This window comes from Mesoplodon mirus, assembly GCF_964341445.2.
Source record: "Mesoplodon mirus genome assembly, chromosome: 4".
Lineage (NCBI taxonomy): Eukaryota > Metazoa > Chordata > Mammalia > Artiodactyla > Ziphiidae > Mesoplodon > Mesoplodon mirus.
The window spans coordinates 39,579,756-39,723,934 of NC_138979.1; the positions used below are offsets into that span (position 1 = coordinate 39,579,756).

General features: G+C 41.1%; 1 protein-coding gene across 1 annotated transcript; it reads left to right on the forward strand.

Moving 5' to 3' along the window:
- Positions 1-140,766: 140,766 nt before the first annotated feature.
- On the forward strand, positions 140,767-143,138 carry LOC309802839 (BTB/POZ domain-containing protein KCTD3-like; the record flags this gene model as incomplete). Its single annotated transcript, XM_082618727.1, has 1 exon — positions 140,767-143,138. A coding segment is annotated over one exon (1,638 nt), but the record flags the coding sequence as incomplete, so codon positions are not given.
- Between the last annotated feature and the right edge of the window lie 1,041 nt (positions 143,139-144,179).

Here is a 144,179-nt window from a genome sequence, read left to right on the forward strand (position 1 = left end):
TAATCTTAATTTTTCCATTCCCTGCACCTTTCCTTTTAGATAAGCATAGTGTGTTTTCTATGTCTGTGAGTTTCTTTCTCTGTGGAAATATGTTCATTTGTGTCAGTTGTTAGATAATGCCTATAAGTGATATCAGAAGATATGTCTTTTGCTTTCCGACTTACCTCATGTTCTGTGATTATCTCTAGGCTCATCTATGGTGCCTCAAAGAGCAGTGCTTCATTGTTTTCCATGGCTAATATCCCATCGTGTACATGGACCACTTCTTCTTTATCCATTCATCTGGTGATGGACATTATGGTTGCTTCCGTGTCTTGGCTATTATGAAAATTGCTGCAGTGCAGCTGTTGAAGCCTGTGCCTTCTCGACTCTGGTCTTCTCAGGTGAGAGGCTCAGCAGTGGGCCTGCTGAATGGAATGGTGGCTCAATTTTTACTTATAAACGCAGCTCCTTTCTCTGCTCATTATTGGCTGTTACCCCTTTACATCTCACCAGCAGCTAGAGGGTACCCAGTTCTCTAAAACCCCTTCGGCATTAATTGTTTGTAGACTTTTTGCTGATGGTACTTGACATGTGTGAGTTGAAACCTTTCTGTAGGTTAGATTTGCATGAGGCTAATAATTCCTGATGTTGAGCTTTTATCCATTTTCCTCTTTTTTGAAAAAGAGTGAGTAAAACTTACCTCTCCATACGATCTCCTTGAAAAATTTGCCAGTTTTGAATTTTTTTTGGCCATTCCCTACCTCAGGACACTTTTGGACGGGAGGTGTCCTTTACAGCCCTGAGTCCTTGTGAGTGTTAAGTGACCATTAGCTGTGGGTTTAAAGCCGCTCTTGCAGGAACTGGCCACAAGGCGGCAGCATTTCTACATTTCTAACTCTGGGTTTTGGGCAACAGAGCTTTCCTGGAAGTCGTGTTAGTAAGCTGCAAATTAGAGTGGAATGAGCCAGTGCAGACCCCCAAGAACTTCTAGCTCCTACATTTTTGTTTGTTTTTTAACTTTAATTTTTATTCATTATCAGAGCAAATTTGATAAAATTGTAGATTCTCCTAGGTGTACAGATTCTGCTTCATCATATCAATGTATCTGTCTATTCCTCTTTGGATCCTATCCCGTGTATGTTATTATAGAGTGTGGAGTAGACCTCTCTTCGTATTCCATAGGTATTTTGTGATTATATATTTCATATGTATTAGTACATGTCTGCTAACCCCCATATCCTAATTCACATATTCCTTACACCTTTCCATTTGGTTAAACATAATTTGGTTTTCTGAATCTATGCGTGTCCTTCTCTTGGAAATTATTTTATGGGTATCAATTTTTAGGTAACACCTATAAGTGATGTCATAGGATATCTGTCTTTCGGTTTCTTTCTTACTTCAAGTTGGGTGATTATCTCTAGATCCTTCTATGGCGTTGCCAGCGGCACTGTTCCATGCTTCTTCATGGTTAATATTCCATTGGGTACATGGACGACTTCTTCTTGGTGCATTTTTCTGTTGATGGACATTTTGGTTTCTTCCAGGTCTTGGCTATGGTACATGTTGTTGCAGTGCAGGATTGCCAGCCTGTGTCTTTTTGATTCTGGTCTACCCAGGTGATAGGCCCATCAGTGGGCCTACCAGATCACATGGTAGCTCAATTTTTACCTTTAAACGCACCTCCATTCTGTTCTCACTACTGGCTCTTACCAGGTTACATCCCACCAGCAGCTAAAGGGTACACAGTTCTCTAAAACCCCTTCAGCATTTATTCTTTGTAGACTTTTGTTTGCTGATGATCATTCTGACGGCTGTGAGGTGAACGCTTTTGTACACTGGATTTGCGTGGCTTTATTAATTCCTGATGTTCAGCCTTTTTCCCTTCCCGTTTTTTTTAACAAAATAAAAGAAAAAAAAGAAACAGAACACAAATGTGTGTAAAATATGCCTCTTGAAACTGTCTTTTTGAAATGTGGAGGTCTTTTGAATTTTTTGGTCGGTATTGGACCCCAGCATTTGTTTGCAGGGCAGGTGTCATTTACAGGCCCGGAAGTATTTTGAATATCAACTGACCATTAGTGCTGGGTTTAAAGCTGCTGTTCTGTGAAACGGCCACGAGGCGGCAGCAGTTCTCCTTTACCAAATCTGGTAACTAGGGCCACAGGACCTCAATGGAAGTCGTGTTCTAGGTTGTAGGTTAGAATGGAATGTGCCAGGGAAAAGCCCCTTAAGTTTATGTCTCACTACTTCTTGCTCCCTTTTTCAATTTAATTTTTATTTTTTTATCACAGCCACTTTGATTACAATGTTTGGCTTGTTCTAGGTGTGCAAGATGTGATTCTTTTACACATATACATATGTCTACTCTCCTGGGATCCTTTTCCCATGTACGTTATGACAGAATGTTGAGTAGTCTTCTCTTGGTATTCTGTAGGATTTGGGTGATTATATATTTCACCTATGTTTGTATATGTCTGTTAACCCCAATATCCAAATGGATCCAATTCTCACACCTTTCCATTGGTGAACCATAAGTTTGTTTAATGCATCTGTGATTGCCCTTCTGTGTGGAAATACCTTCACTGATATCAATTTTTAGGTAACACCTATAAGTGATATCATACGATATGTGTCTTTCTCTTTGTGACTTACTGCAGGTTGTGTGATTACCTCTAGACTCATCTACGGTGCTGCAAATGGCATTGTGTCCTTTTTCTCCTTGGCTAATATTCCATCTGTACATGTACCAGTTCTTCTTTGTCCACTCATCTGTTGATGGACTTTTTGGTTGCTTCCACGTCTTGGCTATTTTAATACTGCGGCAATGCACATTTGCCTGCCTGTGACTTTCCAATTCTGCCTTCTTAGGTTATAGGCCCAGGATTGGGCCTTGTGCATCATATGGTAGCAAAATGTTTACCTTGTAAAGGCACCTCCATTCTGTTCTCATTATGGCTCTTACCAGGTTACGTCCCACTTAAAGTTGAGGGTATGCACTTCTCCATAACACCTTCAGCATTTATTGTTTGTAGTTTTTTTGCTGAGGTTTATTCTGACTAGTGTGAGCTGATACCTATTTGTGGCTGGATTTGCATGCATCTCATAATCCCTTGAAATTGAGCTTTCTGGCATGTCCTTTTTTCCTTATAACTGTGAGTACAGCTTACCCCTTCAAATTGTTTTCTTGAACTATGTGTGACATTTTGAATTATTTTGGCCATTACCTCCCTCAAGACATTTTGAGGGCAGGTTTCTTTTACAGCCCTCTAGTACTGGTGCATATGAAGTGACCCTTAGCACAGGTTTTAAAGCTGCTGTTGCAGGTAACGGCCAGAGGGTGGCTGCATTTCTGCTTTCCCAATCTGGTAACGTGGGAAAGTGACCTACCTGCCAGTGGTGTTCCTCGGTTATAAATTAGAGTGGAATGGGCCGGATAAATCCCCAAAAGCTGATGTCTCCTTACTTATGTTGCTTTTCTAAATTGCATTTATATTTTTTTATTGGAGTCATATTCCATTGTGTACATGGACCATTTCTTCTTTGTGCATTCCTCTGTTGATGGACATGTTCGTTGCTTCCAAGTGTTGGCTATGGTAAATATTGCCGGAGTGCAGGATTGCCAGCCTGTGTCTTTTTTTTTGTGGTACGCAGGCCTCTCACTGCCGTGGCCTCTCCCGTTGCGGAGCACAGACTCCGGACACGCAGGCCCAGCAGCTATAGCTCACGGGACCAGCCGCTCCACGGCATGTGGGATCTTCCCGGACCGGGGCACGAACCCGTGTCCCCTGCATCAGCAGGCGGGCTCTCAACCACTGCGCCACCAGGGAAGTCCAGCCTGTGGCCTTTTGATTCTCATCCTCTCAGGTGATAGGTCCAGCAGTGGGTATCCCTGATTGAATGGTAGCTCAATATTTACCTTTTCAAGGCACCTCCTTTGTGTTTTCATTACTGGCTCTTACCATGTCCCATGTTGAACCAAGGGTAGGCATGTCTCTACAACCCCTTCAGCATTTATTGTTTGCAGAATTTTTGCTGATGGCCATTGTGACTGGTGTGAGCTGATAGGTTTTTGTAATTTGGATTTGCATGTCTTTAATTATTCCTAATGTTCATCATTTTCCCACACCTTTTAAAATTTCTGTGAAACAAAAACAGGAAAAGAATTGTGGGTACAATAAACCTCTTGAAATTCTTATCTTTGAAGGTTGCCCTCTTTTGAATTTTTTGCTCGATTTTTGACCCCAGGAATTTTTTTGAGGGCAGGTGTCATTTACAGGCCTGCAATGAGTGTGAATATTTAGTGACCTTTAGCACTGGGTTTAAAGCTGCTGTTGAGGGAAACGGCCACAAGGCGGCAGCATTTCTCCATTCCCCAATCTGGTTACTAGGACAGCTGAGCCTTTCTGGAAGTCCTGTTCCTAGGTTGAAAATTACAATGGAATGTGCCAGGAAAAACCCCCATAAGTTTATGTCACATTACTTCTTGTTCATTGTTTGAATGTTTTTCATCGGGGTAATGATTAGAATATTGTTCGTCCTAGGTGTACACAATCTGGTTCATTTGTACACTACATATATATATATATATATATATATATATATATATATATATATATATATATATATATATATATATATATGTATGTATGTATAATCATATACACATCCTCCTCCCATGTAAATTATTCCAGGGTGTTCCGTAGACCTCTCTTGTTATATGGTCGGTCGTTTTGATAGATGTATTTAATAGGTATTTGTACATGTATGGTAACCCTAATCTTAATTTTTCCATTCCCCGCACCTTTCCTTTTAGATAAGCATAGTGTGTTTTCTATGTCTGTGAGTTTCTTTCTCTGTGGAAATATGTTCATTTGTGTCAGTTGTTAGATAATGCCTATAAGTGATATCAGAAGATATGTCTTTTGCTTTCCGACTTACCTCATGTTCTGTGATTATCTCTAGGCTCATCTATGGTGCCTCAAAGAGCAGTGCTTCATTGTTTTCCATGGCTAATATCCCATCGTGTACATGGACCACTTCTTCTTTATCCATTCATCTGGTGATGGACATTATGGTTGCTTCCGTGTCTTGGCTATTATGAAAATTGCTGCAGTGCAGCTGTTGAAGCCTGTGCCTTCTCGACTCTGGTCTTCTCAGGTGAGAGGCTCAGCAGTGGGCCTGCTGAATGGAATGGTGGCTCAATTTTTACTTATAAACGCAGCTCCTTTCTCTGCTCATTATTGGCTGTTACCCCTTTACATCTCACCAGCAGCTAGAGGGTACCCAGTTCTCTAAAACCCCTTCGGCATTAATTGTTTGTAGACTTTTTGCTGATGGTACTTGACATGTGTGAGTTGAAACCTTTCTGTAGGTTAGATTTGCATGAGGCTAATAATTCCTGATGTTGAGCTTTTATCCATTTTCCTCTTTTTTGAAAAAGAGTGAGTAAAACTTACCTCTCCATACGATCTCCTTGAAAAATTTGCCAGTTTTGAATTTTTTTTGGCCATTCCCTACCTCAGGACACTTTTGGACGGGAGGTGTCCTTTACAGCCCTGAGTCCTTGTGAGTGTTAAGTGACCATTAGCTGTGGGTTTAAAGCCGCTCTTGCAGGAACTGGCCACAAGGCGGCAGCATTTCTACATTTCTAACTCTGGGTTTTGGGCAACAGAGCTTTCCTGGAAGTCGTGTTAGTAAGCTGCAAATTAGAGTGGAATGAGCCAGTGCAGACCCCCAAGAACTTCTAGCTCCTACATTTTTGTTTGTTTTTTAACTTTAATTTTTATTCATTATCAGAGCAAATTTGATAAAATTGTAGATTCTCCTAGGTGTACAGATTCTGCTTCATCATATCAATGTATCTGTCTATTCCTCTTTGGATCCTATCCCGTGTATGTTATTATAGAGTGTGGAGTAGACCTCTCTTCGTATTCCATAGGTATTTTGTGATTATATATTTCATATGTATTAGTACATGTCTGCTAACCCCCATATCCTAATTCACATATTCCTTACACCTTTCCATTTGGTTAAACATAATTTGGTTTTCTGAATCTATGTGTGTCCTTCTCTTGGAAATTATTTTATGGGTATCAATTTTTAGGTAACACCTATAAGTGATGTCATAGGATATCTGTCTTTCGGTTTCTTTCTTACTTCAAGTTGGGTGATTATCTCTAGATCCTTCTATGGCGTTGCCAGCGGCACTGTTCCATGCTTCTTCATGGTTAATATTCCATTGGGTACATGGACGACTTCTTCTTGGTGCATTTTTCTGTTGATGGACATTTTGGTTTCTTCCAGGTCTTGGCTATGGTACATGTTGTTGCAGTGCAGGATTGCCAGCCTGTGTCTTTTTGATTCTGGTCTACCCAGGTGATAGGCCCATCAGTGGGCCTACCAGATCACATGGTAGCTCAATTTTTACCTTTAAACGCACCTCCATTCTGTTCTCACTACTGGCTCTTACCAGGTTACATCCCACCAGCAGCTAAAGGGTACACAGTTCTCTAAAACCCCTTCAGCATTTATTCTTTGTAGACTTTTGTTTGCTGATGATCATTCTGACGGCTGTGAGGTGAACGCTTTTGTACACTGGATTTGCGTGGCTTTATTAATTCCTGATGTTCAGCCTTTTTCCCTTCCCGTTTTTTTTAACAAAATAAAAGAAAAAAAAAGAAACAGAACACAAATGTGTGTAAAATATGCCTCTTGAAACTGTCTTTTTGAAATGTGGAGGTCTTTTGAATTTTTTGGTCGGTATTGGACCCCAGCATTTGTTTGCAGGGCAGGTGTCATTTACAGGCCCGGAAGTATTTTGAATATCAACTGACCATTAGTGCTGGGTTTAAAGCTGCTGTTCTGTGAAACGGCCACGAGGCGGCAGCAGTTCTCCTTTACCAAATCTGGTAACTAGGGCCACAGGACCTCAATGGAAGTCGTGTTCTAGGTTGTAAGTTAGAATGGAATGTGCCAGGGAAAAGCCCCTTAAGTTTATGTCTCACTACTTCTTGCTCCCTTTTTCAATTTAATTTTTATTTTTTTATCACAGCCACTTTGATTACAATGTTTGGCTTGTTCTAGGTGTGCAAGATGTGATTCTTTTACACATATACATATGTCTACTCTCCTGGGATCCTTTTCCCATGTACGTTATGACAGAATGTTGAGTAGTCTTCTCTTGGTATTCTGTAGGATTTGGGTGATTATATATTTCACCTATGTTTGTATATGTCTGTTAACCCCAATATCCAAATGGATCCAATTCTCACACCTTTCCATTGGTGAACCATAAGTTTGTTTAATGCATCTGTGATTGCCCTTCTGTGTGGAAATACCTTCACTGATATCAATTTTTAGGTAACACCTATAAGTGATATCATACGATATGTGTCTTTCTCTTTGTGACTTACTACAGGTTGTGTGATTACCTCTAGACTCATCTACGGTGCTGCAAATGGCATTGTGTCCTTTTTCTCCTTGGCTAATATTCCATCTGTACATGTACCAGTTCTTCTTTGTCCACTCATCTGTTGATGGACTTTTTGGTTGCTTCCACGTCTTGGCTATTTTAATACTGCGGCAATGCACATTTGCCTGCCTGTGACTTTCCAATTCTGCCTTCTTAGGTTATAGGCCCAGGATTGGGCCTTGTGCATCATATGGTAGCAAAATGTTTACCTTGTAAAGGCACCTCCATTCTGTTCTCATTATGGCTCTTACCAGGTTACGTCCCACTTAAAGTTGAGGGTATGCACTTCTCCATAACACCTTCAGCATTTATTGTTTGTAGTTTTTTTGCTGAGGTTTATTCTGACTAGTGTGAGCTGATACCTATTTGTGGCTGGATTTGCATGCATCTCATAATCCCTTGAAATTGAGCTTTCTGGCATGTCCTTTTTTCCTTATAACTGTGAGTACAGCTTACCCCTTCAAATTGTTTTCTTGAACTATGTGTGACATTTTGAATTATTTTGGCCATTACCTCCCTCAAGACATTTTGAGGGCAGGTTTCTTTTACAGCCCTCTAGTACTGGTGCATATGAAGTGACCCTTAGCACAGGTTTTAAAGCTGCTGTTGCAGGTAACGGCCAGAGGGTGGCTGCATTTCTGCTTTCCCAATCTGGTAACGTGGGAAAGTGACCTACCTGCCAGTGGTGTTCCTCGGTTATAAATTAGAGTGGAATGGGCCGGATAAATCCCCAAAAGCTGATGTCTCCTTACTTATGTTGCTTTTCTAAATTGCATTTATATTTTTTTATTGGAGTCATATTCCATTGTGTACATGGACCATTTCTTCTTTGTGCATTCCTCTGTTGATGGACATGTTCGTTGCTTCCAAGTGTTGGCTATGGTAAATATTGCCGGAGTGCAGGATTGCCAGCCTGTGTCTTTTTTTTTGTGGTACGCAGGCCTCTCACTGCGGTGGCCTCTCCCGTTGCGGAGCACAGACTCCGGACACGCAGGCCCAGCAGCTATAGCTCACGGGACCAGCCGCTCCACGGCATGTGGGATCTTCCCGGACCGGGGCACGAACCCGTGTCCCCTGCATCGGCAGGCGGGCTCTCAACCACTGCGCCACCAGTGAAGTCCAGCCTGTGGCCTTTTGATTCTCATCCTCTCAGGTGATAGGTCCAGCAGTGGGTATCCCTGATTGAATGGTAGCTCAATATTTACCTTTTCAAGGCACCTCCTTTGTGTTTTCATTACTGGCTCTTACCATGTCCCATGTTGAACCAAGGGTAGGCATGTCTCTACAACCCCTTCAGCATTTATTGTTTGCAGAATTTTTGCTGATGGCCATTGTGACTGGTGTGAGCTGATAGGTTTTTGTAATTTGGATTTGCATGTCTTTAATTATTCCTAATGTTCATCATTTTCCCACACCTTTTAAAATTTCTGTGAAACAAAAACAGGAAAAAAACGGTGGGTACAATAAACCTCTTGAAATTCTTATCTTTGAAGGTTGCCCTCTTTTGAATTTTTTGCTCGATTTTTGACCCCAGGAATTTTTTTGAGGGCAGGTGTCATTTACAGGCCTGCAATGAGTGTGAATATTTAGTGACCTTTAGCACTGGGTTTAAAGCTGCTGTTGAGGGAAACGGCCACAAGGCGGCAGCATTTCTCCATTCCCCAATCTGGTTACTAGGACAGCTGAGCCTTTCTGGAAGTCCTGTTCCTAGGTTGAAAATTACAATGGAATGTGCCAGGAAAAACCCCCATAAGTTTATGTCACATTACTTCTTGTTCATTGTTTGAATGTTTTTCATCGGGGTAATGATTAGAATATTGTTTGTCCTAGGTGTACACAATCTGGTTCATTTGTACACTACATATATATATATATATATATATATATGTATGTATAATCATATACACATCCTCCTCCCATGTAAATTATTCCAGGGTGTTCCGTAGACCTCTCTTGTTATATGGTCGGTCGTTTTGATAGATGTATTTAATAGGTATTTGTACATGTATGGTAACCCTAATCTTAATTTTTCCATTCCCCGCACCTTTCCTTTTAGATAAGCATAGTGTGTTTTCTATGTCTGTGAGTTTCTTTCTCTGTGGAAATATGTTCATTTGTGTCAGTTGTTAGATAATGCCTATAAGTGATATCAGAAGATATGTCTTTTGCTTTCCGACTTACCTCATGTTCTGTGATTATCTCTAGGCTCATCTATGGTGCCTCAAAGAGCAGTGCTTCATTGTTTTCCATGGCTAATATCCCATCGTGTACATGGACCACTTCTTCTTTATCCATTCATCTGGTGATGGACATTATGGTTGCTTCCGTGTCTTGGCTATTATGAAAATTGCTGTAGTGCAGCTGTTGAAGCCTGTGCCTTCTCGACTCTGGTCTTCTCAGGTGAGAGGCTCAGCAGTGGGCCTGCTGAATGGAATGGTGGCTCAATTTTTACTTATAAACGCAGCTCCTTTCTCTGCTCATTATTGGCTGTTACCCCTTTACATCTCACCAGCAGCTAGAGGGTACCCAGTTCTCTAAAACCCCTTCGGCATTAATTGTTTGTAGACTTTTTGCTGATGGTACTTGACATGTGTGAGTTGAAACCTTTCTGTAGGTTAGATTTGCATGAGGCTAATAATTCCTGATGTTGAGCTTTTATCCATTTTCCTCTTTTTTGAAAAAGAGTGAGTAAAACTTACCTCTCCATACGATCTCCTTGAAAAATTTGCCAGTTTTGAATTTTTTTTGGCCATTCCCTACCTCAGGACACTTTTGGACGGGAGGTGTCCTTTACAGCCCTGAGTCCTTGTGAGTGTTAAGTGACCATTAGCTGTGGGTTTAAAGCCGCTCTTGCAGGAACTGGCCACAAGGCGGCAGCATTTCTACATTTCTAACTCTGGGTTTTGGGCAACAGAGCTTTCCTGGAAGTCGTGTTAGTAAGCTGCAAATTAGAGTGGAATGAGCCAGTGCAGACCCCCAAGAACTTCTAGCTCCTACATTTTTGTTTGTTTTTTAACTTTAATTTTTATTCATTATCAGAGCAAATTTGATAAAATTGTAGATTCTCCTAGGTGTACAGATTCTGCTTCATCATATCAATGTATCTGTCTATTCCTCTTTGGATCCTATCCCGTGTATGTTATTATAGAGTGTGGAGTAGACCTCTCTTCGTATTCCATAGGTATTTTGTGATTATATATTTCATATGTATTAGTACATGTCTGCTAACCCCCATATCCTAATTCACATATTCCTTACACCTTTCCATTTGGTTAAACATAATTTGGTTTTCTGAATCTATGCGTGTCCTTCTCTTGGAAATTATTTTATGGGTATCAATTTTTAGGTAACACCTATAAGTGATGTCATAGGATATCTGTCTTTCGGTTTCTTTCTTACTTCAAGTTGGGTGATTATCTCTAGATCCTTCTATGGCGTTGCCAGCAGCACTGTTCCATGCTTCTTCATGGTTAATACTCCACTGGGTACATGGACGACTTCTTCTTGGTGCATTTTTCTGTTGATGGACATTTTGGTTTCTTCCAGGTCTTGGCTATGGTACATGTTGCTGCAGTGCAGGATTGCCAGCCTGTGTCTTTTTGATTCTGGTCTACCCAGGTGATAGGCCCATCAGTGGGCCTACCAGATCACATGGTAGCTCAATTTTTACCTTTAAACGCACCTCCATTCTGTTCTCACTACTGGCTCTTACCAGGTTACATCCCACCAGCAGCTAAAGGGTACACAGTTCTCTAAAACCCCTTCAGCATTTATTCTTTGTAGACTTTTGTTTGCTGATGATCATTCTGACGGCTGTGAGGTGAACGCTTTTGTACACTGGATTTGCGTGGCTTTATTAATTCCTGATGTTCAGCCTTTTTCCCTTCCCGTTTTTTTTAACAAAATAAAAGAAAAAAAAAGAAACAGAACACAAATGTGTGTAAAATATGCCTCTTGAAACTGTCTTTTTGAAATGTGGAGGTCTTTTGAATTTTTTGGTCGGTATTGGACCCCAGCATTTGTTTGCAGGGCAGGTGTCATTTACAGGCCCGGAAGTATTTTGAATATCAACTGACCATTAGTCCTGGGTTTAAAGCTGCTGTTCTGTGAAACGGCCACGAGGCGGCAGCAGTTCTCCTTTACCAAATCTGGTAACTAGGGCCACAGGACCTCAATGGAAGTCGTGTTCTAGGTTGTAAGTTAGAATGGAATGTGCCAGGGAAAAGCCCCTTAAGTTTATGTCTCACTACTTCTTGCTCCCTTTTTCAATTTAATTTTTATTTTTTTATCACAGCCACTTTGATTACAATGTTTGGCTTGTTCTAGGTGTGCAAGATGTGATTCTTTTACACATATACATATGTCTACTCTCCTGGGATCCTTTTCCCATGTACGTTATGACAGAATGTTGAGTAGTCTTCTCTTGGTATTCTGTAGGATTTGGGTGATTATATATTTCACCTATGTTTGTATATGTCTGTTAACCCCAATATCCAAATGGATCCAATTCTCACACCTTTCCATTGGTGAACCATAAGTTTGTTTAATGCATCTGTGATTGCCCTTCTGTGTGGAAATACCTTCACTGATATCAATTTTTAGGTAACACCTATAAGTGATATCATACGATATGTGTCTTTCTCTTTCTGACTTACTACAGGTTGTGTGATTACCTCTAGACTCATCTACGGTGCTGCAAATGGCATTGTGTCCTTTTTCTCCTTGGCTAATATTCCATCTGTACATGTACCAGTTCTTTGTCCACTCATCTGTTGATGGACTTTTTGGTTGCTTCCACGTCTTGGCTATTTTAATACTGCGGCAATGCACATTTGCCTGCCTGTGACTTTCCAATTCTGCCTTCTTAGGTTATAGGCCCAGGATTGGGCCTTGTGCATCATATGGTAGCAAAATGTTTACCTTGTAAAGGCACCTCCATTCTGTTCTCATTATGGCTCTTACCAGGTTACGTCCCACTTAAAGTTGAGGGTATGCACTTCTCCATAACACCTTCAGCATTTATTGTTTGTAGTTTTTTTGCTGAGGTTTATTCTGACTAGTGTGAGCTGATACCTATTTGTGGCTGGATTTGCATGCATCTCATAATCCCTTGAAATTGAGCTTTCTGGCATGTCCTTTTTTCCTTATAACTGTGAGTACAGCTTACCCCTTCAAATTGTTTTCTTGAACTATGTGTGACATTTTGAATTATTTTGGCCATTACCTCCCTCAAGACATTTTGAGGGCAGGTTTCTTTTACAGCCCTCTAGTACTGGTGCATATGAAGTGGCCCTTAGCACAGGTTTTAAAGCTGCTGTTGCAGGTAACGGCCAGAGGGTGGCTGCATTTCTGCTTTCCCAATCTGGTAACGTGGGAAAGTGACCTACCTGCCAGTGGTGTTCCTCGGTTATAAATTAGAGTGGAATGTGCCCGGATAAATTCCAAAAGCTGATGTCTCCTTACTTATGTTGCTTTTCTAAATTGAATTTATATTTTTTATTGGAGTCATATTCCATTGTGTACATGGACCATTTCTTCTTTGTGCATTCCTCTGTTGATGGACATGTTCGTTGCTTCCAAGTGTTGGCTATGGTAAATATTGCCGGAGTGCAGGATTGCCAGCCTGTGTCTTTTTTTTTTGTGGTACGCAGGCCTCTCACTGCGGTGGCCTCTCCCGTTGCGGAGCACAAACTCCGGACACGCAGGCCCAGCAGCTATAGCTCACGGGACCAGCCGCTCCACGGAATGTGGGATCTTCCCGGACCGGGGCACGAACCCGTGTCCCCTGCATCGGCAGGCGGGCTCTCAACCACTGCGCCACCAGTGAAGTCCAGCCTGTGGCCTTTTGATTCTCATCCTCTCAGGTGATAGGTCCAGCAGTGGGTATCCCTGATTGAATGGTAGCTCAATATTTACCTTTTCAAGGCACCTCCTTTGTGTTTTCATTACTGGCTCTTACCATGTCCCATGTTGAACCAAGGGTAGGCATGTCTCTACAACGCCTTCAGCATTTATTGTTTGCAGAATTTTTGCTGATGGCCATTGTGACTGGTGTGAGCTGATAGGTTTTTGTAATTTTCATTTGCATGTCTTTAATTATTCCTAATGTTCATCATTTGTCCACGCCTTTTAAAATTTCTGTGAAACAAAAACAGGAAAAAAACGGTGGGTACAATAAACCTCTTGAAATTCTTATCTTTGAAGGTTGCCCTCTTTTGAATTTTTTGCTCGATTTTTGACCCCAGGAATTTTTTTGAGGGCAGGTGTCATTTACAGGCCTGCAATGAGTGTGAATATTTAGTGACCTTTAGCAATGGGTTTAAAGCTGCTGTTGAGGGAAACGGCCACAAGGCGGCAGCATTTCTCCATTCCCCAATCTGGTTACTAGGACAGCTGAGCCTTTCTGGAAGTCCTGTTCCTAGGTAGAAAATTACAATGGAATGTGCCAGGAAAAACCCCCATACGTTTATGTCACATTACTTCTTGTTCATTGTTTGAATGTTTTTCATCGGGGTAATGATTAGAATATTGTTTGTCCTAGGTGTACACAATCTGGTTCATTTGTACATTACATATATATATATATATATATATATATATATATATATATATATATATATATATATATATATATATATATATAATCATATAGACATCCTCCTCCCATGTAAATTATTTCAGGGTGTTCCGTAGACCTCTCTTGTTATATGGTCGGTCGTTTTGATATATGTATTTAATAGGTATTTGTACACGTATGGTAACCCTAATCTTAATTTTTCCATTCCCCGCACCTTTCCTTTTAGATAAGCATAGTGTGTTTTCTATGTCTGTGAGTTTCTTTCTCTGTGGAAATATGTTCATTTGTGTCAGTTGTTAGATAATGCCTATAAGTGATATCAGAAGATATGTCTTTTGCTTTCCGACTTACCTCATGTTCTGTGATTATCTCTAGGCTCATCTATGGTGCCTCAAAGAGCAGTGCTTCATTGTTTTCCATGGCTAATATACCATCGTGTACATGGACCACTTCTTCTTTATCCATTCATCTGGTGATGGACATTTTGGTTGCTTCTCTGTCTTGGCTATTGTGAAAATTGCTGCAGTGCAGCTGTTAAAGCCTGTGCCTTCTCGACTCTGGTCTTCTCAGGTGAGAGGCTCAGCAGTGGGCCTGCTGAATGGAATGGTGGCTCAATTTTTACTTTTAAACGCAGCTCCTTTCTCTGCTCATTATTGGCTGTTACCCCTTTACATCTCACCAGCAGCTAGAGGGTACCCAGTTCTCTAAAACCCCTTCGGCATTAATTGTTTGTAGACTTTTTGCTGATGGTACTTGACATGTGTGAGTTGAAACCTTTCTGTAGGTTAGATTTGCATGAGGCTAATAATTCCTGATGTTGAGCTTTTATCCATTTTCCTCTTTTTTGAAAAAGAGTGAGTAAAACTTACCTCTCCATACGATCTCCTTGAAAAATTTGCCAGTTTTGAAATTTTTTGGCCATTCCCTACCTCAGGACACTTTTTGATGGGAGGTGTCTTTTACAGCCCTGAGTCCTTGTGAATGTTAAGTGACCATTAGCTGTGGGTTTTAAGCCACTCTTGCAGGAACTGGCCAGAAGGCAGCAACATTTCTGCATTACCAAATCTGGTTACTAGGACAGCAGCGCGTTTCTGTAAGTCCTGTTGCTTGGTTGTAAATTACAATGGAAGGTGCTAGGAAGAACCCCCATAAGTTTATGTCACATTATATCTTGTTCGTTGTTTTAATTTTTTAAGCGGTTTAATGATTAGAATATTTTTTGCTCTAGGTGTACAATATCTGGTTCATTTGTACATTACATATATATATATTCATGTACAGATCCTCTTCCCATGTAAATTATATCAGAGTGTTCCATAGACCTCTCTTGTTATATGGTCGGTCTTTTTGATATATGTATTTAATAGGTATTTGTACACGTATGGTAACCCTAATCTTAATTTTTCCATTCCACCCACATTTCCTTTCAGATAAGGATAGTGTGTTTTCTAAGTCTTTGACTGTCTTCTCTGTGGAAATATGTTAATTTCTCTGTGCAAATATGTTCATGTGTAAATATGTGTCCTGAGGTAAGGAATGGCCAAAAAATTCAATACTAGTATATTTTTCAAGGGATCGTATGGTGAGGTAAGTTTTACTCACTCTTTTTCAAAAAAGAGGAAAAAGGATAACAGCTCAAATTCAGGAATTATCAGACTGATGAAAACCTAACATACAAAAAGTTTTCAACTCACACATATCAACTACCATCAGCAAAAAAGTCTACAAATAATAAATGCCGAAGGGGTTTTAGAGAACTCTGTACAATCTAGCTGCTGGTCAGCTGTAAAGTGGTAACAGCCAATAATGACAACAGAATGGAGCTGTGTTTAAAAGTAAAAATTGAGCCACCATTCCATTCAGCATCCCCACCGCTGAGCCTCTCACCTGAGAAGACCAGAGTCAAGAAGGCACAGGCTTCAACAGCGGCACTGCAGCAATTTTCATAATAGCCGAGGCACAGAAGCAAACAAAATGTCCATCACCAGATGCATGGATAAAGAAGAAGTGGTCCTGTACAGAATGGAATATTAACCATTGAAAACAAAGAAACAGTGCTGTTTGAGGCACCATAGATGAGCCTAGAAATAATCACAGAACATGAGGTAAGTTGGAAAGCAAAAGACATATCGTATGATATCACTTATAGGCGTTATCTTACAACTGACAGAAATGAATATATTTCGACAAAGACACTCAGACACTTAGAAAACAAACTATGCTTATCTAAAAGGAAAGGTGGGGGAAATGGAAAAATTAAGATTAGGGTTACCATACATGTACAAATACCTATTAAATACATATATCAAAAAGACCGACCATATAACAAGAGAGGTCTATGGAACACTCTGCAATAATTTACATGGGAAGAGCATCTGTACATAAATATATATATATATATATATATGTGTGTGTGTGTGTGTGTGTGTATGTGTAATGTACAAATGAACCAGATATGGTACACCTAGGGCAAAAAATATTCTAATCATTACCCCGATTGAAAAAATTAAAACAACGAACAAGAAATAATATGACATAAAATTATGGGGGTTTTTCCTGGCACATTCCATTTTAATTTACAGCCAAGGGACAGGATTACAGAAAGGCTCTGCTGCCCTAGTAACGAAATTTGGCAATGGAGAAATGCTGCTGTCTTGGGGCCGTTTCCCTCAACAGCAGACTTAAACCCAGTGCTAACACTCAGTAAATATTCACACTCATTGCAGACATGTAAATGTGACCTGCTCTGCAAAAACTTCCTGGGGTTGAAAATTGATGAAAAAATTCCAAAGACATCAACATTCTAGGAAGACAATTTCAAGAGGTATATTGTACTCACTTTTTTTCCTGTTTTTTTAACAGAAATTTTAAAGGCGTGGAAAAATGCTGAACATTAGGAATAATTAGAGACATGCACATCCAAATTACAAACACCTATCAGCATTCACCAGTCAGAATGGCCATCAGCAAAAATTCTGCAAACAATATATGCTGAAGTGTTTGCAGCGATATGACTACACTTAGCTCAACATGGGACATGGTAAGAGCCAGTAATGGAAACACAAAGGAGGTGCCTTGAATACGTAAATATTGAGCTACCATTCAATCAAGCACACCCACTGCTAGACAAATCGCCTGAGAGGATGAGAATCAAAAGCCACAGCCCGGACTTACCTGGTGGCACAATGGTTGAGAGCCCGCCTGCCGATGCAGTGGACACGTTTTCGTGCCCCGGTCCAGGAACATCCCACATGCCATGGAGTGGCTGGTCCCGTGAGTTATCGCTGCTGGGCCAGTGATTCTGCAGTGTGTGCTCCGCAACAGGAGAGGCCACGCCAGTGAGAGGCCTGCGCACCACAAAAATTAAAAGACACAGGATGGCAATCCTGCACTTCAGCAATGTTTACCATAGCCAACTCTTGGAAGCAACGAAAAAGTCCATCAACAGAGGAATGCACAAAGAAGAAATGGTCCATGTACACAATGGAATATGACTCCAATAAAAAAATAAAAATTCAATTTAGAAAAGCAACATAAGTAAGGAGACATCAGCTTTTCGGGATTTCTCCGGGCACATTCCACTCTAATTTATAACCAAGGAACACCACTGGCAGGAAAGTCTGTTTCCCAAGTTAGCAGATTGGGAAAAGCAGAAATGCTGCCGCCCTCTGGCCGTTACCTGCAAACCACCTTTAAAACCTGTGCTAAGGGTCACTTCATATGCACCAGTAGTCGAGGGCTATAAATGAAACCTGCCCTCAAAATGTCTTGAGGGGGATAATGGCCAAACTATTTCAAAATGTCACACATACTTCAAGAAAACAATTTAAAGAGGTAAGCTGTACTCACAGTTTGAAGAACAAAAGGACATGCCAGAAAGCTCAATTTCAAGGGATTATGAGACGCATGCAAATCCAACCACAAAGAGGTGTTAGCCCACACTAGTCAGAATAAACATCAGCAAAAGTACTGCAAACAACAAATGCTGAAGGTGTTGTGGAGAAGTGCATACCCTCAACTTTAAGTGGGACGTAACCTGGTAAGAGCCATAATGAGAACAGAATGGAGGTGCCTTTACAAGGTAAACACTTTGCTACCATAAGACCCAGCAGGCCCACTCCTGGGCCTATAACCTAAGAAGACACAATTGGAAAGACACAGGCAGGGAAATGTGCATTGCCGCAGTACTGCAATAGCCAAGACATGGAAGCAACCAAAACGTCCATCAACAGATGAGTGGACAAAGAAGAATTGGTACATGCACAGACGGAATATTAGCCAAGGAAAAAAAGGACACAGTGCCATTTGCAGCACCGTGGATGAGTCTAGAGGTAATCACGTAATTTGTAGTAAGTCAGAAAGAGAAAGACACCTATCGTATGATATCACTTATAGGTGTTACCTAAAAATTGATACCACCGAAGATATTTCCACAGAGAAGGGCAATCACAGATTCATTAAACAAACTTATGGTTCACCAATGGAAAGGTGTCAGGATCGCATGCATTAGGATATTGGGGTTAACAGACATATACAAACACAGGTGAAATATAAAATCACCAAAAACCTACGGAATACCAAGAGAAGGCTACTCAACATTCTGTCATAACGTACATGGGAAAAGGATCCCAGGAAGAGTAGACATATGTATATGTGTCAAAGAACCACATCTTGCACACCTAGCACAAGCCAAACATTGTAATCAAACGTGCTGTGATAAAAAATAAAAATTAAATTGAAAAAACGAACAAGAAGTAGTGAGACATAAACTTAAGGGGCTTTTTCCTGGCACATTCCATTCTAAATTACAACCTAGAACACGACTTCCATTGAGGCTCTGTTGCCCTAGTAACCAGATTTGGTAAAGGAGAACTGCTGCCACCTAGTGGCCGTTTCAAACAACAGCAGCTTTAAACCCAGTGCTAATGGTCAGTTGATACTCAAAATAATTCCAGGCCTGTAAATGACACCTGCCCTGAAAACAAATCCTGGGGTCGTATATCGACCAAAAAATTCAAAAGACGTCCACATTTCAAAACGACAGTTTCAAGAGGCATATTTTACGCACACATGTCTCCTGTTTCTTTTTCTTTTTTATTAAAAAAAAGGGAAGAGAAAAGGCTGAACATCAGGAATTAATAAAGCCATGCAAATCCAGCGTACAAAAAGGTTCACCTCACAGCCGTCAGAATGATCATCAGCAAACAAAGTCTACAAAGAATAAATGCTGAAGGGGTTTTAGAGAACTGGGTACCTTGCAGCTGCTGGTGGGATGTAACCTGGTAACAGCCAGTAGTGAGAACAGGATGGAGGTGCGTTTAAAGGTAAAAATTGTGCTACCATGTGATCTGGTAGGCCCACTGATGGGCCTATCACATGAGTAGACCAGAATCATAAAGACACAGGCTGGCAATCCTGCACTGCAGCAACATGTACCATAGCCAAGACATGGAAGAAACCAAAACGTCCATCAACAAAAAAATGCACCAAGAAGAAGTCTTCCATGTACACAATGGAATATTAGCCATGGAAAAGCATGGAACAGTGCCGTTGGCAACACCATAGAAGGTTATAGAGATAATCACCCAACTTGAAGTAAGAAAGAAACCGAAAGACAGCTAGCCTATGACATCACTTATAAGGGTTACCTAAAACTTGATACCCATGAAATAATTTCCGTGAGATGGACATGCATAGATTCAGAAAACCAAATTATGTTTAACCAAATGGAAAGGTGTAAGGAATATGTGAATTAGGATATGGGGGTTAGTAGACATGTGCTAATACATATGAAATACATAATCACAAAATACCTTTGGAATATGAACAGAGGTCTACACAACACTCTATAATAACTTACATGGGAAAGGATGCAAAGAGAAATAGACAGATACAGGGATATGATGAACCGGAATCTGTACACCTAGGAGAAGCTACATTTTTATCAAATTTGCTCTGATAATGAATAAAAATTGAATTTCAAAAACAAACAACAATTTAGGAGATATAAGCTCTTGGGGGATTGCGCTGGCACATTCCACTCTAATTTGCAGCTTACTAACACGATTTCCAGGAAAGCTCTGTTGCCCAAAACCCAGAGATAGAAATGTAGAAATGCTGCCGCCTTGTGGCCGTTTCCCACAAGAGCAGCTTTAAACCCACAGCTAATGGTCACTTAACATTCACAAGGACTCAGGGCTGTAAAGGACACCTGCCGTCAAAAAGTGTCCTAAGGTAGGGAATGGCCAAAAAAATTCAAAACTGGCATAGTTTTCAAGGACATCGTATGGAGAGGTAAGTCTTACTCACTCTTTTTCAAAAAAGAGGAAAATGGATAAAAGCTCAACATCAGGAATTATTAGACTCATGCAAATCTAACCTACAGAAAGGTTTCAACTCACACATATCAACTACCATCAGCAAAAAGTCTACAAATAATAAATGCCGAAGGGGTTTTAGAGAACTCTGTACACTCTAGCTGCTGGTGAGACGTAAAGTGGTAACAGCCAATAATGAGAACAGAAAGGAGCTGCGTTGAAAAGTAAAAATTGAGCCACCATTCCATTCAGCAGGCCCACCGCTGAGCCTCTCACCTGAGAAGACCAGAGTCAAGAAGGCACAGGCTTCAGCATCGGCACTGCAGCAATTTTCACAATAGCCAAGACACAGAAGCAACCAAAATGTCCATCACCAGATGAATGGATAAAGAAGTGGTCCATGTACACAATGGAATATTAGCCATGGAAAACAATGAAACATTGCTCTTTGAGGCACCATAGATGAGCCTAGAGATAATCACAGAACATGAGGTCAGTCGAAAAGCAAAAGACATATCTTATGATATCACTTATAGGCGTTATCTAACAACTGACAGAAATGAACATATTTCCACAGACAAAGACACTCAGAGACTTAGAAAACAAACTATGCTTATCTAAAAGGAAAGGTGGGGGGAATGGAAAAATGAAGATTAGGGTTACCATACGTGTACAAATACCTATTAAATACATATATCAAAAAGACCGACCATATAACAAGAGAGGTCTATGGAACACTCTGCAATAATTTACATGGGAAGAGGATCTGTACATGAATATATATATATATATATATATATATAATGTACAAATGAACCAGATATGGTACACCTAGGGCAAAAAATATTCTAATCATTACCCCAATTGAAAAAATTAAAACAACAAACAAGAAATAATGTGACATAAACTTATGGGGGGTTTTCCTGGCACCTTCCATTGTAATTTACAACCAAGGAACAGGACTTACAGAAACGCTCTGCTGCCCTAGTAACCAGATTTGGTAATGGAGAAATGCTGCTGCCTTCTCGCCGTTTTCCACAACAGCAGCTTTGAACCCAGTGCTAATGATCACTAAATATTCACGCTCGTTGCAGGCCTGTAAATGACACCTGCCCTCCAAAAAAGACCTGGGGTTGAAAATCGACCAAAAAATTCAAAAGAGGGCAACCTTCCAAGAAGACAATTTCAAGAGGTTTATTGTACTCACCGTTTTTTCCTGTTTTTGTTTAACAGAAATTTTAAAAGGCGTGGGAAAATGCTGAACATTAGGAATAATTAGAGACATGCAAATCCAACTTACAAAAACCTATCAGCTCACACCAGTCAGAATGGCCATCAGCAAAAATTCTGCAAACTATAAATGCTGAAGAGGTTGTAGAGAGATGCCTACACTTGGCTCAACTTGGGACATGGTAAGAGCCAGTAATGAAAACACAAGGGAGGTGCCTTGAAAAGGTAAATATTGAGCTACCATTCAATCAAGCACACCCACTGCTGGACCTATCGCCTGAGAGGATGAGAATCAAAAAGTCACAGGCTGGGCTTCACTGGTGGTGCAGTGGTTGAGAGCCCGCCTGCCGATGCAGGGGACACGCGTTCGTGCCCCGGTCCGGGAAGATCCGACAGGCCGTGGAGCGGCTGGTCCCGTGAGCTATGGCTGCTGGGCCTGCGCGTCCGGAGTCTGTGCTCCGCAACGGGAGAGCCCACGGCAGAGAGAGTCCTGCATACCACACACAGAAAAGACACAGACTGGCAATCCTGCACTTCAGCAATATTTACCATAGCCAACTCTTGGAAGCAACGAAAATGTCCATCAACAGAGGAATGCACAAAGAAGAAATGGTCCATGTACACAATGGAATATGACTCCAATAAAATATATAAATTCAATTTAGAAAACAAACATAAGTAAGGAGACATCAGCTTTTGGGGATTTATCCGGGCACATTCCACTCTAATTTATAACCAAGGAACACCACTGGCAGGAAAGTCTGTTTCCCAAGTTAGCAGATTGGGAAAAGCAGAAATGCTGCCGCCCTCTGGCCGTTACCTGCAAACCACCTTTAAAACCTGTGCTAAGGGTCACTTCATATGCACCAGTAGTCGAGGGCTATAAATGAAACCTGCCCTCAAAATGTCTTGAGGGGGATAATGGCCAAACTATTTCAAAATGTCACACATACTTCAAGGAAACAATTTGAAGAGGTAAGCTGTACTCACAGTTTGAAGAACAAAAGGACATGCCAGAAAGCTCAATTGCAAGGGATTATGAGACGCATGCAAATCCAACCACAAAGAGGTGTTAGCCCACACTAGTCAGAATAAACATCAGCAAAAGTACTGCAAACAACAAATGCTGAAGGTGTTGTGGAGAAGTGCATACCCTCAACTTTAAGTGGGACGTAACCTGGTAAGAGCCATAATGAGAACAGAATGGAGGTGCCTTTACAAGGTAAACACTTTGCTACCATAAGACCCAGCAGGCCCACTCCTGGGCCTATAACCTAAGAAGACACAATTGGAAAGACACAGGCAGGGAAATGTGCATTGCCGCAGTACTGCAATAGCCAAGACATGGAAGCAACCAAAACGTCCATCAACAGATGAGTGGACAAAGAAGAATTGGTACATGCACAGACGGAATATTAGCCAAGGAAAAAAGGACACAATGCCATTTGCAGCACCGTGGATGAGTCTAGAGGTAATCACGTAATTTGTAGTAAGTCAGAAAGAGAAAGACACCTATCGTATGATATCACTTATAGGTGTTACCTAAAAATTGATACCACCGAAGATATTTCCACAGAGAAGGGCAATCGCAGATTCATTAAACAAACTTATGGTTCACCAATGGAAAGGTGTGAGGATCGCATGCATTAGGATATTGGGGTTAACAGACATATACAAACACAGGTGAAATATAAAATCACCAAAAACCTACGGAATACCAAGAGAAGGCTGCTCAACATTCTGTCATAACGTACATGGGAAAAGGATCCCAGGAAGAGTAGACATATGTATATGTGTCAAAGAACCACATCTTGCACACCTAGCACAAGCCAAACATTGTAATCAAACGTGCTGTGATAAAAAATAAAAATTAAATTGAAAAAACGAACAAGAAGTAGTGAGACATAAACTTAAGGGGCTTTTTCCTGGCACATTCCATTCTAAATTACAACCTAGAACACGACTTCCATTGAGGCTCTGTTGCCCTAGTAACCAGATTTGGTAAAGGAGAACTGCTGCCACCTAGTGGCCGTTTCAAACAACAGCAGCTTTAAACCCAGTGCTAATGGTCAGTTGATACTCAAAATAATTCCAGGCCTGTAAATGACACCTGCCCTGAAAACAAATCCTGGGGTCGTATACCGACCAAAAACTTCAAAAGACGTCCACATTTCAAAACGACAGTTTCAAGAGGCATATTTTACGCACACATGTCTCCTGTTTCTTTTTCTTTTTTATTAAAAAAAAGGGAAGAGAAAAGGCTGAACATCAGGAATTAATAAAGCCATGCAAATCCAGCGTACAAAAAGGTTCACCTCACAGCCGTCAGAATGATCATCAGCAAACAAAGTCTACAAAGAATAAATGCTGAAGGGGTTTTAGAGAACTGGGTACCTTGCAGCTGCTGGTGGGATGTAACCTGGTAACAGCCAGTAGTGAGAACAGGATGGAGGTGCGTTTAAAGGTAAAAATTGTGCTACCATGTGATCTGGTAGGCCCACTGATGGGCCTATCACATGAGTAGACCAGAATCATAAAGACACAGGCTGGCAATCCTGCACTGCAGCAACATGTACCATAGCCAAGACATGGAAGAAACCAAAACGTCCATCAACAAAAAAATGCACCAAGAAGAAGTCTTCCATGTACACAATGGAATATTAGCCATGGAAAAGCATGGAACAGTGCCGTTGGCAACACCATAGAAGGTTATAGAGATAATCACCCAACTTGAAGTAAGAAAGAAACCGAAAGACAGCTAGCCTATGACATCACTTATAAGGGTTACCTAAAACTTGATACCCATGAAATAATTTCCGTGAGATGGACACGCATAGATTCAGAAAACCAAATTATGTTTAACCAAATGGAAAGGTGTAAGGAATATGTGAATTAGGATATGGGGGTTAGTAGACATGTGCTAATACATATGAAATACATAATCACAAAATACCTTTGGAATATGAACAGAGGTCTACACAACACTCTATAATAACTTACGTGGGAAAGGATGCAAAGAGAAATAGACAGATACAGGGATATGATGAACCGGAATCTGTACACCTAGGAGAAGCTACATTTTTATCAAATTTGCTCTGATAATGAATAAAAATTGAATTTCAAAAACAAACAACAATTTAGGAGATATAAGCTCTTGGGGGTTTGCGCTGGCACATTCCACTCTAATTTGCAGCTTACTAACACGATTTCCAGGAAAGCTCTGTTGCCCAAAACCCAGAGTTAGAAATGTAGAAATGCTGCCGCCTTGTGGCCGTTTCCCACAAGAGCGGCTTTAAACCCACAGCTAATGGTCACTTAACATTCACAAGGACTCAGGGCTGTAAAGGACACCTGCCGTCAAAAAGTGTCCTAAGGTAGGGAATGGCCAAAAAAATTCAAAACTGGCATAGTTTTCAAGGACATCGTATGGAGAGGTAAGTCTTACTCTTTTACAAAAAAGAGGAAAATGGATAAAAGCTCAACATCAGGAATTATTAGACTCATGCAAATCTAACCTACAGAAAGGTTTCAACTCACACATATCAACTACCATCAGCAAAAAGTCTACAAATAATAAATGCCGAAGGGGTTTTAGAGAACTCTGTACACTCTAGCTGCTGGTGAGACGTAAAGTGGTAACAGCCAATAATGAGAACAGAAAGGAGCTGCGTTGAAAAGTAAAAATTGAGCCACCATTCCATTCAGCAGGCCCACCGCCGAGCCTCTCACCTCAGAAGACCAGAGTCAAGAAGGCACAGGCTTCAACAGCTGCACTGCAGCAATTTTCATAATAGCCAAGACACAGAAGCAACCAAAATCTCCATCACCAGATGAATGGATAAAGAAGTGGTCCATGTACACGATGGAATATTAGCCATGGAAAACAATGAAACATTGCTCTTTGAGGCACCATAGATGAGCCTAGAGATAATCACAGAACATGAGGTCAGTCGAAAAGCAAAAGACATATCTTATGATATCACTTATAGGCGTTATCTAACAACTGACAGAAATGAACATATTTCCACAGACAAAGACACTCAGAGACTTAGAAAACAAACTACGCTTATCTAAAAGGAAAGGTGGGGGGAATGGAAAAATGAAGATTAGGGTTACCATACGTGTACCAATACCTATTAAATACATATATCAAAAAGACCGACCATATAACAAGAGAGGTCTATGGAACACTCTGCAATAATTTACATGGGAAGAGGATCTGTACATGAATATATATATATATATATATATAATGTACAAATGAACCAGATATGGTACACCTAGGGCAAAAAATATTCTAATCATTACCCCAATTGAAAAAATTAAAACAACAAACAAGAAATAATGTGACATAAACTTATGGGGGGTTTTCCTGGCACCTTCCATTGTAATTTACAACCAAGGAACAGGACTTACAGAAACGCTCTGCTGCCCTAGTAACCAGATTTGGTAATGGAGAAATGCTGCTGCCTTCTCGCCGTTTTCCACAACAGCAGCTTTGAACCCAGTGCTAATGATCACTAAATATTCACGCTCGTTGCAGGCCTGTAAATGACACCTGCCCTCCAAAAAAGACCTGGGGTTGAAAATCGACCAAAAAATTCAAAAGAGGGCAACCTTCCAAGAAGACAATTTCAAGAGGTTTATTGTACTCACCGTTTTTTCCTGTTTTTGTTTAACAGAAATTTTAAAAGGCGTGGGAAAATGCTGAACATTAGGAATAATTAGAGACATGCAAATCCAACTTACAAAAACCTATCAGCTCACACCAGTCAGAATGGCCATCAGCAAAAATTCTGCAAACTATAAATGCTGAAGAGGTTGTAGAGAGATGCCTACACTTGGCTCAACTTGGGACATGGTAAGAGCCAGTAATGAAAACACAAGGGAGGTGCCTTGAAAAGGTAAATATTGAGCTACCATTCAATCAAGCACACCCACTGCTGGACCTATCGCCTGAGAGGATGAGAATCAAAAAGTCACAGGCTGGGCTTCACTGGTGGTGCAGTGGTTGAGAGCCCGCCTGCCGATGCAGGGGACACGCGTTCGTGCCCCGGTCCGGGAAGATCCGACAGGCCGTGGAGCGGCTGGTCCCGTGAGCTATGGCTGCTGGGCCTGCGCGTCCGGAGTCTGTGCTCCGCAACGGGAGAGCCCACGGCAGAGAGAGTCCTGCATACCACACACAGAAAAGACACAGACTGGCAATCCTGCACTTCAGCAATATTTACCAGAGCCAACTCTTGGAAGCAACGAAAATGTCCATCAACAGAGGAATGCACAAAGAAGAAATGGTCCATGTACACAATGGAATATGACTCCAATAAAATATATAAATTCAATTTAGAAAACAAACATAAGTAAGGAGACATCAGCTTTTGGGGATTTATCCGGGCACATTCCACTCTAATTTATAACCAAGGAACACCACTGGCAGGAAAGTCTGTTTCCCAAGTTAGCAGATTGGGAAAAGCAGAAATGCTGCCGCCCTCTGGCCGTTACCTGCAAACCACCTTTAAAACCTGTGCTAAGGGTCACTTCATATGCACCAGTAGTCGAGGGCTATAAATGAAACCTGCCCTCAAAATGTCTTGAGGGGGATAATGGCCAAACTATTTCAAAATGTCACACATACTTCAAGGAAACAATTTGAAGAGGTAAGCTGTACTCACAGTTTGAAGAACAAAAGGACATGCCAGAAAGCTCAATTGCAAGGGATTATGAGACGCATGCAAATCCAACCACAAAGAGGTGTTAGCCCACACTACTCAGAATAAACATCAGCAAAAGTACTGCAAACAACAAATGCTGAAGGTGTTGTGGAGAACTGCATACCCTCAACTTTAAGTGGGACGTAACCTGGTAAGAGCCATAATGAGAACAGAATGGAGGTGCCTTTACAAGGTAAACACTTTGCTACCATAAGACCCAGCAGGCCCACTCCTGGGCCTATAACCTAAGAAGACACAATTGGAAAGACACAGGCAGGGAAATGTGCATTGCCGCAGTACTGCAATAGCCAAGACATGGAAGCAACCAAAACGTCCATCAACAGATGAGTGGACAAAGAAGAATTGGTACATGCACAGACGGAATATTAGCCAAGGAAAAAAAGGACACAATGCCATTTGCAGCACCGTGGATGAGTCTAGAGGTAATCACGTAATTTGTAGTAAGTCAGAAAGAGAAAGACACCTATCGTATGATATCACTTATAGGTGTTACCTAAAAATTGATACCACCGAAGATATTTCCACAGAGAAGGGCAATCGCAGATTCATTAAACAAACTTATGGTTCACCAATGGAAAGGTGTGAGGATCGCATGCATTAGGATATTGGGGTTAACAGACATATACAAACACAGGTGAAATATAAAATCACCAAAAACCTACGGAATACCAAGAGAAGGCTGCTCAACATTCTGTCATAACGTACATGGGAAAAGGATCCCAGGAAGAGTAGACATATGTATATGTGTCAAAGAACCACATCTTGCACACCTAGCACAAGCCAAACATTGTAATCAAACGTGCTGTGATAAAAAATAAAAATTAAATTGAAAAAACGAACAAGAAGTAGTGAGACATAAACTTAAGGGGCTTTTTCCTGGCACATTCCATTCTAAATTACAACCTAGAACACGACTTCCATTGAGGCTCTGTTGCCCTAGTAACCAGATTTGGTAAAGGAGAACTGCTGCCACCTAGTGGCCGTTTCAAACAACAGCAGCTTTAAACCCAGTGCTAATGGTCAGTTGATACTCAAAATAATTCCAGGCCTGTAAATGACACCTGCCCTGAAAACAAATCCTGGGGTCGTATACCGACCAAAAACTTCAAAAGACGTCCACATTTCAAAACGACAGTTTCAAGAGGCATATTTTACGCACACATGTCTCCTGTTTCTTTTTCTTTTTTATTAAAAAAAAGGGAAGAGAAAAGGCTGAACATCAGGAATTAATAAAGCCATGCAAATCCAGCGTACAAAAAGGTTCACCTCACAGCCGTCAGAATGATCATCAGCAAACAAAGTCTACAAAGAATAAATGCTGAAGGGGTTTTAGAGAACTGGGTACCTTGCAGCTGCTGGTGGGATGTAACCTGGTAACAGCCAGTAGTGAGAACAGGATGGAGGTGCGTTTAAAGGTAAAAATTGTGCTACCATGTGATCTGGTAGGCCCACTGATGGGCCTATCACATGAGTAGACCAGAATCATAAAGACACAGGCTGGCAATCCTGCACTGCAGCAACATGTACCATAGCCAAGACATGGAAGAAACCAAAACGTCCATCAACAAAAAAATGCACCAAGAAGAAGTCTTCCATGTACACAATGGAATATTAGCCATGGAAAAGCATGGAACAGTGCCGTTGGCAACACCATAGAAGGTTATAGAGATAATCACCCAACTTGAAGTAAGAAAGAAACCGAAAGACAGCTAGCCTATGACATCACTTATAAGGGTTACCTAAAACTTGATACCCATGAAATAATTTCCGTGAGATGGACACGCATAGATTCAGAAAACCAAATTATGTTTAACCAAATGGAAAGGTGTAAGGAATATGTGAATTAGGATATGGGGGTTAGTAGACATGTGCTAATACATATGAAATACATAATCACAAAATACCTTTGGAATATGAACAGAGGTCTACACAACACTCTATAATAACTTACGTGGGAAAGGATGCAAAGAGAAATAGACAGATACAGGGATATGATGAACCGGAATCTGTACACCTAGGAGAAACTACATTTTTATCAAATTTGCTCTGATAATGAATAAAAATTGAATTTCAAAAACAAACAACAATTTAGGAGATATAAGCTCTTGGGGGTTTGCGCTGGCACATTCCACTCTAATTTGCAGCTTACTAACACGATTTCCAGGAAAGCTCTGTTGCCCAAAACCCAGAGTTAGAAATGTAGAAATGCTGCCGCCTTGTGGCCGTTTCCCACAAGAGCGGCTTTAAACCCACAGCTAATGGTCACTTAACATTCACAAGGACTCAGGGCTGTAAAGGACACCTGCCGTCAAAAAGTGTCCTAAGGTAGGGAATGGCCAAAAAAATTCAAAACTGGCATAGTTTTCAAGGACATCGTATGGAGAGGTAAGTCTTACTCACTCTTTTTCAAAAAAGAGGAAAATGGATAAAAGCTCAACATCAGGAATTATTAGACTCATGCAAATCTAACCTACAGAAAGGTTTCAACTCACACATATCAACTACCATCAGCAAAAAGTCTACAAATAATAAATGCCGAAGGGGTTTTAGAGAACTCTGTACACTCTAGCTGCTGGTGAGACGTAAAGTGGTAACAGCCAATAATGAGAACAGAAAGGAGCTGCGTTGAAAAGTAAAAATTGAGCCACCATTCCATTCAGCAGGCCCACCGCCGAGCCTCTCACCTCAGAAGACCAGAGTCAAGAAGGCACAGGCTTCAACAGCGGCACTGCAGCAATTTTCATAATAGCCAAGACACAGAAGCAACCAAAATCTCCATCACCAGATGAATGGATAAAGAAGTGGTCCATGTACACGATGGAATATTAGCCATGGAAAACAATGAAACATTGCTCTTTGAGGCACCATAGATGAGCCTAGAGATAATCACAGAACATGAGGTCAGTCGAAAAGCAAAAGACATATCTTATGATATCACTTATAGGCGTTATCTAACAACTGACAGAAATGAACATATTTCCACAGACAAAGACACTCAGAGACTTAGAAAACAAACTACGCTTATCTAAAAGGAAAGGTGGGGGGAATGGAAAAATGAAGATTAGGGTTACCATACGTGTACCAATACCTATTAAATACATATATCAAAAAGACCGACCATATAACAAGAGAGGTCTATGGAACACTCTGCAATAATTTACATGGGAAGAGGATCTGTACATGAATATATATATATATATATATATATATAATGTACAAATGAACCAGATATGGTACACCTAGGGCAAAAAATATTCTAATCATTACCCCAATTGAAAAAATTAAAACAACAAACAAGAAATAATGTGACATAAACTTATGGGGGGTTTTCCTGGCACCTTCTATTGTAATTTACAACCAAGGAACAGGACTTACAGAAACGCTCTGCTGCCCTAGTAACCAGATTTGGTAATGGAGAAATGCTGCTGCCTTCTCGCCGTTTTCCACAACAGCAGCTTTGAACACAGTGCTAATGATCACTAAATATTCACGCTCGTTGCAGGCCTGTAAATGACACCTGCCCTCCAAAAAAGACCTGGGGTTGAAAATCGACCAAAAAATTCAAAAGAGGGCAACCTTCCAAGAAGACAATTTCAATAGGTTTATTGTACTCACCGTTTTTTCCTGTTTTTGTTTAACAGAAATTTTAAAAGGCGTGGGAAAATGCTGAACATTAGGAATAATTAGAGACATGCAAATCCAACTTACAAAAACCTATCAGCTCACACCAGTCAGAATGGCCATCAGCAAAAATTCTGCAAACTATAAATGCTGAAGAGGTTGTAGAGAGATGCCTACACTTGGCTCAACTTGGGACATGGTAAGAGCCAGTAATGAAAACACAAGGGAGGTGCCTTGAAAAGGTAAATATTGAGCTACCATTCAATCAAGCACACCCACTGCTGGACCTATCGCCTGAGAGGATGAGAATCAAAAAGTCACAGGCTGGGCTTCACTGGTGGTGCAGTGGTTGAGAGCCCGCCTGCCGATGCAGGGGACACGCGTTCGTGCCCCGGTCCGGGAAGATCCGACAGGCCGTGGAGCGGCTGGTCCCGTGAGCTATGGCTGCTGGGCCTGCGCGTCCGGAGTCTGTGCTCCGCAACGGGAGAGCCCACGGCAGAGAGAGTCCTGCATACCACACACAGAAAAGACACAGACTGGCAATCCTGCACTTCAGCAATATTTACCATAGCCAACTCTTGGAAGCAACGAAAATGTCCATCAACAGAGGAATGCACAAAGAAGAAATGGTCCATGTACACAATGGAATATGACTCCAATAAAATATATAAATTCAATTTAGAAAACAAACATAAGTAAGGAGACATCAGCTTTTGGGGATTTATCCGGGCACATTCCACTCTAATTTATAACCAAGGAACACCACTGGCAGGAAAGTCTGTTTCCCAAGTTAGCAGATTGGGAAAAGCAGAAATGCTGCCGCCCTCTGGCCGTTACCTGCAAACCACCTTTAAAACCTGTGCTAAGGGTCACTTCATATGCACCAGTAGTCGAGGGCTATAAATGAAACCTGCCCTCAAAATGTCTTGAGGGGGATAATGGCCAAACTATTTCAAAATGTCACACATACTTCAAGGAAACAATTTGAAGAGGTAAGCTGTACTCACAGTTTGAAGAACAAAAGGACATGCCAGAAAGCTCAATTGCAAGGGATTATGAGACGCATGCAAATCCAACCACAAAGAGGTGTTAGCCCACACTAGTCAGAATAAACATCAGCAAAAGTACTGCAAACAACAAATGCTGAAGGTGTTGTGGAGAAGTGCATACCCTCAACTTTAAGTGGGACGTAACCTGGTAAGAGCCATAATGAGAACAGAATGGAGGTGCCTTTACAAGGTAAGCACTTTGCTACCATAAGAACCAGCAGGCTCACTCCTGGGCCTATAACCTAAGAAGACACAATTGGAAAGACACAGGCAGGGAAATGTGCATTGCCGCAGTACTGCAATAGCCAAGACATGGAAGCAACCAAAACGTCCATCAACAGATGAGTGGACAAAGAAGAATTGGTACATGCACAGACGGAATATTAGCCAAGGAAAAAAAGGACACAATGCCATTTGCAGCACCGTGGATGAGTCTAGAGGTAATCACGTAATTTGTAGTAAGTCAGAAAGAGAAAGACACCTATCGTATGATATCACTTATAGGTGTTACCTAAAAATTGATACCACTGAAGATATTTCCACAGAGAAGGGCAATCACAGATTCATTAAACAAACTTATGGTTCACCAATGGAAAGGTGTGAGGATCGCATGCATTAGGATATTGGGGTTAACAGACATATACAAACACAGGTGAAATATAAAATCACCAAAAACCTACGGAATACCAAGAGAAGGCTGCTCAACATTCTGTCATAACGTACATGGGAAAAGGATCCCAGGAAGAGTAGACATATGTATATGTGTCAAAGAACCACATCTTGCACACCTAGCACAAGCCAAACATTGTAATCAAACGTGCTGTGATAAAAAATAAAAATTAAATTGAAAAAACGAACAAGAAGTAGTGAGACATAAACTTAAGGGGCTTTTTCCTGGCACATTCCATTCTAAATTACAACCTAGAACACGACTTCCATTGAGGCTCTGTTGCCCTAGTAACCAGATTTGGTAAAGGAGAACTGCTGCCACCTAGTGGCCGTTTCAAACAACAGCAGCTTTAAACCCAGTGCTAATGGTCAGTTGATACTCAAAATAATTCCAGGCCTGTAAATGACACCTGCCCTGAAAACAAATCCTGGGGTCGTATACCGACCAAAAACTTCAAAAGACGTCCACATTTCAAAACGACAGTTTCAAGAGGCATATTTTACGCACACATGTCTCCTGTTTCTTTTTCTTTTTTATTAAAAAAAAGGGAAGAGAAAAGGCTGAACATCAGGAATTAATAAAGCCATGCAAATCCAGCGTACAAAAAGGTTCACCTCACAGCCGTCAGAATGATCATCAGCAAACAAAGTCTACAAAGAATAAATGCTGAAGGGGTTTTAGAGAACTGGGTACCTTTCAGCTGCTGGTGGGATGTAACCTGGTAACAGCCAGTAGTGAGAACAGGATGGAGGTGCGTTTAAAGGTAAAAATTGTGCTACCATGTGATCTGGTAGGCCCACTGATGGGCCTATCACATGAGTAGACCAGAATCATAAAGACACAGGCTGGCAATCCTGCACTGCAGCAACATGTACCATAGCCAAGACATGGAAGAAACCAAAACGTCCATCAACAAAAAAATGCACCAAGAAGAAGTCTTCCATGTACACAATGGAATATTAGCCATGGAAAAGCATGGAACAGTGCCGTTGGCAACACCATAGAAGGTTATAGAGATAATCACCCAACTTGAAGTAAGAAAGAAACCGAAAGACAGCTAGCCTATGACATCACTTATAAGGGTTACCTAAAACTTGATACCCATGAAATAATTTCCGTGAGATGGACACGCATAGATTCAGAAAACCAAATTATGTTTAACCAAATGGAAAGGTGTAAGGAATATGTGAATTAGGATATGGGGGTTAGTAGACATGTGCTAATACATATGAAATACATAATCACAAAATACCTTTGGAATATGAACAGAGGTCTACACAACACTCTATAATAACTTACGTGGGAAAGGATGCAAAGAGAAATAGACAGATACAGGGATATGATGAACCGGAATCTGTACACCTAGGAGAAGCTACATTTTTATCAAATTTGCTCTGATAATGAATAAAAATTGAATTTCAAAAACAAACAACAATTTAGGAGATATAAGCTCTTGGGGGTTTGCGCTGGCACATTCCACTCTAATTTGCAGCTTACTAACACGATTTCCAGGAAAGCTCTGTTGCCCAAAACCCAGAGTTAGAAATGTAGAAATGCTGCCGCCTTGTGGCCGTTTCCCACAAGAGCGGCTTTAAACCCACAGCTAATGGTCACTTAACATTCACAAGGACTCAGGGCTGTAAAGGACACCTGCCGTCAAAAAGTGTCCTAAGGTAGGGAATGGCCAAAAAAATTCAAAACTGGCATAGTTTTCAAGGACATCGTATGGAGAGGTAAGTCTTACTCTTTTACAAAAAAGAGGAAAATGGATAAAAGCTCAACATCAGGAATTATTAGACTCATGCAAATCTAACCTACAGAAAGGTTTCAACTCACACATATCAACTACCATCAGCAAAAAGTCTACAAATAATAAATGCCGAAGGGGTTTTAGAGAACTCTGTACACTCTAGCTGCTGGTGAGACGTAAAGTGGTAACAGCCAATAATGAGAACAGAAAGGAGCTGCGTTGAAAAGTAAAAATTGAGCCACCATTCCATTCAGCAGGCCCACCGCCGAGCCTCTCACCTCAGAAGACCAGAGTCAAGAAGGCACAGGCTTCAACAGCGGCACTGCAGCAATTTTCACAATAGCCAAGACACAGAAGCAACCAAAATCTCCATCACCAGATGAATGGATAAAGAAGTGGTCCATGTACACAATGGAATATTAGCCATGGAAAACAATGAAACATTGCTCTTTGAGGCACCATAGATGAGCCTAGAGATAATCACAGAACATGAGGTCAGTCGAAAAGCAAAAGACATATCTTATGATATCACTTATAGGCGTTATCTAACAACTGACAGAAATGAACATATTTCCACAGACAAAGACACTCAGAGACTTAGAAAACAAACTACGCTTATCTAAAAGGAAAGGTGGGGGGAATGGAAAAATGAAGATTAGGGTTACCATACGTGTACCAATACCTATTAAATACATATATCAAAAAGACCGACCATATAACAAGAGAGGTCTATGGAACACTCTGCAATAATTTACATGGGAAGAGGATCTGTACATGAATATATATATATATATATATATATATATATATAATGTACAAATGAACCAGATATGGTACACCTAGGGCAAAAAATATTCTAATCATTACCCCAATTGAAAAAATTAAAACAACAAACAAGAAATAATGTGACATAAACTTATGGGGGGTTTTCCTGGCACCTTCCATTGTAATTTACAACCAAGGAACAGGACTTACAGAAACGCTCTGCTGCCCTAGTAACCAGATTTGGTAATGGAGAAATGCTGCTGCCTTCTCGCCGTTTTCCACAACAGCAGCTTTGAACCCAGTGCTAATGATCACTAAATATTCACGCTCGTTGCAGGCCTGTAAATGACACCTGCCCTCCAAAAAAGACCTGGGGTTGAAAATCGACCAAAAAATTCAAAAGAGGGCAACCTTCCAAGAAGACAATTTCAAGAGGTTTATTGTACTCACCGTTTTTTCCTGTTTTTGTTTAACAGAAATTTTAAAAGGCGTGGGAAAATGCTGAACATTAGGAATAATTAGAGACATGCAAATCCAACTTACAAAAACCTATCAGCTCACACCAGTCAGAATGGCCATCAGCAAAAATTCTGCAAACTATAAATGCTGAAGAGGTTGTAGAGAGATGCCTACACTTGGCTCAACTTGGGACATGGTAAGAGCCAGTAATGAAAACACAAGGGAGGTGCCTTGAAAAGGTAAATATTGAGCTACCATTCAATCAAGCACACCCACTGCTGGACCTATCGCCTGAGAGGATGAGAATCAAAAAGTCACAGGCTGGGCTTCACTGGTGGTGCAGTGGTTGAGAGCCCGCCTGCCGATGCAGGGGACACGCGTTCGTGCCCCGGTCCGGGAAGATCCGACAGGCCGTGGAGCGGCTGGTCCCGTGAGCTATGGCTGCTGGGCCTGCGCGTCCGGAGTCTGTGCTCCGCAACGGGAGAGCCCACGGCAGAGAGAGTCCTGCATACCACACACAGAAAAGACACAGACTGGCAATCCTGCACTTCAGCAATATTTACCATAGCCAACTCTTGGAAGCAACGAAAATGTCCATCAACAGAGGAATGCACAAAGAAGAAATGGTCCATGTACACAATGGAATATGACTCCAATAAAATATATAAATTCAATTTAGAAAACAAACATAAGTAAGGAGACATCAGCTTTTGGGGATTTATCCGGGCACATTCCACTCTAATTTATAACCAAGGAACACCACTGGCAGGAAAGTCTGTTTCCCAAGTTAGCAGATTGGGAAAAGCAGAAATGCTGCCGCCCTCTGGCCGTTACCTGCAAACCACCTTTAAAACCTGTGCTAAGGGTCACTTCATATGCACCAGTAGTCGAGGGCTATAAATGAAACCTGCCCTCAAAATGTCTTGAGGGGGATAATGGCCAAACTATTTCAAAATGTCACACATACTTCAAGGAAACAATTTGAAGAGGTAAGCTGTACTCACAGTTTGAAGAACAAAAGGACATGCCAGAAAGCTCAATTGCAAGGGATTATGAGACGCATGCAAATCCAACCACAAAGAGGTGTTAGCCCACACTAGTCAGAATAAACATCAGCAAAAGTACTGCAAACAACAAATGCTGAAGGTGTTGTGGAGAACTGCATACCCTCAACTTTAAGTGGGACGTAACCTGGTAAGAGCCATAATGAGAACAGAATGGAGGTGCCTTTACAAGGTAAACACTTTGCTACCATAAGACCCAGCAGGCCCACTCCTGGGCCTATAACCTAAGAAGACACAATTGGAAAGACACAGGCAGGGAAATGTGCATTGCCGCAGTACTGCAATAGCCAAGACATGGAAGCAACCAAAACGTCCATCAACAGATGAGTGGACAAAGAAGAATTGGTACATGCACAGACGGAATATTAGCCAAGGAAAAAAAGGACACAATGCCATTTGCAGCACCGTGGATGAGTCTAGAGGTAATCACGTAATTTGTAGTAAGTCAGAAAGAGAAAGACACCTATCATATGATATCACTTATAGGTGTTACCTAAAAATTGATACCACTGAAGATATTTCCACAGAGAAGGGCAATCGCAGATTCATTAAACAAACTTATGGTTCACCAATGGAAAGGTGTGAGGATCGCATGCATTAGGATATTGGGGTTAACAGACATATACAAACACAGGTGAAATATAAAATCACCAAAAACCTACAGAATACCAAGAGAAGGCTGCTCAACATTCTGTCATAACGTACATGGGAAAAGGATCCCAGGAAGAGTAGACATATGTATATGTGTCAAAGAACCACATCTTGCACACCTAGCACAAGCCAAACATTGTAATCAAACGTGCTGTGATAAAAAATAAAAATTAAATTGAAAAAACGAACAAGAAGTAGTGAGACATAAACTTAAGGGGCTTTTTCCTGGCACATTCCATTCTAAATTACAACCTAGAACACGACTTCCATTGAGGCTCTGTTGCCCTAGTAACCAGATTTGGTAAAGGAGAACTGCTGCCACCTAGTGGCCGTTTCAAACAACAGCAGCTTTAAACCCAGTGCTAATGGTCAGTTGATACTCAAAATAATTCCAGGCCTGTAAATGACACCTGCCCTGAAAACAAATCCTGGGGTCGTATACCGACCAAAAACTTCAAAAGACGTCCACATTTCAAAACGACAGTTTCAAGAGGCATATTTTACGCACACATGTCTCCTGTTTCTTTTTCTTTTTTATTAAAAAAAAGGGAAGAGAAAAGGCTGAACATCAGGAATTAATAAAGCCATGCAAATCCAGCGTACAAAAAGGTTCACCTCACAGCCGTCAGAATGATCATCAGCAAACAAAGTCTACAAAGAATAAATGCTGAAGGGGTTTTAGAGAACTGGGTACCTTTCAGCTGCTGGTGGGATGTAACCTGGTAACAGCCAGTAGTGAGAACAGGATGGAGGTGCGTTTAAAGGTAAAAATTGTGCTACCATGTGATCTGGTAGGCCCACTGATGGGCCTATCACATGAGTAGACCAGAATCATAAAGACACAGGCTGGCAATCCTGCACTGCAGCAACATGTACCATAGCCAAGACATGGAAGAAACCAAAACGTCCATCAACAAAAAAATGCACCAAGAAGAAGTCTTCCATGTACACAATGGAATATTAGCCATGGAAAAGCATGGAACAGTGCCGTTGGCAACACCATAGAAGGTTATAGAGATAATCACCCAACTTGAAGTAAGAAAGAAACCGAAAGACAGCTAGCCTATGACATCACTTATAAGGGTTACCTAAAACTTGATACCCATGAAATAATTTCCGTGAGATGGACACGCATAGATTCAGAAAACCAAATTATGTTTAACCAAATGGAAAGGTGTAAGGAATATGTGAATTAGGATATGGGGGTTAGTAGACATGTGCTAATACATATGAAATACATAATCACAAAATACCTTTGGAATATGAACAGAGGTCTACACAACACTCTATAATAACTTACGTGGGAAAGGATGCAAAGAGAAATAGACAGATACAGGGATATGATGAACCGGAATCTGTACACCTAGGAGAAGCTACATTTTTATCAAATTTGCTCTGATAATGAATAAAAATTGAATTTCAAAAACAAACAACAATTTAGGAGATATAAGCTCTTGGGGGTTTGCGCTGGCACATTCCACTCTAATTTGCAGCTTACTAACACGATTTCCAGGAAAGCTCTGTTGCCCAAAACCCAGAGTTAGAAATGTAGAAATGCTGCCGCCTTGTGGCCGTTTCCCACAAGAGCGGCTTTAAACCCACAGCTAATGGTCACTTAACATTCACAAGGACTCAGGGCTGTAAAGGACACCTGCCGTCAAAAAGTGTCCTAAGGTAGGGAATGGCCAAAAAAATTCAAAACTGGCATAGTTTTCAAGGACATCGTATGGAGAGGTAAGTCTTACTCTTTTACAAAAAAGAGGAAAATGGATAAAAGCTCAACATCAGGAATTATTAGACTCATGCAAATCTAACCTACAGAAAGGTTTCAACTCACACATATCAACTACCATCAGCAAAAAGTCTACAAATAATAAATGCCGAAGGGGTTTTAGAGAACTCTGTACACTCTAGCTGCTGGTGAGACGTAAAGTGGTAACAGCCAATAATGAGAACAGAAAGGAGCTGCGTTGAAAAGTAAAAATTGAGCCACCATTCCATTCAGCAGGCCCACCGCCGAGCCTCTCACCTCAGAAGACCAGAGTCAAGAAGGCACAGGCTTCAACAGCGGCACTGCAGCAATTTTCACAATAGCCAAGACACAGAAGCAACCAAAATCTCCATCACCAGATGAATGGATAAAGAAGAAGTGGTCCATGTACACGATGGAATATTAGCCATGGAAAACAATGAAACATTGCTCTTTGAGGCACCATAGATGAGCCTAGAGATAATCACAGAACATGAGGTCAGTCGAAAAGCAAAAGACATATCTTATGATATCACTTATAGGCGTTATCTAACAACTGACAGAAATGAACATATTTCCACAGACAAAGACACTCAGAGACTTAGAAAACAAACTACGCTTATCTAAAAGGAAAGGTGGGGGGAATGGAAAAATGAAGATTAGGGTTACCATACGTGTACCAATACCTATTAAATACATATATCAAAAAGACCGACCATATAACAAGAGAGGTCTATGGAACACTCTGCAATAATTTACATGGGAAGAGGATCTGTACATGAATATATATATATATATATATATATATATATATATAATGTACAAATGAACCAGATATGGTACACCTAGGGCAAAAAATATTCTAATCATTACCCCAATTGAAAAAATTAAAACAACAAACAAGAAATAATGTGACATAAACTTATGGGGGGTTTTCCTGGCAGCTTCCATTGTAATTTACAACCAAGGAACAGGACTTACAGAAACGCTCTGCTGCCCTAGTAACCAGATTTGGTAATGGAGAAATGCTGCTGCCTTCTCGCCGTTTTCCACAACAGCAGCTTTGAACACAGTGCTAATGATCACTAAATATTCACGCTCGTTGCAGGCCTGTAAATGACACCTGCCCTCCAAAAAAGACCTGGGGTTGAAAATCGACCAAAAAATTCAAAAGAGGGCAACCTTCCAAGAAGACAATTTCAATAGGTTTATTGTACTCACCGTTTTTTCCTGTTTTTGTTTAACAGAAATTTTAAAAGGCGTGGGAAAATGCTGAACATTAGGAATAATTAGAGACATGCAAATCCAACTTACAAAAACCTATCAGCTCACACCAGTCAGAATGGCCATCAGCAAAAATTCTGCAAACTATAAATGCTGAAGAGGTTGTAGAGAGATGCCTACACTTGGCTCAACTTGGGACATGGTAAGAGCCAGTAATGAAAACACAAGGGAGGTGCCTTGAAAAGGTAAATATTGAGCTACCATTCAATCAAGCACACCCACTGCTGGACCTATCGCCTGAGAGGATGAGAATCAAAAAGTCACAGGCTGGGCTTCACTGGTGGTGCAGTGGTTGAGAGCCCGCCTGCCGATGCAGGGGACACGCGTTCGTGCCCCGGTCCGGGAAGATCCGACAGGCCGTGGAGCGGCTGGTCCCGTGAGCTATGGCTGCTGGGCCTGCGCGTCCGGAGTCTGTGCTCCGCAACGGGAGAGCCCACGGCAGAGAGAGTCCTGCATACCACACACAGAAAAGACACAGACTGGCAATCCTGCACTTCAGCAATATTTACCATAGCCAACTCTTGGAAGCAACGAAAATGTCCATCAACAGAGGAATGCACAAAGAAGAAATGGTCCATGTACACAATGGAATATGACTCCAATAAAATATATAAATTCAATTTAGAAAACAAACATAAGTAAGGAGACATCAGCTTTTGGGGATTTATCCGGGCACATTCCACTCTAATTTATAACCAAGGAACACCACTGGCAGGAAAGTCTGTTTCCCAAGTTAGCAGATTGGGAAAAGCAGAAATGCTGCCACCCTCTGGCCGTTACCTGCAAACCACCTTTAAAACCTGTGCTAAGGGTCACTTCATATGCACCAGTAGTCGAGGGCTATAAATGAAACCTGCCCTCAAAATGTCTTGAGGGGGATAATGGCCAAACTATTTCAAAATGTCACACATACTTCAAGGAAACAATTTGAAGAGGTAAGCTGTACTCACAGTTTGAAGAACAAAAGGACATGCCAGAAAGCTCAATTGCAAGGGATTATGAGACGCATGCAAATCCAACCACAAAGAGGTGTTAGCCCACACTAGTCAGAATAAACATCAGCAAAAGTACTGCAAACAACAAATGCTGAAGGTGTTGTGGAGAAGTGCATACCCTCAACTTTAAGTGGGACGTAACCTGGTAAGAGCCATAATGAGAACAGAATGGAGGTGCCTTTACAAGGTAAGCACTTTGCTACCATAAGAACCAGCAGGCTCACTCCTGGGCCTATAACCTAAGAAGACACAATTGGAAAGACACAGGCAGGGAAATGTGCATTGCCGCAGTACTGCAATAGCCAAGACATGGAAGCAACCAAAACGTCCATCAACAGATGAGTGGACAAAGAAGAATTGGTACATGCACAGACGGAATATTAGCCAAGGAAAAAAAGGACACAATGCCATTTGCAGCACCGTGGATGAGTCTAGAGGTAATCACGTAATTTGTAGTAAGTCAGAAAGAGAAAGACACCTATCATATGATATCACTTATAGGTGTTACCTAAAAATTGATACCACTGAAGATATTTCCACAGAGAAGGGCAATCACAGATTCATTAAACAAACTTATGGTTCACCAATGGAAAGGTGTGAGGATCGCATGCATTAGGATATTGGGGTTAACAGACATATACAAACACAGGTGAAATATAAAATCACCAAAAACCTACGGAATACCAAGAGAAGGCTGCTCAACATTCTGTCATAACGTACATGGGAAAAGGATCCCAGGAAGAGTAGACATATGTATATGTGTCAAAGAACCACATCTTGCACACCTAGCACAAGCCAAACATTGTAATCAAACGTGCTGTGATAAAAAATAAAAATTAAATTGAAAAAACGAACAAGAAGTAGTGAGACATAAACTTAAGGGGCTTTTTCCTGGCACATTCCATTCTAAATTACAACCTAGAACACGACTTCCATTGAGGCTCTGTTGCCCTAGTAACCAGATTTGGTAAAGGAGAACTGCTGCCACCTAGTGGCCGTTTCAAACAACAGCAGCTTTAAACCCAGTGCTAATGGTCAGTTGATACTCAAAATAATTCCAGGCCTGTAAATGACACCTGCCCTGAAAACAAATCCTGGGGTCGTATACCGACCAAAAACTTCAAAAGACGTCCACATTTCAAAACGACAGTTTCAAGAGGCATATTTTACGCACACATGTCTCCTGTTTCTTTTTCTTTTTTATTAAAAAAAAGGGAAGAGAAAAGGCTGAACATCAGGAATTAATAAAGCCATGCAAATCCAGCGTACAAAAAGGTTCACCTCACAGCCGTCAGAATGATCATCAGCAAACAAAGTCTACAAAGAATAAATGCTGAAGGGGTTTTAGAGAACTGGGTACCTTTCAGCTGCTGGTGGGATGTAACCTGGTAACAGCCAGTAGTGAGAACAGGATGGAGGTGCGTTTAAAGGTAAAAATTGTGCTACCATGTGATCTGGTAGGCCCACTGATGGGCCTATCACATGAGTAGACCAGAATCATAAAGACACAGGCTGGCAATCCTGCACTGCAGCAACATGTACCATAGCCAAGACATGGAAGAAACCAAAACGTCCATCAACAAAAAAATGCACCAAGAAGAAGTCTTCCATGTACACAATGGAATATTAGCCATGGAAAAGCATGGAACAGTGCCGTTGGCAACACCATAGAAGGTTATAGAGATAATCACCCAACTTGAAGTAAGAAAGAAACCGAAAGACAGATAGCCTATGACATCACTTATAAGGGTTACCTAAAACTTGATACCCATGAAATAATTTCCGTGAGATGGACACGCATAGATTCAGAAAACCAAATTATGTTTAACCAAATGGAAAGGTGTAAGGAATATGTGAATTAGGATATGGGGGTTAGTAGACATGTGCTAATACATATGAAATACATAATCACAAAATACCTTTGGAATATGAACAGAGGTCTACACAACACTCTATAATAACTTACGTGGGAAAGGATGCAAAGAGAAATAGACAGATACAGGGATATGATGAACCGGAATCTGTACACCTAGGAGAAGCTACATTTTTATCAAATTTGCTCTGATAATGAATAAAAATTGAATTTCAAAAACAAACAACAATTTAGGAGATATAAGCTCTTGGGGGTTTGCGCTGGCACATTCCACTCTAATTTGCAGCTTACTAACACGATTTCCAGGAAAGCTCTGTTGCCCAAAACCCAGAGTTAGAAATGTAGAAATGCTGCCGCCTTGTGGCCGTTTCCCACAAGAGCGGCTTTAAACCCACAGCTAATGGTCACTTAACATTCACAAGGACTCAGGGCTGTAAAGGACACCTGCCGTCAAAAAGTGTCCTAAGGTAGGGAATGGCCAAAAAAATTCAAAACTGGCATAGTTTTCAAGGACATCGTATGGAGAGGTAAGTCTTACTCTTTTACAAAAAAGAGGAAAATGGATAAAAGCTCAACATCAGGAATTATTAGACTCATGCAAATCTAACCTACAGAAAGGTTTCAACTCACACATATCAACTACCATCAGCAAAAAGTCTACAAATAATAAATGCCGAAGGGGTTTTAGAGAACTCTGTACACTCTAGCTGCTGGTGAGACGTAAAGTGGTAACAGCCAATAATGAGAACAGAAAGGAGCTGCGTTGAAAAGTAAAAATTGAGCCACCATTCCATTCAGCAGGCCCACCGCCGAGCCTCTCACCTCAGAAGACCAGAGTCAAGAAGGCACAGGCTTCAACAGCGGCACTGCAGCAATTTTCACAATAGCCAAGACACAGAAGCAACCAAAATCTCCATCACCAGATGAATGGATAAAGAAGTGGTCCATGTACACAATGGAATATTAGCCATGGAAAACAATGAAACATTGCTCTTTGAGGCACCATAGATGAGCCTAGAGATAATCACAGAACATGAGGTCAGTCGAAAAGCAAAAGACATATCTTATGATATCACTTATAGGCGTTATCTAACAACTGACAGAAATGAACATATTTCCACAGACAAAGACACTCAGAGACTTAGAAAACAAACTACGCTTATCTAAAAGGAAAGGTGGGGGGAATGGAAAAATGAAGATTAGGGTTACCATACGTGTACCAATACCTATTAAATACATATATCAAAAAGACCGACCATATAACAAGAGAGGTCTATGGAACACTCTGCAATAATTTACATGGGAAGAGGATCTGTACATGAATATATATATATATATATATATATATATAATGTACAAATGAACCAGATATGGTACACCTAGGGCAAAAAATATTCTAATCATTACCCCAATTGAAAAAATTAAAACAACAAACAAGAAATAATGTGACATAAACTTATGGGGGGTTTTCCTGGCACCTTCCATTGTAATTTACAACCAAGGAACAGGACTTACAGAAACGCTCTGCTGCCCTAGTAACCAGATTTGGTAATGGAGAAATGCTGCTGCCTTCTCGCCGTTTTCCACAACAGCAGCTTTGAACCCAGTGCTAATGATCACTAAATATTCACGCTCGTTGCAGGCCTGTAAATGACACCTGCCCTCCAAAAAAGACCTGGGGTTGAAAATCGACCAAAAAATTCAAAAGAGGGCAACCTTCCAAGAAGACAATTTCAAGAGGTTTATTGTACTCACCGTTTTTTCCTGTTTTTGTTTAACAGAAATTTTAAAAGGCGTGGGAAAATGCTGAACATTAGGAATAATTAGAGACATGCAAATCCAACTTACAAAAACCTATCAGCTCACACCAGTCAGAATGGCCATCAGCAAAAATTCTGCAAACTATAAATGCTGAAGAGGTTGTAGAGAGATGCCTACACTTGGCTCAACTTGGGACATGGTAAGAGCCAGTAATGAAAACACAAGGGAGGTGCCTTGAAAAGGTAAATATTGAGCTACCATTCAATCAAGCACACCCACTGCTGGACCTATCGCCTGAGAGGATGAGAATCAAAAAGTCACAGGCTGGGCTTCACTGGTGGTGCAGTGGTTGAGAGCCCGCCTGCCGATGCAGGGGACACGCGTTCGTGCCCCGGTCCGGGAAGATCCGACAGGCCGTGGAGCGGCTGGTCCCGTGAGCTATGGCTGCTGGGCCTGCGCGTCCGGAGTCTGTGCTCCGCAACGGGAGAGCCCACGGCAGAGAGAGTCCTGCATACCACACACAGAAAAGACACAGACTGGCAATCCTGCACTTCAGCAATATTTACCATAGCCAACTCTTGGAAGCAACGAAAATGTCCATCAACAGAGGAATGCACAAAGAAGAAATGGTCCATGTACACAATGGAATATGACTCCAATAAAATATATAAATTCAATTTAGAAAACAAACATAAGTAAGGAGACATCAGCTTTTGGGGATTTATCCGGGCACATTCCACTCTAATTTATAACCAAGGAACACCACTGGCAGGAAAGTCTGTTTCCCAAGTTAGCAGATTGGGAAAAGCAGAAATGCTGCCGCCCTCTGGCCGTTACCTGCAAACCACCTTTAAAACCTGTGCTAAGGGTCACTTCATATGCACCAGTAGTCGAGGGCTATAAATGAAACCTGCCCTCAAAATGTCTTGAGGGGGATAATGGCCAAACTATTTCAAAATGTCACACATACTTCAAGGAAACAATTTGAAGAGGTAAGCTGTACTCACAGTTTGAAGAACAAAAGGACATGCCAGAAAGCTCAATTGCAAGGGATTATGAGACGCATGCAAATCCAACCACAAAGAGGTGTTAGCCCACACTAGTCAGAATAAACATCAGCAAAAGTACTGCAAACAACAAATGCTGAAGGTGTTGTGGAGAAGTGCATACCCTCAACTTTAAGTGGGACGTAACCTGGTAAGAGCCATAATGAGAACAGAATGGAGGTGCCTTTACAAGGTAAACACTTTGCTACCATAAGACCCAGCAGGCCCACTCCTGGGCCTATAACCTAAGAAGACACAATTGGAAAGACACAGGCAGGGAAATGTGCATTGCCGCAGTACTGCAATAGCCAAGACATGGAAGCAATCAAAACGTCCATCAACAGATGAGTGGACAAAGAAGAATTGGTACATGCACAGACGGAATATTAGCCAAGGAAAAAAAGGAAACAATGCCATTTGCAGCACCGTGGATGAGTCTAGAGGTAATCACGTAATTTGTAGTAAGTCAGAAAGAGAAAGACACCTATCGTATGATATCACTTATAGGTGTTACCTAAAAATTGATACCACCGAAGATATTTCCACAGAGAAGGGCAATCGCAGATTCATTAAACAAACTTATGGTTCACCAATGGAAAGGTGTGAGGATCGCATGCATTAGGATATTGGGGTTAACAGACATATACAAACACAGGTGAAATATAAAATCACCAAAAACCTACAGAATACCAAGAGAAGGCTGCTCAACATTCTGTCATAACGTACATGGGAAAAGGATCCCAGGAAGAGTAGACATATGTATATGTGTCAAAGAACCACATCTTGCACACCTAGCACAAGCCAAACATTGTAATCAAACGTGCTGTGATAAAAAATAAAAATTAAATTGAAAAAACGAACAAGAAGTAGTGAGACATAAACTTAAGGGGCTTTTTCCTGGCACATTCCATTCTAAATTACAACCTAGAACACGACTTCCATTGAGGCTCTGTTGCCCTAGTAACCAGATTTGGTAAAGGAGAACTGCTGCCACCTAGTGGCCGTTTCAAACAACAGCAGCTTTAAACCCAGTGCTAATGGTCAGTTGATACTCAAAATAATTCCAGGCCTGTAAATGACACCTGCCCTGAAAACAAATCCTGGGGTCGTATACCGACCAAAAACTTCAAAAGACGTCCACATTTCAAAACGACAGTTTCAAGAGGCATATTTTACGCACACATGTCTCCTGTTTCTTTTTCTTTTTTATTAAAAAAAAGGGAAGAGAAAAGGCTGAACATCAGGAATTAATAAAGCCATGCAAATCCAGCGTACAAAAAGGTTCACCTCACAGCCGTCAGAATGATCATCAGCAAACAAAGTCTACAAAGAATAAATGCTGAAGGGGTTTTAGAGAACTGGGTACCTTTCAGCTGCTGGTGGGATGTAACCTGGTAACAGCCAGTAGTGAGAACAGGATGGAGGTGCGTTTAAAGGTAAAAATTGTGCTACCATGTGATCTGGTAGGCCCACTGATGGGCCTATCACATGAGTAGACCAGAATCATAAAGACACAGGCTGGCAATCCTGCACTGCAGCAACATGTACCATAGCCAAGACATGGAAGAAACCAAAACGTCCATCAACAAAAAAATGCACCAAGAAGAAGTCTTCCATGTACACAATGGAATATTAGCCATGGAAAAGCATGGAACAGTGCCGTTGGCAACACCATAGAAGGTTATAGAGATAATCACCCAACTTGAAGTAAGAAAGAAACCGAAAGACAGCTAGCCTATGACATCACTTATAAGGGTTACCTAAAACTTGATACCCATGAAATAATTTCCGTGAGATGGACATGCATAGATTCAGAAAACCAAATTATGTTTAACCAAATGGAAAGGTGTAAGGAATATGTGAATTAGGATATGGGGGTTAGTAGACATGTGCTAATACATATGAAATACATAATCACAAAATACCTTTGGAATATGAACAGAGGTCTACACAACACTCTATAATAACTTACGTGGGAAAGGATGCAAAGAGAAATAGACAGATACAGGGATATGATGAACTGGAATCTGTACACCTAGGAGAAGCTACATTTTTATCAAATTTGCTCTGATAATGAATAAAAATTGAATTTCAAAAACAAACAACAATTTAGGAGATATAAGCTCTTGGGGGTTTGTGCTGGCACATTCCACTCTAATTTGCAGCTTACTAACACGATTTCCAGGAAAGCTCTGTTGCCCAAAACCCAGAGTTAGAAATGTAGAAATGCTGCCGCCTTGTGGCCGTTTCCCACAAGAGCGGCTTTAAACCCACAGCTAATGGTCACTTAACATTCACAAGGACTCAGGGCTGTAAAGGACACCTGCCGTCAAAAAGTGTCCTAAGGTAGGGAATGGCCAAAAAAATTCAAAACTGGCATAGTTTTCAAGGACATCGTATGGAGAGGTAAGTCTTACTCTTTTACAAAAAAGAGGAAAATGGATAAAAGCTCAACATCAGGAATTATTAGACTCATGCAAATCTAACCTACAGAAAGGTTTCAACTCACACATATCAACTACCATCAGCAAAAAGTCTACAAATAATAAATGCCGAAGGGGTTTTAGAGAACTCTGTACACTCTAGCTGCTGGTGAGACGTAAAGTGGTAACAGCCAATAATGAGAACAGAAAGGAGCTGCGTTGAAAAGTAAAAATTGAGCCACCATTCCATTCAGCAGGCCCACCGCCGAGCCTCTCACCTCAGAAGACCAGAGTCAAGAAGGCACAGGCTTCAACAGCGGCACTGCAGCAATTTTCACAATAGCCAAGACACAGAAGCAACCAAAATCTCCATCACCAGATGAATGGATAAAGAAGTGGTCCATGTACACAATGGAATATTAGCCATGGAAAACAATGAAACATTGCTCTTTGAGGCACCATAGATGAGCCTAGAGATAATCACAGAACATGAGGTCAGTCGAAAAGCAAAAGACATATCTTATGATATCACTTATAGGCGTTATCTAACAACTGACAGAAATGAACATATTTCCACAGACAAAGACACTCAGAGACTTAGAAAACAAACTACGCTTATCTAAAAGGAAAGGTGGGGGGAATGGAAAAATGAAGATTAGGGTTACCATACGTGTACCAATACCTATTAAATACATATATCAAAAAGACCGACCATATAACAAGAGAGGTCTATGGAACACTCTGCAATAATTTACATGGGAAGAGGATCTGTACATGAATATATATATATATATATATATATATATATATATATATACATAATGTACAAATGAACCAGATATGGTACACCTAGGGCAAAAAATATTCTAATCATTACCCCAATTGAAAAAATTAAAACAACAAACAAGAAATAATGTGACATAAACTTATGGGGGTTTTTCCTGGCACCTTCCATTGTAATTTACAACCAAGGAACAGGACTTACAGAAACGCTCTGCTGCCCTAGTAACCAGATTTGGTAATGGAGAAATGCTGCTGCCTTCTCGCCGTTTTCCACAACAGCAGCTTTGAACCCAGTGCTAATGATCACTAAATATTCACGCTCGTTGCAGGCCTGTAAATGACACCTGCCCTCCAAAAAAGACCTGGGGTTGAAAATCGACCAAAAAATTCAAAAGAGGGCAACCTTCCAAGAAGACAATTTCAAGAGGTTTATTGTACTCACCGTTTTTTCCTGTTTTTGTTTAACAGAAATTTTAAAAGGCGTGGGAAAATGCTGAACATTAGGAATAATTAGAGACATGCAAATCCAACTTACAAAAACCTATCAGCTCACACCAGTCAGAATGGCCATCAGCAAAAATTCTGCAAACTATAAATGCTGAAGAGGTTGTAGAGAGATGCCTACACTTGGCTCAACTTGGGACATGGTAAGAGCCAGTAATGAAAACACAAGGGAGGTGCCTTGAAAAGGTAAATATTGAGCTACCATTCAATCAAGCACACCCACTGCTGGACCTATCGCCTGAGAGGATGAGAATCAAAAAGTCACAGGCTGGGCTTCACTGGTGGTGCAGTGGTTGAGAGCCCGCCTGCCGATGCAGGGGACACGCGTTCGTGCCCCGGTCCGGGAAGATCCGACAGGCCGTGGAGCGGCTGGTCCCGTGAGCTATGGCTGCTGGGCCTGCGCGTCCGGAGTCTGTGCTCCGCAAAGGGAGAGCCCACGGCAGAGAGAGTCCTGCATACCACACACAGAAAAGACACAGACTGGCAATCCTGCACTTCAGCAATATTTACCATAGCCAACTCTTGGAAGCAACGAAAATGTCCATCAACAGAGGAATGCACAAAGAAGAAATGGTCCATGTACACAATGGAATATGACTCCAATAAAATATATAAATTCAATTTAGAAAACAAACATAAGTAAGGAGACATCAGCTTTTGGGGATTTATCCGGGCACATTCCACTCTAATTTATAACCAAGGAACACCACTGGCAGGAAAGTCTGTTTCCCAAGTTAGCAGATTGGGAAAAGCAGAAATGCTGCCGCCCTCTGGCCGTTACCTGCAAACCACCTTTAAAACCTGTGCTAAGGGTCACTTCATATGCACCAGTAGTCGAGGGCTATAAATGAAACCTGCCCTCAAAATGTCTTGAGGGGGATAATGGCCAAACTATTTCAAAATGTCACACATACTTCAAGGAAACAATTTGAAGAGGTAAGCTGTACTCACAGTTTGAAGAACAAAAGGACATGCCAGAAAGCTCAATTGCAAGGGATTATGAGACGCATGCAAATCCAACCACAAAGAGGTGTTAGCCCACACTACTCAGAATAAACATCAGCAAAAGTACTGCAAACAACAAATGCTGAAGGTGTTGTGGAGAACTGCATACCCTCAACTTTAAGTGGGACGTAACCTGGTAAGAGCCATAATGAGAACAGAATGGAGGTGCCTTTACAAGGTAAACACTTTGCTACCATAAGACCCAGCAGGCCCACTCCTGGGCCTATAACCTAAGAAGACACAATTGGAAAGACACAGGCAGGGAAATGTGCATTGCCGCAGTACTGCAATAGCCAAGACATGGAAGCAACCAAAACGTCCATCAACAGATGAGTGGACAAAGAAGAATTGGTACATGCACAGACGGAATATTAGCCAAGGAAAAAAAGGACACAATGCCATTTGCAGCACCGTGGATGAGTCTAGAGGTAATCACGTAATTTGTAGTAAGTCAGAAAGAGAAAGACACCTATCGTATGATATCACTTATAGGTGTTACCTAAAAATTGATACCACCGAAGATATTTCCACAGAGAAGGGCAATCGCAGATTCATTAAACAAACTTATGGTTCACCAATGGAAAGGTGTGAGGATCGCATGCATTAGGATATTGGGGTTAACAGACATATACAAACACAGGTGAAATATAAAATCACCAAAAACCTACGGAATACCAAGAGAAGGCTGCTCAACATTCTGTCATAACGTACATGGGAAAAGGATCCCAGGAAGAGTAGACATATGTATATGTGTCAAAGAACCACATCTTGCACACCTAGCACAAGCCAAACATTGTAATCAAACGTGCTGTGATAAAAAATAAAAATTAAATTGAAAAAACGAACAAGAAGTAGTGAGACATAAACTTAAGGGGCTTTTTCCTGGCACATTCCATTCTAAATTACAACCTAGAACACGACTTCCATTGAGGCTCTGTTGCCCTAGTAACCAGATTTGGTAAAGGAGAACTGCTGCCACCTAGTGGCCGTTTCAAACAACAGCAGCTTTAAACCCAGTGCTAATGGTCAGTTGATACTCAAAATAATTCCAGGCCTGTAAATGACACCTGCCCTGAAAACAAATCCTGGGGTCGTATACCGACCAAAAAATTCAAAAGACGTCCACATTTCAAAACGACAGTTTCAAGAGGCATATTTTATGCACACATGTCTCCTGTTTCTTTTTCTTTTTTATTAAAAAAAAGGGAAGAGAAAAGGCTGAACATCAGGAATTAATAAAGCCATGCAAATCCAGCGTACAAAAAAGGTTCACCTCACAGCCGTCAGAATGATCATCAGCAAACAAAGTCTACAAAGAATAAATGCTGAAGGGGTTTTAGAGAACTGGGTACCTTTCAGCTGCTGGTGGGATGTAACCTGGTAACAGCCAGTAGTGAGAACAGGATGGAGGTGCGTTTAAAGGTAAAAATTGTGCTACCATGTGATCTGGTAGGCCCACTGATGGGCCTATCACATGAGTAGACCAGAATCATAAAGACACAGGCTGGCAATCCTGCACTGCAGCAACATGTACCATAGCCAAGACATGGAAGAAACCAAAACGTCCATCAACAAAAAAATGCACCAAGAAGAAGTCTTCCATGTACACAATGGAATATTAGCCATGGAAAAGCATGGAACAGTGCCGTTGGCAACACCATAGAAGGTTATAGAGATAATCACCCAACTTGAAGTAAGAAAGAAACCGAAAGACAGATAGCCTATGACATCACTTATAAGGGTTACCTAAAACTTGATACCCATGAAATAATTTCCGTGAGATGGACATGCATAGATTCAGAAAACCAAATTATGTTTAACCAAATGGAAAGGTGTAAGGAATATGTGAATTAGGATATGGGGGTTAGTAGACATGTGCTAATACATATGAAATACATAATCACAAAATACCTTTGGAATATGAACAGAGGTCTACACAACACTCTATAATAACTTACGTGGGAAAGGATGCAAAGAGAAATAGACAGATACAGGGATATGATGAACCGGAATCTGTACACCTAGGAGAAGCTACATGTTTATCAAATTTGCTCTGATAATGAATAAAAATTGAATTTCAAAAACAAACAACAATTTAGGAGATATAAGCTCTTGGGGGTTTGCGCTGGCACATTCCACTCTAATTTGCAGCTTACTAACACGATTTCCAGGAAAGCTCTGTTGCCCAAAACCCAGAGTTAGAAATGTAGAAATGCTGCCGCCTTGTGGCCGTTTCCCACAAGAGCGGCTTTAAACCCACAGCTAATGGTCACTTAACATTCACAAGGACTCAGGGCTGTAAAGGACACCTGCCATCAAAAAGTGTCCTAAGGTAGGGAATGGCCAAAAAAATTCAAAACTGGCATAGTTTTCAAGGACATCGTATGGAGAGGTAAGTCTTACTCACTCTTTTTCAAAAAAGAGGAAAATGGATAAAAGCTCAACATCAGGAATTATTAGACTCATGCAAATCTAACCTACAGAAAGGTTTCAACTCACACATATCAACTACCATCAGCAAAAAGTCTACAAATAATAAATGCCAAGGGGGTTTTAGAGAACTCTGTACACTCTAGCTGCTGGTGAGACGTAAAGTGGTAACAGCCAATAATGAGAACAGAAAGGAGCTGCGTTGAAAAGTAAAAATTGAGCCACCATTCCATTCAGCAGGCCCACCGCCGAGCCTCTCACTTCAGAAGACCAGAGTCAAGAAGACACAGGCTTCAACAGCGGCACTGCAGCAATTTTCACAATAGCCAAGACACAGAAGCAACCAAAATGTCCATCACCAGGTGAATGGATAAAGAAGTGGTCCATGTACACAATGGAATATTAGCCATGGAAAACAATGAAACATTGCTCTTTGAGGCACCATAGATGAGCCTAGAGATAATCACAGAACATGAGGTCAGTCGAAAAGCAAAAGACATATCTTATGATATCACTTATAGGCGTTATCTAACAACTGACAGAAATGAACATATTTCCACAGACAAAGACACTCAGAGACTTAGAAAACAAACTATGCTTATCTAAAAGGAAAGGTGGGGGGAATGGAAAAATGAAGATTAGGGTTACCATACGTGTACCAATACCTATTAAATACATATATCAAAAAGACCGACCATATAACAAGAGAGGTCTATGGAACACTCTGCAATAATTTACATGGGAAGAGGATCTGTACATGAATATATATATATATATATATATATATATATATATATATAAATATATATATATAATGTACAAATGAACCAGATATGGTACACCTAGGGCAAAAAATATTCTAATCATTACCCCAATTGAAAAAATTAAAACAACAAACAAGAAATAATGTGACATAAACTTATGGGGGTTTTTCCTGGCACCTTCCATTGTAATTTACAACCAAGGAACAGGACTTACAGAAACGCTCTGCTGCCCTAGTAACCAGATTTGGTAATGGAGAAATGCTGCTGCCTTCTCGCCGTTTTCCACAACAGCAGCTTTGAACCCAGTGCTAATGATCACTAAATATTCACGCTCGTTGCAGGCCTGTAAATGACACCTGCCCTCCAAAAAAGACCTGGGGTTGAAAATCGACCAAAAAATTCAAAAGAGGGCAACCTTCCAAAAAGACAATTTCAAGAGGTTTATTGTACTCACCGTTTTTTTCCTGTTTTTGTTTAACAGAAATTTTAAAAGGCGTGGGAAAATGCTGAACATTAGGAATAATTAGAGACATGCAAATCCAACTTACAAAAACCTATCAGCTCACACCAGTCAGAATGGCCATCAGCAAAAATTCTGCAAACTATAAATGCTGAAGAGGTTGTAGAGAGATGCCTACACTTGGCTCAACTTGGGACATGGTAAGAGCCAGTAATGAAAACACAAGGGAGGTGCCTTGAAAAGGTAAATATTGAGCTACCATTCAATCAAGCACACCCACTGCTGGACCTATCGCCTGAGAGGATGAGAATCAAAAAGTCACAGGCTGGGCTTCACTGGTGGTGCAGTGGTTGAGAGCCCGCCTGCCGATGCAGGGGACACGCGTTCGTGCCCCGGTCCGGGAAGATCCGACAGGCCGTGGAGCGGCTGGTCCCGTGAGCTATGGCTGCTGGGCCTGCGCGTCCGGAGTCTGTGCTCCGCAACGGGAGAGCCCACGGCAGAGAGAGTCCTGCATACCACACACAGAAAAGACACAGACTGGCAATCCTGCACTTCAGCAATATTTACCATAGCCAACTCTTGGAAGCAACGAAAATGTCCATCAACAGAGGAATGCACAAAGAAGAAATGGTCCATGTACACAATGGAATATGACTCCAATAAAATATATAAATTCAATTTAGAAAACAAACATAAGTAAGGAGACATCAGCTTTTGGGGATTTATCCGGGCACATTCCACTCTAATTTATAACCAAGGAACACCACTGGCAGGAAAGTCTGTTTCCCAAGTTAGCAGATTGGGAAAAGCAGAAATGCTGCCGCCCTCTGGCCGTTACCTGCAAACCACCTTTAAAACCTGTGCTAAGGGTCACTTCATATGCACCAGTAGTCGAGGGCTATAAATGAAACCTGCCCTCAAAATGTCTTGAGGGGGATAATGGCCAAACTATTTCAAAATGTCACACATACTTCAAGGAAACAATTTGAAGAGGTAAGCTGTACTCACAGTTTGAAGAACAAAAGGACATGCCAGAAAGCTCAATTTCAAGGGATTATGAGACGCATGCAAATCCAACCACAAAGAGGTGTTAGCCCACACTAGTCAGAATAAACATCAGCAAAAGTACTGCAAACAACAAATGCTGAAGGTGTTGTGGAGAACTGCATACCCTCAACTTTAAGTGGGACGTAACCTGGTAAGAGCCATAATGAGAACAGAATGGAGGTGCCTTTACAAGGTAAACACTTTGCTACCATAAGACCCAGCAGGCCCACTCCTGGGCCTATAACCTAAGAAGACACAATTGGAAAGACACAGGCAGGGAAATGTGCATTGCCGCAGTACTGCAATAGCCAAGACATGGAAGCAACCAAAACGTCCATCAACAGATGAGTGGACAAAGAAGAATTGGTACATGCACAGACGGAATATTAGCCAAGGAAAAAAAGGACACAATGCCATTTGCAGCACCGTGGATGAGTCTAGAGGTAATCACGTAATTTGTAGTAAGTCAGAAAGAGAAAGACACCTATCGTATGATATCACTTATAGGTGTTACCTAAAAATTGATACCACTGAAGATATTTCCACAGAGAAGGGCAATCGCAGATTCATTAAACAAACTTATGGTTCACCAATGGAAAGGTGTGAGGATCGCATGCATTAGGATATTGGGGTTAACAGACATATACAAACACAGGTGAAATATAAAATCACCAAAAACCTACGGAATACCAAGAGAAGGCTACTCAACATTCTGTCATAACGTACATGGGAAAAGGATCCCAGGAAGAGTAGACATATGTATATGTGTCAAAGAACCACATCTTGCACACCTAGCACAAGCCAAACATTGTAATCAAACGTGCTGTGATAAAAAATAAAAATTAAATTGAAAAAACGAACAAGAAGTAGTGAGACATAAACTTAAGGGGCTTTTTCCTGGCACATTCCATTCTAAATTACAACCTAGAACACGACTTCCATTGAGGCTCTGTTGCCCTAGTAACCAGATTTGGTAAAGGAGAACTGCTGCCACCTAGTGGCCGTTTCAAACAACAGCAGCTTTAAACCCAGTGCTAATGGTCAGTTGATACTCAAAATAATTCCAGGCCTGTAAATGACACCTGCCCTGAAAACAAATCCTGGGGTCGTATACCGACCAAAAACTTCAAAAGACGTCCACATTTCAAAACGACAGTTTCAAGAGGCATATTTTACGCACACATGTCTCCTGTTTCTTTTTCTTTTTTATTAAAAAAAAGGGAAGAGAAAAGGCTGAACATCAGGAATTAATAAAGCCATGCAAATCCAGCGTACAAAAAGGTTCACCTCACAGCCGTCAGAATGATCATCAGCAAACAAAGTCTACAAAGAATAAATGCTGAAGGGGTTTTAGAGAACTGGGTACCTTTCAGCTGCTGGTGGGATGTAACCTGGTAACAGCCAGTAGTGAGAACAGGATGGAGGTGCGTTTAAAGGTAAAAATTGTGCTACCATGTGATCTGGTAGGCCCACTGATGGGCCTATCACATGAGTAGACCAGAATCATAAAGACACAGGCTGGCAATCCTGCACTGCAGCAACATGTACCATAGCCAAGACATGGAAGAAACCAAAACGTCCATCAACAAAAAAATGCACCAAGAAGAAGTCTTCCATGTACACAATGGAATATTAGCCATGGAAAAGCATGGAACAGTGCCGTTGGCAACACCATAGAAGGTTATAGAGATAATCACCCAACTTGAAGTAAGAAAGAAACCGAAAGACAGCTAGCCTATGACATCACTTATAAGGGTTACCTAAAACTTGATACCCATGAAATAATTTCCGTGAGATGGACATGCATAGATTCAGAAAACCAAATTATGTTTAACCAAATGGAAAGGTGTAAGGAATATGTGAATTAGGATATGGGGGTTAGTAGACATGTGCTAATACATATGAAATACATAATCACAAAATACCTTTGGAATATGAACAGAGGTCTACACAACACTCTATAATAACTTACGTGGGAAAGGATGCAAAGAGAAATAGACAGATACAGGGATATGATGAACTGGAATCTGTACACCTAGGAGAAGCTACATTTTTATCAAATTTGCTCTGATAATGAATAAAAATTGAATTTCAAAAACAAACAACAATTTAGGAGATATAAGCTCTTGGGGGTTTGTGCTGGCACATTCCACTCTAATTTGCAGCTTACTAACACGATTTCCAGGAAAGCTCTGTTGCCCAAAACCCAGAGTTAGAAATGTAGAAATGCTGCCGCCTTGTGGCCGTTTCCCACAAGAGCGGCTTTAAACCCACAGCTAATGGTCACTTAACATTCACAAGGACTCAGGGCTGTAAAGGACACCTGCCGTCAAAAAGTGTCCTAAGGTAGGGAATGGCCAAAAAAATTCAAAACTGGCATAGTTTTCAAGGACATCGTATGGAGAGGTAAGTCTTACTCTTTTACAAAAAAGAGGAAAATGGATAAAAGCTCAACATCAGGAATTATTAGACTCATGCAAATCTAACCTACAGAAAGGTTTCAACTCACACATATCAACTACCATCAGCAAAAAGTCTACAAATAATAAATGCCGAAGGGGTTTTAGAGAACTCTGTACACTCTAGCTGCTGGTGAGACGTAAAGTGGTAACAGCCAATAATGAGAACAGAAAGGAGCTGCGTTGAAAAGTAAAAATTGAGCCACCATTCCATTCAGCAGGCCCACCGCCGAGCCTCTCACCTCAGAAGACCAGAGTCAAGAAGGCACAGGCTTCAACAGCGGCACTGCAGCAATTTTCACAATAGCCAAGACACAGAAGCAACCAAAATGTCCATCACCAGATGAATGGATAAAGTGGTCCATGTACACAATGGAATATTAGCCATGGAAAACAATGAAACATTGCTCTTTGAGGCACCATAGATGAGCCTAGAGATAATCACAGAACATGAGGTCAGTCGAAAAGCAAAAGACATATCTTATGATATCACTTATAGGCGTTATCTAACAACTGACAGAAATGAACATATTTCCACAGACAAAGACACTCAGAGACTTAGAAAACAAACTACGCTTATCTAAAAGGAAAGGTGGGGGGAATGGAAAAATGAAGATTAGGGTTACCATACGTGTACCAATACCTATTAAATACATATATCAAAAAGACCGACCATATAACAAGAGAGGTCTATGGAACACTCTGCAATAATTTACATGGGAAGAGGATCTGTACATGAATATATATATATATATATATATATATATATATATATACATAATGTACAAATGAACCAGATATGGTACACCTAGGGCAAAAAATATTCTAATCATTACCCCAATTGAAAAAATTAAAACAACAAACAAGAAATAATGTGACATAAACTTATGGGGGTTTTTCCTGGCACCTTCCATTGTAATTTACAACCAAGGAACAGGACTTACAGAAACGCTCTGCTGCCCTAGTAACCAGATTTGGTAATGGAGAAATGCTGCTGCCTTCTCGCCGTTTTCCACAACAGCAGCTTTGAACCCAGTGCTAATGATCACTAAATATTCACGCTCGTTGCAGGCCTGTAAATGACACCTGCCCTCCAAAAAAGACCTGGGGTTGAAAATCGACCAAAAAATTCAAAAGAGGGCAACCTTCCAAGAAGACAATTTCAAGAGGTTTATTGTACTCACCGTTTTTTCCTGTTTTTGTTTAACAGAAATTTTAAAAGGCGTGGGAAAATGCTGAACATTAGGAATAATTAGAGACATGCAAATCCAACTTACAAAAACCTATCAGCTCACACCAGTCAGAATGGCCATCAGCAAAAATTCTGCAAACTATAAATGCTGAAGAGGTTGTAGAGAGATGCCTACACTTGGCTCAACTTGGGACATGGTAAGAGCCAGTAATGAAAACACAAGGGAGGTGCCTTGAAAAGGTAAATATTGAGCTACCATTCAATCAAGCACACCCACTGCTGGACCTATCGCCTGAGAGGATGAGAATCAAAAAGTCACAGGCTGGGCTTCACTGGTGGTGCAGTGGTTGAGAGCCCGCCTGCCGATGCAGGGGACACGCGTTCGTGCCCCGGTCCGGGAAGATCCGACAGGCCGTGGAGCGGCTGGTCCCGTGAGCTATGGCTGCTGGGCCTGCGCGTCCGGAGTCTGTGCTCCGCAACGGGAGAGCCCACGGCAGAGAGAGTCCTGCATACCACACACAGAAAAGACACAGACTGGCAATCCTGCACTTCAGCAATATTTACCATAGCCAACTCTTGGAAGCAACGAAAATGTCCATCAACAGAGGAATGCACAAAGAAGAAATGGTCCATGTACACAATGGAATATGACTCCAATAAAATATATAAATTCAATTTAGAAAACAAACATAAGTAAGGAGACATCAGCTTTTGGGGATTTATCCGGGCACATTCCACTCTAATTTATAACCAAGGAACACCACTGGCAGGAAAGTCTGTTTCCCAAGTTAGCAGATTGGGAAAAGCAGAAATGCTGCCACCCTCTGGCCGTTACCTGCAAACCACCTTTAAAACCTGTGCTAAGGGTCACTTCATATGCACCAGTAGTCGAGGGCTATAAATGAAACCTGCCCTCAAAATGTCTTGAGGGGGATAATGGCCAAACTATTTCAAAATGTCACACATACTTCAAGGAAACAATTTGAAGAGGTAAGCTGTACTCACAGTTTGAAGAACAAAAGGACATGCCAGAAAGCTCAATTTCAAGGGATTATGAGACGCATGCAAATCCAACCACAAAGAGGTGTTAGCCCACACTAGTCAGAATAAACATCAGCAAAAGTACTGCAAACAACAAATGCTGAAGGTGTTGTGGAGAAGTGCATACCCTCAACTTTAAGTGGGACGTAACCTGGTAAGAGCCATAATGAGAACAGAATGGAGGTGCCTTTACAAGGTAAGCACTTTGCTACCATAAGAACCAGCAGGCTCACTCCTGGGCCTATAACCTAAGAAGACACAATTGGAAAGACACAGGCAGGGAAATGTGCATTGCCGCAGTACTGCAATAGCCAAGACATGGAAGCAACCAAAACGTCCATCAACAGATGAGTGGACAAAGAAGAATTGGTACATGCACAGACGGAATATTAGCCAAGGAAAAAAAGGACACAATGCCATTTGCAGCACCGTGGATGAGTCTAGAGGTAATCACGTAATTTGTAGTAAGTCAGAAAGAGAAAGACACCTATCATATGATATCACTTATAGGTGTTACCTAAAAATTGATACCACTGAAGATATTTCCACAGAGAAGGGCAATCACAGATTCATTAAACAAACTTATGGTTCACCAATGGAAAGGTGTGAGGATCGCATGCATTAGGATATTGGGGTTAACAGACATATACAAACACAGGTGAAATATAAAATCACCAAAAACCTACGGAATACCAAGAGAAGGCTGCTCAACATTCTGTCATAACGTACATGGGAAAAGGATCCCAGGAAGAGTAGACATATGTATATGTGTCAAAGAACCACATCTTGCACACCTAGCACAAGCCAAACATTGTAATCAAACGTGCTGTGATAAAAAATAAAAATTAAATTGAAAAAACGAACAAGAAGTAGTGAGACATAAACTTAAGGGGCTTTTTCCTGGCACATTCCATTCTAAATTACAACCTAGAACACGACTTCCATTGAGGCTCTGTTGCCCTAGTAACCAGATTTGGTAAAGGAGAACTGCTGCCACCTAGTGGCCGTTTCAAACAACAGCAGCTTTAAACCCAGTGCTAATGGTCAGTTGATACTCAAAATAATTCCAGGCCTGTAAATGACACCTGCCCTGAAAACAAATCCTGGGGTCGTATACCGACCAAAAACTTCAAAAGACGTCCACATTTCAAAACGACAGTTTCAAGAGGCATATTTTACGCACACATGTCTCCTGTTTCTTTTTCTTTTTTATTAAAAAAAAGGGAAGAGAAAAGGCTGAACATCAGGAATTAATAAAGCCATGCAAATCCAGCGTACAAAAAGGTTCACCTCACAGCCGTCAGAATGATCATCAGCAAACAAAGTCTACAAAGAATAAATGCTGAAGGGGTTTTAGAGAACTGGGTACCTTTCAGCTGCTGGTGGGATGTAACCTGGTAACAGCCAGTAGTGAGAACAGGATGGAGGTGCGTTTAAAGGTAAAAATTGTGCTACCATGTGATCTGGTAGGCCCACTGATGGGCCTATCACATGAGTAGACCAGAATCATAAAGACACAGGCTGGCAATCCTGCACTGCAGCAACATGTACCATAGCCAAGACATGGAAGAAACCAAAACGTCCATCAACAAAAAAATGCACCAAGAAGAAGTCTTCCATGTACACAATGGAATATTAGCCATGGAAAAGCATGGAACAGTGCCGTTGGCAACACCATAGAAGGTTATAGAGATAATCACCCAACTTGAAGTAAGAAAGAAACCGAAAGACAGATAGCCTATGACATCACTTATAAGGGTTACCTAAAACTTGATACCCATGAAATAATTTCCGTGAGATGGACACGCATAGATTCAGAAAACCAAATTATGTTTAACCAAATGGAAAGGTGTAAGGAATATGTGAATTAGGATATGGGGGTTAGTAGACATGTGCTAATACATATGAAATACATAATCACAAAATACCTTTGGAATATGAACAGAGGTCTACACAACACTCTATAATAACTTACGTGGGAAAGGATGCAAAGAGAAATAGACAGATACAGGGATATGATGAACCGGAATCTGTACACCTAGGAGAAGCTACATTTTTATCAAATTTGCTCTGATAATGAATAAAAATTGAATTTCAAAAACAAACAACAATTTAGGAGATATAAGCTCTTGGGGGTTTGCGCTGGCACATTCCACTCTAATTTGCAGCTTACTAACACGATTTCCAGGAAAGCTCTGTTGCCCAAAACCCAGAGTTAGAAATGTAGAAATGCTGCCGCCTTGTGGCCGTTTCCCACAAGAGCGGCTTTAAACCCACAGCTAATGGTCACTTAACATTCACAAGGACTCAGGGCTGTAAAGGACACCTGCCGTCAAAAAGTGTCCTAAGGTAGGGAATGGCCAAAAAAATTCAAAACTGGCATAGTTTTCAAGGACATCGTATGGAGAGGTAAGTCTTACTCTTTTACAAAAAAGAGGAAAATGGATAAAAGCTCAACATCAGGAATTATTAGACTCATGCAAATCTAACCTACAGAAAGGTTTCAACTCACACATATCAACTACCATCAGCAAAAAGTCTACAAATAATAAATGCCGAAGGGGTTTTAGAGAACTCTGTACACTCTAGCTGCTGGTGAGACGTAAAGTGGTAACAGCCAATAATGAGAACAGAAAGGAGCTGCGTTGAAAAGTAAAAATTGAGCCACCATTCCATTCAGCAGGCCCACCGCCGAGCCTCTCACCTCAGAAGACCAGAGTCAAAAAGGCACAGGCTTCAACAGCGGCACTGCAGCAATTTTCACAATAGCCAAGACACAGAAGCAACCAAAATGTCCATCACCAGATGAATGGATAAAGAAGTGGTCCATGTACACAATGGAATATTAGCCATGGAAAACAATGAAACATTGCTCTTTGAGGCACCATAGATGAGCCTAGAGATAATCACAGAACATGAGGTCAGTCGAAAAGCAAAAGACATATCTTATGATATCACTTATAGGCGTTATCTAACAACTGACAGAAATGAACATATTTCCACAGACAAAGACACTCAGAGACTTAGAAAACAAACTACGCTTATCTAAAAGGAAAGGTGGGGGGAATGGAAAAATGAAGATTAGGGTTACCATACGTGTACCAATACCTATTAAATACATATATCAAAAAGACCGACCATATAACAAGAGAGGTCTATGGAACACTCTGCAATAATTTACATGGGAAGAGGATCTGTACATGAATATATATATATATATATATATATATATATATATATATATATATATATAAATATATATATATAATGTACAAATGAACCAGATATGGTACACCTAGGGCAAAAAATATTCTAATCATTACCCCAATTGAAAAAATTAAAACAACAAACAAGAAATAATGTGACATAAACTTATGGGGGGTTTTCCTGGCACCTTCCATTGTAATTTACAACCAAGGAACAGGACTTACAGAAACGCTCTGCTGCCCTAGTAACCAGATTTGGTAATGGAGAAATGCTGCTGCCTTCTCGCCGTTTTCCACAACAGCAGCTTTGAACCCAGTGCTAATGATCACTAAATATTCACGCTCGTTGCAGGCCTGTAAATGACACCTGCCCTCCAAAAAAGACCTGGGGTTGAAAATCGACCAAAAAATTCAAAAGAGGGCAACCTTCCAAAAAGACAATTTCAAGAGGTTTATTGTACTCACCGTTTTTTTCCTGTTTTTGTTTAACAGAAATTTTAAAAGGCGTGGGAAAATGCTGAACATTAGGAATAATTAGAGACATGCAAATCCAACTTACAAAAACCTATCAGCTCACACCAGTCAGAATGGCCATCAGCAAAAATTCTGCAAACTATAAATGCTGAAGAGGTTGTAGAGAGATGCCTACACTTGGCTCAACTTGGGACATGGTAAGAGCCAGTAATGAAAACACAAGGGAGGTGCCTTGAAAAGGTAAATATTGAGCTACCATTCAATCAAGCACACCCACTGCTGGACCTATCGCCTGAGAGGATGAGAATCAAAAAGTCACAGGCTGGGCTTCACTGGTGGTGCAGTGGTTGAGAGCCCGCCTGCCGATGCAGGGGACACGCGTTCGTGCCCCGGTCCGGGAAGATCCGACAGGCCGTGGAGCGGCTGGTCCCGTGAGCTATGGCTGCTGGGCCTGCGCGTCCGGAGTCTGTGCTCCGCAACGGGAGAGCCCACGGCAGAGAGAGTCCTGCATACCACACACAGAAAAGACACAGACTGGCAATCCTGCACTTCAGCAATATTTACCATAGCCAACTCTTGGAAGCAACGAAAATGTCCATCAACAGAGGAATGCACAAAGAAGAAATGGTCCATGTACACAATGGAATATGACTCCAATAAAATATATAAATTCAATTTAGAAAACAAACATAAGTAAGGAGACATCAGCTTTTGGGGATTTATCCGGGCACATTCCACTCTAATTTATAACCAAGGAACACCACTGGCAGGAAAGTCTGTTTCCCAAGTTAGCAGATTGGGAAAAGCAGAAATGCTGCCGCCCTCTGGCCGTTACCTGCAAACCACCTTTAAAACCTGTGCTAAGGGTCACTTCATATGCACCAGTAGTCGAGGGCTATAAATGAAACCTGCCCTCAAAATGTCTTGAGGGGGATAATGGCCAAACTATTTCAAAATGTCACACATACTTCAAGGAAACAATTTGAAGAGGTAAGCTGTACTCACAGTTTGAAGAACAAAAGGACATGCCAGAAAGCTCAATTGCAAGGGATTATGAGACGCATGCAAATCCAACCACAAAGAGGTGTTAGCCCACACTACTCAGAATAAACATCAGCAAAAGTACTGCAAACAACAAATGCTGAAGGTGTTGTGGAGAAGTGCATACCCTCAACTTTAAGTGGGACGTAACCTGGTAAGAGCCATAATGAGAACAGAATGGAGGTGCCTTTACAAGGTAAACACTTTGCTACCATAAGACCCAGCAGGCCCACTCCTGGGCCTATAACCTAAGAAGACACAATTGGAAAGACACAGGCAGGGAAATGTGCATTGCCGCAGTACTGCAATAGCCAAGACATGGAAGCAATCAAAACGTCCATCAACAGATGAGTGGACAAAGAAGAATTGGTACATGCACAGACGGAATATTAGCCAAGGAAAAAAAGGAAACAATGCCATTTGCAGCACCGTGGATGAGTCTAGAGGTAATCACGTAATTTGTAGTAAGTCAGAAAGAGAAAGACACCTATCGTATGATATCACTTATAGGTGTTACCTAAAAATTGATACCACCGAAGATATTTCCACAGAGAAGGGCAATCGCAGATTCATTAAACAAACTTATGGTTCACCAATGGAAAGGTGTGAGGATCGCATGCATTAGGATATTGGGGTTAACAGACATATACAAACACAGGTGAAATATAAAATCACCAAAAACCTACAGAATACCAAGAGAAGGCTGCTCAACATTCTGTCATAACGTACATGGGAAAAGGATCCCAGGAAGAGTAGACATATGTATATGTGTCAAAGAACCACATCTTGCACACCTAGCACAAGCCAAACATTGTAATCAAACGTGCTGTGATAAAAAATAAAAATTAAATTGAAAAAACGAACAAGAAGTAGTGAGACATAAACTTAAGGGGCTTTTTCCTGGCACATTCCATTCTAAATTACAACCTAGAACACGACTTCCATTGAGGCTCTGTTGCCCTAGTAACCAGATTTGGTAAAGGAGAACTGCTGCCACCTAGTGGCCGTTTCAAACAACAGCAGCTTTAAACCCAGTGCTAATGGTCAGTTGATACTCAAAATAATTCCAGGCCTGTAAATGACACCTGCCCTGAAAACAAATCCTGGGGTCGTATACCGACCAAAAACTTCAAAAGACGTCCACATTTCAAAACGACAGTTTCAAGAGGCATATTTTACGCACACATGTCTCCTGTTTCTTTTTCTTTTTTATTAAAAAAAAGGGAAGAGAAAAGGCTGAACATCAGGAATTAATAAAGCCATGCAAATCCAGCGTACAAAAAGGTTCACCTCACAGCCGTCAGAATGATCATCAGCAAACAAAGTCTACAAAGAATAAATGCTGAAGGGGTTTTAGAGAACTGGGTACCTTTCAGCTGCTGGTGGGATGTAACCTGGTAACAGCCAGTAGTGAGAACAGGATGGAGGTGCGTTTAAAGGTAAAAATTGTGCTACCATGTGATCTGGTAGGCCCACTGATGGGCCTATCACATGAGTAGACCAGAATCATAAAGACACAGGCTGGCAATCCTGCACTGCAGCAACATGTACCATAGCCAAGACATGGAAGAAACCAAAACGTCCATCAACAAAAAAATGCACCAAGAAGAAGTCTTCCATGTACACAATGGAATATTAGCCATGGAAAAGCATGGAACAGTGCCGTTGGCAACACCATAGAAGGTTATAGAGATAATCACCCAACTTGAAGTAAGAAAGAAACCGAAAGACAGCTAGCCTATGACATCACTTATAAGGGTTACCTAAAACTTGATACCCATGAAATAATTTCCGTGAGATGGACATGCATAGATTCAGAAAACCAAATTATGTTTAACCAAATGGAAAGGTGTAAGGAATATGTGAATTAGGATATGGGGGTTAGTAGACATGTGCTAATACATATGAAATACATAATCACAAAATACCTTTGGAATATGAACAGAGGTCTACACAACACTCTATAATAACTTACGTGGGAAAGGATGCAAAGAGAAATAGACAGATACAGGGATATGATGAACTGGAATCTGTACACCTAGGAGAAGCTACATTTTTATCAAATTTGCTCTGATAATGAATAAAAATTGAATTTCAAAAACAAACAACAATTTAGGAGATATAAGCTCTTGGGGGTTTGTGCTGGCACATTCCACTCTAATTTGCAGCTTACTAACACGATTTCCAGGAAAGCTCTGTTGCCCAAAACCCAGAGTTAGAAATGTAGAAATGCTGCCGCCTTGTGGCCGTTTCCCACAAGAGCGGCTTTAAACCCACAGCTAATGGTCACTTAACATTCACAAGGACTCAGGGCTGTAAAGGACACCTGCCGTCAAAAAGTGTCCTAAGGTAGGGAATGGCCAAAAAAATTCAAAACTGGCATAGTTTTCAAGGACATCGTATGGAGAGGTAAGTCTTACTCTTTTACAAAAAAGAGGAAAATGGATAAAAGCTCAACATCAGGAATTATTAGACTCATGCAAATCTAACCTACAGAAAGGTTTCAACTCACACATATCAACTACCATCAGCAAAAAGTCTACAAATAATAAATGCCGAAGGGGTTTTAGAGAACTCTGTACACTCTAGCTGCTGGTGAGACGTAAAGTGGTAACAGCCAATAATGAGAACAGAAAGGAGCTGCGTTGAAAAGTAAAAATTGAGCCACCATTCCATTCAGCAGGCCCACCGCCGAGCCTCTCACCTCAGAAGACCAGAGTCAAGAAGGCACAGGCTTCAACAGCGGCACTGCAGCAATTTTCACAATAGCCAAGACACAGAAGCAACCAAAATGTCCATCACCAGATGAATGGATAAAGTGGTCCATGTACACAATGGAATATTAGCCATGGAAAACAATGAAACATTGCTCTTTGAGGCACCATAGATGAGCCTAGAGATAATCACAGAACATGAGGTCAGTCGAAAAGCAAAAGACATATCTTATGATATCACTTATAGGCGTTATCTAACAACTGACAGAAATGAACATATTTCCACAGACAAAGACACTCAGAGACTTAGAAAACAAACTACGCTTATCTAAAAGGAAAGGTGGGGGGAATGGAAAAATGAAGATTAGGGTTACCATACGTGTACCAATACCTATTAAATACATATATCAAAAAGACCGACCATATAACAAGAGAGGTCTATGGAACACTCTGCAATAATTTACATGGGAAGAGGATCTGTACATGAATATATATATATATATATATATATATATATATATATATATATACATAATGTACAAATGAACCAGATATGGTACACCTAGGGCAAAAAATATTCTAATCATTACCCCAATTGAAAAAATTAAAACAACAAACAAGAAATAATGTGACATAAACTTATGGGGGTTTTTCCTGGCACCTTCCATTGTAATTTACAACCAAGGAACAGGACTTACAGAAACGCTCTGCTGCCCTAGTAACCAGATTTGGTAATGGAGAAATGCTGCTGCCTTCTCGCCGTTTTCCACAACAGCAGCTTTGAACACAGTGCTAATGATCACTAAATATTCACGCTCGTTGCAGGCCTGTAAATGACACCTGCCCTCCAAAAAAGACCTGGGGTTGAAAATCGACCAAAAAATTCAAAAGAGGGCAACCTTCCAAGAAGACAATTTCAAGAGGTTTATTGTACTCACCGTTTTTTCCTGTTTTTGTTTAACAGAAATTTTAAAAGGCGTGGGAAAATGCTGAACATTAGGAATAATTAGAGACATGCAAATCCAACTTACAAAAACCTATCAGCTCACACCAGTCAGAATGGCCATCAGCAAAAATTCTGCAAACTATAAATGCTGAAGAGGTTGTAGAGAGATGCCTACACTTGGCTCAACTTGGGACATGGTAAGAGCCAGTAATGAAAACACAAGGGAGGTGCCTTGAAAAGGTAAATATTGAGCTACCATTCAATCAAGCACACCCACTGCTGGACCTATCGCCTGAGAGGATGAGAATCAAAAAGTCACAGGCTGGGCTTCACTGGTGGTGCAGTGGTTGAGAGCCCGCCTGCCGATGCAGGGGACACGCGTTCGTGCCCCGGTCCGGGAAGATCCGACAGGCCGTGGAGCGGCTGGTCCCGTGAGCTATGGCTGCTGGGCCTGCGCGTCCGGAGTCTGTGCTCCGCAACGGGAGAGCCCACGGCAGAGAGAGTCCTGCATACCACACACAGAAAAGACACAGACTGGCAATCCTGCACTTCAGCAATATTTACCATAGCCAACTCTTGGAAGCAACGAAAATGTCCATCAACAGAGGAATGCACAAAGAAGAAATGGTCCATGTACACAATGGAATATGACTCCAATAAAATATATAAATTCAATTTAGAAAACAAACATAAGTAAGGAGACATCAGCTTTTGGGGATTTATCCGGGCACATTCCACTCTAATTTATAACCAAGGAACACCACTGGCAGGAAAGTCTGTTTCCCAAGTTAGCAGATTGGGAAAAGCAGAAATGCTGCCGCCCTCTGGCCGTTACCTGCAAACCACCTTTAAAACCTGTGCTAAGGGTCACTTCATATGCACCAGTAGTCGAGGGCTATAAATGAAACCTGCCCTCAAAATGTCTTGAGGGGGATAATGGCCAAACTATTTCAAAATGTCACACATACTTCAAGGAAACAATTTGAAGAGGTAAGCTGTACTCACAGTTTGAAGAACAAAAGGACATGCCAGAAAGCTCAATTGCAAGGGATTATGAGACGCATGCAAATCCAACCACAAAGAGGTGTTAGCCCACACTACTCAGAATAAACATCAGCAAAAGTACTGCAAACAACAAATGCTGAAGGTGTTGTGGAGAACTGCATACCCTCAACTTTAAGTGGGACGTAACCTGGTAAGAGCCATAATGAGAACAGAATGGAGGTGCCTTTACAAGGTAAACACTTTGCTACCATAAGACCCAGCAGGCCCACTCCTGGGCCTATAACCTAAGAAGACACAATTGGAAAGACACAGGCAGGGAAATGTGCATTGCCGCAGTACTGCAATAGCCAAGACATGGAAGCAACCAAAACGTCCATCAACAGATGAGTGGACAAAGAAGAATTGGTACATGCACAGACGGAATATTAGCCAAGGAAAAAAAGGACACAATGCCATTTGCAGCACCGTGGATGAGTCTAGAGGTAATCACGTAATTTGTAGTAAGTCAGAAAGAGAAAGACACCTATCGTATGATATCACTTATAGGTGTTACCTAAAAATTGATACCACCGAAGATATTTCCACAGAGAAGGGCAATCGCAGATTCATTAAACAAACTTATGGTTCACCAATGGAAAGGTGTGAGGATCGCATGCATTAGGATATTGGGGTTAACAGACATATACAAACACAGGTGAAATATAAAATCACCAAAAACCTACGGAATACCAAGAGAAGGCTGCTCAACATTCTGTCATAACGTACATGGGAAAAGGATCCCAGGAAGAGTAGACATATGTATATGTGTCAAAGAACCACATCTTGCACACCTAGCACAAGCCAAACATTGTAATCAAACGTGCTGTGATAAAAAATAAAAATTAAATTGAAAAAACGAACAAGAAGTAGTGAGACATAAACTTAAGGGGCTTTTTCCTGGCACATTCCATTCTAAATTACAACCTAGAACACGACTTCCATTGAGGCTCTGTTGCCCTAGTAACCAGATTTGGTAAAGGAGAACTGCTGCCACCTAGTGGCCGTTTCAAACAACAGCAGCTTTAAACCCAGTGCTAATGGTCAGTTGATACTCAAAATAATTCCAGGCCTGTAAATGACACCTGCCCTGAAAACAAATCCTGGGGTCGTATACCGACCAAAAAATTCAAAAGACGTCCACATTTCAAAACGACAGTTTCAAGAGGCATATTTTACGCACACATGTCTCCTGTTTCTTTTTCTTTTTTATTAAAAAAAAGGGAAGAGAAAAGGCTGAACATCAGGAATTAATAAAGCCATGCAAATCCAGCGTACAAAAAAGGTTCACCTCACAGCCGTCAGAATGATCATCAGCAAACAAAGTCTACAAAGAATAAATGCTGAAGGGGTTTTAGAGAACTGGGTACCTTTCAGCTGCTGGTGGGATGTAACCTGGTAACAGCCAGTAGTGAGAACAGGATGGAGGTGCGTTTAAAGGTAAAAATTGTGCTACCATGTGATCTGGTAGGCCCACTGATGGGCCTATCACATGAGTAGACCAGAAGACACAGGCTGGCAATCCTGCACTGCAGCAACATGTACCATAGCCAAGACATGGAAGAAACCAAAACGTCCATCAACAAAAAAATGCACCAAGAAGAAGTCTTCCATGTACACAATGGAATATTAGCCATGGAAAAGCATGGAACAGTGCCGTTGGCAACACCATAGAAGGTTATAGAGATAATCACCCAACTTGAAGTAAGAAAGAAACCGAAAGACAGATAGCCTATGACATCACTTATAAGGGTTACCTAAAACTTGATACCCATGAAATAATTTCCGTGAGATGGACATGCATAGATTCAGAAAACCAAATTATGTTTAACCAAATGGAAAGGTGTAAGGAATATGTGAATTAGGATATGGGGGTTAGTAGACATGTGCTAATACATATGAAATACATAATCACAAAATACCTTTGGAATATGAACAGAGGTCTACACAACACTCTATAATAACTTACGTGGGAAAGGATGCAAAGAGAAATAGACAGATACAGGGATATGATGAACCGGAATCTGTACACCTAGGAGAAGCTACATGTTTATCAAATTTGCTCTGATAATGAATAAAAATTGAATTTCAAAAACAAACAACAATTTAGGAGATATAAGCTCTTGGGGGTTTGCGCTGGCACATTCCACTCTAATTTGCAGCTTACTAACACGATTTCCAGGAAAGCTCTGTTGCCCAAAACCCAGAGTTAGAAATGTAGAAATGCTGCCGCCTTGTGGCCGTTTCCCACAAGAGCGGCTTTAAACCCACAGCTAATGGTCACTTAACATTCACAAGGACTCAGGGCTGTAAAGGACACCTGCCATCAAAAAGTGTCCTAAGGTAGGGAATGGCCAAAAAAATTCAAAACTGGCATAGTTTTCAAGGACATCGTATGGAGAGGTAAGTCTTACTCACTCTTTTTCAAAAAAGAGGAAAATGGATAAAAGCTCAACATCAGGAATTATTAGACTCATGCAAATCTAACCTACAGAAAGGTTTCAACTCACACATATCAACTACCATCAGCAAAAAGTCTACAAATAATAAATGCCAAGGGGGTTTTAGAGAACTCTGTACACTCTAGCTGCTGGTGAGACGTAAAGTGGTAACAGCCAATAATGAGAACAGAAAGGAGCTGCGTTGAAAAGTAAAAATTGAGCCACCATTCCATTCAGCAGGCCCACCGCCGAGCCTCTCACTTCAGAAGACCAGAGTCAAGAAGGCACAGGCTTCAACAGCGGCACTGCAGCAATTTTCACAATAGCCAAGACACAGAAGCAACCAAAATGTCCATCACCAGGTGAATGGATAAAGAAGTGGTCCATGTACACAATGGAATATTAGCCATGGAAAACAATGAAACATTGCTCTTTGAGGCACCATAGATGAGCCTAGAGATAATCACAGAACATGAGGTCAGTCGAAAAGCAAAAGACATATCTTATGATATCACTTATAGGCGTTATCTAACAACTGACAGAAATGAACATATTTCCACAGACAAAGACACTCAGAGACTTAGAAAACAAACTATGCTTATCTAAAAGGAAAGGTGGGGGGAATGGAAAAATGAAGATTAGGGTTACCATACGTGTACCAATACCTATTAAATACATATATCAAAAAGACCGACCATATAACAAGAGAGGTCTATGGAACACTCTGCAATAATTTACATGGGAAGAGGATCTGTACATGAATATATATATATATATATATATATATATATATATATATATATATAAATATATATATATAATGTACAAATGAACCAGATATGGTACACCTAGGGCAAAAAATATTCTAATCATTACCCCAATTGAAAAAATTAAAACAACAAACAAGAAATAATGTGACATAAACTTATGGGGGTTTTTCCTGGCACCTTCCATTGTAATTTACAACCAAGGAACAGGACTTACAGAAACGCTCTGCTGCCCTAGTAACCAGATTTGGTAATGGAGAAATGCTGCTGCCTTCTCGCCGTTTTCCACAACAGCAGCTTTGAACCCAGTGCTAATGATCACTAAATATTCACGCTCGTTGCAGGCCTGTAAATGACACCTGCCCTCCAAAAAAGACCTGGGGTTGAAAATCGACCAAAAAATTCAAAAGAGGGCAACCTTCCAAAAAGACAATTTCAAGAGGTTTATTGTACTCACCGTTTTTTTCCTGTTTTTGTTTAACAGAAATTTTAAAAGGCGTGGGAAAATGCTGAACATTAGGAATAATTAGAGACATGCAAATCCAACTTACAAAAACCTATCAGCTCACACCAGTCAGAATGGCCATCAGCAAAAATTCTGCAAACTATAAATGCTGAAGAGGTTGTAGAGAGATGCCTACACTTGGCTCAACTTGGGACATGGTAAGAGCCAGTAATGAAAACACAAGGGAGGTGCCTTGAAAAGGTAAATATTGAGCTACCATTCAATCAAGCACACCCACTGCTGGACCTATCGCCTGAGAGGATGAGAATCAAAAAGTCACAGGCTGGGCTTCACTGGTGGTGCAGTGGTTGAGAGCCCGCCTGCCGATGCAGGGGACACGCGTTCGTGCCCCGGTCCGGGAAGATCCGACAGGCCGTGGAGCGGCTGGTCCCGTGAGCTATGGCTGCTGGGCCTGCGCGTCCGGAGTCTGTGCTCCGCAACGGGAGAGCCCACGGCAGAGAGAGTCCTGCATACCACACACAGAAAAGACACAGACTGGCAATCCTGCACTTCAGCAATATTTACCATAGCCAACTCTTGGAAGCAACGAAAATGTCCATCAACAGAGGAATGCACAAAGAAGAAATGGTCCATGTACACAATGGAATATGACTCCAATAAAATATATAAATTCAATTTAGAAAACAAACATAAGTAAGGAGACATCAGCTTTTGGGGATTTATCCGGGCACATTCCACTCTAATTTATAACCAAGGAACACCACTGGCAGGAAAGTCTGTTTCCCAAGTTAGCAGATTGGGAAAAGCAGAAATGCTGCCGCCCTCTGGCCGTTACCTGCAAACCACCTTTAAAACCTGTGCTAAGGGTCACTTCATATGCACCAGTAGTCGAGGGCTATAAATGAAACCTGCCCTCAAAATGTCTTGAGGGGGATAATGGCCAAACTATTTCAAAATGTCACACATACTTCAAGGAAACAATTTGAAGAGGTAAGCTGTACTCACAGTTTGAAGAACAAAAGGACATGCCAGAAAGCTCAATTTCAAGGGATTATGAGACGCATGCAAATCCAACCACAAAGAGGTGTTAGCCCACACTAGTCAGAATAAACATCAGCAAAAGTACTGCAAACAACAAATGCTGAAGGTGTTGTGGAGAACTGCATACCCTCAACTTTAAGTGGGACGTAACCTGGTAAGAGCCATAATGAGAACAGAATGGAGGTGCCTTTACAAGGTAAGCACTTTGCTACCATAAGACCCAGCAGGCCCACTCCTGGGCCTATAACCTAAGAAGACACAATTGGAAAGACACAGGCAGGGAAATGTGCATTGCCGCAGTACTGCAATAGCCAAGACATGGAAGCAACCAAAACGTCCATCAACAGATGAGTGGACAAAGAAGAATTGGTACATGCACAGACGGAATATTAGCCAAGGAAAAAAAGGACACAATGCCATTTGCAGCACCGTGGATGAGTCTAGAGGTAATCACGTAATTTGTAGTAAGTCAGAAAGAGAAAGACACCTATCGTATGATATCACTTATAGGTATTACCTAAAAATTGATACCACCGAAGATATTTCCACAGAGAAGGGCAATCGCAGATTCATTAAACAAACTTATGGTTCACCAATGGAAAGGTGTGAGGATCGCATGCATTAGGATATTGGGGTTAACAGACATATACAAACACAGGTGAAATATAAAATCACCAAAAACCTACGGAATACCAAGAGAAGGCTGCTCAACATTCTGTCATAACGTACATGGGAAAAGGATCCCAGGAAGAGTAGACATATGTATATGTGTCAAAGAACCACATCTTGCACACCTAGCACAAGCCAAACATTGTAATCAAACGTGCTGTGATAAAAAATAAAAATTAAATTGAAAAAACGAACAAGAAGTAGTGAGACATAAACTTAAGGGGCTTTTTCCTGGCACATTCCATTCTAAATTACAACCTAGAACACGACTTCCATTGAGGCTCTGTTGCCCTAGTAACCAGATTTGGTAAAGGAGAACTGCTGCCACCTAGTGGCCGTTTCAAACAACAGCAGCTTTAAACCCAGTGCTAATGGTCAGTTGATACTCAAAATAATTCCAGGCCTGTAAATGACACCTGCCCTGAAAACAAATCCTGGGGTCGTATACCGACCAAAAACTTCAAAAGACGTCCACATTTCAAAACGACAGTTTCAAGAGGCATATTTTACGCACACATGTCTCCTGTTTCTTTTTCTTTTTTATTAAAAAAAAGGGAAGAGAAAAGGCTGAACATCAGGAATTAATAAAGCCATGCAAATCCAGCGTACAAAAAGGTTCACCTCACAGCCGTCAGAATGATCATCAGCAAACAAAGTCTACAAAGAATAAATGCTGAAGGGGTTTTAGAGAACTGGGTACCTTTCAGCTGCTGGTGGGATGTAACCTGGTAACAGCCAGTAGTGAGAACAGGATGGAGGTGCGTTTAAAGGTAAAAATTGTGCTACCATGTGATCTGGTAGGCCCACTGATGGGCCTATCACATGAGTAGACCAGAATCATAAAGACACAGGCTGGCAATCCTGCACTGCAGCAACATGTACCATAGCCAAGACATGGAAGAAACCAAAACGTCCATCAACAAAAAAATGCACCAAGAAGAAGTCTTCCATGTACACAATGGAATATTAGCCATGGAAAAGCATGGAACAGTGCCGTTGGCAACACCATAGAAGGTTATAGAGATAATCACCCAACTTGAAGTAAGAAAGAAACCGAAAGACAGATAGCCTATGACATCACTTATAAGGGTTACCTAAAACTTGATACCCATGAAATAATTTCCGTGAGATGGACACGCATAGATTCAGAAAACCAAATTATGTTTAACCAAATGGAAAGGTGTAAGGAATATGTGAATTAGGATATGGGGGTTAGTAGACATGTGCTAATACATATGAAATACATAATCACAAAATACCTTTGGAATATGAACAGAGGTCTACACAACACTCTATAATAACTTACGTGGGAAAGGATGCAAAGAGAAATAGACAGATACAGGGATATGATGAACCGGAATCTGTACACCTAGGAGAAGCTACATTTTTATCAAATTTGCTCTGATAATGAATAAAAATTGAATTTCAAAAACAAACAACAATTTAGGAGATATAAGCTCTTGGGGGTTTGCGCTGGCACATTCCACTCTAATTTGCAGCTTACTAACACGATTTCCAGGAAAGCTCTGTTGCCCAAAACCCAGAGTTAGAAATGTAGAAATGCTGCCGCCTTGTGGCCGTTTCCCACAAGAGCGGCTTTAAACCCACAGCTAATGGTCACTTAACATTCACAAGGACTCAGGGCTGTAAAGGACACCTGCCGTCAAAAAGTGTCCTAAGGTAGGGAATGGCCAAAAAAATTCAAAACTGGCATAGTTTTCAAGGACATCGTATGGAGAGGTAAGTCTTACTCTTTTACAAAAAAGAGGAAAATGGATAAAAGCTCAACATCAGGAATTATTAGACTCATGCAAATCTAACCTACAGAAAGGTTTCAACTCACACATATCAACTACCATCAGCAAAAAGTCTACAAATAATAAATGCCGAAGGGGTTTTAGAGAACTCTGTACACTCTAGCTGCTGGTGAGACGTAAAGTGGTAACAGCCAATAATGAGAACAGAAAGGAGCTGCGTTGAAAAGTAAAAATTGAGCCACCATTCCATTCAGCAGGCCCACCGCCGAGCCTCTCACCTCAGAAGACCAGAGTCAAGAAGGCACAGGCTTCAACAGCGGCACTGCAGCAATTTTCACAATAGCCAAGACACAGAAGCAACCAAAATCTCCATCACCAGATGAATGGATAAAGAAGTGGTCCATGTACACAATGGAATATTAGCCATGGAAAACAATGAAACATTGCTCTTTGAGGCACCATAGATGAGCCTAGAGATAATCACAGAACATGAGGTCAGTCGAAAAGCAAAAGACATATCTTATGATATCACTTATAGGCGTTATCTAACAACTGACAGAAATGAACATATTTCCACAGACAAAGACACTCAGAGACTTAGAAAACAAACTATGCTTATCTAAAAGGAAAGGTGGGGGGAATGGAAAAATGAAGATTAGGGTTACCATACGTGTACCAATACCTATTAAATACATATATCAAAAAGACCGACCATATAACAAGAGAGGTCTATGGAACACTCTGCAATAATTTACATGGGAAGAGGATCTGTACATGAATATATATATATATATATATATATATATATATATATATATATATAATGTACAAATGAACCAGATATGGTACACCTAGGGCAAAAAATATTCTAATCATTACCCCAATTGAAAAAATTAAAACAACAAACAAGAAATAATGTGACATAAACTTATGGGGGGTTTTCCTGGCACCTTCCATTGTAATTTACAACCAAGGAACAGGACTTACAGAAACGCTCTGCTGCCCTAGTAACCAGATTTGGTAATGGAGAAATGCTGCTGCCTTCTCGCCGTTTTCCACAACAGCAGCTTTGAACCCAGTGCTAATGATCACTAAATATTCACGCTCGTTGCAGGCCTGTAAATGACACCTGCCCTCCAAAAAAGACCTGGGGTTGAAAATCGACCAAAAAATTCAAAAGAGGGCAACCTTCCAAAAAGACAATTTCAAGAGGTTTATTGTACTCACCGTTATTTCCTGTTTTTGTTTAACAGAAATTTTAAAAGGCGTGGGAAAATGCTGAACATTAGGAATAATTAGAGACATGCAAATCCAACTTACAAAAACCTATCAGCTCACACCAGTCAGAATGGCCATCAGCAAAAATTCTGCAAACTATAAATGCTGAAGAGGTTGTAGAGAGATGCCTACACTTGGCTCAACTTGGGACATGGTAAGAGCCAGTAATGAAAACACAAGGGAGGTGCCTTGAAAAGGTAAATATTGAGCTACCATTCAATCAAGCACACCCACTGCTGGACCTATCGCCTGAGAGGATGAGAATCAAAAAGTCACAGGCTGGGCTTCACTGGTGGTGCAGTGGTTGAGAGCCCGCCTGCCGATGCAGGGGACACGCGTTCGTGCCCCGGTCCGGGAAGATCCGACAGGCCGTGGAGCGGCTGGTCCCGTGAGCTATGGCTGCTGGGCCTGCGCGTCCGGAGTCTGTGCTCCGCAACGGGAGAGCCCACGGCAGAGAGAGTCCTGCATACCACACACAGAAAAGACACAGACTGGCAATCCTGCACTTCAGCAATATTTACCATAGCCAACTCTTGGAAGCAACGAAAATGTCCATCAACAGAGGAATGCACAAAGAAGAAATGGTCCATGTACACAATGGAATATGACTCCAATAAAATATATAAATTCAATTTAGAAAACAAACATAAGTAAGGAGACATCAGCTTTTGGGGATTTATCCGGGCACATTCCACTCTAATTTATAACCAAGGAACACCACTGGCAGGAAAGTCTGTTTCCCAAGTTAGAAGATTGGGAAAAGCAGAAATGCTGCCGCCCTCTGGCCGTTACCTGCAAACCACCTTTAAAACCTGTGCTAAGGGTCACTTCATATGCACCAGTAGTCGAGGGCTATAAATGAAACCTGCCCTCAAAATGTCTTGAGGGGGATAATGGCCAAACTATTTCAAAATGTCACACATACTTCAAGGAAACAATTTGAAGAGGTAAGCTGTACTCACAGTTTGAAGAACAAAAGGACATGCCAGAAAGCTCAATTTCAAGGGATTATGAGACGCATGCAAATCCAACCACAAAGAGGTGTTAGCCCACACTAGTCAGAATAAACATCAGCAAAAGTACTGCAAACAACAAATGCTGAAGGTGTTGTGGAGAACTGCATACCCTCAACTTTAAGTGGGACGTAACCTGGTAAGAGCCATAATGAGAACAGAATGGAGGTGCCTTTACAAGGTAAGCACTTTGCTACCATAAGACCCAGCAGGCCCACTCCTGGGCCTATAACCTAAGAAGACACAATTGGAAAGACACAGGCAGGGAAATGTGCATTGCCGCAGTACTGCAATAGCCAAGACATGGAAGCAACCAAAACGTCCATCAACAGATGAGTGGACAAAGAAGAATTGGTACATGCACAGACGGAATATTAGCCAAGGAAAAAAAGGACACAATGCCATTTGCAGCACCGTGGATGAGTCTAGAGGTAATCACGTAATTTGTAGTAAGTCAGAAAGAGAAAGACACCTATCGTATGATATCACTTATAGGTATTACCTAAAAATTGATACCACCGAAGATATTTCCACAGAGAAGGGCAATCGCAGATTCATTAAACAAACTTATGGTTCACCAATGGAAAGGTGTGAGGATCGCATGCATTAGGATATTGGGGTTAACAGACATATACAAACACAGGTGAAATATAAAATCACCAAAAACCTACGGAATACCAAGAGAAGGCTGCTCAACATTCTGTCATAACGTACATGGGAAAAGGATCCCAGGAAGAGTAGACATATGTATATGTGTCAAAGAACCACATCTTGCACACCTAGCACAAGCCAAACATTGTAATCAAACGTGCTGTGATAAAAAATAAAAATTAAATTGAAAAAACGAACAAGAAGTAGTGAGACATAAACTTAAGGGGCTTTTTCCTGGCACATTCCATTCTAAATTACAACCTAGAACACGACTTCCATTGAGGCTCTGTTGCCCTAGTAACCAGATTTGGTAAAGGAGAACTGCTGCCACCTAGTGGCCGTTTCAAACAACAGCAGCTTTAAACCCAGTGCTAATGGTCAGTTGATACTCAAAATAATTCCAGGCCTGTAAATGACACCTGCCCTGAAAACAAATCCTGGGGTCGTATACCGACCAAAAACTTCAAAAGACGTCCACATTTCAAAACGACAGTTTCAAGAGGCATATTTTACGCACACATGTCTCCTGTTTCTTTTTCTTTTTTATTAAAAAAAGGGAAGAGAAAAGGCTGAACATCAGGAATTAATAAAGCCATGCAAATCCAGCGTACAAAAAGGTTCACCTCACAGCCGTCAGAATGATCATCAGCAAACAAAGTCTACAAAGAATAAATGCTGAAGGGGTTTTAGAGAACTGGGTACCTTTCAGCTGCTGGTGGGATGTAACCTGGTAACAGCCAGTAGTGAGAACAGGATGGAGGTGCGTTTAAAGGTAAAAATTGTGCTACCATGTGATCTGGTAGGCCCACTGATGGGCCTATCACATGAGTAGACCAGAATCAAAAAGACACAGGCTGGCAATCCTGCACTGCAGCAACATGTACCATAGCCAAGACATGGAAGAAACCAAAACGTCCATCAACAAAAAAATGCACCAAGAAGAAGTCTTCCATGTACACAATGGAATATTAGCCATGGAAAAGCATGGAACAGTGCCGTTGGCAACACCATAGAAGGTTATAGAGATAATCACCCAACTTGAAGTAAGAAAGAAACCGAAAGACAGATAGCCTATGACATCACTTATAAGGGTTACCTAAAACTTGATACCCATGAAATAATTTCCGTGAGATGGACACGCATAGATTCAGAAAACCAAATTATGTTTAACCAAATGGAAAGGTGTAAGGAATATGTGAATTAGGATATGGGGGTTAGTAGACATGTGCTAATACATATGAAATACATAATCACAAAATACCTTTGGAATATGAACAGAGGTCTACACAACACTCTATAATAACTTACGTGGGAAAGGATGCAAAGAGAAATAGACAGATACAGGGATATGATGAACCGGAATCTGTACACCTAGGAGAAGCTACATTTTTATCAAATTTGCTCTGATAATGAATAAAAATTGAATTTCAAAAACAAACAACAATTTAGGAGATATAAGCTCTTGGGGGTTTGCGCTGGCACATTCCACTCTAATTTGCAGCTTACTAACACGATTTCCAGGAAAGCTCTGTTGCCCAAAACCCAGAGTTAGAAATGTAGAAATGCTGCCGCCTTGTGGCCGTTTCCCACAAGAGCGGCTTTAAACCCACAGCTAATGGTCACTTAACATTCACAAGGACTCAGGGCTGTAAAGGACACCTGCCGTCAAAAAGTGTCCTAAGGTAGGGAATGGCCAAAAAAATTCAAAACTGGCATAGTTTTCAAGGACATCGTATGGAGAGGTAAGTCTTACTCTTTTACAAAAAAGAGGAAAATGGATAAAAGCTCAACATCAGGAATTATTAGACTCATGCAAATCTAACCTACAGAAAGGTTTCAACTCACACATATCAACTACCATCAGCAAAAAGTCTACAAATAATAAATGCCGAAGGGGTTTTAGAGAACTCTGTACACTCTAGCTGCTGGTGAGACGTAAAGTGGTAACAGCCAATAATGAGAACAGAAAGGAGCTGCGTTGAAAAGTAAAAATTGAGCCACCATTCCATTCAGCAGGCCCACCGCCGAGCCTCTCACCTCAGAAGACCAGAGTCAAGAAGACACAGGCTTCAACAGCGGCACTGCAGCAATTTTCACAATAGCCAAGACACAGAAGCAACCAAAATCTCCATCACCAGATGAATGGATAAAGAAGTGGTCCATGTACACAATGGAATATTAGCCATGGAAAACAATGAAACATTGCTCTTTGAGGCACCATAGATGAGCCTAGAGATAATCACAGAACATGAGGTCAGTCGAAAAGCAAAAGACATATCTTATGATATCACTTATAGGCGTTATCTAACAACTGACAGAAATGAACATATTTCCACAGACAAAGACACTCAGAGACTTAGAAAACAAACTATGCTTATCTAAAAGGAAAGGTGGGGGGAATGGAAAAATGAAGATTAGGGTTACCATACGTGTACCAATACCTATTAAATACATATATCAAAAAGACCGACCATATAACAAGAGAGGTCTATGGAACACTCTGCAATAATTTACATGGGAAGAGGATCTGTACATGAATATATATATATATATATATATATATATATATATATATATATATATATATATATATATATATATATAATGTACAAATGAACCAGATATGGTACACCTAGGGCAAAAAATATTCTAATCATTACCCCAATTGAAAAAATTAAAACAACAAACAAGAAATAATGTGACATAAACTTATGGGGGGTTTTCCTGGCACCTTCCATTGTAATTTACAACCAAGGAACAGGACTTACAGAAACGCTCTGCTGCCCTAGTAACCAGATTTGGTAATGGAGAAATGCTGCTGCCTTCTCGCCGTTTTCCACAACAGCAGCTTTGAACACAGTGCTAATGATCACTAAATATTCACGCTCGTTGCAGGCCTGTAAATGACACCTGCCCTCCAAAAAAGACCTGGGGTTGAAAATCGACCAAAAAATTCAAAAGAGGGCAACCTTCCAAAAAGACAATTTCAAGAGGTTTATTGTACTCACCGTTATTTCCTGTTTTTGTTTAACAGAAATTTTAAAAGGCGTGGGAAAATGCTGAACATTAGGAATAATTAGAGACATGCAAATCCAACTTACAAAAACCTATCAGCTCACACCAGTCAGAATGGCCATCAGCAAAAATTCTGCAAACTATAAATGCTGAAGAGGTTGTAGAGAGATGCCTACACTTGGCTCAACTTGGGACATGGTAAGAGCCAGTAATGAAAACACAAGGGAGGTGCCTTGAAAAGGTAAATATTGAGCTACCATTCAATCAAGCACACCCACTGCTGGACCTATCGCCTGAGAGGATGAGAATCAAAAAGTCACAGGCTGGGCTTCACTGGTGGTGCAGTGGTTGAGAGCCCGCCTGCCGATGCAGGGGACACGCGTTCGTGCCCCGGTCCGGGAAGATCCGACAGGCCGTGGAGCGGCTGGTCCCGTGAGCTATGGCTGCTGGGCCTGCGCGTCCGGAGTCTGTGCTCCGCAACGGGAGAGCCCACGGCAGAGAGAGTCCTGCATACCACACACAGAAAAGACACAGACTGGCAATCCTGCACTTCAGCAATATTTACCATAGCCAACTCTTGGAAGCAACGAAAATGTCCATCAACAGAGGAATGCACAAAGAAGAAATGGTCCATGTACACAATGGAATATGACTCCAATAAAATATATAAATTCAATTTAGAAAACAAACATAAGTAAGGAGACATCAGCTTTTGGGGATTTATCCGGGCACATTCCACTCTAATTTATAACCAAGGAACACCACTGGCAGGAAAGTCTGTTTCCCAAGTTAGCAGATTGGGAAAAGCAGAAATGCTGCCGCCCTCTGGCCGTTACCTGCAAACCACCTTTAAAACCTGTGCTAAGGGTCACTTCATATGCACCAGTAGTCGAGGGCTATAAATGAAACCTGCCCTCAAAATGTCTTGAGGGGGATAATGGCCAAACTATTTCAAAATGTCACACATACTTCAAGGAAACAATTTGAAGAGGTAAGCTGTACTCACAGTTTGAAGAACAAAAGGACATGCCAGAAAGCTCAATTTCAAGGGATTATGAGACGCATGCAAATCCAACCACAAAGAGGTGTTAGCCCACACTAGTCAGAATAAACATCAGCAAAAGTACTGCAAACAACAAATGCTGAAGGTGTTGTGGAGAACTGCATACCCTCAACTTTAAGTGGGACGTAACCTGGTAAGAGCCATAATGAGAACAGAATGGAGGTGCCTTTACAAGGTAAGCACTTTGCTACCATAAGACCCAGCAGGCCCACTCCTGGGCCTATAACCTAAGAAGACACAATTGGAAAGACACAGGCAGGGAAATGTGCATTGCCGCAGTACTGCAATAGCCAAGACATGGAAGCAACCAAAACGTCCATCAACAGATGAGTGGACAAAGAAGAATTGGTACATGCACAGACGGAATATTAGCCAAGGAAAAAAAGGACACAATGCCATTTGCAGCACCGTGGATGAGTCTAGAGGTAATCACGTAATTTGTAGTAAGTCAGAAAGAGAAAGACACCTATCGTATGATATCACTTATAGGTATTACCTAAAAATTGATACCACCGAAGATATTTCCACAGAGAAGGGCAATCGCAGATTCATTAAACAAACTTATGGTTCACCAATGGAAAGGTGTGAGGATCGCATGCATTAGGATATTGGGGTTAACAGACATATACAAACACAGGTGAAATATAAAATCACCAAAAACCTACGGAATACCAAGAGAAGGCTGCTCAACATTCTGTCATAACGTACATGGGAAAAGGATCCCAGGAAGAGTAGACATATGTATATGTGTCAAAGAACCACATCTTGCACACCTAGCACAAGCCAAACATTGTAATCAAACGTGCTGTGATAAAAAATAAAAATTAAATTGAAAAAACGAACAAGAAGTAGTGAGACATAAACTTAAGGGGCTTTTTCCTGGCACATTCCATTCTAAATTACAACCTAGAACACGACTTCCATTGAGGCTCTGTTGCCCTAGTAACCAGATTTGGTAAAGGAGAACTGCTGCCACCTAGTGGCCGTTTCAAACAACAGCAGCTTTAAACCCAGTGCTAATGGTCAGTTGATACTCAAAATAATTCCAGGCCTGTAAATGACACCTGCCCTGAAAACAAATCCTGGGGTCGTATACCGACCAAAAACTTCAAAAGACGTCCACATTTCAAAACGACAGTTTCAAGAGGCATATTTTACGCACACATGTCTCCTGTTTCTTTTTCTTTTTTATTAAAAAAAAGGGAAGAGAAAAGGCTGAACATCAGGAATTAATAAAGCCATGCAAATCCAGCGTACAAAAAGGTTCACCTCACAGCCGTCAGAATGATCATCAGCAAACAAAGTCTACAAAGAATAAATGCTGAAGGGGTTTTAGAGAACTGGGTACCTTTCAGCTGCTGGTGGGATGTAACCTGGTAACAGCCAGTAGTGAGAACAGGATGGAGGTGCGTTTAAAGGTAAAAATTGTGCTACCATGTGATCTGGTAGGCCCACTGATGGGCCTATCACATGAGTAGACCAGAATCATAAAGACACAGGCTGGCAATCCTGCACTGCAGCAACATGTACCATAGCCAAGACATGGAAGAAACCAAAACGTCCATCAACAAAAAAATGCACCAAGAAGAAGTCTTCCATGTACACAATGGAATATTAGCCATGGAAAAGCATGGAACAGTGCCGTTGGCAACACCATAGAAGGTTATAGAGATAATCACCCAACTTGAAGTAAGAAAGAAACCGAAAGACAGCTAGCCTATGACATCACTTATAAGGGTTACCTAAAACTTGATACCCATGAAATAATTTCCGTGAGATGGACATGCATAGATTCAGAAAACCAAATTATGTTTAACCAAATGGAAAGGTGTAAGGAATATGTGAATTAGGATATGGGGGTTAGTAGACATGTGCTAATACATATGAAATACATAATCACAAAATACCTTTGGAATATGAACAGAGGTCTACACAACACTCTATAATAACTTACGTGGGAAAGGATGCAAAGAGAAATAGACAGATACAGGGATATGATGAACCGGAATCTGTACACCTAGGAGAAGCTACATTTTTATCAAATTTGCTCTGATAATGAATAAAAATTGAATTTCAAAAACAAACAACAATTTAGGAGATATAAGCTCTTGGGGGTTTGCGCTGGCACATTCCACTCTAATTTGCAGCTTACTAACACGATTTCCAGGAAAGCTCTGTTGCCCAAAACCCAGAGTTAGAAATGTAGAAATGCTGCCGCCTTGTGGCCGTTTCCCACAAGAGCGGCTTTAAACCCACAGCTAATGGTCACTTAACATTCACAAGGACTCAGGGCTGTAAAGGACACCTGCCATCAAAAAGTGTCCTAAGGTAGGGAATGGCCAAAAAAATTCAAAACTGGCATAGTTTTCAAGGACATCGTATGGAGAGGTAAGTCTTACTCACTCTTTTTCAAAAAAGAGGAAAATGGATAAAAGCTCAACATCAGGAATTATTAGACTCATGCAAATCTAACCTACAGAAAGGTTTCAACTCACACATATCAACTACCATCAGCAAAAAGTCTACAAATAATAAATGCCAAAGGGGTTTTAGAGAACTCTGTACACTCTAGCTGCTGGTGAGACGTAAAGTGGTAAGAGCCAATAATGAGAACAGAAAGGAGCTGCGTTGAAAAGTAAAAATTGAGCCACCATTCCATTCAGCAGGCCCACGGCCGAGCCTCTCACCTCAGAAGACCAGAGTCAAGAAGGCACAGGCTTCAACAGCGGCACTGCAGCAATTTTCACAATAGCCAAGACACAGAAGCAACCAAAATGTCCATCACCAGGTGAATGGATAAAGAAGTGGTCCATGTACACAATGGAATATTAGCCATGGAAGACAATGAAACATTGCTCTTTGAGGCACCATAGATGAGCCTAGAGATAATCACAGAACATGAGGTCAGTCGAAAAGCAAAAGACATATCTTACGATATCACTTATAGGCGTTATCTAACAACTGACAGAAATGAACATATTTCCACAAAGACACTCAGAGACTTAGAAAACAAAGTATGCTTATCTAAAAGGAAAGGTGGGGGGAATGGAAAAATGAAGATTAGGGTTACCATACGTGTACCAATACCTATTAAATACATATATCAAAAAGACCGACCATATAACAAGAGAGGTCTATGGAACACTCTGCAATAATTTACATGGGAAGAGGATCTGTACATGAATATATATATATATATATATATATATATAATGTACAAATGAACCAGATATGGTACACCTAGGGCAAAAAATATTCTAATCATTACCCCAATTGAAAAAATTAAAACAACAAAGAAGAAATAATGTGACATAAACTTATGGGGGTTTTTCCTGGCACCTTCCATTGTAATTTACAACCAAGGAACAGGACTTACAGAAACGCTCTGCTGCCCTAGTAACCAGATTTGGTAATGGAGAAATGCTGCTGCCTTCTCGCCGTTTTCCACAACAGCAGCTTTGAACACAGTGCTAATGATCACTAAATATTCACACTCATTGCAGGCCTGTAAATGACACCTGCCCTCCAAAAAAGACCTGGGGTTGAAAATCGACCAAAAAATTCAAAAGAGGGCAACCTTCCAAGAAGACAATTTCAAGAGGTTTATTGTACTCACCGTTTTTTTCCTCTTTTTGTTTAACAGAAATTTTAAAAGGCGTGGGAAAATGCTGAACATTAGGAATAATTAGAGACATGCAAATCCAACTTACAAAAACCTATCAGCTCACACCAGTCAGAATGGCCATCAGCAAAAATTCTGCAAACTATAAATGCTGAAGAGGTTGTAGAGAGATGCCTACACTTGGCTCAACTTGGGACATGGTAAGAGCCAGTAATGAAAACACAAGGGAGGTGCCTTGAAAAGGTAAATATTGAGCTACCATTCAATCAAGCACACCCACTGCTGGACCTATCGCCTGAGAGGATGAGAATCAAAAAGTCACAGGCTGGGCTTCACTGGTGGTGCAGTGGTTGAGAGCCCGCCTGCCGATGCAGGGGACACGCGTTCGTGCCCCGGTCCGGGAAGATCCGACAGGCCGTGGAGCGGCTGGTCCCGTGAGCTATGGCTGCTGGGCCTGCGCGTCCGGAGTCTGTGCTCCGCAACGGGAGAGCCCACGGCAGAGAGAGTCCTGCATACCACACACAAAAAAGACACAGACTGGCAATCCTGCACTTCAGCAGTATTTACCAGAGCCAACTCTTGGAAGCAACGAAAATGTCCATCAACAGAGGAATGCACAAAGAAGAAATGGTCCATGTACACAATGGAATATGACTCCAATAAAATATATAAATTCAATTTAGAATACAAACATAAGTAAGGAGACATCAGCTTTTGGGGATTTATCCGGGCACATTCCACTCTAATTTATAACCAAGGAACACCACTGGCAGGAAAGTCTGTTTCCCAAGTTAGCAGATTGGGAAAAGCAGAAATGCTGCCGCCCTCAGGCCGTTACCTGCAAACCACCTTTAAAACCTGTGCTAAGGGTCACTTCATATGCACCAGTAGTCGAGGGCTATAAATGAAACCTGCCCTCAAAATGTCTTGAGGGGGATAATGGCCAAACTATTTCAAAATGTCACACATACTTCAAGAAAACAATTTGAAGAGGTAAGCTGTACTCACAGTTTGAAGAACAAAAGGACACGCCAGAAAGCTCAATGTCAAGGGATTATGAGACGCATGCAAATCCAACCACAAAGAGGTGTTAGCCCACACTAGTCAGAATAAACATCAGCAAAAATACTGCAAACAACAAATGCTGAAGGTGTTGTGGAGAAGTGCATACCCTCAACTTTAAGTGGGACGTAACCTGGTAAGAGCCATAATGAGAACAGAATGGAGGTGCCTTTACAAAGGAAAACACTTTGCTACCATATGACCCAGCAGGCCCAATCCTGGGCCTATAACCTAAGAAGACACAATTGGAAAGACACAGGCAGGGAAATGTGCATTGCCGCAGTACTGCAATAGCCAAGACATGGAAGCAACCAAAACGTCCATCAACAGATGAGTGGACAAAGAAGAACTGGTACATGCACAGACGGAATATTAGCCAAGGAAAAAACGGACACAATGCCATTTGCAGCACCATGGATGAGTCTAGAGGTAATCACGTAATTTGTAGTAAGTCAGAAAGAGAAAGACACCTATCGTATGATATCACTTATAGGTGTTACCTAAAAATTGATACCACTGAAGATATTTCCACAGAGAAGGGCAATCGCAGATTCATTAAACAAACTTATGGTTCACCAATGGAAAGGTGTGAGGATCGCATGCTTTTAGATATTGGGGTTAACAGACATATACAAACACCGGTGAAATATAAAATCACCAAAAACCTACGGAATACCAAGAGAAGACTACTCAACATTCTGTCATAACGTACATGGGAAAAGGATCCCAGGAAGAGTAGACATATGTATATGTGTCAAAGAACCACATCTTGCACACCTAGCACAAGCCAAACATTGTAATCAAACGTGCTGTGATAAAAAATAAAAATTAAATTGAAAAAATGAACAAGAAGTAGTGAGACATAAACTTAAGGGGCTTTTTCCTGGCACATTCAATTCTAAATTACAACCTAGAACACGATTTCCATTGAGGCTCTGTTGCCCTAGTAACCAGATTTGGTACAGGAGAACTGCTGCCACCTAGTGGCCGTTTCAAACAACAGCAGCTTTAAACCCAGCGCTAATGGTCAGTTGATATTCAAAATAATTCCAGGCCTGTAAATGACACCTGCCCTCAAAACAAATCCTGGGGTTGTATATCGACCAAAAAATTCAAAAGACATCCACATTTCAAAACGACTGTTTCAAGAGGCATATTTTACGCACATGTGTCTCCTGTTTCTTTTTTTTTCTTTTTTTTGTTAAAAAAAATGGGAAGAGAAAAGGTGAACATCAGGAATTAATAAAGCCATGCAAATCCCGTGTACAAAAAGGTTCACCTCACAGCCGTCAGAATGATCATCAGCAAACAAAGTCTACAAAGAATAAATGCTGAAGGGGTTTTAGAGAACTGGGTACCCTTTAGCTGCTGGTGGGATGTAACCTGGTAACAGCCAGTAGTGAGAACAGGATGGAGGTGCGTTTAAAGGTAAAAATTGAGCTACCATGAGGTCTGGTAGGCCCTTTGATGCACCTATCACCTGAGCGGACCAGAATCAAAAAGACACATGCTGGCAATCCTGAACTGCAGGAACATTTAACATAGCCAAGACTTGGAAGAAACCAAAATGTCCATCAACAGAAAAATGCACAACGAATAAGTGGTCCATGTACACATGGAATATTAGCCATGGAATAGAATGAAACAGTGCAGTTTTCACCACCATAGGAGGACCTACAGATAAACACCGAATTTGTAGCAAGGAAGTAACCAAAAAACAGATATCCTCTGATATCACTTATAGATGTTACCTAAAAATTGATACCCATGAATTATTTCCAAGAGAAGGACATGCATGGATTAAGAAAAGAAAATTATATGTAACCAAATGGAAAAGTGTAAGGAATGTATGAATTAGGATATCGGGGTTAACAGACATGTACTAACACATATGAAATATATATATCACAAAATACCTATGGAATACCAAGAGAGGTGTACTCAACACTCTGTAATAGTCTACACCGGAAAGGATCCAAAGATGAATATTTAGATACATAGATATAATGAATCAGATTCTGTACACCTGAAACAAACAACATTTTTATCAAATTTACTCTGATAATAAATAAAAATTAAATTTAGAAAACAAACGAGAAGTAAGGAGATATAAGCTCTTGGGGGTTTGCCCTGGCACATTCCACTCTAATTTGCAGCCTACTATCACGATTTCCAGGAAGGCTCTGTTGCCCAAAATCCCAGAGTTGGAAATGTAGAAATGCTGCCGCCTTGTGGCTGTTTCCCGCAAGAGTGGCTTTAAACCCACAGGTAATGGTCACTTAACATTCACAAGGACTCAGGGCTGTAAAGGACACCTGCTGTCAAAAAGTGTCCTGAGGTAGGGAATGGCCAAAAAAATTCACAAATGGCAAATGTTTCAAAAAGATAGTATGAAGAGGTAAGTTTTACACACTCTTTTTTTTTAAAAAGGAAAATGGATAAAAGCTCAACATCAGGAATTATTAGACTCATGCAAATCTAATCTACAAATGGTTTCAACTCACATCATTCGAATGACCATCAGCAAAATGTCTACAAACAATAAATGCTGAAGGGGTTTTAGAGAACTGTGTACCCTCTAGTTGCTGGTGAGACGTAAAGTGGTAAGATCCAGTAATGAGAACAGAAAGGAGATGCGTTTAAAAGTAAAAATTGAGATGCCATTTGATCCAGCACGCCCACCACTGGGCCTATCACCTAAGAGCCGACTCGAGAAGACACAGGCTGACAAAGCTGTACTGAAGCAATATTCAAAATAGCCAAGACATGGAAGCAGCCAAAATGTCAATCAACAGATAAATGGACAAAGAAGTAGTGGTACTTGTACCTAATGGAAGATTAGCTTTTGAAAAAAATGAACAGTGCCACTTTCATGACTACAGGTGACTCTAGAAATAATCATATTACGTTAAGTCAAAAGTGTATGATATATATCCTATGATATAATTTATAGATGTTATCTTAAGATTCCTACCAATGAACATATTTCCAAAGGAAAAGACACTGAGAGACGTATAAAACAAACTAATGGTTAACCAAAATGAAAGGTGGGAGGATGGATAAATTAGGATTATGGGGTTAACATACATACACTAATGTATGTTACATGTATATAAACTTATAACATATAAATTATATAATCACTAATACATATAAATTATATAATCACCAAATACCAAGGGAGGTCTACTCAACACTCTGTAATAACCTACATGGTAACAGGATCCAAAGATGAACAAACATATGTATGAAAAACTGATCAGAATGGGTACATCCAGAGAATCACAACACTCTAATAAAATTTACTCAAAAAGGGGCTTCCCTGGTGGTGCAGTGGTTGAGAAACTGCCTGCCAATACAGGGGACACAGGTTCGAGCCCTGGTCTGGGAGGATACCACATGCCGCGGAGCAACTAGGCCCGTGAGCCACAACTACTGAGCCTGCACGTCTGAAGCCTGTGCTCCGCAACGAGAGGCCGCGATAGTGAGAGGCACGCACACTGTGATGAAGAGTGGCCCCCGCTTGCCACAACCAGAGAAAGCCCTTGCACAGAAACGAAGACCCAACACAGCCATAAATAAATAAACAAATAAATAAATAAATATTAAAGGCAAATAAGAAAGGGGAAATTGTAGATAGAGTAAGGATCTAGTTTTTAAAAATTTACTCTGATAAAAAACATAAAATAAACTTAAAAAACAAACATAAGTAGGAGACATAAGCTTTTGGGAGTTTGGCCTGGAACATTCCACTACAATTTGCAACCTAGGAACACAACTTCCAGGAAGCCTCCCCTGCCCTTGTAACCAAAGCTGGGAATGTAGAAATCTGCCACCTTGTGGCCAATTCCCGCAACAGCAGCTTTAATCCCAGTGCTATTGGTCACTTAATATTCACAAGGACTGCAGGGCTTTAAATGACACCTGCCCTCAAAAAACTATCCTGTGGTCAGGAATGGACATTAATATGCAAAACAGTAGAAAATCCGGAGAAGACAGTTTCAAGAGGTAAATTTCCTCACAGTGTTTTTATTTAAAGGACATGGAAAAAGGTTCAACATCAAGAATTATTAGGGACGTGCAAATTTAAACTACAAAAAGGTATCACCTCACAATAGGCTGAATGGCCATCAGAGAAAAATGTCTGCAAACAGTAAATGCAGAATGGGTTTCCAAGAACAGATACACTCCTATGCTGTTGCTAGGTTGTATACTGGTAACAGCCACTAATCAGAACAGAATGAAGTTGCCTTTAAAAGGGAACAATTGAGCTACTATGTGATCCTGCCAAACCACTAATGGGCCTGTAATCTGAGAACACCAGAATTCAGAAAGACACAGGTACCCAAAAGTGCTCTTCAGCGATACTTACAATAGCCAGACATGGATGCAAGCAAAATGTCCAAGTACAGATGAATGGGCAAAGAAGTTGTACATGTACACAATCAAATATTAGCCATGGAAAAGATGAAATAATGCCTTTTGCAGCACCACTGATGAACCTAGGGATAATCATACTATGTAAAGTAAATCACAGAAAGAAAGACAAGTATCCAATGGTATCATTTACTAGTGTTATCTAAAAATTGATACCCATGAACATATTTCCACTGAGAAAGACCCATACAGACTTTGAAAAAGGTGAAAGGAATGGAAAAATTAGGATGTTGGGGTTAACATGCATTTAATAATTCATATAAAATATATAATCAAGAAGGACCTACTGGAAGCCAAGGTAGGTTTACTCAACTCTCTCTAATGACCAACATGGGAAAGAATCTAAACTTGATTAGATATATGTATACGTATGAATGAATCAGATTCTTTACACCTAGAACAAACACAACATTGTAATCAAATTTACTCTGATAAGAAATAAAAATTAGGGCCTCCCTGGTGGCGCAGTGGTTGAGAGTCCGCCTGCCGATGCAGGGGATACGGGTTCGTGCCCCGGTCTGGGAGGATCCCATATGCCGCGGAGCGGCTGGGCCCGTGAGCCATGGCCGCTGGGCCTGCGCGTCCGGAGCCTGTGCTCCGCAACGGGAGAGGCCACAACAGTGAGAGGCCCGCATACCGCAAAAAGAAAAAAAAAAAAAAAAAAAAAAGAAATAAAAATTAAATTAAATAAGAAGTAATGTGACACAAGATTTTGGGTATTTATCCTGGCACTTTACACTCCAATTTACAACCTAGGAAGAGGAATTCCACTAAGCCTCTGTTTTCTCTAGCAATCAAGTTGAGTATGAATAAATTCCACTGCCTTGTTGCCCTTTACTGCAACTGCAACTTTAAAAACAATGCTTACGGGTACTTAATACTCACAAGGACTGTTGGGCTGTAAATGACACCCACAATCAGGAAATGTCCAGGTGTAGGTAAGCAAAATAAATTCCAAAGGAACAGACTTTCAACATCCTATTTCAATAGGTAAATTTTACACTGTTTAAAAGAAAAGCACTTGAAAAGATACTCTAATTCCTGTATTATTAGCGTCATGGGAATCAAAACTACAATGAGGGATCACTTCACATGAGTAAGAATAGCCATCATCGAAAAGTCTACAAACAATAAATGCTTGAGAGGTTGTAGAAAAAAGGGAACCCTCCTGTGCTGCTGTTGGGATCTAACGTGGTAACAGCCACTATAAATAACAGTATGGAGGTGACTTTACAAGGTAAAATTAGAGGTACCATATGATCCAGCAGTCCCACTCCCAGGTGTATAACAGGAGAAAACCAGAATTGGAAAACACACACGCACCCATATGTGTACCGCAGCACAATTTACAATGTCTAAGACATGGAAGCAACCAAAATATCCATCAGCAGATGGATGGATAGAGAAGTGGTACACGTTCACAGTGAAATATTACTCAGAAATGAAAAAGAATGAAGGAATTGCATTTGCAGCATCATGGATAGAATTAGAGATAATCATACTAAGTGAAGTAAGTCAGAAAGAGAAAGTCAAATATCATATGATACTACTTATAGCTGAAATTTAAAAACTGATACCAATGAATTAATTTACAAGAGAGCAAGAGGGACTTTCCAGGTGGTACAATGGTTAAGAATCCAAGCTTCCACTTCAGGGGGCATGGGTTCGATCCCTGGTGTTGGGAGAACAATTATCATGCATGCCTCACAGTACAGTCAAACAAATAAAATAAAAGAGAGAGAAACAGACCCACAGACTTTGAAAATAAATTTATGGTTACCCAATGAGAAACGTGGGCAGAAGGAATAAATCAGGAGGCTGGGAAAAATATTTACACACTAATACATATAAAATAGATTATCAACAAGGACCTACTGTAAAACAAAGGGAAGTCTACTCAACACTCTCTAATAACCTATATGGGAAAAGAATCTGAAGATGAATAGACATATGAATATACATAACTGAACAAGATTCTGTATGTCTACCACAAACAGAATATTTTAAATCAACTTTACTCCAATAAAAAATAAAAATTAAATTAAAACAAAAACAAGAAGTAACAAAACAGAAGATTTTGGGTGTTTTTTCTGCCACAGCCCACACTAATTTACAATCCAGGAGCCCGTCTTCCACAGTGGGTCTGGTTACCCAAGTAACCAGAGAGGGGCATGAAGGAAATCCTACTATCTGTGTCCATTTCCACAACAGCAACTTTAAAACATGTGCTTATGGGCACTTAATATTCACAAGGACTGCCAGGGTGTAAATGACACCTGCCCTTAACAAATGTCCTGTGGTAGTTATCGAACAAAAATTCAAAATAGTCAGACTTTCAAAAAGCCAATGTCAACTGTAACTTTTTCTCACTGTGTTTAAAAAAAACACATGCAAAGATGCTCAAAATCTCGAATTATTAGACACATGCAAATCAAAACTACAACAAGGTACCACCTCGCACAGTCAGAATGGCCATCATCAGTTTACAAACCATAAATTCTGGAGAAGACATGGAGAAAAGGGAACCCTCCGATGCTGTTGGTGAGATGTAAGCTGGTAACAGCCACTATAAAGCACAGTATGGAGATGCCTTTTAAAAGTAAAAATAGAGCTACCATATCATCCAGCAATCCTACTTCTGGGCGTACATCTGCAGAAAGCCAGAATTCAAAAAGACAAATGCACCCAAACATGCACTGCAACACTATTTACAATAGCCAAGACATGGAGGCAACCAAAATGTCCATCAACAGATGAATGAATAATGAAGAAGTGGTACATGTACACAATCAAATATTACTCAGAAATAAAAAAGCATGATCATCTCTAGGTCCATTCCTGTTGCTGCAAATGGCATTGTTTCATTCTAAGTGAAGTAGGTCAGATAGAAAAAGACAAATATCATATGATATCACTTATAGTGGAGTCTAAAAAATGATAGAAATGAACAAATTTATAAAACAGAAACAAACCAACAGACTTCATATATCCTCCAGGGAGAAAAAATTTTAAATCTGTTACTAATCATTAAATGTCAACCTGAAAAATGTAAGCAATAAATAACATTGTAAAGGTATTAATTCTCCCCAAATTAACCTATACCAGGCATTAGCAAACTAAACCTGGAGATCACATCAGGCCTATCACCTTCTTTTGTAAATTAAATTGAATGAATGATCCACAAGAAAACCCATAATGAGACGTCAGGTCACACCTCTCAACGTGGCTATTATTCCAAAGTCTACAAATATGAAATGTTGTTCATGACATGGAGAAGGGAATCCTAGTACACTGTTGGTGGGACTGTAAATTGGTACACCCACTATGAAAATAATATGGAGGTCCTGAGAAAAGCTACAAGTAGAACTATCGTATTAGCCAACAATTCCACTGCTTGGTATAGGTCCAAAAAAATGAAGGCACCAATTTGACAAGATACATGCATCCCAATCTTCATAGCAGCATTATTTACAATTGCCAACATATGGAAGCAAACTAAATGTCCATCAACAGATGAGTGGATAAAGAAGATGTGGTATGTATACACAATAGACTATTACTCAGCCATTAAAAAGGGTCAAATTCTGTCATTTGCAACAACGTGGATAGGCCTAGAATATTTATACCTACTTAAATAAGTTAGAGAAAGACAAATACTCTATATTCTCACTTCTCTGTAGAATCTAAAAATGCAAGAAAGGAATGTATATAACAAAACAGAAATACACTCACAGAGAACAACTTAGTGGTTACTGGTGGGGCGAGTGAAGGGGGGAGGGAAAGACAGTAGTTTGTTTCTCTAAATCCAGTACCCCTATGTATGAAGTAAACAAACAAGGATATATAGCACAACACAGGGAAATATAGCCATTATTTTGTAATCACTTTAGTGGAGCATGATCTATAAAAATATTCAATCCATAGGTTGTACCCCTGAGACTAATGTAATATTGTAAATCAACTATATTTCAATTTAAATAATCCATAGGGTGGCTGAATGGATTAAAGAAAGTTCAATTATACCGTGTACAAGAGATTCATGTTAACTTCTAATCCATACATAGCATAAAATTGAATGATTGGGAAAAATACTCCATGAAAATGATACTTGCCTGACTAGTCTATTATGAGGTAAAAAAGAGTTGAAGTCAAACCTCTCAAAGGAAAGAAGGTTATCATATAATGATAAATGGATTAATTCATCAAGAAATCATGACAGTTATAAATATGTATGTATCCAGCTTTGGAGCCTCTCAACATATAAAGAATATATTAACCCATGTGAAGGGGAAAATGCGCAGAAATAAAATAATGGTAAGAAACACTGATACCCAACTTTCAACACTGTATAGATCATCCAGACAGAACATCAATCAGGAAACACTGAACTTGAACACACACTTGATATCAAATGAACCTAACATACATCTACAGTATATTCCACTCAACAGCAGCAAACTTTCCATTGTTCTTAAGTACACTCAGAACATTGCCTAGGGTAGATCTTATGTTAGCGACAAAACAAGTCTTCAAAAATCCAAGAATATTGAAATCATATCAAGGATCATTTCCAACCACAATGGTATGAAACTGAAATTCAATATTAAAAAGAATAATTGAAAATTCAAGAACACTTAGAAATTGAACAATAAGCTCCTGAAGAGCCAATGCATACAGGAATAAATCTAAAGGCAAATTTAAAAGAAATCTTAAAGCAAACAAAATTGGCAACACAAAGTACCTAAATTTATGGAATACAGAAACAAGACTGCAATTCAAAGAGTTATGTTTACAGTAATAAATGCATATATTTTCAAAGAATTCTTGAGAGGGGATCACGATGATAGAGTGGGAAGATACTGAGCTCCCCTCCTGCCACGGGCACACCCAAATTACAACCACTTACACGGAAATTATCTCTGAAGACTAGCAGGGAACGTTTTCCACAACTAAACATATAAGGAAGGAGAAACCACAAGGCAGGTAGGATGACTGGAAACACAGTCTAATTGGAGCCCACACGTGGAGCACAGTGACCCACAGCTGGAAGATATCACAATTGCATAGTTCCTCCACATGGAGGGAAGGGTCTGAGCCTGGCATCAGGCTGCTCAGCCCAGGGTTCCTGCACTGAAAGAAAAGAACACAGCAGGTCTGGCTTTGAAAACCCACAGGGCTTATTTTCAGGAAAGCTGGAGGCCAAAGAAAACTGAGACATTGCTCTCATAGGGCACACACAAATCTCACATGTTCTCAGTCCCCATGCAGAGCCAATAGTGTGAAAGACACGTGTTTCAGACCCACTTGCTAATCTCAGAGAGCTTCTTGGAAAGGCAAGAGGCAGCTGGGACTCCCACCAGGAACTGAGACATTGACAAGCAACATTTTAAAGTCTTCCCTGGAACTGATTAGAATCAGGGGCCTGCCCCATCTACCACGAGGCCCATAGCACTCCTGCACCAGAAGGCCTCACAACCAGACACACTGGGGGCCTACCCTGTCTGCCTGTGCACCTGGAGCACCACAGAGCCACCCATAATGGAGGGCTGCCTTGGCTATCAGCACACCCACGGCAATCACATACTGCAGGGGCTCACAGCCATTTAGGCCAGGGTCCAACATCGCCTACCAGCTTGTCTACAGCAGTTGGCCCTGCTGTAAGAGAAAGGCATGTGCAGCCCACACAGGGGACACCCCTGGAGCATGTGGCTCTGTGACCAGAGGACAATGTGCTGCTGGGCCTTATCAGTCATCTCCTATATAAGGCCACTTCTCTGAGACCCGGGAATGTAACAACCTGAACCTAATGAATAGAAATGCACAGAGAATTAGGAAACATAAGGAAATAGAGGAATATGTTACAAATGAAGTAACAAGACATGACATCAGAAAAAGAAGTGAATAAAACAGGGATAAGCATTCTACCCAATAAAAAAAGTGTTCACAGTAATGATTATAAAGATGCTCACCCAAGTCAGGAGAAGAATAGATGGACATAATGAGAATTTCAACAAAGAGTAATAACATGTCAAAAAGAACCAAACAGTGAACAATACAATAAAAGAGCTTAAAACACACACACACAAACACACACACACACACGACAGAAACCACATTATATTATATGATACAGAAGAACAGATGAGTGAAATGGAAAACAGAGTAGTGAAAATCACCCAAACTGAATAGCACAAAGAAAAAACAATTAAGACTATAGGTAAAGGGACCTCTGAGACAACATCAAGAATATTAACATGAGCATTACAGGGGCCCCAGAACAAGGAGAAGAAAGAAACGGGCAGAGAAATTATTAGAGGATATACTAACTGATAACTGTCCTAACCTGGGGAAGGAAACACACATCCAGGTCCAGGAAACACAGAGTCCCAAACAAGATGAAGACAAACAGGTCCACAACAAGACAAATAAAGTGCCCAAAATTTAAAACTTTAAAAAATTAAAGAGGGATCACAGAAGCAGTGAAATAAAAGGGTCTAGTTATGTTCAAGGTACTCCCATAAGACTGTCAAATGACTTCTCAGCAGAATTTGCAGACTAGGAAGGAATGATAGGATATATTCAATGGGCTAAAAAGAAAAAGTCTACAACAGGAATACTCTACCAGCAAGATTATGATTCAGAATTGAAGGAGAGGGCTTCCCTGATGGCACAGTGGTTGAGAATCTGCCTGCCAATGCAGGGGACACGGGTTCGAGACCTGATCCAGGAAGATCCCACATGCCAAAGAGCAACTAAGCCTGTGTGCCACAACTACGGAGCCTGTGCTCTAGAGCCCATGAGCCACAACTACTGAGCCTGCGAGCCACAACTACTGAAGCCTGAGCACCTAGAACCCATGTTCCACAACAAGAAGAGCCACCGCAATGAGAAGCCCGTGCACCACAACGAAGAGAAGCCTCCACTTGCCACAACTAGAGAAAAGCCCACGCACTGCAATGAAGACCTAACACAGCCAAAAATAAATAAATAAATAAATAAATAAATAAATAAATTTATGGGGGAAAAAAACGAATTGAAGGAGAGATCAAGACTTTCCCAGACTAGCAAAAGCTAAAAGAGCTTATCACTAATAAACCATCCTTATACGCAATGTTGAAGGAATTTACTTAAGCTTAAAAGTCTCACTAATTATTGATAGTAACAAGAAAACAAACAAAAGTAAAAATCTCACGGCAAAAATTATACACAGAGTAAGGGTAGTAGATCAAACATTTATTAAGCTTCTGTAAAGAATAAAAGACAATAGTAGTATGTTTTTTTAAAAAGAGAGGGCCCAAATAACTCAGAAATGAAATGGATGATGTTACAACAGATGCCACAGAAATACAAAGTATCCTAAGATACACACAGGGTAACTCAGGGCTCAGACTGGACAGAGCCCACTCTCCATTCCCCTGTACATGAGTTACAGGAGCCTCAGGAACTGAGGAGGGGATCCCTGAGAGGAGGCACAAGATAGAAGATGTTAGGCATTAACCTGACTCTATTTATGTTAAACGTGCCTGAACTACATTCACATGAGATGGTTTTGTCCTGTATGTACATCGGCACCTCTCGTCGGAACTGCAGATCTTTGGCTTCACCACCTCCACTGACAACATTAGCTTCACCTGCTGTGGACCGTCTCCTATAGGATTTCCAGAACCACAAAGCATCGAAGCTTCACAGGACCCAGAGTCTGTGAGACTCCACTCAGAGTCTCAGAGTCTCTACTCCACTCAGAGACGTAGAGTCACAACAGAGACTCCACTCGTGGAGGGCACACAACAGTAGTGTGCATATCAGGACCCAAGGGAAGGAGCAGTGACCCCATAGGAGACTGAGCAGACCTACCTGCTAGTTTTAGAGGGTCTCCTGCAGAGGCGGGGGGTGACTGTGTCTCACCGTGGGGAGAAGGACACTGGCAGCAGAAGTTCTGGGAAGTCCTCCTTGGCATGAGCCCTCCCAGAGTCCACCATTAGCCCCACCAAAGAGCCAGGTAGGCTCCAGTGCTGGGTTGCCTCAGGCCAAACAACCAACAGAGAGGGAACTCAGCCCCATGCATCAGCAGACAAGCAGATTAAAGTTTTACTGAGCTCTGCCCACCAGAGCAACACCCAGCTCTACCCACCACCAGTCCCTCACGTCAGGAAGGTTGCACAAGCCTCTAAGATAGCCTCATCCACCAGAGGGCAGACAGAAGAAGCAAGAACTACAATTGTGCAGCCTATGGAAGGAAAACCACATTCAGATAGACAGACAAAATGAAAAGGCAGAGGAATCTGTACCAGATGAAGGAACAAGATAAAACCCCAGAAAAACAACTAAATGAGGTGGAGATAGGCAACCTTCCAGAAAAAGAATTCAGAATAATGATAGTAAAGATGATCCAAGACCTTGGAAAAAGAATGGAGGCAAAGATCAAGAAGATGCAAGAAATGCTTAACAAAGACCTAGAAGAATTAAAGAACAAACAAACAGAGATGAACAACACAATAACTGAAATGAAAAATACACTAGAAGGAATCAATAGCAGAATAACTGAGGCAGAAGAACGAATAAGTGACCAGAAGACAGAAAGGTGGAATTCACTGCTGCAGAACAGAATAAAGAAAAAAGAATGAAAAGAAATGAAGACAGCCTAAGAGACCTCTGGAATAACATTAAAAACAACAACATTCGCATTATAGGGGTCCCAGAAGGAGAAGAGAGAGAGAAAGGACCCAAGAAAATATCTGAAGAGATTATAGTCGAAAACTTCCCTAGCATGGGAAAGGAAATAGCCACCCAAGTTCAGGAAGCCCAGAGAGTCCCAGGCAGGATAAACCCAAGGAGAAAAATGCCAAGACACATAGTAATCAAATTGACAAAAATTAAACACAAAGAAAAAATAATAAAAAGCAACAAGGGAAAAATGACAAATAACATACAAGGGAACTCCCATAAGGTTAACAGCTGATTTCTCAGCAGAAACTCTACAAACCAGAAGGGAATGGCATGATATATTTAAAGTGATGAAAGGGAAGAACCTACAACCAAGAGAACTGTAGCCAGCAAGGATCTCATTCAGATTCGATGGAGAAATCAAAAACTTTACAGACAAGTAAAAGCTAAGAGAACTCAGCACCACCAAACCAGCTCTACAACAAATGCTAAAGGAACCTCTCTAAGTGGGAAACGCAAGAGAAGAAAAGGATCTACAAAACCAAACCCATAACAATTAAGAAAATAGTAATAGGAACATACATATCAATATTTACCTTAAAAGTGAATGGATTAAATGCTCCAACCAAAAGACACAGACTTGCTGAATGGATACAAAAACAAGATCCATATATATGCTGTCTATAAGAGACCCATTTCAGACCTAGGGACACATACAGACTGAAAGTGAGGGGATGGAAAAGGATATTCCATGCAAATGAAAATCAAAAGAAAGCTGGAGTAGCAATACTCATATCAGATAAAATAGACTTTAAAATAAAGAATTTTACAAAAGACAAGGAAGGACACTACATAAGGATCAAGGGATCAATCCAAGAAGAAGATATAACAATTATAAATAGATATGTACCCAATATAGGAGCACCTCAATACATAAGGCAACTGCTAACAGCTGTAAAAGAGGAAAAAGACAGTAACACAATAATAGCAGGGGACTTTAACACTTTACTTACACTAATGGAGATCATCCAGACAGAAAATTAATAAGGAAACACAAGCTTTAAATGACACAATAGACCAAATAGATTTAATTGATATTTATAGGACATTCCATCCAAAAACAGCAGATTACACATTCTTCTCAACTGAACACAGAACATTCTCCAGGATAGATCACATCTTGGGTCACAAATAAAGCCTCAGTAAATTTAAGAGAACTGACATCATATCAAGCAGCTGTTCCGACGACAAGGGTATGAGATTAGAAATCAATTACAGTGAAAAAAACATAAAAAACACAAACATATGGAGGCTTAACAATACGTTACTAAATAACCAAGAGATCACTGAAGAAATAAAGAGGAAATCAAAAACTACCTAGAGACAAATGACAACAAAAACATGATGATCCAAAACCTATGGGATGCAGCAAAAGCAGTTCTAAGAGGGAAGTTTATAGCAATACAAGCCTACCTCAAGAAACAAGAAAAATCTCAATTAAACAATCTAATCTTACACCTAAAGGAACTAGATAAAGAAGAACAAAGCCCAAAGTTAGTAGAAGGAAAGAAATCAAAAAGATCAGAGCAGAAATAAATGAAATAGAAACAAAGAAAACAATAGCAAAGATCAATAAAACTAAAAGCTGGTTCTTTGAGAAGATAAACAAAAATGATAAACCTTTAGCCAGACTCAAGAAAAAGAGGGAGAGGACTCAAATCAATAAAATTAGAAATGAAAAAGGAGAAGTTGCAACAGACACCACAGAAATACAAAGCATCCTAAGAGACTACTACAAGCAACTCTATGCCAATAAAATGGACAACCTGGAAGAAATGGACAAATTGTTAGAAAGGTATAACCTTCCAAGACTGAACCAGGAAGAAACAGAAAATATAAAAAGACCAATCACAAGTAATGAAATTGAAACTGTGATTTAAAATCTTCCAACAAACAAAAGTCCAGAACCAGATGGCATCCGAGGTGAATTCTATCAAACATTTAGACAAGAGCTAACACCAAACCTTCTCAACTTCTTCAGAAATTTTCAGGGGAAAGAACACTCCCAAATTCATTCTATGAGGCCACCATCACCCTGATACCAAAACCAAACAATGATACTACAAAAAAAGAAAATTATAGACCAATATCACTGATGAATATAGATGTAAAAATCCTCAACAAAATACCAGCAAACAGAATTGAACAACACATTAAAAGGATCATACAACATGATCAGGTGGGGTTTATCCCAGGGATGCAAGGATTCTTCAATATACACAAATCAGTCAATGTGATACACCATATTAACCAGTTGTAGAATAAAAATATCATCTCAACAGATGCAGGAAAAGCTTTTGACAAAATTCAACACCCATTTATGATAAAAAGTCTCCAGAAAGTGGGCATAGAAGGAATCTACCTCAACATAATAAAAGGCATATATGACAAACCCACAGCAAACATCATTCTCAATTGTGAAAAACTAAAAGCATTTCCTCTAAGATCAGGAAGAAGACAAGGAAGTCTACTCTCACCACTATTATTCAACATAGTTTTGGAAGTCCTAGACACAGCAATCAGAGAAGAAAAAGAAAAGGAATACAAATTGGAAAAGAAGAAGTAAAACTGTCACTGTTTGCAAATGACACGATACTATACATAGTGAATCCAAAAGATGACACCAAAAAACTACTAGAGCTAATCAACGAATTTGGTAAAGTTGCAGGATACAAAATTAATGCACAGAAATCTCTTGCATTCCTATACACTAACAATGAAAGATCAGAAAGAGAAATTAAGGAAACAATCCCATTCACCATTGCAACAAAAAGAATAAAATATGTAGGAATGAACCTACCTAAGGAGGTAAAAGACCTGTACTCAGAAAACTATAAGACACTGCTGAAAGAAATCAAAGATGATATAAACAGATGGAGGTATAAACCATGTTCTTGGGGTAGAAGAATCAATATTGTGAAAATGACTATACTACCCAAAGCAATCTACAGATTCAATGCAATCCCTATCAAATTACCAGTGTCATTTTCTACAGAACTAGAACAAAAAAATCTTAAAATTTGTATGGAGATACAAAAAACCCCAAATAGCCAAAGCAGTCTTGAGGGAAATTAAAAGAGCTGGAGGAATCAGACTTCCTGACTTCAGACTATACTACAAAGCTACAGTAATCAAGACTATATGGTACTGGCACAAAAACAGAAATATAGATCAATGGAAGAGGATAGAAAGCCCAGAGATAAACCTACATACATATGGCTACCTCATCTATGATAAAGGAGGCAAGGATATACAATGGACAAAAGACAGTCTCTTCAGTAAGTGGTGCTGGGAAAACTGGACAGCTACATGTAAAAGAATGAAATTAGAACACTCCATAACACTATACACAAAAATAAGCTCAAAATGGATTAGAGACCTAAATGTAAGACCAGAAACTATAAAACTCTTAGAGGAAAACATAGGCAGAACACTCTATGACACAAATAACAGCAAGATCCTTTTTGACCCAACTCCTAGAGAAATGGAAATAAAAACAAAAATAAACAAAGGGGACCTAATGAAACTTAAAAGCTTTTGCACAGCAAAGGAAAACATAAGCAAGATGAAAAGACAACCCACAGAATGGGAGAAAATATTTTTAAATGACAAAGGATTAATCTCCAAAATTTACAAGCAGCTCATGTAGCTCAATATCACAAAAACAAACAACCCAATACAAACATGGGCAGAAGACCTAAAGAGACATTTCTCTAAAGAAGATATACAGGTTGCCAACAAACACATGAAAGGATGCTGAACATCACTAATTATTAGAGAAATGCAAATCAAAACTACAGAGAGGTATCACCTCACAGCAGTCAGAATGGCAATCATCAAAAAATCTACAAACAATAAATCCTGGAGAGGCATTTATTGGAGAAAAGGGAACCCTCTTGCACTGTTGGTGGGAATGTAAATTGATATAGCCACTAGGGAGGACAGTATGGACGTTCCTTAAAAAACTAAAAATAGAAATACCATACGACCCAACAATCCAACTACTGGGCATTTACCCTGAGAAAACCATAATTCAAAAAGAATTATGTACAAAAATGTTCATTGCAGCTCTATTTACAATAGCCAGGACATGGAAGCAATCTAAGTGTCCATCAACAGATGAATGGATAAAGAAGATGTGGCACATATATACAATGGAATATTACTCCGCCATGAAAAGAAATGAAATTGAGTTATTTGTTGTGAGGTGGATGGACCTAGAGTCTGTCATACAGAGTGAAGTAAGTCAGAAAGAGAAAAACAAATACCATATGCTAACACAGATATATGGAATCTAAAGAAAAAAAAAGTTTATGAAGAACCTAGGGGCAGGACAGAATTAAGGACACAGACATCGAGAAAGGACTTGAGGACACGGGGAGGGGGAAGGGTAAGCTGGGACGAAGTCAGAGAGTGGCATGGACATATACACATTACCAAAGGTAACATTGATAGCTACTGGGAAGCAGCCACATAGCACAGGGAGATCAGCTCAGTGCTTTGTGACCACCTAAAGGGGTGGGATACACAGGGTGGGAGGGAGATGCAAGAGGGAGGGAATATGGTGATATATGTATATGTATAGCTGATTCACTTTGTTATACAGCAGAAACTAACATACCATTGTAAAGCAATTATACTCCAATAAAGGTGTAAAAGGGAAAAAAAGCCCAGAGATAAACCTACACACCTATTGTCAACTAATCTATGACAAAGGAGGCAAGACTATACTATACAATGGAGAAAAGACAGTCTCTTCAATCAGTAGTGCTGGGAAAAATGGACAGCTACATGTAAAAGAATGAATTAGAACACTCCCTAACACCATACACAAAAATAAATTCAAAATGGATTAGAGACCTTAATGTAAGTCCAGACAGTATAAAACTCTTAGAGGAAAACTTAGGAAGAATAGTCTGACATAAATCACAGCAAGATCTTTTTTGATCCACCTCCTAGAGTAATGCAATAAAAAAGAAAAAGAAACAAATGGGACCTGAGGAAACGTAAAAGCTTTTGCAAAGCAAAGGAAACTACAAACAAGACGAAAAGACAACCCTCAGAATGGGAGAAAACTTCGGAAGCCATCCTGGAGCCACTGCACCATGACAAAGTCATGAAGCAATGGAAGGCGAAACTGCAAGGCAGCGCCATGCCAGGAGGGTGGACTACAGCTCTGTTGTTATGTTTTATGATAATAAATTTACATATAGGGGCAATTTGGGGGGGGATGTTGCTCCACGTGAAAGAAAAATTCCTCTAAGGACTCCCCCTCCTGAAACTACCACAGAATGGGAAGTACCCACTAAAGTCTCAGGGAAATGGGTAAAGAATTAAGAGCCTGGAACTAAGGGGATGTTTTTATGAAAAACACCCTCTAGTATGGAGTTATGGCCATGGACCAGAGTTCCTGATGACATAGGAAATTTATGGTTCTATTATAAAGGAAGATTAATTATAGAAAAGCAAATGACTAGAGCAGAATTGGTTGCTAGGATAGGGAGAAAACAGTCTCAGTTGGAGGAAACAACAAGAAAGGGCATGCAGGGTATATTGTAAATATTTTTGTGGAACCATTGTAAAAGGTTGCCCATGCAAGAAGAGAAATAGGAACAAGTAGCTCCAACTTCTACAATTAAAATAATTATATAACTGCTTGGCTTGATTACTAAGAAATAACCTGTGATTAATGGGAACTTGGGGAAATATTTTAATAGGACATCTAGAAACTAGGGGATTTTTTTAAAAAAAATATTTATAGAACATTTTGAGGTTTGATTGTGCTAAGATTGTTTGGTCGCGTACCTGGTAATGTAACCAACTACAATATATAAACCTGTGATTGTAAACAATGAAGGAGAGAGAGAGAGAAACATGCAATGCTGATACTTTAAGAAGTGCAATAGATTTATTTCCTTCGCCGACGCTATCCATCCCTTGGGTATCCGTGGACTCACTGGAGCTGGACTCCGGCAAGAAAATATTTGCAAATGAATCAACAGACAAAGGATTAATCTCCAATATATATAAACAGCTCATGCAGTTCAATATTAAAAAAACAAACAACCCAATTTAAAAAAATGGGCAGAAGATCTAAATAGACATTTCTTCCAAGAAGACATAGAGATGGCCAAGACGCACATGAAAAGCTGCTCAACATCACTAATTATTAGAGAAATGCAAATCAAAACTACAATGAGGTATCACCTCACACCTGTTAGAATGGGCATCATCAGAAAATCTACAAACAACAAATGCTGGGGTGGGTGTGGAGAAAAGGAACCCTCTTCCACTACTGGTGGGAATGTAAATTGATACAGTCACTATGGAGAACAGTATGGAGGTTCCTTAAAAAATTAAAAATACAATTACCATATGACCCAGCAATCCCACTACTGGGCATATACCGAGAGAAAACCATAAATCAAAAAGACACATTCACCACAATGTTCATTGCAGCACTATTTACAATAGCCAGGTAATGGAAGCAACCTAAATGCCCACAGACAGATGAATGGATAAAGATGTGGTACATATATAAAATGGAATATTACTCAGCCATAAAAAGGAATGAAATTGGGTCATTTGTAGAGACGTCGATGGATCTAGAGACTGTCATACAGAGTGAAGTAAGTCAGAAACAGAAAAACAAATATTGTATATTAATGCATATATGTAGAACCAAGAAAAATGGTACAGAAGAACTGGTTTGCAGGGCAGAAATAGAGACACAGATGTAGAGAACAAACGTATGGACACCAAGGGGGGAAAGCCGTGGGGGGTGGTGGTGGGATGAATTGGGAGATTGGGATTGACATGTATACACTTATATGTATAAAATAGATAACCAATAAGAACCTGCTGTATAAAAAATAAATAAAATTAAATTTAAAATTTTTTAAATAAATAAAATTAAAAAAAAAAAACAGAAAAAAGTTCTTCCCTTCCCATAGATGTATTTATATGAATTATTTCCATGCTTATATCTATAAATATAAAAAAGAGGAATAAAATGTACCTTGAACCAAAAAAAGAAAAAAAAACGGAACCCACCAGTTATACAGAGGAAAACCCTATCAGGGCACTTGCTCCAGTGGTAAACAATTCTGAAGTTGGTCAGAGGTGGGGAATTGTCTCCCATGCAGCCAGCAGCCCCCGCCGCAAGGAGCATCCTCATTGCAAAGCTGGGGGACCGTGCAGAGGCATCTATAAGTACATGTGAGCTGAGCACCAGGCTAGCTGCTGCTGAACTGTTCCCACCCTTCCCAGGTAAAACACCTGAATGTGTACAAGGACTTGAAAGCCTAGAGGAAGGGCCATGGAGCCACACCAGCGACAGCACGCAGGCCGACTTGGTGCCTGCAGGCCAGCCAGGATGGTCCTAGCCCCGGGCGCTCTTCTGGAAGCTTTCCATTTCCCTGCCTGAGGTACCCCTCCCGTCCGGGCCCCCACTGCTTTTTTCCTTCCTCACCTCTGCCCGGGGAGAAATTCCAGCAGCAGGTATGGGTGACACATCCTCTTCTTTAGCAGGTGGCAGCCTCTCAACTCCTGCAGAAAGTCCAGCAGAGCCCCACTCACACCGGGCCACCCAAAAAGCCATGGCCCCTCACTCCCTCCCACCAGCCCAGCCCCGAGACTGCTGACGGGGCAGAGAATATGGCGTCAGGCACAGCTGCAGGGGCTTTTGCTGCCTGGGCGGTGTTTATATTGACCTCAACCCAGGCACACCTGGGGAGGGCAGGTCGGCAGGGTCAGGCTGCCAAGGTCAGCCAATCCTCACCCCTCAGGGGCTCACACTTGCAGAAAATGGACCTTGCTGAACCGACCAGGTCCAAGGAACAGGTGTGGGCTCCTGAGAGTCAGGATAGACAAGGGGCTGCAGCTCCGGCTTGTTTTCTAATCAGCTTGTTTTCTAATCATTTTATCTGGCCCATGAGTGGGAGACAACTTCAATAAGACCCTCTCCTAATGAGAGGAGCCCGGGAGTCAGGAAGAGGAGGGGTGGTGGGTGGAGACAGAGGCCTGGTGCCCCGGCTGCAGTGGAAGTCTCTGGAAGACCAGGCAGAGGGAGGCTGCAGAGATTGATGCCCAGGGTCACAGACCTGTCGGAGCTGCTGTTTGTTAGTTCAAGTCCTGCTCTGAGGTGCTCTGGGTCCGCTCTGACCACCAGGTGGGCTGGGGGTGCTCTGCAATGAGGGCTATGTGCACAGTTCCTCTGTGCCCAGGCTTGCTGGGTGCCTGCCCAGGTGAGCTCCATATCCTGGGAGGGGTCTGACCACGAGAGCCCTGTGGGCTGCTGGGTACCTGCCCAGGTGAGCTCCATATCCTGGGAGGGGTCTGACCACGAGAGCCCTGTGGGCTGCTGGGTACCTGCCCAGGTGAGCTCCATATCCTGGGAGGGGTCTGACCATGAGAGCCCCGTAGGCTACTGGGTACCTGGTAAAGGACGTCAGGACAGTCAGTGAAGCCACCGAGGAAATACATCCAGTAGTTCCTAATTCCTACACCCTGCTGGTCATTCTACCATCCACCAGGACATGGTATTCTGTATTAGACTTAGATGATGCCTTCTTCTGTATTCTATTAGTCCCAGAGTCACAAGAAATTTTGGCTTGTGATTGGCAGGACTCAACATACAACGAAGACAATACTGCTGGGGCTGTCCTGCCCCAACGGTTCAAAAATTCCCACACCACCTTTGGGGAAACTTAACTAAAACCTAAAAGATCTACCTCTGGAGAAGGGAACCCACCTTCAATATGCAGACAACATTCTGATTGCCTGCCCTACCAAGGGGGCCTCTGAACTACCTAGCCAATAAAGGATAGAAGGTGTCCAAGAAAAAGGCTCAAATATCACAGACTAAAGTGACCTGCCCGGACTTCATTCTCACAGAAGGTTGGAGAAGCCCATCCCAGGAAAGGGAAGAAGCCATTTGCAGCCTTACCCCTTCTAAAACTAGAAGACAGCTTATGGGCTCCTGGGGAGGTCGGGGTTTGCTGCATCTGGATCCGTAACTACAGTCTAATAGCGGGGCCTCTATATGAAACACTGAAAGGAAAAGATGATGATCCTTTTGAACAGAATCCAGAAGCGGTCTTTCAAGAATGGAAAGAGCAGGTAATTCAGACCCTTGCCCTGGACCTCCCTAATTTAGCTAAACCCTTTGACCTTTACATTCCCGGTAGAAGGTGAATCGCCCTTGGAGTATTAGTGCAAAAACTGGGACCACTTGAACTGGAACAACTCAAGTATGCCGCCCAGGTAGGAGAAGCTACAGTCACCAAGGGCTTGGCCTGCCGCCCCATCCAGCCAGGATACTGGGGTATCTAAAAACCTGGAAATCAGCAGCCCGCAAAGCCAGCTCCCTCCTAAGGGAAAAGGACCCCACGTGGTGATCCTAACCACCCACCATGCCCTGAAGTTGCAGGGGTCGCTCCGTGGGCACACAGACCTCGGGAGAGGAGGCCCTCCAACTCCAACCTCCAAAGAGACAACCAGGGGCAGTGGGCTCCCATGACGACTCGTGTGACCATCACTTGACCTGGAGCTTCTCTCAGAAAACAACAAGAGTGTGCCCCAAAAGAGCAGACTACTGCTTGCAGGACTTACTGCACCCAGAGAGGAGCTAATAAGTTTGGCGAGGGAACCGTAGATAATGCTGTCACCAAAGAAAAGCCTACAGACACCGCGGTGATGGCGGCCAACAAGACCGGCTGGACTCCTGGCTACTTCAAAAGGCCGTTGACTCAGTGGCCGTCATGGTCCTGGATCACCACCGACCCTGGACTGTCTGGGAGTTGAGCGGGCAGGGCTCTGACACCTGGTGATGTTTGTACATTAATTCAGGGGCCTGATTGAAGAAAGCGCAGACTACTGGTCAGAGCATCTAGGCTGGCAGAAACCATCAGCCTAAGGTGGCCGAACAAATGTGGGGTGGGGTAAAACTAGTCCCTCCAGTGTCTCTGTGCATCTCTTTCCTGGACCCTTAAAGGTCATTAGAATCTATAACACTTCCAATGCTGGTGCTCAGGCGGACGAGCAGTGAGGCAGGAGGCCTGGGGACAATCAACCTCACCTGGAGGATGCTGGGGAGAAATTCTGCCCCTCCCCCCCCGTGTATGAGGACTCCCAACTCAGCACGAAGCATTTACAGAAGAGGGGTCTGCACCCTCAGTGCCCCAAGAATGAGGAACGGGACAAAAGGTAGAGGAGGGGTTTGTCACCGGCAAAGCCCATGAAAAATTCCTGGGAGATAAAAATAGGATCTGGGCAATAAAATAAAGTCTAACCTTTTTTTCCTTTGTGCTTTTTCTAATTTCACTTGCTCCTAGGATTCCACATGCAGAGGTCCCACAACCGGCACTTCAGACCCGATTTCCTAGTGCAAAATGGCTGGGCCGACACCTCAGCTCGCGGGGCCCTGTGCAGACTCCGCGACACACAGCCTGAGCTCCAGCCAACCCGGCCCTCAAGAGCTCCGCCCCCTCCATCCCGCTGACGCTGACGGGATCCCTACACAGCCGCCCGCCCACAGCCCGCGGGGGAGCGCACGCTCTCACCTCTCCATTCTCTGATCAAAATACAAAGTTTTCCTTTGCTTCTGAACCAAACTCAGTCTCGTTCTGTTGGCTCCAATGACACTGGGCAGGGGACCCTTGTTGGGGCCCATTCTGTAGGATCAGTAACAGAATTTGAGAACATTGTAACTTCAGTGAACAGATGTGTGAAGCAAACTGTAACGAACATAGAGCAGTGTATAAGGCTCATGTAAAATAAGATGTTTCTAACACTTCCATTTGATATTTCCATCACTTGATTATAAGCAAGTTCAGTGGAGGGTTTTTGTCTTATTTGTCAGGTCAAGTTTAGAGAAATTAAGTGATTGTTTTCCAAGGATGTACATCTAATGATCTTGGCTGAAGCTTCAATCTTGTTTTAAATGCTTTTCCATTGAAAATTATACCATTCTTTCAGCTCCCCCATTTCTGAGGAATATAAAATCTTGTAACTTATTGTTACCAAAGGGGAAAGGTGCGGGGAGGGATAATTTAAGATTTTGGGATTAACACATATACAATGCTATGTATAAAAGGGATAATCGGGGCCTCCCTGGTGGCGCAGTGGTTGAGAGTCCGCCTGCCGATGCAGGGGATACGGGTTCGTGCCCCGGTCTGGGAGGATCCCATATGCCGCGGAGCGGCTGGGCCCGTGAGCCATGGCCGCTGGGCCTGCGCATCCGGAGCCTGTGCTCCGCAACGGGAGAGGCCACAACAGTGAGAGGCCCGCATACCGCAAAAAGAAAAAAAAAAAAAAAAGGGATAATCAACAAGGGCCTACTGTATAGCACAGGGAACTACACTCAATATTTTGTAATAATCTATACGGGGAAAGAATCTGAAAAAATAGATATGTATATCTACATCATCTACCAAGGCCCGATAAAATGTAACTTAAGGGAGGCTGATGGTGACCGCTTCTGACCCTCAATCATCTAAAGCTTGGACTCTGCCTACTGCCCAAGGCCCTTCATGAACATACATGCATGTACCCGTAGCTTAAAACTTCCCCAGTTTGGGGGTTCTGGGAGACACTGATTTGGAAAGATCCCTGGTGTTCCCCTTACTTGCAGGGGACCCTTCCTACTGCTGAAACACACCTGTCACACCCAGAGTATGGTACACCATCTGATCAGGAAGAGTTTGGAAAAGGCACCTCATCTCCTCATCTCCAGGTGCTCAGGTTCCCCCCACCAGCCTCTTTCCGAACAATCTCCCCACTTAACGAAGTCAGCACCTTCAACATCCAGTTTTGCACAGTTTGGAATTTGTCCGGAGGATGAAGGGGAAGGGGGAGAACCATGAGAGACAAGCCCTAGGTGTCTGGACAGGAAAATGCCACTTTAATTTCCACTTAGTAAGAGGAATTAACCAAAGGTTCACCTTGCCCCCGGAACCAGAATAGGGCTTGAAGCAATGCTGCTGTTTTGTTGCTAGATCTCAAAGAAACAAGTTGAAAAATGGAGGTCAGGAGCACTGCAATTCACAAACCTGCAGGGTTTAAAATAATACCTATCATCGAAAAATGTCTTGAGGTAAGTCAAGGAAAAGGATTTTAACAAAAGGCACAATTGCAGGAAAGGAATTTCAAGAGGTAGATTGAACTAGCCGTTAAAGCACATGAAAAAGTGGCTGAACTTCACCAATTATGCAGTTGTCCAAAAAGGGCGTATGCGTTTTTCCTGAATATATTCAGGAAAAACGCATACGCCCTTTTTGGCCAACAAAACAGGCTGGCAATGCAAATCAACACTACAAAGAGGTATCAATTCGAATCAGTCAGAAGGGCTATCCTCACAAAATGTAAAAACCAGAAATGCAGGACAGGGCTTGGAGAAAATGGAACCCTGCTACGCTGATGGTGGGAATGTAAATTGCCAACGGCCAGGCTGCAGAAGTGTATTGTGTTTCCTAAAAAATTTAAAAAACAGAGATACAGAGCATACCACACTTGCACTCATGGGTGTATATCCTGTGAAAACCAAAACTCTACAGGACACAAGCACCCCAAAGTTTAGTGCTTCTTTGTTTACAAGAGCCTCGAATTGGATAAAACATAAATGTCCTTGGGGGAAAAAATGGATAAAGAAGATGTGGTACTTACAGACAATGGAATATACCTCAGCCATGAAATCAATGAAATAAGGCCAGTTGGAGCAACTCGTGTGGACTTAGATACTATCATTCTAAGTGACATAAGTCAGACAGAAAAAGAGACTTATCATGAGATATCACTTATAGGTGGAATCTAAAAGTGGCTACACATGAACTAAATTACAAAACAGAAACAGAGTCACACATTTAGAAACCACACTTATGGCTACTAAAGGTGAAAGGTGGGGTGGGGTAAGGCATAAACCATGAGGTTGAAATTAGCACAGATACGGTTCCAAACCAAATAGCTAATCAACAAGACCTACTCTATAGCTCAAAGAACTGGACTCACAATACTCTTGTCACCAGAAGAGAATATATACGACTGGTAAGGATCTAAAAAATAATTTATTGAGGTCTATCTGTAAGTGAATCAAGAAGATGTACAGCAGCAAGAAACACAACATTGAAAACCAGCTGTACCCCATTATAAAAATAAATTACAAAAAAAAGACAGTGAGAGAGAGAGAAATTCCTACAGAATTCCTTCAGGGTCTCTGATGCAACCTGGATTGACCACATCTAGACCCACAGATAGATGGGACTTAAGGATGGACACTCGTGGAGTGAGAAAATTGGCGAGGATGGGCCAGCAAATGCAGCACCTTTAGAGTAATACTGCCTGGCCCCATTCCAAGGGTGCCAAATCTCCAGGTGCAGGGGAACCTTCCTAGAGCTAAAATATGCACGGGACACACAGAGGATGGTACACCGTCTGATCGGGAAGAGTTTGGAGAAGGCACCTCCTCTCCTAATCTCCTGGTGCTCGGGTCCCAACTCCAGGCTCTTTTCTAACAATCTACTCACTAGGGGAAGTCAGCACCTTCAACATCCTGTTTCTCACAGTTTGGAATCTTTCTGGAGGATGAAGGGGAAGAGGGGGAACAATGAGAGACGAGCCCGGGGTGTCTGAACAGGGACACGCCACTCTAATTTCCAATCAGGAAGAGGAATTGACCAAAGGCTCAACTTGCCACAGAAACCAGAATAGGGTTGGAAGCAATCCTGGAAAAATGCCTTGAGGTAAGTCACGAAAAAGGACAAGAAAACAAGGCAGGATTGCAGGAAGGGGTTTTCAAGAGGTAGATTGGACTCGCCATGAAAGCAAATGGAAAAGGATAGAACTTCTTCAACGATGCCATTGGCCAAAAAGGGCGTATGCGTTTTTCCTGAACATATTCAGGAAAAACGCATATGTGCCTTTTCGCCAACCAAAGAGGCGCAGAGTGCAAATCAACACTACAAAGAGATATCACTTCACATCACTCCGAAGGCCATCCTCACAAAGTGTAAAAACCAGAAATGCAGCATAGGGCATGGAGAAAAGGGAGCCCTTTTACGGTGATTCTGGGAAGGTAAATTGCCAACGGCCCTCTGGAGAAGTGTACTGTGTTTCCCAAAAAAATCTCAGAAACAAAGCTACAGAGCATACGGCACTTCCACTCATGGGTGTATATCCTGGGAAAAGCAACACGCGACAGGACACAGGCACCACAACGTTTAGTGCTGGTCTGTTTACAAGAGCCTTGACTTGGATACAACATAAATCTCCTTGGAAGGAAAACATGGGTAAAGAAGATGTGATACTTATGTACAATGGAATATAACTCAGCCATGAAATCAAATGAAATAAGGCCAGTTGCAGCAACTCAGGTGTACTTAGGTACGATCATTCTCAGTGACATAAGTCAGGCAGAAAAAGAGATTTATCATAAGATATCAGTTATAGGTGGAATATCAACATTGCTACACATGAACTAAATGACAAAAGAGACACAGAATCACACATTTAGAAAACACACTTATGATTGCTAGAGTGCAAAGGTCAATTGAGGTGAGGCATAAACCAGGAGTTTGAAATGAGCAGATACCATTCCATAGACCAAATAGGGAATCAACAAGACTTATTCTAAAGCTCAAAGGACTGGACTCAGAACAATCTACACACCAGAAAAGATTATATATGATGGGTAAGAATCTGAAAAAAGAATTTATCAATGTCTCTCTGTAAGTGAATCAAGTGGATGTACAGCAGCAAGAAACACAGCACTGAAAATCAGCTACACCCCCTTATAAAAATAAATTTTAAAAAAAGACACTGAGTAAGAGATAAATTCCTACAGAATTCTTTCACGGGCTGGGATGCAAGCTGGATTGAGCATATCTAAACACACAGCTGGATGGGACCTAAGGCTGGACACTCGTGGGGCTGAGAGGCTGGGTGAGCATGAGTCAGCTAATGCAGCCCCTTTAGAATAATACTGCCTGGTCCTGATTCCATGGGTCCCAAATCTCCAGATGCAGGCCACCCTTCGTACAGCTAAAATATGCATGGGACACCCAGAGGATGGTACACCATCGGATAGGGAAGAGTTTGAGAAAACCACCTCATCTCCTCATCTCCTAGCGCTCGGGTTCCCACCTCCACCCTCTTTCCTAGCAATTGCCCCACTTGGGGAAGTCAGCACCTGCAACACCCTCTTTCGCACACTTTGGAATTTGTTCGGAGGATGAACTGGAACAGGGGGAACAATGAGAGACAATGCCTAGGTGTTTGGACAGGCACATGCCACTCTAATTTCCAATGAGGAAGAGGAATTGACCAAAGGCTCAGCTTGCCCTCGGAACCAGAATAGGGCTTGAAGCAATCCTGCTGTTTGGTGGCCAATTCCCAAAGAAACAAGTTGAAAAGTGGGGCTCAGGGGCACTGCAATTCACAATCCTCCAGCATTGTAAAAGATGCCTAACGTGGAAAAATGCTTGAAGTAAGTCACGAAAAAGGACTTGAAAGCAAGGCAGAATTGCAGGAACGGGATTTCGAGAGGGAGATTGGTCTCGCCTCGAAAGCACATGGAAAGGGGGCAGAACTCCTTCAATGACTTGGATACAACAGAAATCTCCTTGGAAGGAAAACATGGATAAAGAAGATGTGATACTTATGTACAATGGAATACAACTCAGCCATGAAATCAATGAAATAATGCCAGTTGCAGCAACTCGGGTGTACTTAGGTACGATCATTCTCAGTGACATAAGTCAGACAGAAAAATGAGACTTATCATCAGATATCAGTTATAGGTGGAATATCAAAATTGCGACACATGAACTAAATGTCAAAAGAGACACAGAATCACACATTTAGAAAACACACTTATGACTGCTAGAGTGCAAAGGTCAGTTGAGGTGAGGCATAAGCCAGGAGTTTGAAATGAGCACAGATACCGTTCCATAGACCAAATAGGCAATCAACAAGGCTTACTCTAAAGCTCAAAGGACTGGACTCAGCACACTACACACCGGAAAAGATTATATACGACTGGTCAGAATCAGAAAAAGAATTTATTGATGTCTCTCTGTAAGTGAATCAAGTGGATGTACAGCAGCAAGAAACATAGCACTGAAAATCACCTACACCCCATTATAAAAATAAATTCCAAAAAACAAAACAAAACAAAAAACACAAAGACAGTGAGTGAGAGAGAAGTTCTTACAGAATTCGTTCAGGGGCTGTGATGCAACCTCAATTGAACACATCTAGACCCAGAGTCGGATGGGACCTAAGGCTGGACACTCGTATGGCTGAGAGGCTGGGTGAGGATGGGTTAGCAAATGCAGCCCCTTTACAGTAATATGCTTGTTCCCCCTTTCATAGGTCCCAAATCTCCAGGGGCAGGGGACTCATCCTACAGCTAAAAGATGCATTGGACACCCAGAGTATGGTACACTGTGTGACCGGGAAGAGTTTGGAAAAGTACCTCATATCCTCATCTCTTGGTGGTCGGCTTCCCGCCTAGAGCCTCTTTCCTAACAATCTCCCCACTTGGGGAAATTAGCACCTTCAACATCCTGTTTCGCACAGTTTGGAATTTGTCTGGAGAATGAAGCCGAATGGGGAGATCCAATAAGAGACAAGCCCTAGGTTTTTCAACAGGCACATGCCACTCTAATTTCCAATAAGGAAGAGGATTTGACCAAAGGCTCACCTTGCCCCAGGAATCAGAATAGGGTTTTAAGCAATGCTGCTGTTTTGTGGCCTGTTCCCCACAAAATATGAAAAATCCACCTCAGGGCCCTGCAATTTTCAAAACTTCAGGGTTGTAAAGGATATCTATCATCGAAAAATGTCGTGAGGTAAGTCATCGAAAAGGACTTGAAAGCAAGGCAGAATTGCACAGAGGGATTTCAAGAGGTAGATTGGACTCGCAGTTAAAGCACATGAAAAGTGGCTGAACTATGCCAGTGATCCATTTGGCCAAAAAGAGCGTATGCGTTTTTTCTGAATATATTCAGGAAAAATGCATACTCCCTTTTTTGCCAACCAAACAGGCGGGCAATGAATATCAACACTTCGCATCAGTCAGATCGGCCATCATCACAAAGTGTAAAAACCAGAAAAGCAGGACAGGGCGTGGAGAAAAGGGAGCCCTGTTTCGCTGATGCTAGGAACGTAAACTGCCAATGGCAACTCTGGAGAAATGTATTGTGTTTCCTAAAAAATCTAAAAAGCAGAGCTACAGAGCATAAGGCACTTCCACTCATGGGCGTATGTCTTGGGAAAACAAAATTCGACAGGACACAGAGAACCCAACTTTTAGTGCATCTCTGTTTACAAGAGCCTCGACTTGGATACAACCTAAATGTACTTGGAAGGAAAAATGGATAAAGAAGATGTGGTACTTATGTACAGTGGAATGTTAATCAGCCATGAAATCAATGAAATAAGGCCAGTTGCAGCAACTCGGGTGGACTTAGGGACAATCATTCTAAGTGACATAAGTCAGACAGAAAAAGAGACTTATCATAAGATATCACTTAGAGGTGGAATCTAAAAATGGCTATACATGAACTAATTAAAGAAGAGAAACGGAGTCACACATTTAGGGCCTCCCTGGTGGCGCAGTGGTTAAGAATTCACCAGCCAATCACGGGAAACAGGTTCGAGCCCTGGTCTGAAAAGATCCCACGTGCCGCAGAGCCACTACGCCCGTGCGCCAAAAATACTGAGCCAGCATTCTCAAGCTGGCAAGCCACAACTACTGAGCCCACGTGCCACAACTACTGAAGCCCGCACACCAGCGCCCGTGTTCTGCAACAAGAGAAGCCACCCAATGAGTAGCCTGCGCACCACAACCAAGACCCAACGTAGCCAATTAATTAATTAATTAATTAATTTTTTAAAAAAGTTGCCGTCTGACAGTGCCTGGTGAGGGACAAATTTCTGGTTCATAATGTAGGTCTTCTGGTTCTGCAATTAAATGATGTAATGGGCATAAGATCTTTTGTGTGCTACATTTATTAGGTCACTAATCCCATATTTGAGGTCTCTGGCCTCATGACCTAATCACCTCCCCAAAGCCCCACCTCCTAATACCATCAACAAGGGAGCTGGATTTCAAAATTTGAAAACTAGAGGCACAAAAAGTTTATACCATCACAGGGACCACACAGTTAATTTATTTTTTTTTAAATTAATTAATTTATTTATTTATTTTTGGCTGTGTTGGGTCTTTGTTTCTGTACGAGGGCTCTCTCTAGTTGCGGCAAGCAGCAGCCACTCTTCATCGCGGTGCGCAGGCCTCTCACTGTCGCAGCCTCTCTTGTTGCGGAGCACAGGCTCCAGACGCACAGGCTCAGTAGTTGTGGCTCACAGGCGCAGTTGCTCCGTGGCATGTGGGATCTTCCCAGACCAGGGCTCGAACCCGTGTCCCCTGCATTGGCAGGCAGATTCGCAACCACTGCGCCACCAGGGAAGCCCCACACAGTTAATTTATTTTTCCTTTCATGTTAAAGGTTTTGCACATATATATTTATTATATAATCCTGAAACCCTTGTGGTTTTTTTAAGATTATTTTCCCATATAGGCCAGTATAGAGCACTGAGTAGAGTTCCCTGTGCTATACAGCAGGTCCATACCAATACTTATCTTATATTTTATATATTTTATATATAGTAGTGTGTATATGTCAGTCCCATTCTCCCAATTTATCCCTCCCCCACTTATCCTCTGGTAACCATAAGTTTATTTTCTATATCCATGACTCTATTTCTGTTTTGTAAATAAGTTCTTTTCTACCGTTTCTTTTTAGATTCCGCATGTAAGCAATATCATATGATATCTGTCTTTCTGTGTCTGACTTGCTTCACTCAGTATAATAACCTCTAAGTCCATCCATGTTGCTGAGAAACCCTTAATCGTTAAGGATAACCCTCAATTTTTTCCAGTGTCATCAGCAATTATTTCTGGCAGACGTGTGATAACACTTTTTAAACAGGGATATTGAGACCAAGGCTCCTGACCTGCAAACAAAAAAAAAATCATTCATATAGTGAAAACTTTGCACATCGAAGGATGACAGCATTTGGTCTCTATCGTTTTGCACCCACTGCTGACAGAGGGCAGAGGAGTTTGACTCACTAACCTTCCTTACATGCACTTCTTCCTAATGGGGTATTCCATCTAAAACTTATAAGAAGCGGGACTGCATCATGGAACACATCAGTCACTACTACAGATTCTGAAGCAGCAAAAGAAATAAAAATAAAAACATGATGAATCATCCAAAGGGTTCTCTCTACATTGTTACATTAGTTTCCCTCCCACTGTGAACCCTTTTCAAACCCCGTCACTTGAACCTGTTTTTATTTTTTTCAACAAAAATAATGTTAATCTGCAGTCACACGCTCCAGTAATACTACACTATCCCTTGTGCAAGGATGTAGGGATTTGAGGAGCTACGGGAGGATATCATGAGAGGTTCCCTAGAGTAATTAGGACATTTCATTTAATGTTGGCTCTTCTCCCTAAGATGTCTGCTGTCCTCTTCTTTTTGTAGCTACTAGCATTGACAAAGTGACCAAGATAAGGCCCTTCTCTTTTCCTGCCCATGAATGCACCCATGATGAACCCCACAGACCTTGGTGCTTACAGAATCCCCTGAAGCTCCTGACCTTCCATGCATGGCATCACATAGAAAAAGATGGTGATGTGTATATTTGTATAAAACATGTTATAAAATTTTTGACTCTTCCCTTCCTCATAATTCCAAAGAATAGATTTCTCTGGATTTCTGCTTAATGCTGCTGGAGTTGGTACATACGTTGAGGGAGGTATCAGGGCACACCAAAAGGGAGGGTAACTGCACAGAAAATACAAGCAGGTACATTTCTGTGTAGTTTCAAGCAGCTTATTCCCTGTATCAACCACGGTGATATGTTGACCCTTCCTCTTTCTACTAGTAGTACAACAAACAAATATAAAGGATATTTAGGCTGCTTGTTTTATCCTCACCTCTCACAATTGATCTGCATTCACATATAGGACAATGAGGGGCCCTTACTATCATCTTACCCAATACTGGAGAACTAGAGAATGTCCAAATTTTTTGAGGGATTATTTTCATATTCTCCAATCAGGTCTATGAAGGAATCTCACCTATTCTGTTCAATGAAGTCATATCTCGCGTGGCACCCATCATCACCAATACTGGAAAGAAATTTGAAGGGTCTTAGATTTTACCATATTTGAAATTCCAATATTTTAGCCTGACACATTTTTTAACAAAAAAATATTTTAAATGAGACTAAAAATCATTTTTATGACACAGACAGCAATAGTTTTATATTTTTATCTGTTCCACTTGCACACAAAAGTCTCATGGGGTTATGTAAAGCAGTCCTGTTGGGTGCTGTGCAAGGTGCAAGTATGGATTAAAGCTTAGGAATCTTAAGCTTCAGTCACCTGAAACTTTTAAAGTAGGATGCAAACAATACTGTCCAACATTTGAACAGAGAAAGACACTGTCTTTATTTTATTTGTCAGGTAATTAATCTGTCTTTTGCCCCAGGGAGAGAAACAACTGGCATCTTCCATCAATGTGCTGTACAAAAATCTTTGAACAGAGAGTGCAAGCAGAGGCTGAAAAAAGATGTGGAAAAAAAATGAGAGACCCTTGTGGCATTTTCTCCTAACTTATTGCAATCTCCCATTTAAAATGTGGTAATAATCAATCTTATGAGGAAAAAGGCCCAACGAAGGTTTTTGCTTTTGTGGAATAATGGGATTGCTAAAGATTTCAGGGGGTAAGAAGAATTGGTGAGAATGACCATGAGACATCAGAGAAAAGTCAGATCCATGGATGAAGTGATGTTTACCTCTGTGAATCAATGAGAGGTATTAGCAAATGAAAAGAAAGTTTAATACAACATTTTATGAATAAATGTAACCTTTCGGCTGTCCTAGAAAAAATTAATTTTCACTATGATACAACATATTTAGTTTAGAAAGTTAACTTATATTTAAAGCTTAATAATTAGATTTATTGAGGAAACAAAAACATATTTGTGGTTTAGAATAAATAATGTGCTCTACTACAAATAAGAGGACTATATAAATAAATAGAAATATGACTAAATAAGTAAATAAAGAGGAAAAAACAAATTAGATGTTGTTAACATTAAAAACTGACAATCATCTAAAGAAAGAGAAGGAGTGACAGAAAGAGAGAAGAACTCATATCAGGCATATATAAAAAACTCCTAAATAAGAAGTCTCCAGATGTTTAAAAAAAACAAAGCCTTCAATAAGAAGATAATGTAATAGCAAAAATGGGGAAAATATACCAAAAGATGTTTCAGAAAAGAGAGTACAGAATGTTAAGTAAACATATCAAAAGATGCTTGGCTTCATAGTAGTCAATTAAATAAAACAAAAGCAATCCTTGGAATTATCACTCACGAACCACAAAGTTCAAATGAAAATGACAGGTATTATCAAGTTTGACAAGAATGTGTGTAATTGTCGAATCTCATTCACTGCTGCTGAGCATGAAAATTCATACAGATGTTTTGAAAATATTTAGAAGTATCTAAAAAGGTAAACACATGAAAGCTATGACCCCAAAATTTTACTACTACATGTATACTGAACAATAATTTATACACATACCACCAAAGCTCAAGTTCTAGAATTTATATACCAGTGCTATTCTCAACAGACACAAACTAAAAATCACTCATATTTTAATACACATTGGAATAAATTACTTAGTAGTTAAATGTTTACACTATGGAATCCTATGCAACAGTGTCAATACATGATCACAACAGGCAACCATATAGGTATATTCACAAACAACATAAGGAATAAAAAAGCCCTGTCCGAAAGTGGTTATACTGTGTCATAACATTTATATAAAATACAAAATACAGGTAAAGTGATCTTTTTGTTACACACCAGAACAATAGTAAACCTTAAGGGGAGCCACTAGAATGGGACCAGGGGGCCTCTGAGTGTCTGGAAATTTTCTGTGTCTTTATATAGAAACTAGGTATAGAGTGTATTCAGATTCTGAATTTTCTGAAATTTGTCATTTTCATACAAACCATGCATGTTTTTAGCTGTTTTTTATATATAACAAAAAGTAAAAAATATAGACTAGGGAAGGTAATTATATTAGCACTTTAATATCCATGCTTTTCAAGGTGGAAGTGAAAGATATTAAACACTTGACATTGTGATTACTTCTTAAAAGTATGCTGAAAATTTGAGATTAATAAATAAGACATACTTCATATATAATACTCAAAGAGGAGGGATAGAAAGGAGTATTATTTTTTTAATTTAATACAGAATAGTTAAGATAGAAAATAAAGAAAACAGACTAGGTTTAAAAAGGAGCACACTGGACTTCCTTGGTGGCACAGTGGATAAGAATTTGCCTGCCAATGCAGGGGACAGGGGTTCAAACCCTGGTCTGGGAAGATCCCACATGCCGCAGAGCAACTAAGCCCATGTGCCACAACTACTGACCCTGTGCTCTAGAGCCTGTAAGCCACAACTATTGAGCCTGCATGACACAACTACTGAAGCCTATGCACCTAGAGCCCATACTCCACAAGAAGAGAAACCACCGCAAGGAGAAGCCTGTGTACCACAACAATGAATAGCCCCCACTCGACACAACTAGAGAAAGCCCTGTGCAGCAACGAAGACCCAACACAATCAAAAATAAATAAAATTAAATCTTTTGACTTATGAGATGACTTACTAATGTGGATGCAGTTGGAGGCCTCAGTTTCTTGCCACATGGATCTCTCCTTAGGGCTGCTTGAGTGTCCTCATGACATGGCAGCTGGCTTACCCCAGGATGAGTGATCTAGCAGAAAACAAATCAGAAGCTGCAATGTCCTTTATGACCCACCTTTGGAAGCTGCACTTTGTCATTTCTGCAATGTCTTAATAGTTAAACACTCAACCCTTTTCAAGTGTGAGGGCCCACACAGGTGCAGGAAGATTGGGAGATAATAAGGGGATGATTAGGGCCATCTTGGAGGCTGGCTGCCAAAGTAGCTGACTAGCTGAAGACTGAATTTTGTTTTATTCACATCTGGAGAGAAAATGGCCAGTGAATCCCATTGGTGGTCTTTGAGATGTACGAAAATTACCTCTTGCTCTCACCTCCAGCCGTGTGGCTGAAGGATCTTGGTGCTCCAGCCGGGTATCAGGCCTGTGCCTCTGAGGTGGGAGAGCCAAGTTCAGGACATTGGTATACCAGAGGCTTCCGGCGCCATGAAATATCAAAAGGTGAAAGCTCTCCCAGAGATCTCCATCTCAATGCTAAAATCCAGCTCCCCTCAAAGACCAGCAAGCTCCTGTGGTGGACACCCTATGGCAAACAACTAGCAAGACAGGAACACAGCCCCACTCATTATCAGAGAGGCTGCCTAAAATCATAATAAGGTCACAGACACCCCAAAACACACAACTGGATGTGGACCTGCCCACCAGAAAGACAAGATCCAGCCCAAACCACCAGAACACAGGCACTAGTACCCTCCACCAAGAAGCTTACACAACCCACTGAACCAAACTTTGCCACTGGGGGCAGGCACCAAAAACAATGGGACACTATGAACCAGCAGCCTGCAAAAAGGAGGCCCCAGACACAGTAAGTCAAGCAAAATGGGAAGACAGAGAAACACACAGCAGATGAAGAAGCAAGGTAAAAACCCACCATACCAAACAAATGAAGAGAAAATAGGCAGTCTACCTGAAAAAGAATTCAGAGTAATGATAGTAAAGATGATCCCAAATCTTGGAACTAGAGTGGAGAAGATACAAGAAACATTTAACAAGGACCTAGAAGAACGAAAGAGCGAACAATGGTGAACAACACAATAAGTGGAATTAAAAATTTTCCAGAAGGAAACAATACCAGAATAACTGAGGCAGAAGAATGGATAAATGACCCGGAAGATAAAATAGTGGAAATAACTATCACAGAGCAGAATGAAGAAAAAAGAATGAAAAGAATTGAGGACAATCTGAGACACCTCTGGGACAACATTAAATGCAACAACATTCGAATTATAGGGGTCCCAGAAGAAAAAGAGAAAAAGAAAGGGACTGAGAAAGTATTTGAAGAGATTATAGTTCAAAACTTCCCTAATATGGGAAAGGAAAGAGTTAATCAAGTCCAGGAAACTCAGAGAGTCCCATACAGGATAAATCCAAGGAGAAATATGCCAAAACACATATTAGTCAAACTATCAAAAATTAAATACAAAGAAAAAATATTAAAAGCAGCAAGGGAAAAACACCAAATAACACACAAGGGAAACCCCATAAGGCTAACAGCTGATCTTTCAGCAGAAACTCTGCAAGCCAGAAGGGACTGGCAGGACATATTTAAAGTGATGAAAGGGAAAAACCTACAACCAGGATTACTCTACCAAGCAAGGATCTCATTCAGATTTGATGGAGAAATTAAAACCTTTACAGAGAAGCAAAAGCTAAGAGAATTCAGCACCAACAAACCAGTTATACAACAAATACTAGAGGAACTTCTCTAGGAAGAAAACACAAGAGAAGGAAAATACCTACAATAACAAACCCAAATAATTAAGAAAATGATAATAGGAACATACATATCGATAATTACCTTAAATGTAAATGGATTAAATGCTCTTGACAAAAAGCTTTTGACAAAATTAAACACCCATTTATGATAAAAACCCTCCAAAAGCAGTCATAGAGGGAACTTTCCTCAACACAATACAGGCCACATATGACAAACCCACAGACAACATCGTTCTCAATGGTGAAAACCTGAAACCATTTCCACCAAGATCGGGAACAAGACAAGGTTGCCCACTCTCACCACTATTATTCAACACAGATTTGGAAGTTTTAGCCACAGGAATCAGAGAAGAAAAAGAAATAGAAGGAATCCAAATCGGAAAAGAAGAAGTTAAGCTCTCACTGTTTGCAGATGACATGATACTATGCATATAGAATCCTAAAGAGGCTGCCAGAAAACTACTAGAGCTAATCAATGAATTTGGTAAAGTAGCAGGATACAACATTAATGCACAGATATCTCTTTCATTCCTATACACTAAAGAAGAAAAATTTGAAACAGAAATTATGGAAACACTCCCACTTACCACTGCAATAAAAATAATAAAATCCTAGGAATAAACCTACCTAAGGAGACAAAAGACCTGTACTCAGAAAACTATAAGACACTGATGGAAGAAATCAAAGATGACACAAAAAACTGGAGAGAAATACCATGTTCTTGGATTGGAAGAATCAACATTGTGAAAATGACTATACTACCCAAAGCAATCTACAGATTCAATGCAATCCCTATGAAACAACCAATGGCATTTTTCAGAGAAATAGAACAAAAAATTTCACAATTTGTATGGAAACACAGAAGACCCTGAATAGACAGAGCAATCTTGAGAAGAAAAACAGAGCTGGAGGAATCAGGCTCCCTGACTTCAGACTATACTACAAAGCTACAGTAATCAAGACAGTACGGTACTGGCACAAAAACAGAAATATAGATGAATGGAACAGGAGAGAAAGCCCAGAGATAAACCCACGAACATATGGTCACCTTATTTTTGATAAGGGAGCCAAGAATATACAATGGAGAATTAACAGCCTCTTCAATAAGTGGTACTGGGAAAACTGGGCAGCTACAAAAAGAATGAAATTAGAAGATGCCCTATCACCATACACAAATATAAACTCAAAATGGACTAAAACCTAAATGTAAGGCCAGACACTATAAAAGTCTTAAAGGAAAATAAGCAGAACACTCTATGACATCAATCACAGCAAGATCCTTTTTGACCCACCTCCTAGAGAAATGGAAATAAAAACAAAATTAAAACATGGGACCTAATGAAACTTAAAAGCTTTTGCACAGCAAAAGGAAAACATAAGACAAATAGACAACACTCAGAATAGGAGAAATTATTTGCCAGTGAAGCAACTGACAAAGGATTAATCTCCAAACTTTACAAGCAGCTCATGCAGCTCAATATCAAAAAAAAAAACAACCAACTCAATCCATAAATGGGCAGAAGAACTAAATAGACGTTTCTCCAAAGAAGATATACAGATTGCCAGCAAACACATGAAAGAATGCTCAACATCACTAATCACTAGAGAAATGCAAATCAAAACTACAATGAGGTATCACCTCACACAGATAAGAATTGCCATCATCAAAAAAATCTACAAACTATAAATGCTGCAGAGGTGTGGAGAAAAGGGAACCCTCTTGCACTGTTGGTGGGAATGTAAATTGATACAGCCACTATGGAGAACAGTATGGAGGTTCCCTAAAATCTAAAAATAGAACTACCATATGACCCAGCAATCCCACTACTGGGCATATACATTGAGAAACCATAATTCAAAAAGAGTCATATTCCACAATGTTCATTGCTGCTCTATTTATAATAGCCCAGACATGGAAGTTACCTAAGTGTCCATCAACTGATGAAAGGATAAAGAAGATGTTGCACATCTTCAATATACAATGGAACATTACTTAGCCATAAAAAGAAATGAAATTGAGTTATTTGTAGTGAGGTGGATTGACCTAGAGTCTGTCATACAGAATGAAGTAAGTCAGAAAGAGAAAAACAAATACTGTATGCTAACACATATATATGGAATCTAAAAAAATGAAAAGAAAATGGTTGTGAAGAACCTAGGGGCAGGACAGGAATAAAGACACAGACGTAGAGAATGGACTTGAGGACATGGGGAGGGGGAAGGGTAAGCTGGGATGAAGTGAGAGAGTGGCATGGACTTATATATACTACCAAACGTAAAACAGATAGCTAGTGGAAAACAGCCACATAGCACAGAGAGATCAGCTTGGTGCTTTGTCACCACCTAGAGATGTGGGACAGGGAGGGTGGGAGGGAGATGCAAGAGGGAAGAGATATGAGGATATATGTATATGTATAGCTGATTCACTTTATTATAAAGCAGAAACTAATGCACCATTGTAAATCAATTACACTCCAATAAAGATATTAAAAATAGATAAATAAATAATTTATTTTTTAAAACAAAATTAAATCATTTTAAAAAATAAATAAATAAAAGAGAGCACACAATAACATGGTAACTCTAAACCTTAGTATTTTCAGTACTATACTAAATGTAAATGGATTAATATCTCCTGTTAAAGTGTAATTTTTTATATTATGTGCAACTAAATTGTTTTTAACAATATACAGGTAAAATAAAAGAATTAAATTAAAAAGGAGAATACATTCAATGGATTTAAAAACAATAAAACAATTAGCATATAGTATGCATCTTAGACAAAGTAGTCTTTAAGTTCAGAAGAGTTTGTCATTATTATAATTAGTATTATTATCCCAATTTCTTAAATGATATTTCAATACTTTTTCTATATAAAAAAATATTTTAATACTTTTTTCTTTGCTTTCTTGTGGTCTGATACATGGCAAATATTTAGGTGCTAACATAATCTAAAAATGTATGTTGTTTTTTTACAGCCGACAAAAACTGAATCAAGAAGAAATAGATAACTTGAACAGACTGATCACTAAAAGTGAAATAGAATCTGTAATTTTAAAAAACTCCCTACCAACAAAAGTCCAGGATCAGATGGTTTCACAGGCAAATTCTACCAAATATACAAAGGAGAACTTACACTGATTCTTCTCAAACTCTTCCAAAAGATTGAAGAGTAAGGAATACTTCCAAAGACATTCTATGAAGTCACCATCACCCTGCTATCAAAACCATATGGGGGGGACTTCCCTGATGGCACAGTGGTTAAGAATCCGCCTGCCAATGCAGAATACACGTGTTCGAGCCCTGGTCCGTGAAGATCCCATATGCTGGTTAGCAACTAAGCCTGTGCGCCACAACTACTGAGCCCATGCTCTTGAGCTCGGGAGCCACAACTACTGAGCCTGAGAGCCACAACTTCTGAAGCCCATGTGCCAAGAGCCCATGCTCTGCAACAAGAGAAGCCACCAAAATGAGAAGCCCGTGTACCACAACGAAGAGTAGCCCTCGCTCACCACAACTAGAGAAAGCCTGCACACAGCAACGAACACCCAATGCAGCCAAAAATAAATAAATAAATAAATTTATTAAAAAACAAACAAACAAAAAAGACAGATGGGGACTTTTCTGGCAGTCCAGCAGCTAAGATTTCTCCTTCCAGTGCAGGGGTTGTGGGTTCAATCCCTGGTCTGGGAGCTAAGATCCCATATACCTCACAAACAAGAATCCAAAACATAAAACAGAAGCAGAAGCAATATTGTAACAAATTAATAAAGACTTTAAAAAAACACAGAGAAAGACACTTACAGGCCAATATCTTTGATAAATATAGATGCAAAAATTCTCAACAGAATATTACAAAACCAAATCTGACAACACATAACAAGATCATACACCATGAGCAAATTTGATTCACCCCAGGGTCACAAAGTTGTTTCAACATATGCAAATCAATCAACGTGACACACCCCATCAACAAAGGAAAAACAAAAAACAAATGATCATCTCAATAGATGCCAAAAAAAGCATTTGAAAAACTTCAACAGCTATTCATGGTAAAAAATGCTTACCAAAGGGGGTATAGAGGGAACATATCTCAACATAATAAAAGCTATTTATGACAAACCCACAGCCAATATAATACTCAATGTTCATAAGCTGAAAGCCTTCCTGCTAAAATCTGGAACAAGACAAGGATGCCCACTCTCACCTCTTCTCTTCAACATAGTATTGGAAGTCCTAGCCACAACAGTCAGACAAGAAAAAGAAATAAATTCTAACCAAGTTGAAAGGCAAGAGATAAAATTGACACTATATGCAGATGACATGATAATACATATAAAGGTAACCCTAAGAATTCCACACAAAAACAACTAGAACTGATAAACAAATTCAGCAAAGTAGCAGGATACAAGATTAACATACATAAATTGGTTGCATTTCTTTCTTTTTTAAAAAATTTATTTTGGCTGTATTGGGTCTTCATTGCTGCGCACGGGCTTTCTCTAGTTGTGGCCAGTGGGGGTTACTCTTCCTTGCGGTGCGCAGGCTTCTCATTGCAGTGGCTTCTCTTGTTGCAGAGCACAGGCTCTAGGCAGGTAGGCTTCAGTAGTTGTGGCACACGGGTTCAGTATTTGTGGCTCACGGGCTCTAGAGTGCAGGCTAAGTAGTTGTGGAGCACAGGTTTAGTTGCTCCACAGCATGTGGGATCTTCCTGGACCAGGGCTCGAACCCATGTCCCCTGTACTGGCAGACAGATTCTCAACCATGGAGCCACAGGGAAAGTCCCTGGTTGCATTTATTTATGCTAACAATGAAATATCAGGAAGCGAATGTAAACAAGCAATCCCTTTTAAAATGGCATCAAAAAAATAAAATACTTAGGAGTAAACCTCACCAAGGAGGTGAAAGACTTATATGCTGAGAATTACAAAACATTAGTAAAGGAAATTGAAGATGATTCAAGGAAATCCCACGTTCTTGGATGGCAAGATATAATAGTGTTAAAATGGCCATACTACCCAGGGCAATCTGCAGGTTTAATGTGATCCCTATCAAATTACCCATGACATTTTCCCCAGAATTAGAACAAATAATCCTAAAATGTATATGGAACCATAAAAAGCCAGAATTGTCAACACAATCCTGAGGAAAAAGAACAAAGCAGGGGCTTCCTTGGTGGCGCAGTGGTTGAGAGTCCGCCTGCCGATGCAGGGGACACGGGTTCGTGCCCCGGTCTGGGAAGATCCCACATGCCGCAGAGTGGCTGGGCCCGTGAGCCATGGCCGCTGAGCCTGCGCGTCCGGAGCCCGTGCTCCGCAATGGGAGAGGCCACAACAGTGAGAGGCCCACGTACTGAAAAAAAAAAAAAGAACAAAGCAGGAGGCATAAGCCTCCCTGACTTCAGACAATACTACAAAGTTACAGTAAGCAAAACTGCAAGGTATTGGCACAGAAGGAGATATATGGATCAATGGACTAGAATAGAGAGCCCAGAAATAAAACCACACACCTATGGTCAATTAACCTTCGACAAAGGAGGCAAGAATATACAATGGGGAAAAGACAGTCTCTTCAGCAAGTGGTGTTTTGAAAGTTGGACAGCCATATGCAAATCAGTGAAGTCAGAACATACCCTCACACCATACACAACAATAAACTCAAAATGGTTTATATGCTTAAATATAAGATAGGAAACCTTAAAACTCCTAGAAGAGAACATAAGCTAAACATTCTTTGACATAAATCATACCAAAGTTTTCCTAAGTAGATCTCCTAGGGCAGTACAAATACAATAAGTCACCTATATATGAACCTTCAAGTTGCAAACTTTCAAAGATGCAAACTTCCATTCACATGTCCAATCATGTAAGTTAGCTCACGTGTCTGGCTGGCATACATTGTCATGTGTGTGTATCCTCTATAAGTGGTTGTGCTTTTGTGTAGTTTACAGGACTGTGTAGAGTACAGTAGTACAGTACATGTATTTCAAGCCCAAGATGTCTGGAAGCAAGCGTAAAAGCAGCGGTGATGTAGCTGGTACTGCTAAGAAGCACCACGCGATAATGATGGAAACAAAAGTGAAAATAATTGAAAGAGTGGAGCGAGACAAAAAGATGTTAGACATCTCTCATTCTTAAAACATGAATCATTCAACCATTGGTATGATTCTAAAGAACAAGGACAAGATCATGGAACATGTGAAGTCTGCCGTGCCAATGATGTTGACAAAATATCGAAGAAGCATGGAAAAGTGATGGAGATGCAGAAACTTCTCAGAGTATGGATGTAGGATCAACATCCTGCTCAGCTTAATGCTGATTCAAGAGAAAGCTAAAAAGCCTTCATGAAGACTTGAAGAATAAACACGGCCAAGAATCAGAGGGCACATCTTTTAATGCCAGCCATGGTTGGTTTCATCAGTTCAAGGCTAGAGCCAACCTTCACAATGTAAAAGTAAGTGGAGAGGCAGCAAGCGCAGATAGGGTAGCTGTCCAGGAACTTCATGAAACACTTTGAGAAATTATTGATGATGGTGTGTATTTACCGAAGCAGGTTTTTTTTTTTTTTTTTTTTGCGGTACGCGGGCCTCTCACTGCTGTGGGCTCTCCCGTTGTGGAGCACAGGCTCCAGACGCGCAGGCTCAGCAGCCATGGCTCATGGGCCCAGCCGGGATCTTCCCGGACTGGGGCACGAACCCGTGTCCCCTGCATCAGCAGGCGGACTCTCAGCCACTATGCCACCAGGGAAGCCCCCCGAAGCAGATTTTTAATGTCGATGAGACACAACTGTACTGGAAGAGGATGCCAGACCGAAGTTACATCAGTAAGGAGGAAAAGTTGATGCTGGGCTATAAAGCAGCAAAGGATAGGCTAACTGTTGTTTTGTGGCAATGCTTCTGGTGATATGAAGCTGAAGCCTCTCATTCAGAGAACCCAAGAACCCTTAAAAACATAGCCAAGGGCTCTCTTCCTGTTGTGTGGAAGCGTAACCCCAAAGCCTGGAATACACAGGCCATTTCCCAGGAATGGTTTCTCCACCACTTTACCCCAGAGGTAGAGAAATACTGCTTGGAGAAGGACGTCCCAGCGAAACATTCTTTTGCTGCTCGACAATGCTCTGGGCCACACCCCATTCAAGGATGACTTTCATCCCAATGACAAAGTAGTGCATCTGCCACCGAATACTCCGTTGCTCATGCAACCTATGGACCAGGGAGTTACAGCGACTTTCAAGAAATATTTATGTCACAGTTTTTGTCAGGCAGTAAAAGTAAGTGACAAATCAGGAACAACCTAGGGACAATTTTGGAAGAACTATAACATCTACAAGGCCATAAAAAACATTGACTTTGCTTGGTGAGAGGGTATGGCGGTCACCATGAATGGGGTTTGGAAGAACTTTGCCCACAGTTTGTTCATGATTTTTATGGATTTGAGAAGGTAGATGAGAAGTACAAAGAGGTCTTCCCCAACACAGTGACCCTCAGCGAGAAGCTGGAGTTAAATCTGCAAGAGGACCATTTCATTGAACTCCTTGCTGTGCAACATGAGGAGCTTACTAATGAAGACATGATGGAATTGGAGGTTCAGAGAAAGGATGAAGAGGGACAGGAGGAAGAAGAAGTAACTGAAGAACTGAAGAGATTCACGACACTGAACAGAGGAGGCACTGTTAGTTTTTGAGGTAAAGGACCCGAACCTAGAATGGTACCCAAAGTTGCAGCAGCCATTCAGAATGCAATCCAGTGCTACCTTGTCATCTATGATGAGAAAAAAAGAGCTACTACCCAGACATCAATGGATCATTTTTTCAAGAGGGTAGATAGAATTAAATCCAGCAAGGAACCAGAACCTGTGCCATCAATGTCAGGTATGAGTGAAATGGCAGCTTGCCCTCTGTCTCCTACTGCTGATAATCCTTCACCTCTACCTTCTCCCACCTCCTCTCCCTCCTCCAATCAGTAACTCTTCTTGCCTGTTCCCTCGATGCCGGCCCAAGTATCCCAGCTGTTGTACTGTATTACTGTACTTTTCAAGTTACTGTACTGTAAGATTAAAAATGTTTTCTTTATTTTTGTGTTTGTTTTTTATGTATTGTTTGTGTGAAGAGTATTATGAACCTATTACGGTACAGTAACATATAGCCGACTGTGTAAGTTGGGTACCTAAGCCAACTTTATTGGACTTACAAACAAATTGGACTTACAAACGCACTCTTGGAACAGAACTTGTTCATGTGTAGGGGACTTACTGTAAAAGCAAAAAAGAAACAGGAGCTAATAAAACTTATAAGATTTTCACAGCAAAGGAAACCATACACAAAATGCAAATAAAACCTATGGATTGGGAGAAAATATTAGCAAATGATGAGACTGACAAGGGCTTAATTTCCAAAATATACAAACAGCTCATACAACTCAATAACAAAATAACAAATAACTCAATGGAAAAATGGGTAGAAAACCTAAATAAACATTTCTCCAAAGAAGACATACAGATAGCCAACAGGCACATGAAAAGATGCTCATTATCACTAATTATTACATAAATGCAAATCCAAATTACAATGAGGTACCACTTCACACTGATCAGAATGGCCATCATTTAAAAAATCTACAATTAACAAATGCTGGAGGGGGTGTGGAGAAAAGGGAACCCTCCTGCACTGTTGATGGGAATGTAAACTGACACAACCACTATGGAGAACAGTATGGGGGTTCCTTAAAAACTACAAATAGAACAACCATATGACACAGAAATCCCACTACTGGGCATATACCCTGAGAAAACCATAATTCAAAAAGAGTCATGTACCACAATGTTCACTGTAGCACTATTTACAATAACCAGGACATAGAAGCAACCTAAATGTCCACCAACAGATGAATATATAAAGAAGATATGGCACATATATACAATGGAGTATTACTCAGCCATAAAAAGGAACAAAATTGAGTTATTTGTAGTGAGGTGGTTGGACCTAGAGTCTGTCATACAGAGTGAAGTAAGTCAGAAAGAGAAAAACAAATACCATACGCTAACACATACATATGGAACCTAGAAAAATGGTACTGACGAACTTAGTGACAGGGCAGGACTAAAGACACAGATGTAGAAAACGGACTTAAGGACATGGGGGGCAAGGGGAGATGGGGACGTAGTGAGAGAGTAGCACTGACATATATACACTACCAAAGGTAAAAGAGCTAGTGGTAAGCTGCCGCATAGCACAGGGAGATCAGCTCGGTGCTTTGTGTCCCCCTAGGGGGGGGTGGGATAGGGAAGGTGGAAGGAGGCTCAAGAGCGGGGGATATGGGGAATATATGTATACATAGAGCTGATTTACTTTGTTTTAAAGCAGAAAATAACACAATGTTATAAAGCAATTATACTCCAATGAACATGTATTTAAAAAACCCACAACATTGTAAATCAACTACACTTGAAAATATTTTTTAAATGCAAACATTTTTTTAAATTAATTTTATTGTGTGTATGTACCACAGGTTCAATATATAAATTATGTCAAATTGATTACATTGTTTTTCAAAATAAAGAATTTTTGATATTTTACATCAGCTTCATAATATAAATGCAGAAAAACTGTATTTTTTTTCGTAAAGTTCAGAAGTAGCCATTTTGCTCATTCTGTATACTATAAACCACTAACTTTATTAAAAACGGATTTGTGACCTCTTCCTTCCAAAGAAATATTTCTCCACTCACACAGGTTTAATAGAAGTTTCCGCCATGAACTGGCTTGCCACCTTAGAGACACGAGATTTGCATCCTGAAATCTCTTTCTTGCAAAAATGTCCAATTAGCATCCTAGCATTACAGAAAAGAAATGCTTTTTTACAGATCTCAAATTCCAGGCAACTTTACTCAAGACATCATGTATTTTTAAATTATCAACACTCACCTGAGGTCTTTAAAAATCAACAAAAACATAATTTTGTGCTCCCTTTCATTTATTCTGGTTCTAAGTGGTCATTCTAAACGAAAGTATTTGAGTATGTTAATGTCACCATATAACATCATATTTCAAATGACTACCATCTCTCCAAAGATGAAATAGAGGAACTTATAATTATAACTCATAATCTCATAATTATAAACTCATAATCTCAACGTCTCCCAGGGCAGCCACCCCTCCCTACCCCACCCCCTACTCCCTTCACCCTTCCTCCCTCCATTGTTGGGTCGCCAGGGACAGCATTTCTTAAGCTGGAGAGCTCAGGCACCATCTCTGCAGTCTGGATTCTTCCTGGAGCCTGGAAAGTTCTGGGACAGGAAGCCAGGTCTGCAAGGCCGCTGGGGTGCAGTCGGACCTGGAGGCCTGGAGGGGAACTGGAGCCCTGAAGCCCACCCATGTCCTTGAAGCTGAGGGAGGAACACATCCTCCTAACAGTACTTCTCAAGGCTCAGCATGCTCCCCAACCGACGGTGATCCATACTCACTTGAGGCAGCAAGGACTGCCTCTAACTGGCCCCCTCGATTCCGCCTTAAGGGTCCTCGCACATGTGTGATAACGCAGGCCCTGTATCTCTTTAGTCAGCTGAGCCCAGTGCTGCTGGGGTCCCTCCAGTCCCATCCCCCAGACACTCCCTCTAGGACTGCATCTAATAGAAGAAAGAGCCCAGAGGAATTGGCTGAATCAAGGGAACTGGGAGCCTGGGTATGAGTTTGAAGACCGAGAACCTAAGGCGCAATTACATATTATTGGAAACTCTTGTGGGGTGTGTGGGGGGAGGTGAGGAGGCTAAGAGGCTGAGTCGACCTGGTGAGTCCAGTCCCAGGGCACCACACAGCCCCGCCCCCCTTCCCTGCCATCAGACAAGGGGTGCCTCAACTCCAGCGGGGACTCTGCAATTCCCCTCCCATTCTCCTCCAGAAGAGCAGGTGGCCCCCCACTGAGGGCAGTGGCAGGACAACGGACCAAGTCCCCTGTTCAGGGCAGTCCTGAACAGCAGTGCTGGCTTGGAGCGAACCCGTGCACCGCCAAAGTTGGTCTCGTCCTGCAGCTGAGGGACGCAGGGTTTAAGTCAGCTGCCCTAGCTTTAAATCAATCAGCCCCCCCTTTAAGTCAGGTGACCCGACTTTAAATCATTGTGTGCCCCTCAAGCCTGCAACTTCAAAAGTTGGGAACTTCACTTTGATCCCAGCACATTAATGTTTCTATAGTGGAATAATCTTTTCTACAAGAAAAATGTACACTACACTATCTGAAGTAAACTAAAACCCCTCTCTACAAAGTACTGTATCGGACTTCCCTGGTGGCGCAGTGGTTAAGAATCTGCCTGCCAACGCAGGGGACATGGGGCCGAGCCCTGGTCAGGGAAGATCCCACATGCCGCGGAGCAGCTATGCCCATGCGCCAAAACTACTGAGCCTGCAGGCCACAACTACTGAAGCCCGTGCACCTAGGGCCGGTGCTCCACAACAAGTGCAGCAAGAGAAACCACCGCAATGAGAAGCCCACACACCGCAACAAAGCGTAGCCCCCGCTCGCCGCAACTAGAGAAAGCCGGCGCATAGCGACGAAGACCCAACGCAGCCAAAAATTAATTAATTAAATTTTTTTAAGTACTATATCCTTCTATACAACTTCTCTGGGACGAACGGAGAGATGGCATGGGGGAGTGAGAAAGACCCATATTTAGTGCACATCTCTCATGCAGGTGCTCTGCTGGCTCAGATACATTTATCCCCACTATAAAGGAGGAAATAAGCTCAGAGAGGTTTAGTAATTTTCCCAAAGCCAAACAGCTATTGAGTGGCAGAACCAAGATCTGAACCAAGTCTGTTACCTTCAAAGCCTAAGTCCTCATCATAACAAAACTCAATTAATATTTACATTTATCAAATTACATTGCAACTGGGGAGTTCTTGGCACAATCCTCAATAAGGGTGAGAAAGAAAGAAATAGCATTGTTCCTACAGTCAACCAAAATTTTTGGAGCAGCTGCTAGATACCTGGCCCTTTTTGGGGTTCAGCAGTGATCACGACAGAAAAAGTCCTGCTTTCATGAACCATGTAGTGGGGAAGAGAGACAGGTGCAACTTGGGTGAAGGATTTCGCCTTGCTGGGCCTCTGTTTTCTCATCTGGAAAATGGGACACGTGTTCCTCATTTTCTTGGATTGTCCAGCCCTCACATTCTCTGATTCCATAAGAAGCGTTTGTTTTCCTGTTTCTTTAAAATTCATTCAGGCCATGAGCCGTGATGAATGTTGTTACCTGCTCCCCAAATCACTCTATTCCCACACTTTTCCTGTGATCAGGTCTTAACCGAAACATGACTCACAATCAGTCAAGTCACAGAACCTAAGGGGCACCCAGCAGAAAAATTCCAACCCTTGCTTCTCAGGAGCTCTGCGGTCTACTTGCCAGGTAAACTTAACTCACCTGGCACAAGGTGGCCATTCCTGGTTTCAAATCAACATGATCTCAGGCACAAACCTCCTTGTTTTTCCATTTTGTCTTTAAGTTACTTGTTGAAACAACTGTACAAATATGAAAAAGATATAAAATCAGGCATCTTCTGCCCCCAGTGCCTACTAATAAATGATTTTCTGCCACTTTAATGATAAAGATAGAACATTTCAACATTCTGCTGCCCTTATTATTTGTCATTTTTGTTGATATTTCTATTGAATACATCTTTCAATATTTTAACAATGCAACATTTATTTAGGTTGATCCAGACACAGCCTTTAGTGGTAAAGGTTTTGTTGTCATATTTCTATTATGTTTCCTTTAAAAATCATTATCCTATTTAAATGGATTAGGTCAATTCTATAGGCATTTTATCTTATGATATTGATGAAATTAATACGTAGAGGGCAGTAGTACCAGTTGATTAGACATGAGAACCTCTATTAGCACAGTTAAGTGTAAATATTATCTATATGTAAACCAAAGTACATGCTGAGCGAGATTCTCTGAAACTTTTTCACTGTCTGCCCCTCAAGCCTGTGAGAAATGGAATATTCCTTGCCATCTCAGTAGACAAAGGATGTCACAGTCATCAGCACTTGCAGCCCTCCACTGTGAGCCACAGGCCCTGAGGAACTCAGGATATACAAATACAGAATGCAGGCCCCAGAGAGCTGAGGTGCATATCAAAGGAAGGAATTCAGTGAGCCCAGACTCTGGCATCTTCGCATATAAAGAAAAGCGCTACATTCCTCACGTTGGGAGAGCTGGTTTTCCTTAGTTAACAATCAACTGTTGATGGTCCCCATTACCTGAGCCAGTCCCCTGCCCTGTCCCCTCCCGCCGGTACTTTAGCTCAGGGAGGAAGGAGCGCAGAGGGATTCGTCTATATAAGGGGCCTGCGAGCCTCGGGAGGAGTTTTCAGCCGCTTTCCCCGCAGTCGGGAGGAGGGGCGCTGACGCTGCAGCCGGACCCTGCGCCTCCCTTGCCCCGTTTCCCCTCAGGACGCTCAGGCCGACCCCCTCCCCACGCCCCCCAGGCCCCGCGAGCCAGGCCGAGGGCAGGGGCGAGAGGAGGGACCGAAATTCCCCGGGACCACACGCTGGGGGCCGCTCTTTCTGCACAGCAGCGGCGGGTGGCAGTGAACCCCTGCCCCTCAGAAGCCGATCTTGCCCTGCCGCCAGGGCACCGGACCAGGCGGACGGTCTGCGCCCACTTACCCGGCCCACCGTCCCCACGACTGTCGCGGCTTCGGCCGCCGGGGCCCCTCCAGAGCCGGCAGCCTCAGTGAGGCCGCCCTCCCCTCGGGCTCCGGGGCACTTCCGTGACGGCGGAGGGAAGAGACCCCGAGCCGGGAGTTCCAGCTCTGCGGAAACACGGGCTCCGTTCTGGGCGCAGGGGGTGGGACAGCTCTGCCCCGAGGCCTTCCGGGAGGGAGGGGGGCTCCGGGGGAGGGAGCCGCCAGGAGGGCAGGGCCCCAACGGGGGTCCTGGAGGGGCGGCCCGGCCTGGGGGCCCCGCCCACTGTGACCGCAGCCCAGGCCTTTTTCTTGGAATCCTACACTAAAAAGTTAGAAAGAGATGGCTCACGGGCTTAGCCGCTCCGCGGCATGTAGGGATCTTCCCAGACCGGGGCACAAACCCATGTCCGCTGCATTGGCAGGTGGACTCTCAACCACTGCGCCACCAGCGAAGCCCCAGCCTCTCTCTTTTATTCCTCGGGAATTCTCACCCAGCCCAGGTGCAGCCTGGTCTCAGCCAAGGCATAGGAAAACCCCTATACAAATTCTGCGCCATCTCTACTCCCACACTGGTGCATTTCCCTTCTTTTCTTTCTTGTTCATAAATTCTAGCTGCCTCAACAGCTCTAGAGTCTGACCTCAGCTTTCTCAGTTGAGAGAAACCCTCACTTGATTTTCCCTTGGGTTTCACCTCGCTGTGGTCAGGAGCGCTTATACAGAAAGCCAGTGACCGTGGGGCTTGTCTTGTGTGTTTACTGTGCTTCAGGTCTTCTGCTCCCTGTTGTCCGGTGCCTAAAAACAGGTGCCCCGTGTATTTTGGCAGGTTTTTTTATGGTGAGGAATAGTCTGATGCCATTTATTCCATCATGACTGGCAGTGAAAGTCCCCCCTAAAACTTTAGGAAAAAAAATACTTTAAAAATTTTGAAATTATAACATACTGGCGTGTTCAGCCTTGGTGTTCCTGTAGACGCTCTCTTCTTCATCGGTAACCAGTTGGTGGCCACGAGTCATACAGGGAAAGTGGGAGTGTGGAATGCTGTCACCCAGCACTGGCAGGTTCAAGACGTTGTTCCTATAACTAGTTATGACACTGCTGGGTCGTTCCTTCTACTGGGATGTAACAATGGATCAATATATTATATAGATATGCAGAAGTTCCCTTTGCGAATGAAGGATAATGATCTTCTTGTAACTGAACTTTATCATGATCCTTCAAATGATGTTATTACTGCTCTGAGTGTTTACCTCACACCCAAAACAAGTGTCAGTGGTAACTGGATTGAGATTGCCTATGGTACGAGCTCTGGAGCAGTACGAGTAATTGTGCAGCACCCAGAGACGGTTGGGTCAGGCCCTCAGCTTTTTCAGACCTTCACAGTTCACCGAAGTCCCGTCACAAAAATCATGCTCTCAGAGAAGCATCTTGTATCAGTCTGTGCAGATAATAATCATGTCCGGACATGGACGGTAACACGATTCAGAGGAATGATCTCTACTCAGCCAGGTTCTACTCCTCTAGCATCGTTCAAGATACTGTCCCTGGAGGAGACAGAAAGCCATGGAAGCTATTCCTCTGGAAACGACATAGGGCCTTTTGGAGAGAGAGATGATCAACAGGTGTTTATCCAGAAAGTTGTTCCCATCACTAACAAACTGTTTGTAAGACTCTCATCTACTGGAAAGAGAATCTGTGAGATCCAAGCTGTTGACTGTACTACAATATCCTCATTTACAGTGAGAGAATGTGAGGGCTCCAGTAGGATGGGCTCAAGGCCAAGGCGCTACTTGTTCACAGGCCACACAAACGGCAGCATTCAGATGTGGGATCTGACCACTGCCATGGATATGGTTAACAAAAGTGAGGATAAGGATGTAGGTGGTCCGACTGAAGAGGAGCTACTCAGATTACTGGATCAATGTGATCTGAGCACATCTCGCTGTGCTACTCCTAATATCAGTCCAGCAACTTCTGTGGTTCAGCATAGCCGTCTTCGTGAATCAAATTCTAGTCTTCAGCTCCAGCACCATGAAACCATCCATGAAGCAGCTACTTATGGTTCCATGAGGCCTTACAGAGAAAGTCCCTTGTTAGCAAGAGCAAGGAGGACTGAGAGCTTTCACAGTTACAGGGACTTCCAGACTGTGAACTTGAACAGAAATGTAGAAAGAGCTGTCCCTGAAGATGGTAACTTGGGTCCAGTACAAGCTGAAGTGAAGCGGGCAACAGGGGAATGTAATGTGTATGAGAGAAAGTCTCCTGGAACTGAAGTTAAAAGTTTGAGAGAATCTGATAGTGGAGTGGAGGTGCATAAAATAGCTGAAGGTTTTCTAGAATCCAAGAAAAGGTCATCAGAAGATGAAAATGAAAATAAAGTGGAGTTACGGAAGAAAGGAGGATTTGAAGGAGGAGGATTCCTTGGAAGAAAGAAAGTCCCCCACCTGGCATCATCACCAAGTACCTCTGATGGAGGAACTGACTCACCTGGTACTGCATCCCCATCTCCTACGAAGACTACTCCATCTCCTCGGCACAAAAAAAGTGATTCTTCAGGTCAAGAGTACAGCTTGTGAAAACTCAGCAAAATGAGTAGTTTCATTAATTTAGATGAGAGTTAAACTTTACTGGATTTCAGCACATTAGCTTTTACACCAAAACTTTACAAATTAAGATTGGACTTCATTCAGTATCTTTTTGACAGAATTACCTGGGGTAAGGAGATAAAATAAGCATATCATCTCTTCAGATCTTTTGGAAATTTTTTTTTAGTTTTACAGGCACATTTAATAGATCATTTGTAAAGCAGGAGTCTATTTCAGTGTTTACTCTGTGGATTTTGGAAGCATAGTACCATGTCTTAATAAGATGGTGCCCATATAGATGAGCATCCCCTTAGAGTGTGGGAACCAACAGACTGCATTCCTAATGTTGATTATGCCTGAGATTTGTCTTGCAATGTTATATTAAGCGAATTACATAATTCTCTTTGGAGCTTAGTCTCCCAACCCTTATTGTGATTGCAAAGTGGTTTACCAGTTATTTAATGAGGTGCTATGTTTGTGAAAAAGTATGTAATTCAAAAACACTATTGAATACCAGATTACTCTGTGTAGTAGGAAGTCCTTTAGGATAATTTTATTTTAATTGTGGTCATTTTCTGAGTCTCATTGTTGGAGTTCTTAAATCTTAGCAAGCATCACCAATATTAAATTGGTCAAAAGTCAGTTTAAACTTTCTTAAAGTTGGAGCAATTGTCTGTGTTTGAACAGATGAAATAAAAATAATAAAGACAGCTTTGAGTGCCCACAAAGGAAAGGTCATCAGAAGTTGCTAGTCTGCCTTGTTGCTAGTCTGCCTTGTTTTAGGAGCCACCGTATTTTTTTCCTGTGTTAATAATCAAGATAATTAAATTAGAATGTGGCCATTTTGGTAAGCTTGAGACTGCAGTTCTGAATTTTTTGGTTAAAGGTTTTGGCTGCTGTAGAAATATTTTAAATATATTTTGAATTATAAGAACAAAAAAAATTTTGTATTTTTTTCCATTTAATTGGAATGATTTCCAAGTTTCTGCAAATAAGGTAATTGTAAATTTAAAGCATTAAGCATTTATTGGTGAATAATGTATATATTCCCATTCTGAGAAGTGTAAGTGGATCAAGTCAAAATAAATTCTTTAAAGTTTACTATATCGCCAGTGGTTTCACAGCCATTCTCTTGTATTTGTCAATTAAGTCAAATAAAAGTGATTAAGACTGTGTTTTCAAGTTATTTAAGGAACAGTTATCCTGTTTAAAGTGCACCTACCATGAGTTTGTTCATGTCTTTGCTTTTTCCCATAATAAAAAAGCAGAAGGGGAGAGGGAGCAATTTATATGTATGAAAACTAACTTGTATTACCAATGAGGGGAAATATTGTTAGGCAAAGCATAATTTCATTATTACTAAGGATTGTAATTCTCTCTTACACCCTTCTTTCTCATTATCATACTCATGTAAAAGTTGGGTGGGCAAGTAAGAAAACTTTACAAATGAGTGTTTTTACCCAATCTTTTCCAAGAGTAAAAGGCCACTGGAAGTTTTTTTAAAGAATTATATAATAAAATCTTATAAAAAGGCAAAAAAAAAAAGTTAGAAAGATACACGGTCTACAGTAAATATTCACAAATGATTGTTGCTGCTGTGCTTAATATCCTATTAAAGGTGTAAAATCCATAAAACACTTTAAGTTCAAAATTAAATATGAATTTTTACCTTTCTAATTATGTCTTTGCTATTCACAATTGTCGTTAATGAATCAGAGACTGTGGCATCACTAGTTAAAAATGAGTTTGTTAAAAAAATAGAACTC